The sequence below is a fragment of the Theropithecus gelada genome, chromosome 5, assembly GCF_003255815.1.
Source record: "Theropithecus gelada isolate Dixy chromosome 5, Tgel_1.0, whole genome shotgun sequence".
Lineage (NCBI taxonomy): Eukaryota > Metazoa > Chordata > Mammalia > Primates > Cercopithecidae > Theropithecus > Theropithecus gelada.
In genome coordinates, this window is record NC_037672.1 from 180534923 (window position 1) to 180679101 (window position 144179).

General features: G+C 41.7%; 2 protein-coding genes, 1 non-coding gene and 2 pseudogenes across 7 annotated transcripts; 2 read left to right on the forward strand and 3 right to left on the reverse strand.

Annotated features, from left to right (window-relative positions):
* Positions 1–45331: 45331 nt before the first annotated feature.
* Positions 45332–64128, reverse strand: RWDD4 (RWD domain containing 4). Of its 4 annotated transcripts, none has more exons than XM_025386457.1 (8): positions 63838–64128; positions 60810–60890; positions 56149–56254; positions 55915–56062; positions 54436–54553; positions 51537–51586; positions 51401–51403; positions 45332–47147 (listed from the first exon to the last, which is right to left on the reverse strand). In XM_025386457.1, exons 3-8 carry the CDS (start codon positions 56172–56174, stop codon positions 47115–47117), a joined length of 378 nt encoding a protein of 125 aa, XP_025242242.1. In that variant the 5' UTR covers positions 56175–56254; positions 60810–60890; positions 63838–64128; the 3' UTR covers positions 45332–47114. The 4 variants fall into 4 exon arrangements, with proteins under 4 accessions (XP_025242242.1, XP_025242240.1, XP_025242241.1 ...); XM_025386455.1 differs by having other exon boundaries at positions 56149–56258; XM_025386456.1 differs by lacking the exon at positions 51401–51403 and having other exon boundaries at positions 56149–56258.
* On the reverse strand, positions 58507–58611 carry LOC112625571. The gene has a single exon (XR_003119659.1). It is a non-coding gene; the product is annotated as a U6 spliceosomal RNA (small nuclear RNA).
* A 53-nt stretch (positions 64129–64181) lies between the features above and the next one.
* TRAPPC11 (trafficking protein particle complex 11) lies at positions 64182–118405 on the forward strand. 2 transcript variants are annotated; one of them, XM_025385900.1, is made up of 31 exons: positions 64182–64356; positions 68683–68907; positions 71127–71296; positions 71932–72002; positions 72869–72983; positions 79213–79312; positions 79668–79741; positions 81981–82077; positions 83872–84005; positions 84649–84796; positions 86927–87020; positions 88171–88250; positions 88341–88419; positions 88500–88554; positions 88889–89034; positions 89284–89345; positions 89471–89603; positions 90809–90939; positions 95569–95724; positions 97237–97424; positions 97882–98030; positions 98210–98331; positions 98900–99019; positions 102143–102208; positions 102319–102475; positions 106176–106287; positions 109919–110010; positions 111441–111574; positions 113241–113250; positions 113370–113408; positions 117418–118405. In XM_025385900.1, exons 2-31 carry the CDS (start codon positions 68704–68706, stop codon positions 117438–117440), a joined length of 3261 nt encoding a protein of 1086 aa, XP_025241685.1. In that variant the 5' UTR covers positions 64182–64356; positions 68683–68703; the 3' UTR covers positions 117441–118405. The 2 variants fall into 2 exon arrangements, with proteins under 2 accessions (XP_025241685.1, XP_025241684.1); XM_025385899.1 differs by having other exon boundaries at positions 113241–113408.
* Positions 80115–80227, reverse strand: LOC112625522 (annotated as a pseudogene).
* LOC112625566 lies at positions 110876–110976 on the forward strand (annotated as a pseudogene).
* Positions 118406–144179: the final 25774 nt, after the last annotated feature.

Below are 144179 nucleotides of genomic sequence, written 5' to 3' on the forward strand. Positions count from 1 at the left end.
AGAATGCCTTCATAAAACACCCATGTGAAAATACACTCTGCAGCCTTCCTGAATCCAGAAATGTCCAACGATACAATGATACCTACAGCAAATCAGGGGCTACTGTTCTGATTCTGACACTATGACTCCACTGTGCCCTCCAAGTTAGTGTGACCCAGGGAAACACATATTATATAAGTGGTTTTCAAATTTGCCTGCATATTGGAAATACCTGGGAGGCTTTAAACATACTAACATCTGGATCTCACCCCCAGAGGTTTTGATTTAATTGGTTCTGGAAAATTAAGTTTAGTTTAAGGCTTCCAAGTATGTGCCATCAAGGTTGAAAACCGCTGTATCAGAGGGCATTACAGCTTACTTGATGAGTACCGAGAAATACTGTTTTAGCCAATCTGCCAAACTCTGAGTTTTAGTTGAAGGGCTTAGTGCATTTACATTTAGTGTAATTGTTGATAAAGTAATTATATTTATATCTACAATTTGCTATTTGTTTTCTACATCTTCTTGATTTTCTATGCCTCCATTACTGCTTTCTTCTGTGTTAGAGATTTTCTAGTGTATCTTTTTACTGATTTCTTTCCTGTATTTTTTTTAGTTATTTTCTTACTTGTTACCCTGAGGATTGCAATGAACATCTTAATTTATAAAAATCTAGTTTGAATTATATCAGCTTAATTGAAATTGTATACAAAACCTTTGCTCCTGTATAACTCCATTCACTCCTCTTTTTTGTACTATTATTATCGTACGGGTGATGTCTTATATAGGTTATACCCATCAACATAAATTTACAATTATTGTTATATGCAGTTGTCTTTTAAATCATATAGGACTGGCTGGGCGTGGTGGCTCACACCTGTAATAGCAGCACTTTGGGAGGCTGAGGCCAGTGGATCACTTGAGGTCAGAAGTTGGAGACCGGCCTGGCCAACATGGCGAAACCCTGTCACTTCTAAAAATGCAAAAAAATTAGCTGGGTGTGATGGTGTGCACCTGTAATCCTAGCCACTCAGGAGGCTGAAGCAGGAGAATCCACTGAACCCGGGAGGCAGAGGTTGCAGTGAGCTGAGATTGCAGTGAGCTGACTTCACACCACTGCACTCCAGCCTCCTGGGCAACAGAGCAAGACTCTGTCTCAAATAAATAAATAAATAAATAAATAAATAAATAAATAGATGAAAAAAGAAACAAAGGTAAAACAAAAAAACATATAGAAGAAAAAAGAGTTACATGTGAAAACATAATTATACTGTTGTTTACATTTACCTGTGTAGTTACCTCTACTGGTGTGCCTTTCTTCCTCATATAGATTTGAATTACTGTCTGGGGTGCTGTAATTTAAGCCTGAAGAACTCCTTTCAGTATTTCCTGTAGGGTAGATTGCTAGCAATGCATTCTCTCTATTTTTAAAATCTGGGAATATTTTATTTCTCCTTCATTTTTGAAGGACAGTTTTGCTGAATTCCTGGCTTCTGAAGGAGTTTTGTTAGATAAATTCTTAGATGACAGTCTTTATCTTTCAGCACTTTGAATAAAACATCCTACTCTCTCTACTGTCCATATATTTTGATGATAAATCAGCTCTTAATTTTATTGAGAAATTATTGAATGTCATGAGTTGCTTCTTTCTTATTTTTAAGATTATCTTCAGTTTTGATGTTTGTCAGGTGTCTAAGTGTGCATCCCTTTGAGTTTATTCTTCTTAGGGTTCATTAAGCTTTCTAAATACATAGATAAATGTTTTTCACCAGATTTGGGAAGTTTTCAGCCATATGCCTTCAAACAATTATTCTTCCCCTTTCTCTCTCTCCGTACCTTCTGGGATTCCTATTATGTATATGTCAGTAGGCTTGATGGTGTTCTACATACTACTGAAACTCTTTTCATTTTTCTTCATTCTTCTTTCTTTCTGTTTCTTAGACTGGATAATCTCAACTAACCAACTTTGTTGATGAATCAACCAAGTTTGATGATTCTTCCTTAGGTCTCAAATTTGCTGTTGAGACAATCTAACGACTTTTTCATTTTTGTTATTGTAAATTTTAACTCCAGAATTTCTATTTGCTTCTTTTAAAAAATAATTTATATCTATTGATATTCTCTATTTAGTGAGATATCACTCTTATACTTTCCTTTAGTTCTTTAGACACGGCTTCCTTTAGTTTTTGAGGACATATTTTAAATAGCTGACTTAACGTGTTTTTAGTAATTTAAACATCTGGGCTTACTGTGGGACAGTTTCACTGATTGCTTCCTTCCTGCACATGGGTCATATTTTCTTGTTTCTTGGCATGCGCTATGGTTTGAATGTGTCCCCCAAAATTTATGTGTTGGAAACAATCTCCAATGCAACAGTGTCAAGAAGTGGGAACTTTAAGAAGAGATTAGGTCAGATGAACTTTGCCTTCATGAATGGATTAGCATCATGTAATGGGAGTGGGTCAGTTATTATGACAGTGGGTTTGTTATAAAAGTGAGTTTGGCCCCCTCTTGCTCTCTTATTCTCACTCTCCGTTGCCCTTCTGCCTTCCGCCATGAGATGACACAGTATAAAGTCTCTAACCAGATGCTAGCACCATGCTCTTGGACTTCCCAGCCTCTAAAACCATTAGCCAAATACATTTCTGTTCATTATTAGTCACCTAGTTTCAAATATTCTGTTATAGCAGCAAACAATGACAACATGGACTAAGACAGCATGTCTCACAATGTTTGTTGAAAACTACATTTCAAACAATACAATATGGCAATTCTGGAAATCAGATTCTCTCCAATCCCCAGAGTTTGTTATTACTGCTTTTGTGTGTATTTTTGTTGTTTGTTCAGTGACTTCTCTGAATGAATTCTTTGTGTTCTTTGTTGTGTGTAGCCACTGAAATTCCTGCTCGGTAGTCAGCTAATGGTTACAGAGAGATTTCCTTAAACACCTGGAACCATGCCTCTTGGTCTTTGCCAGTGGGTCATCTGTGTACATTGGGCACACCTTTAGGACTCAGTCAGGCAGCTGACAGCTCTATCTTAGCCTTCACTTCCTCACTGTGCAGAGGTTCAAGGTCAGCAGAGGTCAGAGCTCAGGACCTTCTTGGGTCTTTCTTGAGCATGCAGACAATGCTGGGCATGCACACAGCCTATTGTGGCCATTGTGGCCTTCAAAGCCCCAATGGACATGTCACTCTCTAGCTTTTCCTTTTAAATTTTTTGGCTAGCCTATTATTTTTCCCAACCATTATCCACTGTTTTGGGAGGCTGCAAAGTTAAACAATGCCTTTTAAGTGTTTTTGACAAATGTCCCCAGGGAAAGGCTTTGGTACCAGGTGAGCTCAGAGTCAGGTCAAACAAAGACAGTCTTGTTAGTAGGGTCTCTCAGGGAACCACCCAACAGGTGAAACAATGACAATTCTCAAGGAATAAGGCCTTGAAGAACCCTAGCCCATTTCATCCCCTCCGGTGGCTGCCAAGTTGCTGGTTTTCACTGTGATTGGGAGGCTGTTTTCAAGGCTAATACAAAGTCAGAGAAAATGGAATGGGGATGGGGCAAGTGAAAATGCCATAAAGCTAGTTGTTCTTACCAAGATTCAGCCATTTTTCTTGAATAAATGCTCCCTGGATTGTGACAAGACCTAAATTTTCAGAATTCTGAGAAAAGATGATTCTGACCATTTTTGCCATTTTCTCATTACTTTCTACGGAAGAAAGAATTTTCAGAGGTTCTCACTTTGCTATTTTTGCTGACATCAACTCCCAGTAAGGTGGACAGGTGTGGTAGCTCTTGCCTGCAATCCCAGCCCCTTGGGAGACTAAGGTGGGTGAATCACTTGAGGTCAGTTCAAGATCAGCCTGACCAACATGGTGAAACCCTGTCTCTACTAAAATACAAAAAATTAGCTGGGCATGGTGGCTCGTGCCTATAGTGCTAGATACTTCGGAGGCTGAGGCAGAAGAATCACTTGAACCAGGGAGGCAGAGATTGCAGTGAGCTGAGATTGCACCACTGCACTCCAGCCTGGGCAACAGAGCGAGACTCTGTCTCAAAAATCAAAAACTCTCAGTAAGGAAATACTAGTCTAGTGAATGAATATCATCATATTTACCCCTATGCTTCATGTTCATTTCAATTATTTTAACACTTTGTATTAAGACAGCTCTGTTTCTCTGGAGGTCCTGCTGAGACTTCTAGCTGTGGTGCCACTGGCAATGAAACCCAACACATTTACCATACATACTTTGTGAGCACATTCTTCAGATATCCTTCTGAATTATAATTGTAGCTGTTGTAAGTCATTTTGGGACAGTCTGCCCTCAAGGAACCAAAACAAATAAATAGAAAGATTATCTCTCAATAGCTTTAATTAATTTTGTTCCATTAGTTTTGTACTTTCATACTCCTATCACATAATTATTTGTAAATTGTATTCATAACTGTTTCTTAATTTGTAGTAATTTTATCACTCAGAGGATAATTGTTAATTATTTTCCCTATAATTATCATGGAAGAAAAACAAGGCTCTTTAAAACCGTGAAATTAAATTGGAAAGGAATTTCAAACAACCACACTTCCCTTTGCCCTGACATCCCAGATGGCGTCTATGGTTTGTGTTCATAGTTATGCAAAATGACAGATGTCAGGAAGCAAATATTTTCAGCATATTAATAAGAGTGAATGCACTGCCACCTTCTGCACCGCAGCCATGCACTGACACAGAGTAACACTGACACAGATAACTCTCAGATGGAGCAGACGAAAAGGCTCAGGTACGCTCCTGGATTGTTTAGTGTCTGAAGCCGTCAATGGAAAATCAAAACACTGAAGATCTAGCACCTACTCCACCAGAGACTCACGGTGTGACTTTGTTCATGCTCCCTTTAGCAGACAGGGATGTGAACTAGTAAGTAGAGAAGTAAGACTAGTAAGCAGAGAGCAGCATCTCATTGATTCAGCAGCATCATCAGAGATGAGACAGTGCACACACCACAATTCTCCAAATAGCTGAAGCTTATTTTAAGCTCTGACATGTTAATTTTTATCAATTTTGAAGGAAATCCCTCTAAAACATACCATACAGTCATATTGTTTCTTAAAGTGAATGACATGAAGCATAATTTCAACCTCCTCTTTAAACAACACAAAAATATATAACAGGCGGGGTGTGGTGGCTCATGTCTGTAATCCTAGCACTTTGGGAGGCTGAGGTGGATCACCTGAGGTCAGGAGTTCAAAACTATCCTGGCCAACACAGCAAAACCCCATTTCTACTGACAATACAAAAAATTAGCCAGGCATGGTGGCGACTTGGCAGGCTGAGGCAGGAGAATTGCTTGAACCCAGGAAGCAGAGGTTGCAGTGAGCCGAGATCATGCCACTGCATGCCAGCCTGGGCGACAAAGCAAGACTCTGTCTCAAAAATAATAATAATAATAATAATAATAAATAAAACAGATGGGACAAATAGGTAAATTTACTCCCAAATATACCAATAATTACATGACATGTAAATGGTCTATGTGTTGCAGTTAAAAGAGATCTGCTGTAGTCAAAGACCTCTCTTCCCAACTTGACCACTTCCAAAAAGGCCTGCATCTGCTGGAGGCGGCATGTCACTCTCCAGAGGCCTCTGGGCCTGACTTCCCTCCCAGACGGCTGAGATTGAGTATGTGGATTTGCAGGCCTAGTAGCCGGAGTCGCTGATTCCTCCGGCCTCCTCTGGAACGTGCTCTTGGATGACTTAGGCTTTCTCAACATGTGAACACAGTGTTTCAGGTCTATTCCCTAATCTTAAGTACTACGACTCTCTTACCTTCTAGGTGAGGGGTGCCCTCCTACTCTCTGTTCAAACCATGTTTCAGGTGGCATGGAAAGGCGATGTGTCTGGTTTTCAAATCTTTGTGCCTTGAAAACATTGATGATGACGGCAGCAACCTCAGCTCATTAATTTTAGCTCCCTCTGCTGTTTCAGCAACATAGATCATTAAAACAAAAAACTACAACAGAAAACCAAACCCACAACGAAAAAATCCCTAAGGACTCTTAAGGAGGGGAAAAGGAAAGAAACTGATTTGGGGCTGGAAAGTTTTACAAAAGAAGCAATCTTTATATGAAAAGCTGAAGAGGATATGGAATACACTTTTCTAAAATAGCTACTTTTTCTTTTACTGCATCTTTTTATCATTGTTAAAAATTATGTTTGTATTAATAAATATTACCAATCTGATCATAATAATTCATGGTTTGGAGTTATTTATTTATTCTTCAACAAATATTTATGATCCCATTATGCGCAAAGTGCACGGGGCTGAGTGCTGTGGATACACCGGGGAGGAAGAGGGTTGTCTTAATAATGCTCTTGGCCGGGCGCGGTGGCTCAAGCCTGTAATCCCAGCACTTTGGGAGGCCGAGACGGGCGGATCATGAGGTCAGGAGATCGAGACCATCCTGGCTAACACGGTGAAACCCCGTCTCTACTAAAAAATACAAAACACTAGCCGGGCGAAGTGGCGGGTGCCTGTAGTCCCAGCTGCTCGGGAGGCTGAGGCAGGAGAATGGCGTGAACCCGGGAGGCGGAGCTTGCAGTGAGCCGAGATCGCGCCACTGCACTCCAGGCCGGGCGACAGAGCGAGACTCCTTCTCAAAAAAAAAAAAATAATAATAATAATGCTCTTTAGCTGGGCACAGTGGTTCACGCTTGTAATCCCAGCACTTTGGCAGGCCGAGGCAGGCAGATCACTTGAAGTTAAGAGTTCGAGACCAGCTTGGTCAACATGGCAAAACCCCATCTTTACTAAAAATACAAAAATGATCTGAGTGTGGTGGCACACACCTGTAATCCCAGTTACTCAGGAGGCTGAGGCACGAGAAACACTTGAAACCGGGAAGCAGAGGTTGCAGTGACCCGAGATTATGCCACTGCACTCCACTGTGGGCAACAGTGAGACTTTGTCTCAAAAAAAAAAAAAAAAAATACAAAAATACAAAAAGTAGCAGGGCACAGTGGTGCATGCCTGCAATCCCAGCTACATGGGAGTCTGAGGCAGGAGAATCACTTGAACCCAGAGGTGGAGATTGCAGTGAGCTGAGATCACTCCACTGCACTCCAGCCTGGGTAACAAAGAGAGACCCTGTCTCAAAAAATTTAAAAAAAAAAAAGCTCTTTGATCTTATAAATCTGCATGGGTTTATTCCTAACTGTTTTCATTGTCATAACCATTCCTTGGATAATAGATGAAATCATTAATGAAGATTAATGCAATTTACTATAGATTTACTTTAAAAAATAAAACCCTTTAGAAGTTTTGTCTCTGATCTTCAAACCTATCATTAAAGACAGTAATATGAACCTTGAAAACAAACTTGGGCATGTGACCTAAACTTTCTGTGCCTTAGTTTCCTTACTATAAATGGGATATTGGTGATAATAACACTACTTTATGTAGGATTGTTGGAAATAATAAATGAGTTAAATCACTTTAAGTACTTAAGACTAATACCTGACACCGAGAAAGCACAAATAAATGTTAGTTATCTTCATTCATTTGTGAATTCACTGAGTACCTACTATGTCTTTCCTATTCATATGAAAAAACATACAAAGACTTTATGTTTTGCTAATTGTTTCCGTCATTTCCAGCAAAATTTCTAAAAGACAAGTCTTCCATAATTGCCATCTCTGTTTCCCTACTGCTGGTTCTCACTTAAATCCTCTATACTCTGGATCCTGACTTTGGTCCCCTTCAGGACCTGTATTCCTGAAAGTCCTTAAAGATCCCCAAAGTCCCACCTGGGCTCGGTGGCTCACACCTGTAATCCCAGCACTTTGGGAGGCCTAGGTGGGCAGATCATGAGGTCAGATCAAGACCATCCTGGCCAACATGGTGAAATCCCGTCTCTACTAAAATACAAAAAATTAGATGGGCATGGTGGTGCGTGCCTGGGGTCCTAGCTACTTGGGAAGCTGAGGCAGGGGAATTGCTTGAACCCAGGAGGCGGAGATTGCAGTGAACTGAGATTGTGCCACTGCACTCCAGCCTGGCGACAGAGTGAGACTCCATGTAAAAAAAAAAAAGATTGTCAAAGTCCAGTAAGACATTCACGTGGACTTTCTTAGTCTTGAAGTCTGTCTGGAAAGCATCTGATGTCTGACATGTATCATTCTTGTGGTTTCTCTGATGCAGTGGTGGCAGTTTTTTTTTTTTTTTTTTTTTTTTTTTTGAGATGGGGTTTTGCTCTTGTTGCCCAGACTGGAGTGCAATGGCTTGATCTCGGTTCACTACAACCTCCGCCTCCCAGGTTCAAGCGATTCTTCTGGCATGCACCACCATGCCCAGCTAATTTTGTATCTTTAGTACAGATAGGGTTTCTCCATGTTGGTCAGGCTGGTCTTGAACTCCTGACCTCAGGTTATCCACCTGCCTCGGCCTCCCAAAATGCTGGGATTATGGGTGTGAGACACCGCTCCCAGCCTACAGTTCTTTTATCTCTGACTCTTTTTCTGTTTCCTTTGATCTTACTTTTCTCTCAATGAGGCAGGGAACCTAAGGACTTCCTACAACTAAATCAAATGGAAACACTTCAGCTATGACAGGAAATGTCCTCTTCATTTACATAAGAGTGCACACCAAAGAAAAACAAAGTGGTATTGGAGTGTTATAGGGTTATGGAGAATACCTTCAATTACCAATTACAGGTTTTAAATTTACCTTGGCTTTTAAAGGAATAGGGTACACTGTTTGTTTCTTAACTAGTTGTCTATCTCTCCCTTTTTTTTCTTTCTTTTTCTCTTTGACTTTGTCTCTCTCTTTGACTTTCCTTTTGCCTCTGTCTCTTCCTCTCTGTCTCTGTCTCTCTCTCCATCTCTCTCTCTGTCTCTCCTTGACTCCCTCTTTGTCTCTGTCTCTTCATCTCTCTCTGTCTCTTTTCCTCTCTGTCTCTTTTTTCTCTCTCTCTGCTGGTCTTTCCTTGCCTCTGCCAGCCACTTATGCTGCTGTTCTCTCAACCACTGTGGGAGGGGTCTAAAACCAGCTGTAACGAAGTATCGATGTACGGGAACTGGTCTGGGTGCCCTGGCTTACAGGTTACCTTGTCCCATATCTTTGAAACAAGGGACCTGTCCAGGCTTCCTTCTGATGGCCAACATACCTTTAATGCTGGCCAGTTTATCTTACACAAAGTTTCAAGTTTTCCTGGTGTCGTAGTAGTCCATAGTCTCCCTTAAATCCTTTCTTGAAAATTTTCAACATAATTCCTAGTGGGGTGGGCTTACTTTATGCCTCACCCATGTTTCCTCGAGACAAAATACCATGCTCACACCACATGCACACCACAAAAGAAAGAACGGGTAAAAAGGGCACATACACACTTTTATAGTTTATGCCAAACCAGAATCAAAATCGAAATCAGAGTATCAAGAAATCCAAGCTAGGTCAAAATCAAAACCAAAGTATCAAGCAATCCAAGTCAAGTCAAAAACAAAAACCAAAGTGCCGGTACAGGCACACCGTGGGTGATCAGGCCACGCTTCCCCTCAAATGGAGTAGGCAAGTTCCCAAGACCAGTCCTGTCAAGCAATTCAAACCAAGTCAAAACCAAAACCAAAACCAAAGTGCCGATAAAGGCACGCCGTGGGTGATCAGGCCATGTTTCCACTCAAACAGAGTGGGCAAGTTCCAAAGACCAGTCTTACCAAGTTTTAGATGTCCGGACTCCAAGTACCAGTTCTTTCCCGGTGTTCGGCCACTGTGTTTATCCTGCTACACACTGCTCTGGCGAGGTGTCCCACCAGGGCAAACGCCTACCTGGAGCGCTCTCAGGATCCGCGTCACTCGGGCTGGTTGGAGTCCCCCGCAGGGATGTTCCACAGGGCAGGCCTGAGCCACCTAAGGAGCTGCCTCGACCATCCGCCATTCACCTCGCTTCCTGGTCAGGGAACAAAGAAACGTAGCAGGACAAGCCACACACAAAACTCCTCAGACACCGAGTTAAAGAAGAAAGGGCTTTATTCAGCTGGCAGCTTCGGCAAGACTCATGTCTCCAATAACTGAGCTCCCCGAGTGAGCAATTCCTGTCCCTTTTAAGGGCTCACAACTCTAAGGAGGTCCGTGTGAGAGGGTCGTGATCGATTGAGCAAGCAGGGGGTACGTGACTGGGGACTGCATGCACCAGTAATCAGATTGGAACAGAACAGGACAGGGATTTTCACAGTGCTTTTCTATACAATGTCTGTAATCTATAGATAACATAACGGATTAGGTCAGGGGTCAATCTTTAACTACCAGGCTCAGGGTGTGGTGCCAGGCTGTCTGCCTGTGGATTTCCTTTCTGCCTTTTAGTTTTTACTTCTTCTTTCTTTGGAGGCAGAAACTGGGCATAAGATAATATGAGGGGTGGTCTTCTCCCTTAGTCCTACAATTCAATTCCATTCTGACACTAACTTCAGTAGTTAGTGTCAGATTCCACAGATTTAAGGACTCAGCCCTACCATACTGCCTTCATTTCAAACATCAGCTTCAAGTCCCAGCCACATGTACTTCTGACAAACCAGCTGTAACTTAGGGATTCCCAGGATCCTGTCTTCAGCTTTGACAATTTGGTAGAACAGCTCACAGAATTCAGGGAAACACTTTACTTATGTGTACTGCTTTATTATAAAGGGTACAACTCAGAAGCAGCCAGACAGAAGAGATGCATAAGTCAAGGTATGGGGTGGGGGTGCATGGAGCTTCCATGCCCTCTGGGGCAGGCCACCATCCCAGCACCCCCATGAGCTCAGCACCCTGGAAGTTCATCAACTCTTGTTCAAGAGTCTTCAGAGAGCTCGTTTTCCAGTGAGTGGGGCTGAAAGTTACAACCTCCTAATCACCTGGTCTTTCTGGTTACCAATCCCATCCTAAGGCTATTTAGGGTCCCCACCCTAAGTCACCTCATTAGCATAACTTAAAGGTTGCTAGAAAGGGACTCTTTACCACGGACAAAAGCCACTCCTATCATTCAGGAAATTCCAAGCGTTTGAAGAGCTTTGTTGCAGAAACCTGAGACAAAGAACAAATATATATATATATATGTGTATTTTTCTTTTTTTTAGACAGAGTCTTGCTCTGTCATCCAGGCTGGAGTACAGAGGCGTGATCTTGGCTCACTGCAACCTCTGCCTCCCAGGTTCAAGCGATTCTTCTGCCTCAGTCTCCTGAGTAGCTGGGATTACAGACACGCACCACCATGCCCATCTAATTTTTGTATTTTTAGTAGAGACGAGGTTTCACCATGTCGGTCAGGCTGGTCTCGAACTCCTGACCTCGTGATCTGCCTGCTTCAGCTGCCCAAAGTGCTGGGATTACAAGTGTGAGCCACTGTGCCCGGCCAAATATATTTCTTGTTATACCATAGTGCAGAGCCAAAGGGCTTGGATATGTACTCAAGCACCACGACTTAGGAGCTGTGTGACTTGGGTGCCTTAAATAATCTCCATGAATCACAGTTTCCTCATCCGTTAAATGGTGATAATAATAAAACCTACCTAATAAGCTTGTTGTGAGGATTAAGCAAGTTAACAAAAGTATTTAAAATAGTACCTGGCACATAGTAAGCAATTCGAAAGTGTTTGCTCACTATTCACTCACTGGCTCACTCCTTCGTAAGATAACATTCTAACTCTGCTCTTCCCTACAGGTTAAGTTCCCAAGGGCTTTCAAGGCTCTCTATTTTGCAAAATGTTAAATTCCATATTATTCACAGCAAGTAATTTAATAAGTGTTAAATAGAGGCGAGACTGGCTAGAAGTGATCTTCATTCTAAATGAAAACCTTGGGAAGCAGTGTGTGTGTGTGTGTGTGTTTGTGTGTGTGTGTTTATGAGAGTGCATGAGTGCATTTGTATTCTAGAACTCCACCTTCTGGAATATGAATATTTAGGAAGAACATATCTAAGCTTTCAGTACACCTATTGAAATGGGAGAGTTCCCTTACCTCCCTCACATTGCGTGTGACTGGCTTCTTTGGTGCCCTGCTGCTCAAACCCCTAGGGGAGCATGCAGACGGGCAGGTGCAGAGGTCGTGGGGAGCGTTTTTGGGCTCTGACCCCAAGGCAGGGTCTGGGGGTGAGTGTTTACGACTCCTGAAGCCCAAGTGGGCGTGTGTTACAGTGTGCTCCTTCAGCTTTGCTGTCTGCTGACGGCTTGTGTTAATCAGCTTGATAGACCCTCTGCCTTACTGCAAGGGCAGAGGGCTTCCTGTATCCTGAGTTCTTGCCCAGTGTACTGGAAAAATCGTATCACACGTGAGCTCAAAGGATGAGTGCAAGGTTTTATTGAGTGGTGGAGGTGGCTCTCAGTGAGATGGGTGGGGAGCTGAAAGGGGGATGGAGTGGGAAGGTGGTCTTCCCCTGGAGTCAGGATGCCCAGCGGCCCCCAGTCAAACTCCCCTCTGTGTCCACGTGGTTCCACCATCCCTGGTCTGCCAGTGTCTGCTGGTGTGTTCCTCTGCTCCTCTTGATGCCCAGCCACTTGTGTCTGTGCCTGCTAAGGTCTCGGGTTTATATGGGCACAGGCTGGCGGGGGCATGTCAGGCCAGAGAGGTCTTGGAAAATGCAACATTTGGGCACAAAATCAAAACAGGAGAACCTGTTCTCATTTAGGTCTGTGAGCACAGGGCCAAGGGTGGAGCTCTCGCCAGGGACCCTGCCCTTCTCTACCCAGCACTTTCCTGCCCCCGCTCCCGTATCACTATCAGTATAGTAATATATACAGGTAAGTATCAAACCCTTGCTTGAAGAATGAAAATCTTTTCAAATCAGAAATTAAGTGATTTTTGGCAGAGGCATTGAAATAAATTATGTTCCTGGTTGCTGGTGGAATGTATTTCCATTATAAATGTCGATTCAAATTCAGATGCCACAGGATGGAGTTCACTGTGTTCCATTAAAGCCTTTGAATTCAAGGATGTGTGTGCCCTGATTCCTTTCAGGTTATTATACAGTTTTCCTTGAAACATGAATAAAATTGGCTGATTCATTAAACTCCTCATGACATTATTCTAAGTAATAAATTCAAAGACAAACCCATACAGGAAAATCAGGTCGCAAAAACTAACGATCTTTCTTACACATCCACTTGTTTCATTTGCAGCCATTTTTATGTACTTCAGTTTAATTTATAAGGAGTTCAGTTTAATTTATGAGGACTCCTAGAATCTTTTGAAGGATCTGCTAGGAATTTGTTGCTCTGTGCAAGCAAAGACCTATGCTTCCTTTAAGACCCAACTCAAGTCACACCTCCCATTAATCTTACTTAACCCGAAATCTTAGGTAACTCTTCTTATGGACTGTGTGTTGTGTTCCCCAAAATTCATATATTAAAATCCTAGCCCCCAGTGTGATGGTGTTTGGAGGTAGGGTCTCTGGGAGGTGATCAGGTTATGAGGGTGGAACCTTTATGAATGGGATTAGTGCCCTCATGAAAAAGACCCCAGAGAGCTCCCTCGTCCTCTTTCTGCCAAGTGAAGATACAATGAGAAGTCAGCAGCCTGCACCCAAACAGCGCCCTCATAGGAACCCAGTCATGTTGGCACCTTAATCTCGGACTTCCAGCCTCCAGAATGGTGAGAAATACTTATTTATTGCTTACAAGCCACCCAGTCTATGGTACTTTGGTATAGCAGCTTGAACTGACTAAGGCATTCCCTGGCCCAGTGTTTCCACTGGTTCATCATCATAATCACCTATGAGTTTTTGAAAAAAAAAAAAAAAACAACAAACCCAGGCCAGATTTCTAAAGATTCCCATAGGTAAATCTGGAATAGGCCCAGTAACAATTGTAAAAGTTCCTTTGGGGATTATGATGATCAGGCAGATTTAGAAGCCACTTGTCTATCTCAATCTTCTAGTACTTAATAGGTGTGCAGTAGATGAGTTTAGAAATACTGAGTTCTTGCAGACCTGCTTTTCTGAGAACTATTTCTCTATCCACAAGTAGTGGGTCCTGACAAGTTTAATTTTGGTACATTATTTTCTTTTGGGGCACGGTGATTTGACCAACAGAAGATATCTGACCTAAGCTGAGCCAGACTTTTTTCTTGTTTTATTTGAATTGAGAGATTGAGCCTGAAAGAGGTGGGAACTGTGTCACTTAGAAGAGCATCAGACTCAAGGTTCACAGTGCCCCTGCTGGGCTTCTGGGGCTTTTCTGCTTCCCACGTTTTCTGAGGCGCATTATGGAGTTCCTGTGGAACACTCTGTATTAGGGCCCTAGGACTGCCATAAAAACTACTGCCACCTGAGTGCCCTCAAACAATAGAAACGGATTCTCTCACAGTTTAGGAGACCAGAAATCCAAAATCAGTGTGTTGGCTCATGCCTGTCTTCCTAGCACTTTGGGAGGCAGAGGTCGGTGGATCACCTGAGGTCAGGAGTTTGAGACTAGCCTGGCCAACATGGTGAAACCCCATCTCTACTAAAAATACAAAAATTAGCTGGGTAGTGGGCACCTATGATCCCAGATACTCAGGAGACTGAGGCAGGAGAATCACTTGAACCTGGAGGGTAGAGCTTGCAGTGAGCTGAGATCATGCCACTTCACTCCAGCCTGGGCAAAAGAGTGAAACTCCGTCTCAAAAAAAAAAAAAAAAAAAAAATCAAGGTATGGGCAGGATTGGTTCCTTCTGGGGGCTTTTAAGGAGAAACTGCCCCAAGTGTCTCCCCTAGCTTCCTTCTGGTGCTGCCAGCAATCCTTGGCACTCCCTGGTTGCAGACACATCACTCCAATCTCTGTGCCCCTTGTTTTTTTTTTTTAGGACACCAGTCATTGCATATAGAGCTCATCCTAAGTCCAGGAAGAGTTCATCTCAAGATCCTCAACTAATTACATCTGCAAAGACCCTATTTCCAAATCAGGTCAGATCCTGAGGTTCTGGGTGGACTAGATTTCAGAGGGACACTATTCCATCCCCTACATGCTCATTTGCTTGAGTGAGTTGCCAAAGACAACATGCTCAAAATCTCAAAGAGAGAGGGGATCTTTCTTCCCCAACATTTATATCAGTCCCATAAGGAACTCAGGAGTCAGCTTGGGTCATGTGACCACCCCTGGTCTGTATCAAGGGAGGCGGGCACTCTGATTGGCTGGCCTGAGTCACATGGTCATGTGCATTGGGGAAAGAGAAGTCACGTGACTGACAGCTTCACCAGAGTCACACGGGATGAAGAAAGGAGTTTTCCAAAAGGGAAGGAATGCTGGGTAGATATAATTGCAACTCATCTGGTTTCAGATTTGAAGGAAAAATAAAAATTGCAATTGATATTTCCATAGTTCATAAAATTTATAGCAAATTGACCCCCAAACACTCCCTCTTTCCACAGACTTAGTAAGCTTTAGTTACAGGGTTCCTACTACCTATTAATAAAAGATAAAAATTCTCAGATAAAGGACTTAAACCTTAGTCTCTCCATCTCAAAATTGTTATCCATAAAATCACTGACTATGTTCAAAGAAGTGATAGTTGTTCACATTGACACAGCACTTTGCACGTTCATATCTATTATCAAAATTGATGAGCACAGTGACTCCGGGAGAGGAGCACAGTGACTCCCGGAGACAGGCACGTGCTATTATCTCCATTTTGCGGATCTGGAAAACGGAGGGGCAGAACACGTAAGACATTTACCTGAGGTCACATGATCAGCTTGTGCAGAACCAGCCTCAGAATCCAGACCCGCCTGATTCTTGAACAGCCTCTGCACTTATTATAATGGCCCGATTCTGGGATCCCTTGAAAGCCAGGAGAGCACTCTGGAGAACACTGTCTTCCTCTCAAGCAGCTTCTCCATGACACAGGGTTGCTCTTTTGCTGGGAGACGCTGACAAACTTTTGATCTCACAAACACGTTTTTCTTCCTCAGAAACACACATTCTCATTCCGAAGAAATGCAAAGCTCAGAGGTTGTGGAAGAATCAATCTTTGCTCTCTTCTAGAAAATGAAAAAACACGGAGCTTTGATATTGTCTTCTCCTCCTTATAATAAAACAACAGGCCGGGTGCAGGGCTCATGTCTGTAATCCTAGCACTTTGGGAGGCCAAGGCAGGGGGATCACTTGAGGTCAGGAGTTTGAGACCAGCCTGGCCAACACAGCAAAACCCCATCAACACTGAAAAAAATACAAAATTAGCTGGCGTGGTTGAGTGCCCGCAAGCCCAGCTACTCGGGAGGCTGAGGAATGAGAACCGCTTGAACCTGAAAGACAGAGTTGCAGTGAGCTGAGATCACGCCACTGCCCTGCAGCCTGGGGGACAGAGTGAGACTCCATCACACACACACACACACACACACACACACACACACACACACACACGTATGGCTCCATTCTCCTCTAGAACTTTGAGGACTGAGGCTTAGGGTGATGGGCTTCAGTTGTGACAGGAGGGACTCGTCAGGACTTGGGAAGATATCTGTGCGTAGGTGTGTCCATGTACTTCGTGGGCATATGCATGTGTGTGGCATGAAGTAACAATGTTAATTTTCCCGCAGTGTGATTAGTTCCCAGGCAATAACAACAGAAACCAGACAGCTTTTCTTCACTATCTGCAGAATTGCAGGAATTTGCACCATCTGCCTCATTCCAGGCCTCCTGAACAATTGAAAAGGAACCCAGGAAAAAGGGTGGAGAAGAGGGTTAATTTTAGATGTCAGCTTGGGTAGGTCATGGTATCCACATATTTGATCAAACACCAGTCTAAAAACAAACAAACAAAAACAAACACAAACCTTTGTTGTTTGTTTGCTTGTTTTTGAGTCAGAGTCTCACTCTGTCACCCAGGTTGAAGTGCAATGGCATGATCTCGGCTCACTGCAACCTTCCCCAACTGGGTTCAAGCGATTCTCCTGCCTCAACCTCCCTAGTAGCTGGGACTACAGGCACTGGCCACCACACCCGGCTAATTTTTGTATTTTCAGTAGAGACGGGGTTTCACCATGTTGGCCAGGCTAGTCTCAAACTCCTGGCCTCAAGTGATGTGCCCTCCTCGGCCTCACAAAGTGCTACGATTACAGGCATGAGTTCCGCACGCAGCCTCAAACACCTTTGTTGCTGCAAAGGTTTGTTTTTTTGTTTTAGTTCCTTTTATGTTTTTTGAGACAGGGTCTCACTCTGTCACCCAAGCTGGGGTGCAGTGGTGCAGACATGGCTCACTGCGACCTCCACCTCCTGGGCTCAAGCGATCCTCCCACCACGGCCTCCCAAGTAGCTGGGACTGCAGGTGAGCATCACCATGCCCGGTTAGTTTTTGTATTTTTTGTAGAGGGGGTTTCCTCATGTTTCCCAGGCGGTGCAGAGGTATTTTAAAGATGAAATGAACATTTAAATCACCAGACTTTGAGTAAAGTAGACGGTCCTCTGTAATGTGGGCGGGCCTCACACAAGCAGTTGAAGGCTTTATGAGAAAACTGACTGAGGTTCCCCTGAAGAAGGAATTCTGCCAGCAGACTGTCTTGGGGTTTGACCCACAGCATCAATGCTTCCCTGGGTCTCCAGCCTGCCGGCCTACCCTGCGGACTGTGGGTTCACCAACAACACTGTGTGAGCCTCCAACAGGACTGTGTGAGCCAATTCCTGGGCACGAATCTCTGAATAGAAATCTCTACACGTCCTATTGGCTCTGTTCCCTCCCACACATCCTCGCACACATGCTTCTGGCCACCCCGGGATGCCTGCTTTCTCCCTTCACTGGTGACATGGCTGCTTTGTTTCCCTGTCACCCACCCCGGGCACATGGGCTCTGCTCTATCTTGTCTCTTCCCATGTGGGCCGGTCCTACCGAGTACAGGGGTTGTTTTCACACATACTGTCATTGTCTCATATCTCTCCGTCCCCTGCTCAGATACACTCTGCCCCTTGGGCTGTCCTTGAGCTGATGACTACCAAGCATCGCTGCCTTGCATCGGCGCTCAGGGACGTCAGCATCACAGCTCCTTCTGGTTTCCTAACTCCTCTTTGAAAGGCATTTCTAGGGGAAGCCATCGTTTCTAATTACCTTCAGAGGTTATCACCAAAACCTCCTTTCTGAAAAAAAATTAGTACATGTATACAGTAAGTCCTCACTTAACATCACAGGTAGGGTCTTGGAAACTGTGACTTTAAGCAAAGTGTATATAGCAGGTCCTTGAATAACGTTGGTTATAATGTCGATGAGGGAAAAAAAGCTGTTTCATTATACATTGTTTTGCTTAAAGTTACAATTTCTAAGACCCTATCTATGACGTTAAATGAGGACTTCGTGTATATTCAAATGAATTCTGAGTCTCTAGATACAGACTATAATGTGAATTCTAATCATCACGTTATTTCCTGAGCTCCTGTACGCTCAGTTATATGCCTTGATTTTGGATATGCTAATCCTCATGTTAAGTTCACCATCATTTGGAAAGTGAAACATCAGATCCTCTATCAGCAGCCTAGGGATGCTCACATTTAATTAAATACAACTGGGAAGATACTTCTTTAACAATTGTTTAGTCTACTACCACTTATCAAGCAAGTATACAGCAGCTCTCATCTTCAGGAATAAATGACTTTCACCTGCCTTCTTTTCTGTAAAATGCACAAATTGCCATGAGCTCTTCTTGGTATTGGAGCTACTTTTCTTTTGAGGGTGACAATCTGTTCCTTTACTACAGTACTTGAAAACTTGTCCTTGAAAATGACCCAAGAGACCAGGGAAAAATGCAGTGAGCCTCCTCTTTGAGGATGACACGGTCAGTGCTTGTCTTTACCTCCCTCCCTAGCTCCCAAGATCTAATGAAAAGGATATACAATATCTTTTCTTAAGAAAATCAATCCATTCTCCATCACAGAGATGGGAAGGAAGAAAGGCTGCCATCATTAAAGCAGAATTTGGTGGTGGGGGGGCGGGTGGTGGTGGTACAGATTTCTGGAATATTGAAAACAAATGGCCTCAATTTAGAAAGAAACTAAGGCAGAGAGTTCCACCACTAAACACAGGCATTGTCAGAGGCGTGCCATTCTCCCAAACAGAGACCCAGAGAAACTCCAAGCTTAGGGTCAACAGTAACGAACACAGACCTTAGTTACTGACTGTAGATTGTCATGTCTCACTGCCACTTTGCACATAAAAATAGGAAAACATAAACATCAAATAGAGATGTGTGTAAAGGATACTGATAGAGAAATACACATGGCCCTTATGCACATAAAAAGATGCTCGAATTCTCTAGTAATCTAGTAGATAAGTGCAAAAAGAATGACGACAATATACCATATTTTACTCATTTGAAATTGATACTATCCTGTTTCAGTAAGTGTATGGGTGAATGGTCTCTGCCTGTTGGTAGGAATGTAAAGGTATAGTTTTTTCGTTTTCCTTAGCTGCTCCACAGCTAACTCCTAGGCAGTGCACCTAGAGTGAGTCTAAAAGTACAGTCTTTTGGGATAATAATTTGTCATCATCTAACAAAATGTCCCATGTCTTCATACAGCAATTCTTCTTCAACTTTACAGAAACATTGACACATGCAGAAGAATACAAGTGCAGGAATATACCACGTAACATTGTTTGCAATGGCTAATAATTAGAAACAATCTATAGAGAAATGGATAAATTACAGTCTATTCACAGTAAGGAAAACTACGTTTAAAACATCTGACATGGAAAGACCCTCAAGATATATTGTTTAAAAAAATAAGCAATGTGCACCCGGGATAATCCCAGTGAACCCAAGGTAATGACAAGTGTCCTTACAAGAAGGAGGCAGTGGAGTTAGGGTTGGAGAGATGATGTGAGGATGAGGCAGTGGAGTTAGGGTTGGGGAGATGATGTGAGGATGGACACAGAGGTCAGGGAGACGAGACGATGCTTTGAAGATTGAGGAAAGGGTCTTGAGCAAAGAAATGCAAAAGCCAGAAAAGGCAAAATCTTCTCTGTAACCTATACCGCTTTTGTTGTTGTGGATTTTTAAACAATTACGAACATACTGAAATTTTCAAGAATAGTAGGACTTTTTTCCCTGAACCACGTAAGAGTAATGCTGACACAATGCCCCATCATTCTGAATTCTTTAGTTTGTGATTCCTACAAACGAGGAGATTCTCCTACACAAGCAAAAATACCACCAGCAAAATCAGGAAATTAACAATGAAATCTTCCTATCACCTAACTTTACAGATTCCACCCCCGTTTCTCCAATTGCCCCAGTCATATCCTTTATAGCCAAAGGATCTCCCACTGCGTTCACTGGTCATGTCTCTACCCACCTTCAGTCTAGAGGCTGTCTTCTCATTCTATCTATCAGGTGGCACATGATTCCGATTTGTCCATTTCTGCTGATATCAACTTGATTAAGGTGGTATTTGTCAGATTTCTCCACTGTGCATGACTAGTCTTTTGGAATCAGTAAGGAAATGTGAGACTATTTAAATATCCCATTTCTTTCTTTCTTTTTTTGAGATGGAGTCTTACTCAGTTACCCAGGCTGGAGTACAGAGGCGTCATCTCAGTTCACCGCAACCTCTGCCTCCTGGGTTCAAGCAATCCTCCTTCCTCAGCCTCGTGAGTGGCAGGGATGACAGGCGCCTGCCACCACATGCAGCTATTTTTGTATTTTTAGTAGAGATGGGGTTTTGTCATGTTGGCCAGGCTGGTCTGGAACTCCTGACCTCAGGTGAGTCGCCCACCTTGGCCTCCCAAAGTGCTAGGATGACAGGCGTAAACCACTGTGCCCGGCCTCAATAACCCATTTCTTATCAAACATTGACTCACTGATTTTAGCTTCCATTGATATTTTTGGATGAATTAATTATCACCCTATTAATCACCGAACAGTGCTTTTTCTAATTGCACCATTTTTTTCTACATTTACTTGTTGCCACTTGCTTGAGTGTCCTATTGTATGTCATATTGCATTCGTGCTGCTATAACAAACTACCATAACCTTAGTGGGTTAAAACAACTTAAATGTATTATTTTATAACTCTGGAGGCCAGACGTTCCCCATCGGTTTCAATAGGTTAAAATCAAAGCATTGGCAGGCCTATGTTCCTCTTGAAGGCAGCAAGGAAGAACCCGTTCCCTTGCCTTCTAGCTTCTAGAGAATGCCTGCATTGCTGGGCTGTGGCCCCCTCCTCTACCTTCAAGCCATCAGCGTAGCACCTTCTCTCCTCTCTGATCTCTGCTTTCATCCATTTATCCTCTCTCTGATTCTGCTCCTCATGGCTGCCTTGTGTAAGGACCCTTGTGACCACATTGGGGACCTCTCCCCCATAATCCAGGACTATACACACTCATCTGCATTTAAATCTACATATTATACATAATATAGACATATATTTATATATGTATTATATCTATATTTATCCATATAATTTTTTTTGAGACAGGTGTCATTCTATCACCCAGGCTGGAATGCAGTGGCACGATCTTGGCTTACTGCAGCCTCAACCTCCTGGACTCAAGCGATCCTCCCACCTTAGCCTCCCAAGTAGCTGGGACTACAGGTATGCACCACTGTGCCTGGCTAATTCTTAATTTTTTTGTAGAGAAGGGATCTCACTATGTTGCCCAGGCTGGTCTGAAACCCCTGGCCTCAAGTGATCCTCCCACCTTGGCCTCCCAAAATGTTGGGATTAAAGGCAGGTGTGAGCCACTGCACCCAACCCTTATCTATGTATTCAAAGTCATGAGTTTGCACCAATGCCTTTAATTCCAATCCAACACCGTAAGGTTCAGATTAGTTGTCTTATTCACCCTGCAGGTCATTTCCAACAGTGAAAAGTCTGACTCCTACCACTTTCAGTATCTTTCACTATTGGACTAATCCCTCTTGCGTGTGTTCATTCTCCCTTCCTGGCCAGACTCCTCCACTCTCCTTACCCTACGCGGCCTGCCTGGTGAAAACAATACAGAGACTGCCACTAAGCCCTACTTTTTAAATTTTATTTTTTTCCCTCCCTCCTTCCCTCCTCTCTCTTTTTCCTCCCTCCCTCCCTCCTTCCCTTCTTTCTTTCTCTTTCTGTCTCTTTTTTTTCTTCCTTTCCCTTCCCCTCTCCTCTTCCCCTCCCTTCCCTTCCCCTCCTCTCCCCTCCCCTCCTTTTCCTTCCCTTCCCATCCCTTCCCTTCCCCTTTCTTTATTTTCAAGGTTGGTCTGGCTCTGTCACCCAGGCTGGAGTACAGAGTGACCCAATCTTGGCTCACAGCAGCCTTGACCTCCCTAGGCTCAAGCTATCCTCCTGCCTCAGCCTCCCGAGCACCTGGCACCACAGGCCCGCACTACCACACCGGGATAATTTTTGTGTCTTTTGTAGAGACAGGGTTTCACCATGTTGCCCAGGCTGGTCTCGAATTCCTGAGCTCAAACGATCTGCTCACCTTGGCCTCCCAAAGTGCTGGGATTACAGGCACGAGCCACCGGGCCCAGCCTGTTTTGTTCTTAAATAATACTACTTATTTAGAACTAAATATGAAATCATCCAAATTTCATAGTATCCCAAATTAGATGAAGATGATTACTGTTGACTGGAAAAGGTAGTATTACATGTGGCTTAATTCCTTTACTGTGTAGTCCACAGAGATTGAGACTTTAATCTTCACATTGAGTGGAAAATAAGAGCAAATATGTTCAGATGACAATAAAAGAAAGATTAGACTTTCAGACAAAATTACATTAAATATATTTCGACATCAAAACAAGTGACCAAGAGCAGTTAAGGAATTTCCTTGACTCATGACCTTTATAGTAAGAGTTAACATAGAATCCAGGCACAGTGGCTCACACCTGAAATCCCAGCACTTTGGGAGGCCCAGGCGGGCAGATCATGAGGTCAAGAGATTGAGACCATCCTGGTCAACGTGTTGAAACTCCGTCTCTACTAAAAATACAAAAATTAGCTGGGTGTGGTGGCACACGCCTGTATTACTAGCTACTCAGGAGGCTGAGGCAGGAGAATCGCTTGAACCCGGCAGGCAGAGGTTGCCCTGAGCCGAGATCGCGCCACTGCACTCCAGCCTGGGAACAAAGCAAGGTTCCTTCTCAAAAAAAAAAAAAAAAAAAGAAAGAAAGAAAAAGAAAAACTCAGCTGTTAAACATTTCTTGCTCAAATAACTTCTGTAAAATGCTTAATAGAATATAATCGTATCAGTCAGGGTTCTCCGGAGAAATAGAACCAATAGGAGACACATATGTGTGTGTGTTTGTATACATACACACACAAAGAGAGAGAGGGGGAGAGAGATTTTAAAGAATTGCTCAAGTAATTGTGGAGGCCGTCAAGTCTGAAATCTCTGGGACAGGCCCACAGGTTGGAAATTCAGGTAGGAGCTGATGTTGCCATCTTGCATCCGAAATCTGCAAAGCAGGCGGGAGGAGTGGGCGGGGGGGGGGGGGGGGGGGGGGGGGGGGGGGACGGGGCGGGGAATCTGTTTTCCTCAAAGTCAGCTGATTATACATATCAATCACATCTACACAATACCTTCACAGCGACATCCAAGTTAGTGTTTAACCAAGCAGCTGGGCCCCACAGCCAAGCCACGTTGACACATAATGAACCGTCACCGTAACTCTCTCTCTTTTCAGAGAAACATTGATTTTCTTTCGCAATCACTTCCGTAAGTTTGACTTACTATTTCCTACGCACTGTTTAACTAACATTGAATTAAGTCTTAGTTCCTAATAAAGTTTTGTTAACACAGACATACAAATCTTATTAGAAAATTGATTTGCATGTGTTAGAAAACATATTTATTGCGTTATTTTGGAACAGTTTTTAGTTTTTGCATTTTCTCTTCTGTGGTCATATATTAGATTTTCTTTGATGATTTTCACTGATGTCAGCTATTTGGGGGAAAATATAGATTATTTTTACAAAACGTGTCACTGAAAGGGTTTGGGCAAACAACAGTGGGTCTTTTGGTGCAGGCTGGCACTCACACGCAGAGATGCTGCAGCTCAGTCTCCAACCCTCAGACCTCTGCGGAGGGACACTTGGGTCTGGCTAGTTGGACTAACACAGCCCCGGACTGTAAGAGAAGGCCTCAGGGCCCCCACCCCCACTCAGTTGCGTTCTCTTTTTAAAGAGCAAACCCGAGTGGCCTTGCCAGGGGGAACAAAATGTCTGCTTGGGCATCGGGCAGGCTGGGCTTAGGTGACAGCTGTTCAGGCAGTTCGCTGTCTGGAGTGCCTGTTGCCAGCACCTGTTGACCTTGTGGGAAGTTCCATCTGGGCACAGCCCCTCCTGCGAGGGGAGGGGGGAGGTTCTGGTCCCATTTAGATTGTTGCCAGGCAACCCATATCTTCAGGGTCAGACTGTCCTGTTTGTCTTTGCACAAAGTATACAGACAACCATAAACAAAGCATAGCTTAAGTAACATTTAGATTGTTGACGGAACATAAAATAGGGCTTGTTTTTTCAAAGATGTTACTGATTTGAAACAACTTTTAGATGATCTGCATGCAAGAAAAAACACAGGGATGGCCAGGCACGGTGGCTCATGCCTGTAATCCCAGCGCTTTTGGAGGCGAAGGCAGGCGGATCACCTGAAATCAGGAGTTCAGTTCCGGCCTGGCCAACATGGCGAAACGCCGTCTCTACTACAAAATACAAAAATTAGCTGGGCTTGGTGGCACGTGCCTGTAGTCCCAGCTGCTTGGGAGGCTGAGGCAGGAGAACTGCTTGAACCTGGGAGGTGGAGGTTGCAGTGAGCCGAGATGGTGCTACTGTACTCCAGCCTGGGTGACAGAGTAAGATTCCGTCTGAAAAACAAAACAAAACAAAACAAAACAAAAACTAAACAAGGACAAATATCCCATAAGCTAACGCTGTGATGATGTTGTCACAAATTACGAATGGCCTCATGGAGTGTGGTAGTTTTACAATTTACTGTTTAAATAATGCAACAAATACAAAATACTTAAGTGGTGTATGTTCAATAACACCATAGAACTATTTAATTGTTTAATCATTTAGGGCTACATTTCATTATTTCATCTCTGTTATATTTTAATCCATCCTCTATCAACACCATAGCAAACCTTCCCTCTAGACCTATGTGTCCAATAAGATAGCCACTAGCCACGTGTGGTTATGTAAATGAAAATTGCAATTAACTAGTTTAAATGAACAGTTAGTTCCTCCCTCACCCTAGCCACATTTCAAGTGGTCAATAGCCACATGTGGTTAGTGGCTACTTTATCAGGTAACACAGCTAAAGGACACTTCCATCATTGCAAAAAGTCACACTGGACAGTGTTGCTGACCTTTGGCAGGAAACAAAGTCTTGAAGTGTCTGGTGTTCAGGTTTCATAAAAAAGCTTGTTTACACCAGAAATGGGCAGAATAAAAAAGAAAAAAAAATGCCTGCTTAGGAGAAGCAATATTTACGGACGATTGGTGGAAGGGTGCCCATCTCCGTAATTTATTTGAGTTTTAGCTTTGAATCAAGCAAGCCATAGCAGTGTTTCTGGATCACAGAGTCTTGGTGCTCTAGAAAACTTTTCTTGGAGCCACATTTTAGGATTTTGTCCAAGAACTCATTAAGAAATAACCCTGTGAATATTGCTGTGCAGAAAGTAAAGAATTAAGCATGATGGGGACCTGTCAAAGGACAGATGTGCTAGCCTGATGTGGCATTTGCTGGACAAATCTGAGAGAAATTGAGCAGCAAAATAAATAATGATGAAATGGATTACAGAATTAACCCAGCAAGAAAATAGTCTGTACTGGCCGGGCGAGGTGGCTCACATCTGTAATCCCAGCACTTTGGGAGGCCGAGGTGGGTGGATCACTTGAGGTCAGGAGTTCGAGACCAGCCTGGCTAACGTGGTGAAACACTGTTTCTACTAAAAATACTAAAAAGTAGCTGGGCTTGGTGGCAGGTGCCTGTAATCCCAGCTTCTTGGGAGGCAGAGGCAGGAGAATCACTTGAACCCGGGAGGCAGAGGTTGTAGTGAGTCGAGATCACGCCATTGCACTCCAGCTTGGGCAACAAGAGCGAAACTCCGTCTCAAAAAAAAAAAAATTGTCTGTACTGACGTAAATTAATACGTGGAGGCGAATGGGAAGTTGTTTCTAACCATGGAATGTCAACAAATGAATGCCGAGGGAATAATAGAACTCAAACATCCCCACTTGGCTATTGTTGTAGACATAATTGTTTTCTGGAAGAGTCAGCAAAGAAACTAGTGGGTTGGATATGAGACAAGAGATTTTTATGACACCAAAGTGTCTCCTTATAAGTATTTATTAATTATAAAGGTAAAAAATAGTAACTTTACAGTGGAGAAACAGCAGACCCTACCTTAACCAAGCATTCAAAGGTAACGTCACCAGTAATGGGAAAAGTAGATATCTCATGCCCCCTGACGGGATACACTGAGGACTCACTACTACTTCTGAGATGTTCCTGCCAAAAATACTGAATCTGGATCTAATGAGGAAGAAGAGACAACCCTAAACTCGGAAACACTCTACAAAGCATCTGGCCTGTGCTGTCCAAAATGTCAAGGGCTTGCAAGACAAAGAAAGATTTAGGAAGTGTTCCAGATTAAAGACCAAAGAGACATGATAACAAATACAAATTTGAGCCTAGATAAGATCGTTGAGCAAAAAAGAACCTCTTTTTTTTTTCTTTTCCTGTAAAGGTATTTAAGAAAAATGATAATATCTGAAAAGTCCTATATATTAGGAAATACTACTGTATTCATGTTAACTTCCTGATTTTAGTCATTGCACTGTGGTTACAGAAAAGGACATTCTTGCTTTTAGGAAGTATGCACTGTAGTGTTCAGAAGTAAAGGGACACAGTGTCTTCAGCTACCTCTCAGATGGTTCAGAAATATGTAATCCCCCACTGACAGTCCAAGGTCTCCAGCGGATGTCTGAAACCAATCCACGTGTATACTGTATTTTTCCTATATGGGAACACCTATGGTAAAAGTCAGTTTAGAAACATGGCACAGTAAGAGATTAGCAACAATAGTTAATAAAAAAAAAAAAAGAACAATTATAACAGTATACTGTAATAAAAGTTATGTGAATGTGGTCTCTCACTCTCTCTCAAAATATTTTCAAACCCCTATGATGCAGGCAACTGAATCCACAGAAAGTGAAATCGCCAATAAGGGAGGATTACTGTATGTATGTACGTGTATAGAGAGAAACAGAGAGAGAAATACATTGGGAGAGAGGCAAAGAAGGAGAACAGTAAAGAAAATATATGGGAGGCCGGGCACGGTGACTCATGCCTGTAATCCCGGCACTTTGGGAGGCTGAGGCAGGCAGATCACCTAAGGTTGTTGTAACCAAGAGAGTTATAGAGAAACGCTACACTTTGAGACAAATTAAGGAGTCCTTTATTAGCCAGCGACCCAGAGGCAGCGACCAAGAGGCAGCTAACGCTCAAAATTCTCTCGGCCCCGAGGAAGGGGCTGGTTTTGTTTTTATACCGTGGTCTAAATAGGGGAGGGGGGAGTTTAGCTGAAGCAATTTTTACAGAAGCAGAACTGGCAAAAAGCTAAAAAATTAATTGGTCACAAAAGTGCTACAAAAAAATAAACAGTTCCAGGTGTAGGGGCTTAAACTATCACAAAGAGATAAATGCAGCGGCTTTGGGTGCCATCCACAACGCACATCCCCAGGAGCTGCTGGTGCAACTTACCTCAATATCTTATCAGTAAGTGCATTCCTGGACGTGCTTTGAGTCAGTTTACACTAGTTATGCCCTTAAGGGAGGGAGGTAAAGGGCGCTGCAAGTGAAGAAATGAAAATGGAGTCTGTCTGGCTCTCTTTCTGCTAGGAGAGAGTCACTCAGGTTAAAACAAGGTAGGGTATCCCAAGGTCAAGAGTTCAAGACCAGCCTGGACAACATGGTGAAACCTCATCTCTACTAAAAACACAAAAATTAGCTGGACGTGGTGGCGCATGTCTGTAATCCCAGCTACTCGGGAGGCTGAGGCAGGAGAATCGCTTGAACTCAGGAGGCAAAGGTTGCAGTGAGCCAAGATCGAGCCACTGCACTCTAGTCTGGGCAACAAGAGTAAAACTCCATCTCAAAAAACTAAAAAAAAAAGTGAATATATGGGAAAGATACAACAAATATAACATTGGGGAATCTAGATGAAGAGTATTAGCAACTTCTTTGTACCTTTTTTGCAATTGTTTGTGGTCTGAAATTACTTCAAAAATGAAATGAATACAAGAAATAATCTTATGAAATCCGTTACTGTACTTGTGGGAGGCTTAAACCTCTGCATCCCAATTGTGAAACTTCATATGAGCAAATTCTTACAATTAAAAGCTATAAAAGCTTTAAGTTTTTCTAAAGATTGTACATTTTCTCTTTTTGCCTGTTAAAAGTATGGAACTGTTTCCCTTTAATCCTTTATGTTCAGAAGGCTCAGGGCTAAGTAGCATCTGTAGTTCCTAGCTAACTGTAGTGACCACGGAGGACCCTATAGAAAATGCTCTGTGGGCCGGGCATGGTGGCTCACGCCTGTAATCCCAACACTTTGGGAAGCCGAGGCGGGTGGATTACCCGAGGTCAGGAGTTCGAGACCAGCCTGGCCAACATGGTGAAACCGTTTCTACTAAAAATACAAAATACTATACATAAAACCCCACCAGGTGGCGACTCATGTTCCTGTCCCCACTTTACAGATGGTCAAACTGAAGTACAGACAAGTTAGGGAGCACACAAGCTCACCAGCTTAGAAAGCAGGAGAACCAACGGTGGAACCCAGGCAGCCAGCATTGTTAACAAACTGAAACCACGCTGCCATTCAAAGGTGATAATCACAGAGGGAGGGAGCTCACTTCATGTTTGCATGAAGATCTCAGAGCAGATCTCAGTGCAGAGTTGACAGAGGCAACAGTTAAACAGTGTTGAAAATAAACACACGTCCACATTATATTGTTAAAATTTTTTTTTTTTTTTGAGGCAGCATCTTGCTCTGCTGCCCAGGCTGGAGTGCAGTAGTGTGATCTGGGCTCACTGCAGCCTCAACTTCCTCAGGCTCTAGTGATCGTCCCACCTCAGCCTCCTGGGTAGCTGAGATTACAGGCACGTGCCACCATGCCCACTAAATTTTGTATTTTCACCATGTTGGCCAGGCTCGTCTCGAACTCCTGGGCTCAAGTCATCTGCCCACCTCGGCCTCCCAAAGTGCTGGGATTACAGATGTGCACCACAGCGCCCGGCCTATTGTAACAATTTTTAAATTAGCATGTGGAAATGTCTAATAAAATAAGAATTTTAGCAAAATACAGGGTATTTTTCCTGAAATTTTCTTATAAATAATTGAAACCCATTGCATTTATTTTGGGGGTTTTATTTATTTTTACAGAGTCTTACTGTCACCCAGGCTGGAGTACAGTGGTGCGATCACAGATTACTGCAACCTCTGCCTCCAAGGTTCCAGTGATTCTCCTGCCTCAGCCTCCTGAGTAGCTGGGATTACAGGTACCCATCACCATACTCATCTAATTTTTGTATTTTTAGTAGAGATGGGGTTTCACCATGTTGGCCAGGCTGGTCTCCAACTCCACCGTGCCTGGTCTCCCGTATATTTACTTTACTATTCTCCTTCTCTCTCTCCCTCCCAATGTATTTCTCTTTCTCTCTTTATACATGTACATATATTACAATAATCCCCTCTTATCGGCGATTTCACTTTCTGTGGATTCAGTTGCCTGCATCCACCCATCTCAGCCTCCCAAAGTGCTGGGATTACAGGTGTGAGCCACTGCGCTCTGCCCCCATTACATTTATTGATGATGCTCTCACGTATGATACCAGAGAAGAACTGGGCCAGGGAAGGGAGGACTTCCAGGCTAGAAAAATATTGTTAAGGAGTCGCAGATAAGGCAAAGGTATGTGGGTGAGTGTGGGTGTGTGTGACTGAGGGGGAGTGTGAGCAAGTGCGAGTGAATGGGGATGACTATGAGTCACCCTAGGACAGGAGGGTGTTCTGGCCAGGGGGGGTCCCACCTGGTGCCCTAAGCTGCTGTGAAGGACTGTGTAGCCACTCCCGACCCTGAGCTGGAATAAGCAAGTTTTTATCTGACTTGTTTCGATTAATCCAAGATGTGAAAGGAGTAGGAAAGCTGGCTGTTTCTCTCCATTATTGTTGTGTAGGAAAAAAGAAAAAAAAGACCAATATAGATATAGTAATCCCTCAGTATCCACAGAAGATTGGTTCCAGTACCCCTTCAGATACCAGAATCCAAGGATGCTCAAGTCCCTGATATAAAATGGCTTAGTATTTGCCTAGAACCCATACACATCCTCCCATATACTTTAAATCATCCCTAGATTCCTTATAATACCCAATACAATGCATTGCTATGTAAACAGTTGTTATATTCTATTGTTTAGAGAATATTGACCCTCCCAAACATGTCTGTACATGTTCAGTACCGGCACAATTTTTTCCGAGTATTTTCGATCCACAATTGGTTGAATCCAGCAATGCAGAACCCATGAACATGGAGGGCTGACCATATACGTATGTGTGTGTGTGTGTATGTGTGTGTATATATAGTTTTAAAACATACATATGTATATATGTAAAACTGTTTAAACTGTTTTTAAACATATGTATATGTATATACATATTTAAACATATGTATATAAGTATGTTTTTAAACATTTGTATATATGTGTATATATGTATATACATATGTACATATATACACATATACACACACATATGTGTATATACCCATATACACACACATATATGTGTATATACACATATACACACATTTAAAAACATATACATATATACACACACGTTTAAATATGTATATACATATACATATGTTTAAAAACTGTCTGCGGGGGAGAGGCTGAGTAGAGAAATGTGGTCTTTGGGCCAAACACAAGTACCCACCAATGATAATAAAAAAAAAGCAGGAGTAGGCCAGGCACAGTGGCTCATGCCTATAATCCTAGCACTTTGGGAGGCCAAGGCGGGTGGATCACTTGAGGTCAAGAGTTGGAGACCAGCCTGGCCAACATGGTGAAACCTTGTCTCTACTAAAAATACAAAAATGAGCTGGGCATGGTGGTATGTGCCTGTAATCTGTAATCTCAGCTACTTGGGAGGCTGAGGCAGGAGAATCGCTTGAATCCAGGAGGTGGAGGTTGCAGTGAGCCAAGATTGCCCTCCAGCCTGGGCGGCAGAGCGAAAACTCCGTCTCAAAAAAAAAAAAAAAAAAAGAGTATTTACTAGCTGACTTGAATGTCTTACGTACCATCCCAGGCTGGCCTGGCCTGGCCCAGCTGGAGTCCCAGAGGCCTAGGCAGGACGCTGCCTGCCTGGAGCAGGGATGGGGGATGCAGAGGTTGGCTACAGGCACCTGGCTCCCTTTTCTTAGCATGAATTGTACCTACCACCTGGCTACTGCCAAACAAGTGTGGGTTCTTCCCATCAATCTAGCTCATAAAACCCTGTATTTTCCTTCATAAAATCTACTGTAAGTTGTAATTATAAGCAAATGTACTTCTACTTAACTTTTAACAGAACAGCTTGCACAGATCCATCAAAGAAATTAACCAAAGAACCAAAGAAATTAACATCATGAACAGAGGCTGGGCACAGTCATGTTGAGGGTGACCAACTTGTCAGTAATTTTCTCGTTCTATCACTGAAAGTCCTGTGTCCTGGGAAACCCCTCAGTAGCCTTACTATTGGGTGGTTTATCTTGGCTGCAGGATAACTGCTGGGACACACAGGCAGCTTTGTGCAAACTGGGAAAAGAAGACCCATCCTTTTGGCAGACCAACCAGGAAAAAGGTTTTCTTTGTCCACATTGAGACTGTCTCAAGCCTGGGCACACAGCTCGGTGATTCACGTGAGCCCCTTGAGCAAGTACAAACACAAAGTACAAAAAGGATGGCCTTGCTTTGCTGGGATCACAAACTCATGGTCCAGGGGCTGAATTCTAGCCCATGGCCATATTTTTTTAGGCCTGTTTTTACAAATATTTTAAGTATACCGGTGTGTAAAATTCAGGAGAGTCTACATAAAAACACAACTTTTAGGCCAGGTGTGGTGGCTCATGCCTGTAATCCCGGCACTTTGGGAGGCCGAGGCAGGTGGATCACCTGAGGTCAGGAGTTCGAGATCAGCCTGGCCAACATAGCAAAACCCTGTCTCTACCAGTAATACAAAAACTAGCTGGGTGTGGTGGCACACGCCTGTAATCCCAGCTACTTTGGAGGCTGAGGCAGGACAATCGCTTGAACCCGGGAGGTGGAAGTTGCAGCGAGCTGAGACTGTGCCACCACACTCCAGCCTGGGAGACAAGTGTGAAACTCTGTCTCCAAATAAATAAATAAAAATAGAAACACAACTTTTTGTCTACTCTTTAAAAGATCTAGTAATACTCTACTTTTCTTCTTCCATGGCACCAGCAGGCTGGAGTCACATAGCAGCGGCTAACTTTGAACTCCACAAATCACCATACTCCGCATTACCCCTCACTGTCACTGACTTGGAGGCTGAGTAGAAACTCATCATTCCTTAGTCCTTTGTGTTGTTTTTTTCTCTAAACCGAACCTGCTTACGTTTTGTGACAGCCCAGCCCCTGTAGGCTTTGTGGTTTTCGTCTGTTTGCGACAGGGTCTTGCTTTGTCACCCAGGTTGGAGTGCAGTGGTGTGATTATATCTCACTGCAGCCTCAACCTCCTGGGCTCAAATGACCCTCCTGCTTCAGCCTCTTGAGTGGCTGTGACTGTAGTTTGAGCCACGGTGCCCAGCTCCCGGGCGTTTTTGTAGCATTCAGTCCCTGCTACTATCTGACTCTCCACTGATGACAAGGTGAGGCTGCAGCAAGTTCAAACCTTACAGCCTCTTGACTTAAGCCAGAAAGCAAGAGCATCTTCCTTGGAGTCCTGCCAAATCTCATTGCATACTACTGGTTCGTAGTAAGTCCAGACCAAACCTTCCTTGTTGGTTTTTGTTGTGGTTGTTGTAGTTGAGACAGAGTTTTGCACTTGTTGCCCAGGCTAGAGTGCAATGGTGTGATCTTGGCTCACTGAAACCTCTGCCTCCCGGGTTCAAGCGATTCTCTCCTGCCTTAGCCTCCTGAGTAGCTGGTGTTACAGGTGTGCACCACAACGCCCGGCTTATTTTGTATTTTTAGTAGAAACACAGTTTCACCATGTTGGTCAGGCTGGTCTTGAACTCCTGACCTCAGGTGATCCACCCACCTCGGCCTCCCAAAGTGCTCGGATTACAGGTGTGAGCCACTGCACCCGACCCAGACCAAACCTTCCAACAGCACATGAATGTTGTATTTTTGCACTTCCATTTGCTTGCAATCTCAGATTTGTCATGCATGTCTTTAGGGTTCTGGTGGCTTGGAGGAAGGATCACGTATCTACTGTGTTTGTGTTTAGATTTCAGGGAGAGTAAGGCTTCTAGGAGGACATTGCTCCGGAGCCAGATTTTGAGGAACATAAAGGACAAGAGGAGCGGGATGAGTATTTCAGATTGAGGATGTGGGCCAAGGGAGAACCGACCGCCCATAGCGAGGGAGAACAAGCTGCCCTGGGGCTCCTTGCAACTTTCCCGGCTTTCTCCCCCTTTCTGTAGAGGCTGATGCTATTTGTGATGCCCATCTTCTATAAGCTGTCAGCCAGAAACATCTGCTGAAATAAAAGCCATCTGTTCAGAATGCTGAATGCGAGGTTGTTGGGATCTCCCAAGAAACACACACACACAAATGAACTTACTCCAAGGAAGCCAGACTTGACATGGACCCTCTGGGGCTTTGACAGCCCTTGGCCTCCAGTGGATGTCCAGAATCAGGGAAGACATTGCTGTGGCCTTCTCGGTCCACCACGGGCTCCCATCAGGCAGAGGCCGTGCTGTGTGAGCTGGTGTCTCTCTTTGGACTCAGGGAACGTGCTTGCTTGTCTGCACTGTAGTGAGTCCCCACTGAAGTGAAACGGCAGGTCTTCAGAGGCACAAAAATGCCAGCCGTGGTGTGTCATGGAAAGACACACCAGCCTAGGCGAGTCAGAGACAACCCAGAATAAATGGATCCACTGTGAAATGGGATTAACACCAGTTTCCACCCCATGTGGAGATCAGAGACTGGGCAGTTATATTAAAGTGGATCTTTGCTGTGCAGGTCAGCAGAAAGAGGGGTAGTGAGCTGGGACGGGTGGGAGATCAACCAAGGGCTTCCATTTTTGTTATTTGAGAGATACTAGAGCATGCTTGTTTGCTGAAGGGAATGATCCGGTAGATAGAAAGTGGATACAAGAGAGAAAAGGTTGACTTGTGGAAGCCTTTTGAGAACATTAGAGGCAACGGGGTTTAGAACCCAAGTGGGCCTCGGGTAAGAGCAGAGGCGTTTGATCCTGTGCACCAGGAAATCGAATATGAGTACTCTTTTTTTTTTTTTTTTTTTTTTTGAGACGGAGTCTCGCTCTGCCGCCCAGGCTAGAGTACAGTGGCTGGATCTCAGCTCACTGCAAGCTCCGCCTCCCGGGTTCACGTCATTCTCCTGCCTCAGCCTCCCGAGTAGTTGGGACTACAGGCGCCCGCCACCGCGCCCGGCTAGTTTTTTGTATTTTTTAGTAGAGACGGAGTTTCACCGTGTTAGCCAGGATGGTCTCGATCTCCTGACCTCGTGATCCGCCCGTCTTGGCCTCCCAAAGTGCTGGGATTACAGGCTTGAGCCACCGCGCCCGGCCCGAATATGGGTACTCTTATAGCCAGGATGTAGCTGTGGTGCTGGGCGGATGAGTTACTTAAAGCAAAGAATTTTCCTCCAAACATAGAGTGGCACTTAATTAGAGGCATTAATATGAGTTTCATGGGGAAAGGGGACGTGAACTTAGGATATGGTTGAGAGAGGCAGGTAAGGGGATGGGACATGAAGTTGGAACTCTGGGGTTTTACCGTAGCATGTGGGCTCTGAGCGTCTATGGAACAGTGCATCTATGCCGGGACAGGGAAGAGAGGTGGGAAACAGAATTGCCATTCTTTACAGTTTTGCCTAGGCTGTCTATGGTAGTGCTGCAAGTTTTGAGTTAATGACTCTTCACCAAAATCTTTTACTTAAGCGTCCACTGATCTACCTATTCCTGATTTAAGCTGTAAATCCAAGAAACCAAATTCTGTTGAGCCAGTCAATGAAGATCAGTTTCAGCCGGGCGCAGTGGCTCACACCTGTAATCCCAGCACTTTGGGAGGCCCAGGCAGGCAGATCACTTGAGGCAAGGAGTTCAGGACCAGTCTGGCCAACATGGCGAAACCCCATCTCTACTAAAAATACAAAAATTAGCCGGGTGTGGTGGTGTGGTCCTGTAATCCTAGCTACTTGGGAGGCTGAGGCACAAGAATTGCTTGAACCTGGGAGGTGGAGGTTGCAGTGAGCCAAGATCATGCCACTGCACTCCAGCCTGGCTGACACAGCGAGACTCTGTCTCAAAAAAAAAAAAAAAAAGTTTCCACCACAGGGAAGAGTTAAGAAAATTGCTAGGGAAGCTGCCCAGCCCAATAGCCTCAGAAGAGGGACAGAATTCCCTGGAGTCAGATTTAGACATGGGGTCAAGTGTTTACTTTGCAGCTAGACCTGGGCCCATAGTCTAAGTGGAGATGACTGCCAGGTCTTCCCTTCTGACACACTCACTCAGCATTTCTTTCAATAACAAACAAAATCACTGAATGTGCGAAAGGGAAATGATTTAAGGGTGACATTTAGAAAGATGAGGAAATTTTAAACTGATTATCAGCTTCTTCAGAATGATGTTTCTCCTTTCACATAAAGAATCACAACATGGCGGCCGGGCGCGGTGGCTCACACCTGTAATCTCAGCACTTTGGGAGGCCGAAGTGGGTGGATCACCTGAGGTCAGGAGTTCAAAACCAGCCTGACCAATGTGGGGAAACCCTGTCTCTACAAAAAATACAAAAACTAGCCGGGTGGCTGTAATCCCAGCTATTTGGCAGGCTGAGGCAGGAGAATCGCTTGAACCCGGGAGGTGGAGGTTGCAGTGAGCCGAGATCATACCGCTGCACTCTAGTCTAGGCGACAGAGCAAGACTCTGTCTCAAAAAAAAAAAAAAAAAAGAAAAGAAAATCACAACATGTCAGTTAATAGGATTGCAAATAAAAGAAAAAAAATCACAACGTAAGTGTAGAAATTGAGTATCTTTTTGGTTTTTAATCACTGACACAATGCAGAAGTAAAGTATATGTTCTGATTTCAAGCATGATGCAGTTGGAGTGACAGGTACAGCTCAGGAGGGAAACAGTGTACAACAAATTCTGCAGCTTATTAAGAAACAGCAGGCTTGCCGGGTGTGGTGGCTCATGACGGTAATCTCAGCACTTCGGGAGGCCGAGGCGGGTGGATCACTTGAGGTCAGGAGTTCGAGACCAGCCTGGATCAACATGGTGAAATCCCGTCTCTACTAAAAATACAAAAATTAGGCCGGGCGCGGTGGCTCAAGCCTGTAATCCCAGCACTTTGGGAGGCCGAGATGGGCGGATCACGAGGTCAGGAGATCGAGACCATCCTGGCTAACACGGTGAAACCCCGTCTCTACTAAAAAAGACAGAAAACTAGCCGGGCGAGGTGGCGGGCGCCTGTAGTCCCAGCTGCTCGGGAGGCTGAGGCAGGAGAATGGCGTGAACCCGGGAGGCGGAGCTTGCAGTGAGCTGAGATCCGGCCACTGCACTCCAGTCTGGGCGACAGAGCGAGACTCCGCCTCAAAAAAAAAAAAAAAAAAAAAAAATACAAAAATTAGCCGGGCATGGTGGCGGGTGCCTATAGTCCCAGCTACTCAGGAGGCTGAGGCACTAGAATCGCTTGAACACCAGAGGCAGAAGTTGCAGTGAGCTGAGACTGTGCCACTGCACTCCAGCCTGGGCAACAGAGCAAGACTCAGTCTTAAAAAAAAAAAAAAAAAGAAAAGAAAAAGGAGGGTTAAGTAAAATGCAGGATTTTGCTCTATATTATACTTTGCTCCATTGTATAGGTAGAAAAAAAAATAAAATTTTAAAGATGTTATTTACTAACAGTGGAAAGTGGTCAGGTTTTTTTTGCGTGTTGTTTTGTTTTTTCAGTCTCAGACTGGACTCTCTAGGACATTTGCCCTGTTAAATGGGTTGGTGCCAGAGATAAAACGCTCTGGACACTCCAACTAGTGGATTGTTAGAATTCACCAGACTGACTCCCTGCCACCTTTGGCCCAATCTAAGCACTGTTCTGGTTCAATTCAAGGTCATCTGATTTGATTCCACTGAAACCCTCGCAACCATTGAAGTCAAGCAGCAACTTAAGATTTAGAAAAGTGGTTTTCAATTTTTAAAAATAGAACTCACAGATTTTATGTCACAACCCAGTACTTAAACATACACACACTCATTCTAAAGCAAGCCAAAAATGTTTCACAAACAGTATCTACTCTTAGACCACGTATTGCATTCTGATCAATATATTCTATTCAACTCTGTTCTGTTCATTAAAAAAGATGTTGCTAAAAATCTACTACATTGACATTGATTTTTTTTTTTTTTTTGAGATGGAGTCTTACTCTGATGCACAGGCTGGAGTGCAATAGCACTATCTGAACTCACTGCAACTTCCGTCTCCTGGGTTCAAGTGATTCTCCTGCCTCAGCCTCCCGAGTAGCTGGGATTACAGGCGCCTGCCACCACACCAGGCTAATGTTTGTATTTTTAGTAGAGACGGGGTTTCACCATGTTGTCCAGGCTGGTCTCGAACCTCTGACCTCTTGGTGATCCGCCTGCCTCGACCTCCCAAAGTACTAGGATTACAGGTGTGAGCCACCGCTCACCACTGGCCCTAAATTGAATTTTTATCCACTAATGGGTTACAAACCAGCCTGCCTGAAAAACACAGGTTTAGAAAATGTATTTTTCTCTAGTTTAATCATTTATGTATTAGAATAACAGCCAAGATTTTATAAACTGGAAAACATTTGATATTAATATTCAAGGACATCTGATTAGAACAAAGGTGACAAAGGTATTTATTTTAAAAATAATGACCACCACTTATTGCCTACTCTTATAGTATTAGGCTCTTTACAATATAATATTTTCTCGAATCTCTGCAACAACCTTGTAATTTAGGGTACATTCCCACCAAGGGATGAACCCCAACCTCACAGAGGATAGCCAGGAGTAACAAGACCCCAAAGGAGACGACCAAGCAAGCAAACAGAGGGTCCTGCCACAGCGCATGGTTGCTGGCAGTAGATGAGACTCGGTGGATCCGAGCGAGACAATTCATGACTCTCAGCACAGCACACGACAGCAGCTCAGCGTGACAGAGCTTGGTCTCCTGACCCCAAGTCCCGTGGCATAGGCCAGGCTCTGCACCTTTGATAGCAAGTGGGAAGAGCCCGTCTCCTCCCCGTGGGGCAAGCAGTGGCCTGGCAGTCATGCTGTGGTTGCCTCTATGAGTAGCTCCACAAATGGCTACTGGCCAGAGGGTGGAGGGCCTTGCAGGTTGGCACAGTCTGCAAAGACACGCAGGGTCCCGGGGCCCGTGTGGACTGACTCTCTCAATAATTCTCCATTTTATAGTGGAAAGACACCATTTTCTTTCTTTTTTTTTTTTTGGAGACTGAGGCTTGCTCTGTCGCCCAGCCTGGAGTGCAGTGGCGCAATCTCAACTAACTGCAACCTCCGTCTCCCAGGTTCAAGCAATTCTCCTGCCTCAGCCTCCCGAGTAGCTGGGATTACAGGCGTCTGCTACCACGCCCTGCTAATTTTTGTATTTTTAGTAGATACGGGGTTTCACCATGTTGGCTAGCCTGGTCTCGAACTCCTGATCTCAGGTGATCCACCTGCCTCGGCTCCCCAAAGTGCTGAGATTATACAGGCGTGACCCACCTTGCCCGGCCGAAAGACATCATTTTCTTAAATCTACACAAATAATGTGGCAGGGTATCCATTCTCATACATTCCCCTTACTCTGATGCAAATGCTTTTCTTTGATCCCCTATCTAATCTGACGCCTTTGACCCAGGACATACCTGAAGATACTGATGAGTCTGGGCAAGTAATGACACAAGACTTTATCCCTTGTACATGGATCACTTCACACAGACAAGCATAGACGTGGAAACAATTTCTAGAAGTGGAATTTCTGGACCAAAGGCCTTTGTGATTTTGATGGATATTGCTAAATTGTCCTTTTTCAAGGTTGCATCAGCTTACACTCAAAACAACTTGTGAAAGAGAACCGGTTTCCCCACACCTTTGATACGCCACCAAGCTATTCTGTCTTCGCCAATGTCACAGGAGAAAAACAGAATCTCTCTGCAGTTTTAATTTCTCTTGTGATGAGGGTGTGTCCTTTTGTTTAAGAGAAATTTACATTTCCTTTTCTGAAACTGTCACATCTAAGAGTTTGTTATGTATAAGGATACTAAAAGTACTTTTTCTTAGGTTTATTTATGCAATCTTTTTCCACGCACAATTTTTTACATTTATGTCATCAAACGTAACATTTTCTTTATGGCTTCAGAGTCTTGTGTCATACTTTGGGAAGGTTGTCTCATCCTGAAACTATTTTTAAAATCTCCTTTTCTTTCTTTTTTTTTTTTGAGACAGGGTGTTGCTCTGTTGTCCAGGCTGGAATGCACGGGCGTGATCACAGATTCACTACAGCCTTGACCTTCCCAGCTCAAGCGATCTCCCACCTCAGCCACCTGGCTAGCTGGGACTACAGGCGCATGCAACCACACCAGGCTAATTTTTTAAACTTTTTGTAGAGATGGGGGTCTCACTGTGTTTCCCAGGCTGGTCTTGAACTACTAGGCTGAAGTGATCCTCCCATCTTGGCCTCTCGAAGTGCTGGGATTACAAATCCATTTTATTTTAAAAGTTTTTTTCAGCGCTCTGAATTTACTGCAATGTTAAGAGTGAGATAGAAGTACCTTTCCTTTTTCCCCCAGTGGCTGGTTGGCTGTCCAACACCACACACTGAAGAAATTGCATATTAAATTTTCTCATATATATATATATATATATATATGTCTATTTCTGGGCTCTATTTTCTTTCAGTGATCTGGGCAGGTGTCAGCACAGTATCATTTTAATTCCTGCTGCTGGAAATGTTTGACTAATTTTTTTTTTTGAGACGGAGTCTTGCTCTGTGGCCCAGGCTGGAGTGCAGTGGTGTGATCTTGGCTCACTGTGATCTCCACCTGCCGGGTTTAAGCAATTCCCCTACCTCAGTCTCTCAAGTAGCTGGGACTACAGGTGTGCACCACCACACTCAGCTAAGTTTTGTATGTTAGTAGAGACGGGGGTTTTTGTATGTTAGTAGAGACGGGGTTTCACCACGTTGGCCAGGCTGGTCTCGATCTCCTGACCTAGTGATCTGCCCACCTCGGCCTCCCAAAGTGCTAGCATTACAGGCTGAGCCACTGCGCCCGGCCATGTTTGGCTAATTGAAAGAAATAAACTCACATCATAACTGTTTTTGAACTTTTTTTTTTGTCTATTCTGGTATGCTTAGTTTTCCTTAAGAACTTTGGAATCAGCTTTTCTTTCTTTTAAAAATCCAGTTGCATTTTTGCTGGGATTACCTTATTTATAGGATTGCCTTATTTCTAGGATCAGTTAAGCAGAACTAATGTTATTATCAATTGATTTTTTTTCAATTGCTTAGGCCAAAAACCAATTTGGAGTTATCTTTGATACCTCTAGCTCTCCCATATCCTTCATCTGATTCACCAGCAAGCCCGACAGCCGTTCCTTCACTATATATCCAGAAACTGACCGCTTCTCACCCACTCCCACCTCCTACCCTTGTCAAGGAATCGTCATTCTTCACCCACTTCCTCAACAGCTTCCTAACTGGCCTTCCTGCCTTCCCTCTTGCTTGACTATTCTCAATACACAAATCAGATCCCCTCCCTCCTCCGCTCAATCCAGACACTCTGGAGGCTTTCCGCCTCACTCAGTAAAAAGCAGAGTTGGAGCAGAGGACACAGCCAGAACAAAGGCCACAGGCAGGATCGTGTTGGGGAAGAGCAGGAGGGGAGGGCTAGAGTTGGCAGGAGTCTACACGGCCTTAGAGACCAGTTCACCCTGAAAGTAGCCGAAACTAGTTACCCCCGCAGGGTGGGGACTGTGATAGGAGGCAGAGATCTTCTTTCACAAAATTAAAAGCCTTGCAGAACTACTTGCCTCTAAAACTATCTGCATGTATGACTTTGATAAAAATACAAAATAAGAAATTTTAAAACACTGACATGCGAAAAGAAAAATATAGAAACCAACAGAAAAATGTAACAGATGGTATTTGTCAGCATGCAGTGGGAGTTCAACTTTCCTTTAGCAGATGGATGGACATTCTTATAACCAAAACTGCATGATTTCCCAGTTATCATGAGGATTTCAAGCAGAAAAACTAACATCCATCAATTTAAAATTTAATTTGTGAGATGCCCCTGGGAGCTAAAGAATATTGTGTTAGTGTAATTTATCAAGTGAAATGGCAAAGTCACAATGGTAGGTTTAGCGATCTTCAGAAAAACAGAAGGGGGAGGAAAAGGTTTTATAGTTTGTTTTTTTTTGTTTGGTTTTTTTTTTTTGAGACAGAGTCTGTCTCTGTCACCCAGGCTGGAGTGCAGCGGCATGAACTCGGCTCACTGCAACCTCCGCCTCCCAGGTTCAAGCAATTCTCCTGCCTCAGCCTCTGGAGTAGCTGGGACTACAGGCCACCCAGCTAATTTTTTATTTTTAGGAGCGATGGGGTCTCACCATGTTGGCCAGGCTAGTCTCAAATGCCTGACCTCAGGTGATTCTCCTGTCTTGGCCTCCCAAAGTGCTGGGATTACAGGCGTGAGCCACCACGCCCAGCCAATTGTTTTGTTTTAAAAATAATTATACTGTTGGGTAGATATTTGAAAAAAGTGTGATTCTAGGAATACACAGGATAGTGAAGAGAATAGGAACGCTGAAGCTTCCTATGAAGAAGCCTCAGAGATGAAAATCTCCCGTAGGCTCCGGGGTCCAAATCTTCGTATGTTCCTTCACAAACGAGATTGACTGTAAGCGACGCAGAATGCCTGCTGCCCTCCGTAAAAACAAGCATATGGCGCATGCAGCTTCATCTTGCCGTAGGAGCGGAAGAATGAAGAGCCGGAGCAGTTAGGAGGAAAGCTTACTCCTAAGTCGATTCCACAGCTACATTAAACACAAACCTTCTCCCCGATTGCTTTGTGTACTCTAAAAACCGTCCCAGTGTTAAAACTCTTAAGGCTGATTTCTAATCACCCAATTATGAAGCAAAATATTTTAAATCTACATCCCCTTCCACTCCCCAACAGTTTCCTCCTTTTCTAAGTTGGATTCCCTTTCACTAACAACAGAGCATAGATGTGGTTTGGTATTTAAAATATCAATAATAGTTTCCCAACAGGCCAGACTTCGTGGCAGGCCCAGAAAAGGACCTATTATAGCTCCAGAGGGCTGTAGCCAAACAGGCAAGAGCACTTAAAACTTCCCAGGTGCCAGCAATAACAAACGGAAAACAGGCAGGGGTGGGGACGCTTCCTGTGTACTATATCACCACCATCAACCTATTATGACAATTTATTCTGGAAACTAGACTGATACAGGAAGCTCAGCAAGCAAAAATGGTATTCCACTAGAAATGAGAAAGTTAAACTAATTTTCTTATTTTAGGTTCCTATTAGTGAGAAATTAAGGCTATTAAAATTACATATCTATTTATTCAAGCATTGCCTCTTAAAAATGTTCTCAGCTCTTCATATAAGCAAAAATTATCATGCAAGAATTTTCATTATTCAAATGTACGAAGTCATTAAAGATCTCACTCTCAATCAAACACCTGCTCCTCTCCTCATACTGGGCAATGTAGCTTCACTTAACTGATCTTCAGGAATAATGCAAAAATCAATGATAAAAGTCCTTAGCACTTTGAAAGGCACATTTTGTGCCTCTGAAAATTAAGTCTTCATATAAAAGTCGTTTCATCTTTCGCATGCTCTGATCAGTGGCTTTCACACCTTTTTCATGACTCATTTTAGTAAATTTTACATAGTGATTCAGTACCCATACATGCACACCCCAAATTAAAGTTTTCACAGTGGGATAAAAACCTCTTACAACACGTAGTGCATGCTGGTATTTTCTGTTCAATTCTATTGCCTCCCATTCCATTAAAAAATGCTAGTAAAGACCCCTAATTAATTTCCTCACTAAAGGAACACAAATTTGAAAATCACTCTAGGTTACATATTACTTATTTTTTTGTCACATTAACTGAAAATACTGAAATTTTGAATCTTAGATGACCAGGCAATCCCTCTTGTTCTGTTTTCACTATGGAATAATCAAAGGTAAAAACGCGCAAACACAAATCTCTATTGTTACTACATAGCATGACTCTTATATTTATTATTTTTGAGACAGGGTCTTGCTCTGTTGCCCAGGCTGGAGTGCAATGGCGCAATCTCTGCTCACCACAACCTCCACCTCCCAGATTCAAGCGATTCTTGTGCCTCAGCCTCCTGAGTAGCTGGGATTACAGGCGCCTGTCACCTTGCACAGCTAGTTTTTTTTTGTATTTTTAGTAGAGATGGGGTTTTGCTGTGTTGGCCAGGCTGATCTTGAACTCCTAGCCTCAAATGATCTGCCTGCCTTGGCCTCCCAGAGTGCTGTGATTACAGGAGTGAGCCACCGCACCCTGCCAAATTTATTGTTAAAGCAATCACAGACAGCCTTCCGGAAACACTGGCCGAATCCTCAAAACTGCCCTCTTGTCCGAATCTGGAGTCCTAGTTACTTGGGAGCCTAGGTCCTGGGGAGGCTGCAGTGACTTACGATCATGTCACTGCACTCCAGCCTGGGTGACAGACAGGGCAAGACCCTATCTCTCTACAAAAAAAAAAAAAGAAAAAGAAAAAATCCAAGATCCAGGGTTAGGCCTATCTATAGAACCAAGCAGGGCTTGGTGAAAGTTTGAATCAACCAACAAATAAAAAAAGTTGTGGCCTGTGAAGAAATGATGTGGAATGATTCTAATGCTGCAATCAAAAGGAGAAAATCCAAAATGCCGGCTTCGTACCAGTTTCATTCCGTAGGATATTTATACGTATCAGAGTGGTCAAGGTTCACTGCAAGTGTATTTGTCATCTTTAACTTCAATTTCAATTTTTTCATTTCAAGAAGTTCTCTTTGGTTTTCAAATCTTGTCTGATAATTTTGTTGTTCCCTATTCAGTTTCTTATTTATCGGAAACACACTGTACAGTATCGCTATACCCTTGCAGCTCCCATTCCCCTAAGATTTTTTTGGCAGGCTCTCATGCTTTGCTTTTATGTATTGTGATTTTTGACTGTGAGGGCACATTCCATAAACTCTTTATGGGGCACCTGGTTGGTGGTCTGGGTTCAAGTTGAGTTCTGAAAGAACAGAGCAGATGTGTGTTCATTTCTCACAGTTACCTAGAGCCCCTAGCGATTTGGTTCTACTTTCAACTAAAATATTGGCTTGAGGGTTTGTCTGTTTTAAAATCACACGTGGGGGAGGAATTTGGGCTGAAATCCAAGTGTGAGGTAACCTGGGGGCACAAACTGTCAGGAGTGTGTGTACATACACTTACATATGTGTATATATATGTATATACTTATATTTTACTCTTCCATTCAGAACCACAGTTCAAGCCAGAAATGTCCTCAGGGTTCACACTGCAGGATGGGCCTCAGTCTTACGGATGTTTCAGGGGTGTGACTCCCTAACCTAGGCTGATCCTGGCCTTCATCTCGTGTCTTCTGGACCCTTGAAACTGAAAACTAAAGCCGTCCTTAACCTCTAGGTTCCAACTTTCACTGAATTTTTTAGCCTCTAGGCATTCCTTATCATCTGTGAGCTCATTTGAAAAACAATTTTTAGGCCGGGCCCGGTGGCTCACACCTGTAATCCCAGCACTTTGGGAGGCTGAGGCGGACGGATCACAAGGTCAGGAGATCGAGACCATCCTGGCTAACACGGTGAAACCCCATCTGTACTAAAAATACAAAAAAATTAGCCGGGTGTGGTGGTGGGTGCCTGTACTCCCAGCTACTCGGGAGGCTGAGGCAGGAGAATGGCGTGAACCCGGGAGGCGGAGCTTGCAGTGAGCCGAGATCGCACCACTGCACTCCAGCCTGGGCGACATTGTGAGACTCTGTCTCAAAAAAAAAAAAAAAAATTTTTTTTAATCCAACATTTTGAATAGTTTCTAGTAGGAGGGTACATCTTGTACCATAAGGCCATGCAGATTTATAAAATCAACAATTCTCTCTGAAGTGATGTGAAATAAAATGTGAAGAAAAATCACTGTGTATAATTCAGACTTTATTGCTTATTAATTATGTCACTCCACAACATTTTAAGTAAACAGACATTGCGAAAATATACTGGGAGTGTTAAACAGATGACGACAATATTGATGAGGCTGTTCAAGTGTTTTACATAAGGTAATAAGAGGCACCACCATCACCATCACTCCTAGAAATTTGTACATTTCATATAAAAAGAGTAAAAATAGTTCATTGGCATGTAACTAGCATCATTCTCTGTAATCTATGAGCCATAATAAGCCTGAACAGTTTCAGTCTCCTCAGAGCAAAACAAAGTATTTTATTCCACCAGCAGATGTTTCTTCCAAAACAAAAAACAAACCAATACAACGACAAATACTACCCACACACAACCCTGAAACATAAGTTGCCATATTCCAGTGGTCCTGAATTTTAACACGTTTTACTCTACATTAATTCAAGAAATAAAATGTGAAACAGCTTTTGAAAATGAGATTAACTCCTTTGCTGTCATTATACTTACTCTATAATTCAAACTATTTAGCTGAAGTCAGTTAACGAGTGAAAACTGCGGACACAGCTCAAACTACTCTTAACTTCTTTAAATGTTTATTGTTCTATCAAAACTCAGCCCCAAGCTGCACAGGTGTAACTTGAGGCACTAACAATCTCCCTACCAGACATAACAGTTTTATGTGTTCTTAAAGCTGGGCACATATACAAAATCACTGTACAAACACATAAACATCAGAAAACTTTCCTGGTACAAGTAGACTAATAGTTTCCTCTACTATTATTATTTTTAAATCAAGCATGTGTAATGATTCAGCATATAAAAGACTCCTATGTACATGATTAAAAAGATGCTCAGGTTGAGAAATATATTTGAATACTTGAAAAGACACTCCAAAAAAGAAACAAGACTTGAAATGTGGTTTTATGTTGAACCATTTCGGAGACCTCAGTTATCCAACAACTAAAAGCACACAACAGCAGATAAATAGGATTTTATTAAAATCAATGTCTCCAACAATACAAAAATTAAACATTAAGGCATCTTTTACTCCCATCCTGGTATATGCAAGAGAAATGTTTTAAAGAAGGGCCAGTATTTCTTACTGAAATGCTTTCTAGTGTATTTGGCAGGTTTGTTTTTATATTCTCCTATTCCGCATATCACTCAAAGCACTCATGATCAAACATCTTGAACCAAATCAAGAGAAAAGTATAAAGGGAAGCAGTTGACCTTTCAAAAATTAAAAGAAACTACAGAAAGTATCATGTATAAAGTTCAAATACCAGCATTTAAATTTCTCTGAAGCAATTTACGGTTCAGTAATTAAGCAAAAGAAGAGATGAAGATTTTAAGATGAGAAGCCTATTAATATGGATTGCACTATGGAGTAACTGTTCACTGAGTACTCTGCTCCACTGGGATGACAGTTTGAAAAGGGCTTCATCCTCCTTTAAGAAAATAGCACATCCACCAGGATAAGATCATATAAATTAACACTGATTCTTATTCCCCATGCCTGTCCATTTACAAAGCTCAAGAGGCTTCATAAAATATACTAAACATTAACATTTTCACCTTTTATTAAGGCAAGTTTGTGAAAATAATTTAATACAACCAGATCTCTTCATGAACTTTCAACTTACAACCTTTTTAATGTAAGAAACATACAAAAAATTGTTTTATAAAAAGCCACCTCAATACCAGAAAATAGTAATGAAAGATTTTGAACCCAGTTTTACTTTTAAAAGAATGCTCTTTCCTTGTCTCAAATTCCAAGTGCTACTCACTCATCATCCTTAGAGCCAGTTTTGCTTAACTATAAAAAAAAAGAGAGAATATAGTCAACAAGTTTAAGCGATGTTTTCTGAGTTCATTATTTCCATGGAGTATCAAAATTAAACTATAGGCAACAAGGTTCAAGTACCTTAAATCACCTGTAGCTTTTATCACATGTAGCTACTTTTCAACTTCAAGCTCAGCTACTTCAAACAGGTTTCAAAATGTAACCTCGACAAATATCTAAACTCAACAGAAAGAGGTGGTGGGTGGGTGGGTGAGTGAGACACTCTTGAAGCTTTCTAGGAAGTAAACTGGAACCAAGAATATACAAATAGAAGCACCATCTATAAAATGAATGACATTCTTCAAGTTCTTGTTTTCTATCACACATTCTTTTTAAAATTTTCTAAAAACAATTTTAAATTGTAGTCAAATTAAGAAAATACGTAATATAAGATTTACCATCTTAACCAGACAATAAATTCTTATGGTTTTGAAAATATAAAAGTCTTATTTTTGCATTGCATTTTTTTTTCTAAGAAAAATCTTTGGCAGGGGTTGGCAAATTTGGGGTAAGGGGGGCAGATAAAATACAAAGACGATTCTGATCAGACTAGTGCTCCGACTACTGAGAAAGGCCATTGCACCTGACAAGAACGCTAGAGAGTGTGGGAAGTTGTGAAAAGCAGAAACTACTAAAGGTGCTGGTTCTCAAATATTTCGGCCTGAGGACCTCTTCCCATTCTCAAAATTTTAAAACTTTTTGTAGAGAGGGAGTCTCACCAAGTTTCCCAGATGGTCTTGAACTCCTGGGCTCAAGCAATCCTCCTGCTTAGGCCACCCAAAGTGCTGGGATTACAGGCATGAGCCACCACGCCCCACCCCAAATGTCTTTATTATCAAGCTCAGTGGACGACAGCTGGCTTCTCACAACTATGCTTCAACAGTAAATCAGGTATAATGGAAGACAGCTAACAACAACACAGTAGAAGTACTAAGAACCTGGGTTAATATGCACATCTTCAACCTACTAATTGAGAAAATTCTGGTAAACACAAGAAAATACAAGCACACGTTCTCTTAGTGCTTTAAGAGTATTAGTGATGGCATCATCAAATGTCATGTAGCCTCTGGAAAACGCCAGAGAAGTTTCATAAGAAAATGGGTTAAGGCCAGGCCTGGTGGCTCACACCTGTAATCCCAGCACTTTGGGAGGCTGAGATGGGCGGATCACTTGAGGTCAGGAGTTTGAGACCAGCCTGGCCAATATGGTGAAACCCCCATCTCTACTAAAAATACAAAAATTAGCCGGGTATGGTGGTGCATGCACATAGTCCCAGGCTGAGGTAGAAGAATCGCTTGAACCTGGGAGGTGGAGGTTGCAGTGAGCTGAAATTGCGCCACTGAACTCCAGCTTGGGTGACAGAGCAAGACTCCATCTCAAAAAAAAGGGTTAAAGGGCACACATCATCTTAGTATTATGATGCAAATAGTTTTGACCTTGCCTACCCTCCGAGACAGTCCCTCAGGGACATCCCAGGGGTCTAAAGCCCACAGTTGGAAACTACTGGCTTAGCATAATAGATTCAGAGACCAAATTATGTCTAAGTGGTAACCTCCTTAAAAATACCTTCTTTCGGGCTGGGCATGGTGGCTCATGCCTGTAATCCCAGCACTTTGGGAGGCCGAGGCGAGTGGATCACCTGAGGTCAGGAGTTCCAAGATCAGCCTGGCCAACATGGTGAAACCCCATCTCTACTAAAAAATACCAAAATTAGCTGGGCGTGGTGGCAAGCGCCTGTAATTCCAGCTACTTGGGAGGCTGAGGCAGGAGAATCACTTGAACCCGGGAGGTAGAGGTTGCAGTGAGCTGAGATTGCGCCACTGCACTACAGTCTGGGTAACAAGTGCGAAACTCTGTCTCAAAAACAAACAAACAAGAAAAACAACAAAAAACTTCTTTCATCTCCCAAGATTACTGGATAATTTGAATTTTACTCTTTGTAACAAATTGGAGTTCTATTTATATTAACAGGGACTCTTAAAAATAAAAACTTCTGGAGCTAGGGAAGGAGGAGCACTATCAACACCTTTAGATCAGATTCTTTTTCTTCTCACTTTCGGCTTAGAGCCGCACTAAGAGAGGCAACATTTTGACTAAGAAAATTACTCATTCTGGAGCACAGTATATTTGGAGGAAAGAATGAATTTAGCTGGTTAGGCTTTACGTTGGTACACGTAGGACACATGAGTATCCATCGAGCATCAGTGAAGAAGGGCCTGGGAAAATGAGAGAATGCCAGAGGCTTCACTCATACAGCTGTCTTATATAGGGGAGGAAGAAATACTGCGTTTCTTCCAATTGTAAGTTAGGGCCCCACTCCCAGGAAATAATTTTGTACTAGCTACTGGGAGCACTAAGATTATTTTAAAGTTTCAATAGAAAATACATTCCATGGAACAAACAGCTGGCTTTCACATGAAGTTTAAGAAAATGGCCAGGGCTGGGCACCGTGGCTCATACCTGTAATACCAACACTTTGGGAGGCAGAGGCGAGGGGGATCACTTGAGGCCACGAGTTTGAGACCACCCTGGTCTACATGGCGAAAGCCCATCTCTATTAAAAACACAAAAATTAGCCAGGTGTGGTGGTGCATGCCTGTAGTCCCAGCTACTTGGGAGGCTGTGGCACGAAAATTGCTTGAACCCAGGAGCAGAGGGTGCAGTAAGCTGAGATTATGCCATTGCACTGCAGCCTGGGTGACAGAGCGAGACTCAGCTTCCAAAAAAAAAAAAGCCAGGAGCAGTGGCTCATGCCAGTAAACCCAGCACTTTGGGAGGCCAAGGTGGGAGGATCACTTGAGCCCAGGAGTTCAGAACCAGCAGCCTGGGCAACAAAGTGAGACCCTGTCTCTAGTAAAAATAAAAAAGTTGGGTGCGGTGGTACAGGTCTGTGGCCCCCGCTACATGCGACGCTGAGGTGAGAGGATCGCCTAATCTGGGGAGGTCAAGGCTGCACTGAGCCGTGTTCATGCCACTACACTGTAGCTTGGGCAACAGAACCAGACGTTGTCTTCAAAAACAAAACAATAACAAAAAACCCAAAACAAAAACCAAAAAGGTTTAAGAACACACTGCTTGTAAATTACCTGTATTTGTGGGTCCTCACTAAAATCCTAGTCTTTAACTACCCTTGCATCACATTAAACACTTCTCACAGTATTTGTGGCACTAAATGGAATGCAAAATTTATTTCATTAAGTCCTACAAAGAGAATTAATTTACTGTGTTAAAAATTAGTTTAACGTATTTGAAACTACAGCTAATACAAGAAAAATTTGAGACATGTAGGCAGATAAATTCAAAATGAAAGCAAACAATTTTAAACAAAAACAGAAAATTGTTCTTGATATGATAAACAACTATGTTTAAGATCTGTCCTTAAAAAAACCCACAAAAACTGGGGCCAGGTGTGGTGGCTGACGCCTGTAATCCCAGCACTTTGTGAGGCCGAGGTAGGAGGATCACCTGAGCCCAGGAGGTCGAGACCAGCCTGGGCAACATATCTGTCTCTGCAAATAATGAAAAAAAATTAGCCAGGCATGGTGGCATATGCCTTTGATCCCAGCTAGTCAGGAGGCTGAGGCTCACTTAAGCCTGGGAGGTCAAGGCTGCAGTGAGCTGTGATCATGCCACCAGCTAGCCCGGGTGATAGGGCAAGATCCTGTCTCAAAAACAAAAAACAGAAACTTAAAAGTAATTTCTACTAAGAAACTAAAACATTCTTTTCCATATCTGGTTTTCTTCAGTTTCCATATTGTTGGTAACTTGGAGTCATATTTAAGAATCTGCATTACTTTTTCTTTTATTTTTGAGATGGAGTCTCACTCTGTCGCCCAGGCTGGAGTGCAGTGGCACGATCTCAGCTCACTGCAACCTCCGTCTCCTGGGTTCAAGCGAATTCTCGTGCCTCAGCCTCCTGAGTAGTTGGGACTACAGTCGTGTGCCACCATGCCCAGCTAATTTTTGTAGGGTTTCACCATGTTGGCCAGGCTAGTCTCAAACTTCTGACCTCAGGTGATCCAACCACCTTGACCTCCCAAAGTGCTGGGATTACAGGTGTGAGCCACTGTGCCCTAAGCATCTGCATTCTTAAGATGTACTTACACAGTCATACTATATTGTAGTTGTAACTTCTGCAAATTTTCCATTATTTAAAAAAAAAAAAGGATCTAAAATTGAGAGTGTAGGGAAGAGAAGAATGTAAAAGGTATTTCAAAAATACTTACATGCTGAATGTAAAAAAGAAACAGACATCCCAGTAAATTTCAAAGGTTGTGAAGGGGAAAACAAAAAATAAGAATTTCATTATTTGCTGGTAATAATCATAACAAGTTTAAAGACTAGAATATAAATGTTATATACCTTCACAACATCAACCCAGTTCCAGCCTCGCGGAAGTTCTCCTTTGTGATCTAGAAGATAAAAAATAGTAACTTTATTTCTAAGACCAACCAGTTAGCTTTAAACTAATATTCTAAATAATATACAATAATATAAGATTTTATATACTATTGTACACAAATAGGTTAAAAATTTAAATGACATATTACTAAGTTGGAAAAAGAGTTTATCATTATGAATCGATACTGTTCTCCTGGGAATACTTGCAAAATATTTTAGGTATACTCCGTTTTTACATTTATGGTATTGCTATCCAAGACAAAACCTGGTATCAAGGAAAAAATATGGAGATGGGTTGGTAATGCCAGGAAGAGCAGTTAATCCATTTATTAGTTTCATGCATCTGCATGAAGCTACTGCTTTATATAAGGCCACTGTTTAGTTCAGTAAGAAGTTGTATTGTTCTGTTTAATACATCAGTGTTTCACGCCCAGAAGCTTGGCTTAAGACAGGAGGACTCACAAATATATGCTGGGCTTGGCTTCAAGACTAAGAGGAGGGCTGGCTAACTTATGTATTAGTTGCTATGCTCTGATAAAAGATTCATTATTTAATCTAACATTCTTTAAAAAGGGCTTTAATCTGTTGGGATTGCTTGGAAACTAGCTTATAATTCATAGTTTACAAAGTGCTTTTATTGTTTTTATCAGAATATTGAAATTTAAAGAATAGTTTAACAAATACTATCTAAAAATTCTTCGATTTAAAATGGTTTGATTTCCTTCATGCTTGATGTATAACACACATGTCTCAACTTTATGAAACCTTCAAAATTGACACTCAAAACAAGCACATTATATGAATTTTCCAGCTAGGGAAAAATCAATTAACCCATGATACTTATAGGAGAGAAGCAATATTACTGGAGCTCAATTTTAGATGCTATTGCTTCTTTTCTCTTTCACGCCAAGAAGAATTGTATCCCACTGGTTACTGGTTTTAGGGGGCACATCACCAGTTTTGGTTAACTAAAACTTAGCCACAGTGCCGTGGTGTCCCATTAAAATTTTATTTAGAATGAAAGCTCCAAGTCACAAACTCCTATACTGTCATTATAAGAAGGCAATGGCTTTAGGTGGGCATCATCAAAGAGATGAAGGTAGGGAGATATTAACGAAACAGAGTGATCACAGGTCATCATGTATGAAGGCAATAGTACCTCACTGACATACAAGCTACAACATTCAAAGAGAGATAAACCAAACTCCAGAAAACAGACTGTAATGGCTAACAACTTACTGCTTCAGTTGTTTTTATACTTTAATGCTGCTCTGACATTAGGTAGAATGAATTCCTACTTTTTTTTATTTTACAAACCATTACCATTTCAAAAACGTATTTTGGGGACAAACACAGAGTTGCTATTTGCCATAGACAAACATTAAACAGAACATAAACTACAGAAAACCTCCCATTCCATTACAAAAGAAAGGGCATTTAAAAGGCCCTCACCAGGCTGGACGCAGCGGCTCAAGCCTGTAATCCCAGCACTTTGGGAGGCCGAGGCGGGCAGATCATGAGGTCAGGAGACTGAGATCAGCCTAGCCAATATGGTGAAACCCCATCTCTACAAAAAATACAAAAATTAGCCAGGTGTGGTGGCACATGCCTGTAGTCTCAGCTACTTGGGAGGCTGAGGCAGGACAATTGCCTGAACCCATCAGTTGCAGTGAGCCGAGATCCGGCCACTGCACTCCAGCCTGGTGATAGAGTGAGACTCTGTCTCAAAAAAAAAAAAAAAAAAGGCCCTCACCACAATAAAAGGGTCTGTTCTTCTCAAGAGAAACTTTTAACCTCACATAGTAGCACACACATAGATACAAATGACAATGTCCTCATTTGCCCGGTGAAAAGGTTTACAGACTGTTATCAATTTGCAAGTTTTCAGGTTAAATAAAGAAAAGCAATCAAATATTATTGTTGGTATGGCCTGGAGTTTATAATCTTCTTCTAAAGAATTCTTGTTTAGAACATATGAAAATTCTATTCTCAAATATTATTGTTGTATAAATAAGTTAACTACAGGCAAAAATGTTAAATTATTTATCACACTAACACCTAATGGTATACCAGTATTCATTTCAAATGAAAGCTGTATTTCAAAAAATTTTTGACAACACACAGCTAATAAAGAGGTAAACAAAATCCCAAACATGTAGGTAGGACATGTTTTTGTAGACTATTTGAATGTTCCTCAACCTCTAGACTCATTTATACTTTGCCACTCAGTTACCTTTTTTTTCAAATGGCGACCTCTTGTGATGAAGTAGTAGTATATATTTTTCTTTTTTTTTTTTGAGACAGTTTTGCTGTTGTTGCCCAGCCTAAAGTGCAGTGGCACGATCTCGGCTTGCTGCAACGGCTGCCTCCTGGGTTCAAGCGATCCTCCTGCCTCAGCCTCCCACAATATTTTCAATATACATATGTGACCCAAAAGTTCACTGGCCCAAATGCTCCAAGAAAGAGTAGAGAATTAATCTAGATATATCCACCAGATCACACTAAAAAGCAATCCATTTATCTAGGTTATAAAAGAAAAAGAACAGCCGGGTGTGGTGGCTCACACGTGTAATCCCAGCACTTTGGGAGGCAGAGGCAGGCAGATTACCTGAGGTCAGGAGTTCAAGAGCAGCCTGGCCAACATGGTGAAACCCCGTCTCTACTAAAAATACAAAAATTAGCCGGGTGTGGTGGCGTGTGCCTGTAGTCCCAGCTACTCGGGAGGCTGAGGCAGGAGAACTGCTTGAACCTGGGAGGTGGAGGTTGCAGTGAGCTGAGATCATGCCACTGCACTCCAGCCTGGGCGACAGAACAAGACTCAGTCTAAAAAAAAAAAAAAAGAAAAGAAACACATACAAACCTGTTTTGTCTGCCAGCTTACGCTTCTGGGCTTTTGAAAGTTGTTCTTTTTTGTCTTTTTTCTTACTTGATGGGGCTGTATTAGGAGTTTCAATTGAGATGATATTGCTTATCGATGTCTAAAAAAAAGAAATAATTATCAGCCTCATACCTTACAACTTGTGTTACACTAAATACAGCTACACCCCGAAGTGGGTTGATAATTTTTACACTTATGAAATAAAAGAATCCTGTATTAGTATGATTCATTTTTAAAATCAAGTGCCCTTAACACATTATTGGTTTCACTCTTTTAAAAGTTCAGATCGAAGGACGTAATATTAGTTCAATTGTTATAACCAACATCCTGGGAAAGAAGATCTGATTATCAGCATTATGTTAAAGAGCTGAGGTTGCAAGGTAGTTTTACAATTCAGTTAACTTGCTATTATTTGGAAATTCAATTAAAACCTTTTTTTCTTTACAGAGCTGTTTCTCAGTGTGAATATTTGACAGTTTAAACATGTCTTTAGAAAAATCAATCACATGTGCCTACCTAGAACATCCTGGTTTCCAGAAGAAAAAATTTAAGACATTTGGGTTAATGCAGTCAGGGTATATGATAGCTAAAATTTAAAACGCTTACTAGGTCTAAGCACTGCTGCAAATGTTTTCCATATACCACACATTTGATCCTCACCACAATCTTAGGAGGTAGATACTATATAACCCCCATTTTACAGACGAGGAACTGAGCACAGAAAGATTAAGAAACTTGCCCAAAGTCACAGAGTTGGTAAGTGGTGCAGTGATGTGAACCCAGGCAGTCTGGCCCAGAGTCCATGATCTTAGCTACCACCCTCCACTGCTCCTCCAGTTGCCTCTTGGGGTTCTGTGCCCTGTTGGGAATGTGAAAGCCAAAACCACTCAAACAGAAGACAGGCCTTGCTGCCAAAAGCCTACCACTGGGTTCACAAGACAACACTAAATTACACTGAACCACTCAAAGTCTTTTAGTGCATGACGTGGTGCAAAGGGGTCTCATACACAGATGTTTAAGGTCATGAAAGAAATATTTCCTAAAACTATTCTAGAAGTAATAATAAAACAATTTTTTCTATTCAATAAAGTTTCCACATGCTGCAACTTCTGCAAATTGAACTGTGGCAAGACTACTTACAACAAAACAAGCCTCATGGAGAAAGCAATTTCATACTTATTTTAGCACTGCATAACAGATCCCTTAGCTGTCTAAGCTTTATGAAGAGATTAAACAAATACTGGTCTTTGATAAAGGATAAAAATCTAGAGAATATAATATCATTTTTTAGGTTAAATAGAAAAATTCTGAAATTCATTGTTCTTATTTAACTCAGGGGTAACTCTCACTTTAACAAAGTCTTCTTCCAATTCTGAATAGATATTAACTAGTACAAATGTATTACTAACAGCAAAACCAAAACAACAAAAGAATCTGGCAAAAAAATAATCACACACTCACTGCGGAATTAACGGGATTGTGATTCTCCATGAACTGCTCTTTATTGTCTTTGGCATATTCAAACAATGTATAGGTCATCGCGGTTCCCAGGTTAGCTTCCACTGCCTCCTGCAGCTTGGCTAATATACTCTGCTTTACAGCAGACGATCTACAAAGCACAGCAAAAATACCTTGCTGAGAGAAAAGTGTAACAGAGCGTGAAATGAAAAGCAGTAAAAACAAGACACTACTCACATGGTGTTGTTAAAAAAAGCGTTCATAGATAGAATTGGAGGTGTTTGGGGATACGTTTCTGTCCAGGAAATCTCTATTAAGAAGGCTTTGGGATCGCCATTTTCACCTATCTGAAGAGAAGGGGAAATCTTAGGCTTGTAAAAAGTGATACAAAGACAGAAAACTAAATTATAATCTTCAAAATGGTGAATTCTTTCCAATACTCACGCTCAGATCAGAAATGTAATATTTTGAAAAGTCCAGGGATACAGGCTAGGACTGAGCAGGGGTGCAGGGAGTCACAGGACAGTCTGATTTGAATTTAGTCCTAGCATGCCTTTATAGGTTCCATTTATGCCCATGTCCTGTCCCTAACCAGCCTATCAGCTGTTCTAGTGCCACGCCTACATCTCAGGGATTTTTTAGTGTTTTCACCAGTTTTCTGAGGATGAAAGTAAGACATCAACTTATCCGTGGGATACAGAAAGAGAAGGGGCAAAAGTAATTCACAAACTCGACACACCTCATCTTTGTTTTAAGTTATCCAACTGCTAAATCCCAACAGGCACAACCCCAAGAGGTAAGAAAACGAAATTTAAAACTGAGAGAAAGAAGGAAAAGGCAAAGGATAAGGGAAAGGAATGCCTTCAGCTGATAATAATTTCTGAATAAAGACGCCCTTCTTTTACTCTGCCAACTTTTTATTTAAAATTTTTAATCTTAAAGAAAAATTGAAATAGTATAATGAACACTCACTGACATTGATCTCATTCACCAAATACTTTTTGCCCCATTTACTTTATCCGTCCCCCTTTCCACCATAGCATCAACCCCTACTCTCCCAATGTGATTTTTTCCCCCTTTGGTTTTTGCTGAAACATTTAACAGTAATGAAATTTCCTCAATATTTGAGTAAAGTATCTTAAGAAAAGGACAATCTTCTTCATAACCACAAGATCATTATTACACCCAAGAAATTCAACATTGGCACAAAAATACTACCTAATGCATAAACTCTATTAAAAACTACCCAATCATATCTAAAGTGTCCTTTAATAGGCATCATCCCAATCCACAAATCCATAATCCATTGAGGGATCATGGATTGCACTGGGTTGCTATGCCTCTTTATTCTGCTTTAATTTAGAACGGTCTCCAGCCTTCTCCCCTGCCGTTTTTTTTTTTTTTTTGAGACAGGGTCTCACTCAATTGCCCAGGCTGGGGTGCAGTGGCACAATCACAGCGGTTGCAGTGAGCTGAGACTATGCCACTGCACTCCAGCCCAGGCGACAGAGCAAGAGTCTGTGGCAAAAGTAAAAGAATAAAATAAAAAAAGAAATCTGCTGGGTGTGGTGGCTCATGCCGGTAGTCTCAGCACTTTGGGAGGCTGAGGTGGGCAGATCACCTGAGCTCAAGAGATCTAGACCATCCTGGCCAACACAGTGAAATCCCGTCTCTACTGAAAATACAAAAATTAGCCAGGCGTGGTGGCGCATGCCTGTAGTCCCAGCTATTCGGGAGGCTGAGGCAGGAGAATCGCTTGAACCCAGGAGGCGGAGGTTGCAGTGAGCTGAGATCACACCACTGCACTCCAGCCTGGGCGACAGAGCTAGACTCTGTCTCAAAAAAAAAAAAAAACACAACAAAAACCTCCCACCTCAGTCACTCAAGTAGCTGGCGTGTGCCCCATGCCAGACTAATTTTAAAAAACTTTCGGTAGAGATAAGGTCTCCCTATGTTGCCCAGGCTGGCCTCGAAACTCCTGAGCTCAAGTGATATTCCTGCCTCAGCCTCCCAAAGTGCTGGGATTATAGACATGAGCCACCGTGCCTGGCTTCCCCTGCCTTTTAAACCAAAAATAATACAGGCTAGTTTTTTTATACAATGTCCCCAGATCTGAACTCATTCAAATTAAACATTTTTGGTAAGAAAACTATAGCGGTGATGTGGCATCTTCCCATAGCATCATATAAGGAGGCACACAAGATCTTCCAGAATCATCACTGGTGACACTAAGATTGATCACATGGTTAAGGTGATCTCCAGATCTCTTCAACGTAAACCTTTTCATTTTGTAATTAAGGAATAATCTCGCTGGGTGAGGTGGCTCATGTCTGTAATCCCAGCTCTTTGGGAAGCTGAGGTGGGAGGATTACTTGAGGCCAGGAGTTAGAGACCAGCCTGGGCAACATAGCAGGACCCTGTCTCTATTAAAAAAAAAAAAATCATCGTCATCTGTGGGGCAACTCTACAAAACAAGGTATGAATACCTTGTTTCTCAACAACCTTTCACCCAAAGGCTTTAGCCTTCATTAACAGTCCTTAACGGTAACTGAATCAACTATCATACTAGTGGTTGCAAAATGGTGATTTTCTAGTAAAACTATGGAATGATACATGAATCAACATCTCATCCTTGCACAGGGCTATGCTAATCTCCTCTGTATTGTTATTAAAATAAATGTAGGGATCTACTGATAGACCTGGATAAGGATTATCTGCATAGTAGATGTCATTGGTTTATGTTTATGTTTTAAACATAGATGATAAAAAGTGATAAAAGTTACCTGCTTCATGCAATCACTACGTCCTTTCTCATGGTGCATTTAGGAATAAATTAACACATGCCTCACACTGCGCTGGGTACTGAAGATACAAAGACAGAGACAAGGCCATTCCTATCTTCAAGACAGATATTTATATAACTTACAAAACTGCAATATGAATAATAACTCAAAAGTAACAAAACAAAGTATGAAGAAATGGGGAATGGCTAATTCTGATCCAAAGTCAGAGCTGACACAGGAGACATGGCCCAAATATTAATGTGTCGCAGAGGAGGCCTGAGCTAGGCCTTAAAGGAGAGGCAGGGGGATAATGGACCTGAGGTGAGGGAAAGATTAAACAATGTGTGCAAAAGCACAGTACTAGAAAAAAATATATGGGGGAAAATCTAACAACCCATTATGTCTAAGGCATGTGAGTGGTGGGAAAAGTTTGGAGAGACAGAAACAAACAGAAAGATTTGGAGTGTCATGTGAAAAAATTTAGTCCTCATTTTATAGGCAAGAGGAGCCCATGGAGAAACATTTTTGAACAAGAGAATGGGATGACTACTTGAATGTTTCAGAGAGTCAGCTAGTACTGTTGGAGGACTAATGGTGGAGTATAAGGGGGAAGTTAAAGAAAGTATATCAGGGAAGTCAACTAGGAGGCTACCAGACTATTCTGTGCAAGAACTGAGTGGTGTGACTTAGGACACAGGCAGAACTTTACCGCTGACCCTTTGACTATCAACACGCTGTCTCCTAATCTCATGTCTCATTCCTCCTAAATCCATCCTATGGGTCACATCAGTGTCCGTCTTATAGTACATAAAAATGTCCTACAGCATTCTGTAGTGTGCTCCAAATCACTGCCATGGTGAATGAGACATTTAGGAAAGTACAGGGAAATTCTCAACCTCCCATTTGCTAAGGAGAGAGTAGCAACCGGATTCAAATAGAAGGGCCTAGGACTTAGCTCCACTGTTAACTTTGGACATTTGAGGTCCCTGGTCATTATATACTTGGAGATGGTGTAAGGACTGTTAAGCTTGAAAGGGAATTGAGAACAGAAACTTATTTTCTGTGACGGTCATCCATCGATCCTGCATAAGGATCATTTCTCATAGTTTAAACTGTGACAATGTTAATAATAACTGTAAATCTTTTCCAAAAAACTTTCCCATTCCGCTACTTATAATCATTTGCTTTTTTTGTGTCCCACTCTGTCGCCCAGACTGGAGTACAGTGGCACAATCTCTGCTCACTGGAACCTCCGCCTCCCGGGTTCAAGCGATTCTCCTGCCTCGGCCTCCCAAGTAGCTGGGATTACAGGCGTGCACCATCATGCCTGGCTAATTTTTTTATTTTTAGTAGAGACAGGGTTTCACCATGCTGGTCAGGCTCGTCTTGAACTCCTGACCTCAGGTGATCCTCCTGCCTCAGCCTCTCAAAGTTCTCGGATTAAAGGTGTGGGCCACTGTGCACCACCTACTTATAATCATTTGAATAAAAGGTTTATATGACTTATTTACGAAAAAAAATACTGTTACTATTTTTTTTTTTTTTTTTTTTGAGGCAGGAGTCTTGCTCTGTCGCAGTGGTGTGATCTCGGCTCATTGCAAGCTCTGCCTCCCAGGTTCACGCTATTCTCCTGCCTCAGCCTCCCGAGTAGCTGGGACTATAGGCACGGGTCACCACGCCCGGCTGATTTTTTGTATTTTTAGTGGAGATGGGGTTTCACCATGTTGGGCAGGCTGGTCTTGATCTCCTGACCTCGTGATCCACCCACCTCGGCCTCCCAAAGTGCTGGGATTACAGGCGTGAGCCACCGTGCCCAGCCCTACTGTTACTATTTTATGTTAAAGATAAGATCACATAATTTTTAAGGTTTTTTCCATTTCTAACAGCTTATGATTCTGGTACAATAAAAAGTTTATCCTGGTTTTTTAAAAGTTTCTGAATTAAGTTTTCAAATGTTAAAAATGACTGATGTTTAGGTGATATTTCCATTTAAATGCTATAGAAAATACAGACATAATAAATTTAAACAAGTTTAAAAAACAAAATAAGCATTTTTAGCCACTTTTAGTCTTTTCTAGCAAAGTTCTAAGTGCTCTTACTCATGCCATGTCTTACCCTATATTGAAAAGAAACTGGACTTAATTCCCGGAAACTTTCATCTCCTTCGTAAATAGAGCGTAATGCTTCTAGTTCCATCTGAAATAAAGAACTGAATGAGTTTTGTTCAGTGGCATAAATGAATTAGAAATAGAGGGTCTTTACTTTCTCATTCAAGCCCACTCAACTATGTAAAGCTTGACTAACTTACATAACCTTAGATACTTACCACATAGGTGCATGCAGCAACACATGACAATATTACTACCAATGATACTTTCAAACTCCCTGTCAGGCAGTGCTAAGCACTGTACAATGTATTATCGCACTGACTTCTCAAATCAACCCTGTCGAGAGGCTCCTACTATTTTCTCCTTCCTACGGAGGCAAGGAAGTCTCCGTTTAAAGCCACTCCAGAGCAAGTGCTCTTAGCACTCTGCTGAAGAGGACCCTGGGTGCAAAGAGCATTAAACCTGAAGACAAGAAATACGAAAAACAATACTTTCCCATTATTTACATACATTTCTTTTATATGCAATCCTTCCCACAGTGATACAAAGCTTTAAAAAACATCTAAGGGCAAGAAAAATAACTTTAAGAAAAATGCTGACAAGTATCTACCCAAGACGAGACAGGACTGTCAGAGAAAATGTAACTAGTAATCCTTGCTTGGACATAGTTCTTAGAACATTTTGGTATTACAACTGAGAAGTTCATCACTGTGATCACTGATGAATACCCGAGAAAATAAGTAAAGGAAGACTGCACTTGGGTACACGTTTGAGTTTTTCAAAAAGATGCAAGTCATGAATTCTACAAACTAAAGATGGTGAAAGTGGGCTTGATCTACAGTCAAAATTTTAGAAAAGAAATTATTGGACGGGCGTGGTGGTTCACGCCTGTAATCCCAACACTTTCGGAGGCCGAGGCGGGCGGATCACCTGAGGTCAGGAATTCGAGGTCAGCCTGGCCAACATGGTGAAACCCCATCTCTACTAAAAATACAAAAATTAGCTGGGCATGGTGATGGGCACCTATAGTCCCAGCTACTCAGGAGGCTGAGGCAGGAGAATCGCTTGAACCCGGGAGGTGGAGGTTGCAGTGAGCCGAGATCAGGCCACTGCACTCCAACCTGGGCTGCAGAGCGAGACTCCGTCTCAAAAACAGCAACAACAACAACAAAAAGAAATTACTGAAGAAATAGTGTGTGAGGAACCGGGAGATGAAGGAGTAGTCCCTAAGACCTAGCAAGCATATGAAAAACAAGATATACCCTTCTTAGAAAGGGAAACTTGATTGGCACAAAGAAGAAAGGCATAAAACACCGACTATACAGATTTCAGCCAGGCTCCATAGGTTTCTCTTGCTACCTTTACAGAAAAAAAAAAAAAAAATACAGAAATTCAAGCTGGATTAAAGAATAACTAAGATTAGATTGGAACAAAAACCTTACTCAAGATACAGTACTACTCCTGCCCCTAATCCTTTCCCATATTTTAATTAATGACTTGGACAGGTACAAAAATAGAAGGCAAGTTTATTAAATTTGTGGATGACAATTTGTTGGGATAGTGAATAATGCTGATAGCAGAATAAGAACCCAAAAAGTCTTTGAAAAGCAAGCTAATGATGAAATTTAGCAGGGTAAGTAGAACTTGTATTAATACTTAGATACCTAAATATAGAAGTTGAAGATGAAAGACAAATTGCTTTGTAAAAAGCACTTAAAAGATTTTAGTTGACAGTAAATTTAACTAGACAAAACAGCATGATGCCAAAATTTTGAAACAGGACATTTAAAAAATTAAAATCTGTCCACAGACATGTGATTCCAGGAGAGTGAAGAAATTAACAAAGAATGGATATATGAAGACAAGCTAAAAGGAACCACTTCATCTGAGAAGAGGTCTGAGAAACTGGGCAGGAAACTATCTTCAAAGATCAGAACATCGATCATCTGAAAGAAGAATGAAATTTTCCTGTTAAACTGGAGATTCCTGGGCCCACCACAGAAATTCTGATTCAGTAGGTCTGGGGTGGAGTGCAGGCATCTGTTTTCTAGCAACCATCTAAATGGTTCTAAGGTAGGGGACTCTGGTCAAACTCTGAGAAATATTACACTGTATGTTCTTTGCTTTGCAGGGAGACAAAGCTATTAATGCATTCACTTAGAAATTTACCTGGCAAGAATATTTTAGAAGAGATTCAGATATCAACTAGCTAGCCTGTTGAACTTTGGGTTCTTTAAAGGTTAACTTCCAATCCAGAGATTCTATTACATTTATCATGTAAAAGTAGTAAGTTTCAAGCATTATACTTTAAATTAACAGTGAACTTATCTACCACCCAGTAAAACCTGGTTTCTAGTCCCGATTCTACCACAGACTTACCGTGCAGCCCTGCGGCTATCATCTACCTACCTATCAAAGTTAGAAGGTTCCCCTACAGATGGCCTGTGGCACCCACCCCCAACTCTAATATTGCATGATTCAATGTCAAAATGGCATCTCACCAGGAAATATCTGAGCATAAACTGTAAGTTCAGGTGGTACATGAATGCTCAAAACACACGGGTAAAAGATTTCCCCAAACAATATGGACAGAAGCACCATTAACGTCATTTTCTTCCATGAGAAATGTAACTAACTCAATTAGCCCTCTACTAGCCAAGAGATTTAAAAAGGTGACCAGACTAAAATTTAAAGGTGATCAGCCTAACTCAGTAAACAGGCACTGAACACATGGGATTCAAGGAGAGCCAAGAGCACAGGATCGTGCACCAAGGACGCTCATCCCTGTTATTAAGGAAACCAGGGGAGACTCCAGGATTTGCAAACATGAAAAATGAGGGGGGAAGAGAGGCAGAAGCGGACTCCTGCCCATTCACGCGCGCTTGGGTGGGACCCCGGTGAACTCGGGGCACCCCGGCCGGCTCCGAGGGCGCAGGGCACGTGCCGGGCAGCCCGTCCGGGCACCAGGTCTCACCGGTGCCCGGGGCTGCGCGCCGCGCCCGCGCTGGGAGAGGGCCCTGAGCCGGGTGGCTCACCTCCTGGTCCTCGTTGGCACTCATCGCGCCGGTCGCGGGGCGCCTCCTGAGCGGACGGCTTTCCCAACAACGAAGAGACAGCGGGGGCAGCGGCCCACAGGCCGGGCGTCCCCCTTTGGCGCCTCAGTTGTGGCGGCGGCACAGTCTTCGCACTGGCAGACGCCAATCGCGTGCGCCCCGGGTCTCGGCAGCTCCCAGCCGCCGGCGGTGAGCTGTGGGCTCGGGGAAGGAGCCGCGGCTGGTGGGGCCTGGGAAGTGCAGCGCCTTCCTGACGCTCGGAGGAGCGGCGTAAAGTTCCGGGACAGCGATTGGTGTAGAGCGCTGTCACTCAGGCCCAGAAAGTGCTTCCTGTGCTGGGGGAGGTGGGTACAGGGAAGTCTCGCCTGTTGGAGCTGGCTGTGGGGCTGCAGCGGTGGGGACGGGCCTCGGCGTTCTGTGACCTCCCCCCGCCTCCCCTCGTCTTGTCCCGGCTGGCGGCGACAGGCCTCAGCTGCAGCGGACCCGGGGCGTGGGGCCTGGGTGAGTCCGGGCCGGGAGACCCGCGGGGCCAGGCGGGATCGCCGAGGAAGAGAGCTAGCTCTTAACAATGCTGGTTTGGGGGCCTGCGTTTTGCAATCCCGTCGACGAGTGCAATCCTGGCACTTCTCTTTTAGACCCAAGGAAAGACGCACCCATTTCTGGGGCCTCCTAGGTTTGAGACAGGGGAATAAGAGGAGGAAGATATCTGCCTTTAGGGACTGCAATGTTATTCCTCTGCCTTTCCTCACCAGCTACCAGAGCAGATACTGCGACCAGGGGGGCGGTGTTTCTCCTAGGTTGGGTTATTTTCTTCTCATCTTTAACATCAAAACATCATTTCGTCCCCACACTGTCGTTCCTCTTTTGTTCGTTTTGTAGTTGAACATCTCTCAATCCCATTCTTAGGAGTCTTGTGTCCTACACCCTGAACTTCCAGTTAAAAGAAAAAAAAGCAACCACATTAGGTTTTAGGGTTTTTTTAGTTCCCAGTTTGATTGGGCCACTTTTCTTACCTCTCACGCGAGTTTCCAGTTTACTTCCCTTGCATTACTGGATCTCCCATCCATTATTCACCTTCTATAGTTGCGCTTCCTTTCATGTATAGTTTCGTTGGTTGCTCCACTGGCTTCTTCCAGGACAGCTGAAAATTTCTCCTTCCAGCCTGTCATTGAGATCCTTTCAGTCTGCGCCTGTGCGTATCGGCGTTCTCATTCAAATTCCTTTGCTGCAAAATAAGCACGACCATTTCAAGTGCCATGGGAGAACGTGGCAATAATTTCTGTTACAATTTTCATGCCGTGATTTTGGAACAGATTTCCCATAATTTAGATCTCTGCTGTCCAGTTCTGTAGCCGGTAGCTACATCAGGCATTTGAAATAGGCTAGTCTGAATTGAGTTGTGCCGTGAGTGTAAAATACACACCAGATTTTGAAGACTCCGTGCAAAAAAAGGTAAAATATGTCATTAATAACTTCTATATTAGTGTCAGGATGATAATATTTTGGACATACTGTACTGCGTTAAATTGAATATTATTAAAATGAATTCCATCCACGTTTTACTTTTTAATATGACTGCTAGAAAATTTTAATTTATTTATGTGACTCGTATTTGTATTGGATGACACAGTCATTTTTAGTTCCTCTTATTTCAGCTCCATATTCAAAGACCACAGCTACGTCTTTTGGGCCTCTGGAGTTATTACAGGAAATGGTCTCTAGTCTAGACTCGTTCATATTTTTTTTTTTTTTTTTTTTTTGAGACGGAGTCTTGCTCTGTCGCCCAGGCTGGAGTGCAGTGGCCGGATCTCAGCTCACTGCAAGCTCCGCCTCCCGGGTTCACGCCATTCTCCTGCCTCAGCCTCCCGAGCAGCTGGGACTACAGGCGCTCGCCACCTCGCCCGGCTAGTTTTTTTGTATTTTTTAGTAGAGACGGGGTTTCACCGTGTTAGCCAGGATGGTCTCGATCTCCTGACCTCGTGATCCGCCCATCTCGGCCTCCCAAAGTGCTGGGATTACAGGCTTGAGCCACCGCGCCCGGCCGTAGACTCGTTCATATTAAGCAAAGGTGCCCGTATTGTATTTTGGTCACCTGCTTTTTGTTGTCGTTGTTGAGACGGAGTCTTGCTCTGTTGCCCAGGCTGGAGTGCAGTGGTGCGATCTCGGTTCACTGCAATCTCTGCCTCCCAGATTCAAGCAATTCTCCTGCCTTATATTCCTGAGTAGCTGGGACTACAGGCGCGCTGTCACCATGCCTAGCTAATTTTTGTATTTTTAGTAGAGACGTGGTTTTACTATATTGGTCAGGCTGGTTTTGAACTCCTGACCTCGTGAATCACCCTCCTTGGCCTCCCAAAGTGCTGGGATTACAGGCCTGAGCCACTGTGCCCAGCCTGGTCACCTGTTTTTAATTTTCATTCCCAAATTACCCAGAACTAGACTGTTTCTTTCTCTGAACATGCAATCCTTTGCCCTCATAACTTAATCCTGTCCTAAAAATATTTAAAGAATTCTAAAACTATCTGTTGTAGACATTTCTGGCAAGCTTTGCAAATCATTTATTCAATACCTATTGTTCTCTCAGTACGTAAACATGAGAAAACTAATAGTCTTTCCTAAATTAACCTTTCAGTTGAAAATATTCCATGTTTTGGGGATCAGGTATTAGCCTAAGTGTGCCTCACTTTTCACAAAGATTGTATTAGACTTCTCTATAATATACTGGTGTAGATTACCTTTTAAAAGAGCCTCATGACATATTCGTTTTCAAATAAGATTAAATTTAAAATATAGTGATAATATTGTTTGGAATAACTTTTTTTTTTTTTTTTTGCGACACAATCTTGCTCTGTCACCCAGGCTGGAGTGCAGTGGCACAATCATAGTTCGCTGTAACTGTAAACACCTAGACTCAAGTGATCCTCCCATCTCAGCCTCCCAAGTGGCTGGGACTACAAGTGCACACCACCATGCCTGTCTATGTTCTTTTTTATTTCTTTTAGAGACAGGATCTCACTGTGTTTCCCAGACTGGTCTCGAACTCCTGGCCTCAACAGTCCTCTGGCCTTGTCCTCCCAAAGTGCTGGGATTATAGGCATGAGCCACTTGTGCCTTACCTGAATTCTCTATAGTATACTGGTATAGATTATCCTTTAAAAGAACCTCATTTGGGAGGCCAAGGCGGGCAGTCACCTGAGGTCACGAGATCAAGACCATCCTGGCCAACATGGTGAAACACCGTCTCTACTAAAATACAAAAATATTAGCTGGGCGTGGTGGCACATGCCTGTAGTCCCAGCTACTAGGGAGGCTGAGGCAGGGGAATCACTTGAACCCGCAAGGTGGAGGTTATAGTGAGCTGAGATCATGCCACTGCACTCCAGCTTGGTGACAGAGCGAGACTCTATCTCAAAAAAAAAAATATATATATATATATATATAAAATATGACAGTCTTGTTTGTGATAAACATAGTTTTATATACTTACAAAGTCAGGGCATACTTTAGATTTATTATGGACTGATTCTTAGCTAAAGAATGCAATGGAAACATCCTCTGAGAAGTTTCCATTCATTGTTAGTTTTTCCCTTACAGATTTTTCTTTAAAGAGTACATTTTATATTGTGGCAAATGAGATGACATAGCTACTATTTAGATAATTACATAAATTAAAGGCTATTATTTTAATAATATCCTAGGTATTCAGAAACTCAATATTAGCAATTACAGAGAAATTAGAGGAAGTTTATTATATGTAAGTCAACTTTTTCTTTTATATTTTTCTTTCAATATATTTTTCTTTTATAGATGAAATAGATCATATAGATCTATTTTAATTTTATCACCTTCTTGCTTTCTTAGTCTACTAATTTCAAAGTTCTGTGTGCATTTTGAGACATGACTGAAAATACCCATTTGTCTTGAAGTTGACTTCAACATTTTTAACATGAAAGATTTTTTTTTAAATGTCATATAGTTATCACATTTTAATAGATCCAATTCAGGAATTGAAATTTTCCCTTTTTCTCTCTTCTGTTTGCTTGACAGTTTGCAGATACTCAAATCCTTTTGACTTTTTGTAATGATTATTTATTTCATTTTTTTTGTGACAGAGTCTCACTGTCACCCAGACTGAAGTGCAGTGGCGTGATCTTGGCTCACTGGAGCCTCTACCTCCTGGGTTCAAGCGATTCTCATGCCCCAGCCTCCAAGTAGCTGGGGTTACAGGCGTGTGCCACCATGTCCAGCTAATTTTTTGAGTCTCGCTCTGTTGTCCAGGCTAGAGTGCAGTGGCGCGATCACTGCAACCTCCACCTCCCGGGTTCACGCGATTCTCCTGCCTCAGCGTCCGAGTAGCTGGGACTACAGGTGTGTATTTTTAGTAGAGATGGGATTTCACCGTGATAGCCAGGATGGTCTTGATCTCCCGACCTCATAATCCACCTGCCTTGGCCTCCCAAAGTGCTGGGATTATAGGCGTGAGCCACCATGCCCGACCAATTTTTTGTATTCTTAGTAGAGACAAGGTTTCACTGTGTTGGCTAGGCTGGTCTCAAATTCCTGGCCTCCAGTGATCTACCTGCTTCGGCCTCCCAAAGTGTTGGGATTACATGCATGAGTCACCATGCCTGGCCTTGTAATGATTTTTTTTTGTAATGATTTTTAAATAGAGATTTATATATTGGAAATGAATATGAGGTTTTTTTTTTGTTGTTGTTGTTGTTGTTGTTGTTGTTGAGACAGAGTTTCGCTCTTGTTGCCCAGGCTGGGTAAATGAATATGAGGTTTTAAAAATTAATTATGTATATATTAACCTTTGTATTTCAGGTTTTTTGTGACATCGTAAACATGAGCCCCACACAGTGGGACTTGCCTGTGGAATTGTGTTGCCGGCCTATGGCCTTTGTTACTCTTACGGGCCTGGATGTAGTTTATAATGCAGTGCATCGAGCGGTCTGGGACGCCTTCTGTGCCAATCGGAGAGCTGATCGAGTACCAATTTCTTTCAAGGTGCTCCCAGGTGACCATGAGTATCCCAAATGCAGACCCAAGGTAATGGCACTGTGCTGGTATGTGTTCTCTCCCTCTCTCTCGATGTGTGTGTGTGTGTGTGTGTGTGTCTTTTTTGTTCTGTTGTGTGTGCCGAGTTTATCAAGACAGTGGTCACAGTGGTGCATAAAGAAAGCCTTAGGCATTTTCATGTAATACACTGCATGTATATTTAATAATAGTTCTTTTTTTTTAAACTCAGGAATAATTACTTCGTAAAGCTTCTATCCTATGAACTTAGGTTTTCCCTTTTTTATTTTTAGGAAAAAAACCCAAGTCTCCATATTTTTAACATAGTCCCCTCTAAAAGGAAGGTCTTGCAGTCCCCACCATCATTACTAATGTCATTTTTGAATCCCACGGTCTGTGTAATTTGGCTCAGTTTCACAGATTTCTTGAGCACTTGCTTTGTGATAGGCACCTGGAACCTTGCAACAAGCCAGTGATACGAATTTAAGACAGATTCCCTATTCTTGAGGAGTTACACATAAACTAAGGCAGTTTCTTCATTGCAGAATGAAGAAAGGTATTAAGTTCAAAACTGACTTTTAAGGTGAACGACATAGTAAAGACTACTTTACCTTAGGTAATAATTATTATCATAATGATAGTGTCACTAATAGCTAACATAGTTGTAAAAACAATAGTAGAACAGTTTGCTGTTTTATGCAATTTATGTATATTTATGTATATTGATTGTTGTTTATCATCTTATGAGGTTGGTTTGAAAATTAGATGATAAAACCCTTTTAGTTCTGAACCATACCCTTTTTTTTCCTTTTGCCCTAGAGCAGTGTCTCTGACACAGTAATCTCTGGACCAAGTATGTCATCATAACCTGGGTTATTTATTAAAAATGTAGATTGCATGCCTCCTCAGTTGGTCTCTGGGAATATAGGACTTGGTCACCAGCTGATTATTTTGTGTGTGTTTGAGAACCACACACAGGAGACACCATTTCATATATCCAGCCCTGGAAACTGAGCTGTCTGAAATTGTGCAAGTAATAGCATCCCAGCCCTCGCCCTTACACGATTATTTTTCTTTTCTTTTCTTTTTTTTTTTGAGATGGAGTCTCGCTCTGTCCCCAAGGCTGGAGTGCAGTGGCGCGATCACTGCAAGCTCCGCCTCCCGGGTTCATGCCATTCTCCTGCCTCAGCCTCCCGAGAAGCTGGGACTACAGGCGCCTACCACCACGTCCGGCTAATTTTCTGTATTTTTAGTAGAGACGGGGTTTCACTAGTAAGTGTTAGCCAGTTTGGTCTCGATCTCCTGATCTCATGATCCACCCGCCTCAGCCTGGGTGGTGGGATTACACCTAAAGTGCTGGGATTACAGGCATGAGCCACTGCACCAGGCCTACGCAATTATTTTTCTTTAGTGTCATGTTTGTGTCAAGAAGGCAGGGGGCCCAGCACAAGCCCTCTTTTCTCCTCTTTTAATGCTTGAATTCAAGCTGCTTTTCATTTCTCTATTCCCAGCTCTTGGCTGAGTCCCCATGTTATTTTGTGTCAGCCTTCCTTATAGACCTCATCTTTCCTTAGTGGAGGCAGACATTGGATCAACATGAAGTGGAGTAGTCTGAGCCAGTGCAGGTGATTTGGAAGGAATGTGAGGTTTCAACTGCATCCTTCTGGGCTGACACTCAAATCCACAGCATCCTCTTCCCACTGTGTGGCACTTAGTGCTCAGACCCAAGTGACTCCTGTGAGGCTTCTGTTTAAGAATTGTTCTCTGCTTTTTACTTCATCCACAAGTGAGGTGAAATGCCATCATAGCAGTATGTCTTTGAAATAAACAAAGCCATATGGGATTTTAAGTAATATTTTTTTTTGAGCAGTTTTATAAGAACAGAAGCTGGAATGGTGAATAATATAAGTAGAACTTACCTGGAAGTGGACTACTTCTTTTTTTTTTTACAAAGTATTTGAGACCCTTGACATCATTAGACATGCATCATCATTTTATGCATTCAGTTATGGGGCTGATAGAAACTCTTTGGCTTTAGTCATTCTTTAAATGGGAAGTATAGCTTCTCCAGGATTGAGATTCCACCTTCAACACTTACTAGTTCTTTCTGAATCTGTAAGCCTGAGTTTCCTAATCAAAAATGGGAGGTGTGTATATTGAATGAGATCAATGCACATAAAGTGCTTGGCACTCAGTAACAGGTGGTTTCTGCTGCTCTCAGGTAACTTTTCAATTTCTGCCAATGTTTGCAGAGAACTTCATATGAGTGGTACATTCCTAAAGGGATCTTAAAGACTGGCTGGATGAATAAGCATCTGAATCTGGTACCAGCCCTGGTGGTTGTGTTCTATGAACTGGACTGGGATGAGCCTCAGTGGAAAGAAAAGCAGTCTGAGTGCGCCACCAGAGTGGAGATAGTCAGGTATGATCTTCTGTGTCAGGGCGGCTATTTCAGTTTGCACATGTGTGTTATTCACTAACATTTCTTGAAGGCAATGGAGTACCATTCAGACTGCAGTGGTCACTTGGGGATTGACCTCCAATTAATCTTGTTCTCTTCCTCACAGGTAGCACAATTATTGACTGTATTTAATGCTGGGTATGTGAAGAAATTTAAAAGACTAATTGGTCTCAATTTCCAAATGTTTTTCTTGTATTTATTATCTTTTTTGGAGACAGTAATTTACTGTTTAGTCTCTTAAAACACTTTGCTTTATCACTATTTAAGTTTCAAATAATTAATTCTCTTGGATGACTACTCTGCAGTGTATCACCGTAAAGAAGTAAGTTGCATTATAACTTTTACCTAAAAGTATAAGGTAATCTTTTCCTTTTAAGGAAGGTTTTTAAGATTAGAAGATGTGAGATCCTACTTTTAGAATTTAAATCATTGTGACATATATGTGCTTTGTGTACAGGAAAAGATTTCTTCTGATCTTGGTTTTTTTAGTTGAAATTTATCTTCAGTTGAATTACCAAGGTCGTATTTTATGTGAAGTCGTGAATACATTTTTTTAAGTTAAAATAATTAATGTTATTATTGCTTTTTCATTGCAGGCAAAGTTTACAAGGAAGAAACACAAAAGTTGCAGTCGTTCTGATTCAGAAGAAAACCCCTTTGCCCCCAGGTATCAAAAGTCTATTTAATTAATTAATTGTTTTATACCTCCAATTCTTATTAAAGGGAAATAGGAGTTTTTTGGATGTTTAAATCTTTTATGCATTCAGTTACAGGGCTGATAGTGTGTTAACTTTAAAAAGCACCAATGATACATGGGCAAATGCTAACTGTAAAAATTAAAGATAGTAAAGAATGCAAATCTTAAGTCCTCTTCCCCTAGTTCCACTTGTCTTCTTATATAGGGGGTATAGGAAGACATGTTTAATTCACAAAACAATTAATTCACTTGAATTTTTTTACAAGAGTATAATTTTTTTTGGCTTCCAAAGCTTTCCAAAAAGGAATATAATTTACTTATCTAAGATAGATTTGAAACTGTATTCCTTATATGAAATTTTTTCATTAATTTTCTGTAAGACAAAGAAAAAGGCTGGATTTGTAGTTTTCTCTTGGAAAATGCCTTAGTTTCAGATTCTTATTTCCCCTTTCCCAGGCTTTTGTAGACCAAAATATATTTTTGTTTCTGTGTTGAAACTTACAGCATCCAAAATGGTTTTGGAGACATCTTTCATGAATTATTGTTTCCAGTTTTAGTTATGTTTTTTGAAATAGTTAAGCGGTATATCTGTTGGCATTACTTGGCCACCTATCCTGGCTCCGTAGAAAATTCTGCAATGTTTTCCTAAAAGGCATATACAGTGTAACCTCTAAGAACCACACAGAGCTCTCAAGGAACCCGTGAGTCCTGTTGATGTGATAAAAGCTGTTTGGGTTTTTATTCCTAATTCTATTGTTCAGACTTGGGGAAATATTTATTTGGGAAGCACATTACTTATTTTATTTCTCATTCATCTTGATGGGGATTATCAACAGGAGAAGACGTCATTGCTTCAGAAAGGGCTGCAGCTTTATGCAATGCATGTGAGCTCTCCGGAAAGTCTTTGTTCGTACTGCCGCACACTGACCACCTTGTGGGTTATATTATAAGGTAAGTAGAGGTCTTTTAAAGTTTTGTTTTTTTAGATTATTAAGAATTGAGAAATTGGTAGCTTAGACCCATTTATGTTTTTAAAAAATCATGTTCATGGAAAACATTGATATGATACAGAGGCTCTGGAGTAAAAATAAAAGTCTCTTGTCAAATTCTTAATCCTCTCCAATTCCCGGAGGTAACCAATATCAACAGTTTCTTGTTTCCTTCCAAAAAAATGTCTTTTTGTATAGGAAGAAATGTATGTATTTCTTTATAGTATCCACGCCACACCCACAAACACAAAAACATAAATGTGCTCGTGTGATACACAGTGATCTTCCACTTAACCTGTCCTCATTAACACTCTTCCATATGTGCATCTAGGTCAACTTTATTTAAAGAAAGAAAGTTTGTATGTTTTTCCATTATACTTTCCAGTAATTACCTAATGTCCTTGAGTGACATTCTGTCCTCTTTTGTGAGAGTGTCTCCATTCCATTCTGGCCTCTTTTTGCTTCATTCTTGAGATGTCGATGTATCTATGTAAGTAATTTTTTAGGAAGGGTCTGAGCCCTATCATATCTTAAATATCTTTATAAAGCCTTTGTGTGTAAAGGGCAGATTACCTGGAGACACAACATTACCTCAAAAATTACGTGGCCATTGTTCATTGTTTTGTAGCATTTATTGTTACACAGAAGTTTTGTAGTAGTACATTTTATGCTAGGATGTATTTAGATATGAATATTTTCATTGATTTTGACTGTAAAATGGTTTTCCTTTTCGTTCTGCACGTGTCCTTTGTTAGCTCGAAGAGTTTTATTTATTTTTGATTATTGCTTCTCTTGCATTTGTTTCTTTCTCAGAAGCAAACCTCTGAAAATGACCTGCTGCAGGAGGCTACCTGGCCTTCTCACTGGTATATAAATGACCAGGCTTCTAAGAAAGAGAAGCATATATTTAGCAGAGAACATGCAGAGGAATGGGATCAAATGAAAAGATGAATTGCAAAGAAACTTAAATGCAGTTAGCAAAATAAACCTTCACACTGGAAGCAATAAACAGTAGAATTCACACCACAGGAAATCAAGTCAGTGGTGCCGAAGATAACACTGAGATAATTGCTTGGAATTCAGAGGAAAAGAATAAATGAGTTTTGTTCCTTAAATGCAGACATATTACCAATAGGGAAGAGAGAGAAGAGAGGGGCAGCTGGTAGCACACGCAGGCAGCTTTTCTTTCCATTGAGGCTCATCCCAGCATCACACCTGGCCTCAACTCTCCAGGCCTGGACAGCTCCCCCTTGACTCTGCACTTCAGTGCTTTCCTATTCGCAGTGCTGTTCCTTGTCAGATGCTTTCATAGTCATGCCCACCTGCCAGCTCTCCTTTTCTGGGCTCTCTCTTACTCAACATTTAAGGCTTCAGTGAAGCCTTCGTTAGAAAGCCATTGTCCTCTGTGCTGTACCCTGCCATACTGACTCTTCACCGAGCAGCATTACCTTCCAGAGACTATTTGGCAATGCCTAGAGACTTTTATGATTGCCGCAACTGAGGGGGTTGCTGTGTTGGGTTCTAGTGGGTAGCGGCCAGGGATGTTGCCATACACTGTATAGTGTACAGGACAGTGCTGCACAACAAAGAATTACCTGACTGAAATGTCAGCAGTGCTGAGCTTGAGAACCCTACCTTAACCATCAGTGATCTTGCCTGCCTCAGCTTTCAAATTTAGGCGGTTATGGATTCAAGACAAGCAGAGGATGGGGCCCTGCCCTTAACCACTTGTAGTTTTGTTGTGGATAATGAAACATCTACATAAGGAGTACTTTGTCAAAATAACGGATGTAAAAAGCAAGTTCCCTGGGTCCATAGCCTCCAGTATGTGGACACAATATGGGGAGTGCATAAGACAGTCCATTGGAGATAAGGAAACACATAGACCCTTTCTTCAGATTTATATTTTATCTTCAGAGGGAGAGTAAAGCTGAATATCAGGACATCTTCATCTCATTGATCTGGGAGGGAAGTAGCAGAGCTACTGATGGCATACTTATTCCTGAGCTTTCAGAGCCTTTTGAGGTATTACATATACATGCTACAATGATTTCATTAGTGTTTTTTTAAGTGTCAAAATGTTAGAGTCTTTATAAAACTTCTGTAATGCATTGGGAGTGATTGTGAAAATCTTTTGTATTGGAGAAGTTTGCTGATCATTTCAAAGCAAAATACAGGAGTTGTCCAAGTTAATGATTCGAGTAAGCATTTTTCTTTTATTAAAAAGTAAGTTTTCCCAACGTTCAGACCTTTCCTCTTAGGACAGTAGGCTGCCTGTGTCATGCTTACTAGCAACTGTTTAAAAACCACACACATACTTTGCCTTTCAAAACAAAGGTGACAGTTGAATAATGAGTAAGAAAGCAAATGCTTCTCAGAGGTAAGTTGTGCTATAGAGAGAACATGCCAAAAATGGCTCTGGAAAATACTGGAAGCAGTTTTCTTTTTTTTTTTTAAGATGGAGTCTCATTCTGTCACCTAGGCTGGAGTGCAGTGGCACGATCTCAGGTCACTGCAACCTCCGCCCCCCAGGTTCAAGTGATTCTCCTGCCTCAGCCTCCCAAGTAGCTGGGATTACAGGCCATCTTAACCAGGCTGGTCTCAAACTCCTGACCTTAGGTGACCCGCCCACCTCGGCCTCCCAAAGTGCTGGGATTACAGGCATGAGCCACTGTTCCCGGCCTTGAAAGCAGTTTTCTAATTAGTTTAAAATTATTTGAAGCAAAGAATTTCAATGGGCCTGAACTCTGTTGTTAAAAATACAAAACAATGTATGCAGATGTACAGATCCGTGCAGTTAGATTTTTGTCTCTGATCTTCGTCTTTCCATAAATTAAAAATCGGAACTGCTGTAAGCATTTGGCTGGGCGGGACGGTATTGAAGCAGTATTTCAGTCCCCCTTCTGTCCCCTTTTACTAAAAAGCCTGGAGGGGAAAGGAAGAAAGGATGTAAGGACCCCACCCCTCATTCCCCCCAGCCCCAACTGCTGCTCCTGCTTCTGCTCTTGTGCCTTTTATTTGCAGTCGTTAGCACAGGATCTACCTTCAATATAACTTCCTTTTACGTACACAGTAGTTCCTCCTTTTGTCCTCCAAAGTTGTGTGAATATTTTTGCCTCTTAGGTACTTTACAAAATTCAAGAACACCCCTTTTAGACATAAATTTGCATCTATAACTTAGAAACTAGAATGTTCTAGAATGTCCTTTACCTGAAAACTGGTAGCTCCTCTCTTTCCTGGAATCAGTGCTAGTTTTTCAAAGTTAGTTGCAGTGGCTAAAACATATGTTTGTATGCTCTGAAAAATGTGCTTACTTGAAGCTAGTGCAGTGGTAGCAGAAAATGAACTCCAGGTGATTTTTACATTATTATTGCTAAGAGTAAATATACGTGTTTTCTAATAAGTTAGAATAGGGAGCAGTTTGTAATTAAAGTTTAACCTAAATTATCTGGTAGGATAAATTCTATTTCAGGACAGGTCAAACAATAAAATATAGATAACTGTGTGCGTATTTGTATATAAGTATGTACGTGTGCATCTTGTCTAGCTAAGTTGATCAGGTTCCTACCTTCATAAAGAAGCTGATTTAATTGTGGAGACCGAAAGCATCCATGTTAAATCCCACAGAGCACTGCAAGTGTAAATTCTGTAATATAGTTGGTAAGTTTTACAGGATTTCAGAGAAGAAATGAATAGATGTGAACTGGGAAGGTTTAAGGAAGAGGAAGGTCTGCACCTTGCTTGAAGGTGTGGATTAGTGGGAGGAAGTAGTGTTTATTTCGGACAGAGGAATGTCATAAAAAAGCATGGACATTTGGAGTTCAGCTGGTTTAAATCACTAAACGGGAAGACTGAATCAGTTGAATTTTTTTTTTAATGTAGAACAAAGAACACTCAAGGTCTCTTTCCTTAAAAGAGCATAATCTTAATTGTTTGGTGTTGCCTTAAAAGCGTAATGTTTGAGTATCTGGTAAAAGAATTAGTCTTTTCACCAACTCCCTTATGTCTTGACTAGATTTGTCATTTCTTTCTTTATGTTTGTGAATTATAAGGTTATAAGGTTTTCTCCAGATAAACCTCAAATAATAAAGAAGTGTATGAATTAAAAAGTGGAAGTCTTACAACACTTATGCTCTATATCCCGTGGTGTCTCTGTAGCCTGTCACGGTTAACTCGAGGGAAAGATTTGACTCTGTGTCCCTCAGTTTAGAGGAAATAATAGCACTTACCAGGCTACTTACTCTCAGTCTTCTGTATTGACTGTTTAACGGGTATTTTATCTCTTAAGTGCACATTCAGCTTGAAAACTAAAACCACGCTTCTCTTTGGTATTTACTGAGACAAGCTAGATTAATACCGATTCCCTGTTGGGAAGGATTTTTTGTTTTTGTTTTTGTTTTTTTAATCATTCAGAATAGCCTGTAGACATATTTCTGGCTACCATAACATTAGACATTCTAGTCAGTGCCTTGTTGCTGTTTGCAATTTGTTTTTTTTTTTTTTTTTTGAGACGGAGTCTCACTGTGTCGCCCAGTCTGTAGTACAGTGGCGTCATCTCCGTTAATTGCAAGCTCTGCCTCCTGGGTTCATGCCAGTCTCCTGCCTTAGCCTCCCGAGTAGCTGGGACTATAGGCGCCCGCCACCACGCCTGGCTAATTTTTTGTATTTTTAGTAGAGATGGGATTTCACCGTGTTAGCCAGGATGGTCTCGATCTCCTGACCTCGTAATCTGCCCACCTCGGCCTCCCAAAGTGCTGGGATTACAGGCGTGAGCCACTGCGCCCGGCCCCCATTTGCAAAATTTAAAGGACAACTTAGGTTAATACATTCCTTCACACATTATTTGGTTCAAGGTTGATTCTAATTTTGTCATATTTTAACATTTTTAAAACTACAGTTTTGAAAATAGAAAAATCTTAAAAGGCCGGACATGGGGGCTCGTGCCTGTAATCCCAACACTTTGGGAGGTTGAGGCAGTTGGATTGCTTGAGTCCAGGAATTTGAGACCAGCCTGGGCAACATGGCAAAACCTTGTCTCTACAAAAAATATAAAAGTTAGCTGTGTGTGGTCATGTATGCCTGTAGTTCCAGCTACTCTGGAGGCTGAGGTGGGTGGATCACTTGAGCCCAGGAGGCTGAGGCTGCTGTGAGACTTGATCCCACCACTGCACTCCAGCCTGGGCAACAGAGCGGGACCCTGTCTCAAAATACATAAATAACATTTTAACCTAGAAAATCAAATTTAAATATAATATCAGATATTTAAGTTCGTCTTTTATCTGGCTATGAGTTCTGCTTTCTTTCATGCCCTAGGCAGATAACTCCTGATGACTTCTCTTCACCAAAGAAAACTTGAGTTGTGTATCCATCTCTGGTTAAATTTTCTTGTTCCTGTGTAGGTTATAGAATGATGGACGATTTAAATCACACAAATGTTTTCACCTTATTTGCCAGTTCTCATTTTTGGTTCTTTGCCCATTAGTTTTCTTATTCCTTTAAATCCTAAATACTAAAATCACAAAAAAAGTGAAATCTAATTGAGTAATAATTTTTTCAGACTTTTTATAAAAATGTAAAATAGTAGGGCAAATGTACTTTTAGAGATTCCGACCAAATTTTAGGCCGGGAGCAGTGGCTCACACCTGTGATCCTAATCCCAGCACTTTGGGAAGGCAAGGTGGGCGAATCACTTGAGGTCAGGAGATCGAGACCAGCCTGGCTGGCCAACATGATAAAACTCACCTCAACTAAAAATACAAAAATTAACTAGGCGTTGTGGCACATGCCTGTAGTCCCAGCTACCCGGGAGGCTGAGACACAATAATTGCTTGAACCAGGGAAGTGGAAGTTGCAGTGAACCAAGATTGTGTCACTGCACTCCAGCCTGGGTGACAGAGCCAGACCCTGTCTCAAAAAAAAAGAGATTACCAAGTGTTTATGAATCAGAAAAAGGTATTTTTATTTGTTGTATCCTGTATTATAAATAATTTTAAATGGTTTTTGGATGGTCTTGTTTTTAGACTTTTTAATCTGAAAATTCAGGTTATCTTTTGCTTCACTTTGTCTTATTCATAATGTAAAATAGAGATTTCTGTCACCGTTTTACTTTCAGGTCTCACAAATATGATTCTTGAAAAGTTTGGTTTAAAATAACTGTAATATTTAAATGCTGGTTTGGTTTTTTTAAACAGATTGGAAAATGCCTTTTATGAACATGCACAGACTTATTACTACACTGAGATCAGAAGAGTGAAATCTCATAAAGAATTTTTGAATAAAACAACACACCAGGTATGTGATTTTTTGCAATAATAGAAGCATTCTAGAGTGGATTATTACTGTTTTTGAGGTGATTATTATATATTCTTAATACTTTAATGTTTTCAATGGTTTCAGCATTTCTAAAGATTTTTTTAAAGCTTTTCAAAATTAATGTATTTTTAAATTAGACTCTTTGCTCTTAAAGTTCTTAAAGGTAGATTTTTGTAGCCTTCTTAACTGTACCCTTGCTTGTGGGAATAATTCTTGGATTTCAGTTTTGAATATTTTTCTTCTTTCTTTTATGTTTCCTTGTAATGCACATTATTATAATTTTCACATTTTAAATAAAATATGTATAATAGTGATTTGTTTTGTCTCTTTTTAGCTTTTATTTGTTAGGCATCAGTTCAAGATAGCTTTCTTCAGTGAGTTGAAACAAGATACACAAAATGCGCTGAAGTAAGTTGTTAAGCTTTCAAACTAAATGTTTCCTATTTTTATATTAACAACATGAAATGGCAATTTCTGAATCTCAACCAAACTATGATTAATTTTAAAGTGTTCGTATTGCTTAGATTTAGGAATTAGTCTAGAGATGAATGGAATATAATATTTTAGGATTTTAAAAAATTTTCATTTTTATTATTGGAAGTAAATTTCATTGTGTCATAAAGCTTTCTGGTTTGATTAATTAAATTTTGTGAGCCACAGAAATGTAATATTAAAATTTTCCCCATCTTCTTGACTATTTTTTATGTGTATATTCAGTAAAATTCTTGTAAGAGACTGATTTAAACATTATCTAAATCAGACTTGACTTTTTTTTTCCAAAATAAATTTTTAAATGTACCTCTTCATGAATTTGCATGTCATCCTTGTGCAGGAGCCATGCTAATCTTCTCTGTATTGTTCCAATTTTAGTATATGTGCTGCTTAAGTGAGCATCAGACTATTGATTTTTATAGGTTTATATACTAGTGCATTTATTGAATTCAATTATTTTTTAATTTAACAAATTTTAATAATATCAGTTGCTTCATTTTCCATTTGCAGTCTCTGCTTAGAGCTTTGAAGATTTAGTTGCAGATGTGTTGGCAGTGGTTAAACATTTTAGTCCTTTGCTTTTACCAAGAAGAATTTAATGAAACTTGACCTCTTTGTAGCTTTAACTCCGTTTTTGAAGACAAAGGTATTAAAAACAGCTATTTATCCCACAATTGAGAAGGGGAAAGAAAAATAGAAATAAATAAAAATAATTTTAGTATTCACAGGAATATTGCAGAAATATCTTATCTTTGTTGTTTTGAGAGGTTTAAGGACCAGAGCACCAAGTTGTGTTTCCTGAATCTCAACAACTTCATATAACTGGCTTTAATGTAGTTTATTTGTATTGTTTCGAGACAGAGTTTTGCTTTTGTTGCCCAGGCTGGAGTGCAGTGGCACGATCTCGGCTCACTGCAGCCTCTGCCTACCGGATACAAGTGATTCTCCTGTCCCATCCTCCCGAGTAGCTGGGACTATCGGCACCTGCCACCATGCCCAGCTAATTTTTATATTTTTAGTAGAGACAGGGTCTCACCATGTTGGCCATACTGGTCTCGAACTCCCAACCTCAGGTGATCCGCCCACCTTGGCCTCCCAAGATGCTGGGATTACAGGTGTGAGCCACTGTGCCTGGCCTGTAGTTCATTTTTATGGATGGTATTAGTTTAAATCCTTCAATTTCAGTTCTGTTCAGAAGTAATTCTGGAAAGAAATACTTTTACCTGGAGAAGTTATGAACAGACTTTTTCTATGAAAAGCCTGTTTTGAGATTTTCTCATTACCTTCCATGTGCAAGGTAGGCCCTGTTCCTACCAGGCCCTCTGTTCTCACCATGCTTCTCCTTCAGCATGAGCTGCCCTGAGGACATTCTTCCCTCCTCTGTAGACTTTCCCTGAGGCCAGTAATATTCACTTAACCTCTAGAGGTACTTGGGGTTAAAAAGCTGTTAACCTGTGCCTTTTTTTTTTTTTTTTTTTTTTTAAGATGGAGTCTCGCTCTGTCACCCGGGCTGGAGTGCAGTGGCACGATCTCAGCTCACTGCAACCTCTCCCTCCTGGGTTCAAGGGATTCTCCTGCCTCAACTTCCTGAGTAGCTGGGATTACAGGCATGTGCTACCACACCTGGCTAATTTTTGTGTTTTTAGTGGAGACGGGGTTTCACCATGTTAGCCAGGCTGATCGCAAACTCCTGACCTTGAGTGATCCGCCCACGTCAGCTTCCCAAAGTGCTGGGATTACAGGTGTGAGCCACTGTGCCCGGCTGACCTGTGCTGTTTGATATCACCTTTGCTAATACAATTTCTATTTGTTTGAGAGCTTGTAATGGTACTTTAAAATACTTAGTTTTTTAGCAGAATGCTGATTTTTCTGAACAGTTGTCCAATTTCCTTTTTTAAGTTACCTGGTTGTTACTGACAGATGTTGATGATGAAAATAACAATGCACATGTCATGGTTCTGTTCTTTATGAAATCATTGATTCCTCTCATATATATTTATTAATAGCTCGTTTATCAGGAAATCAGAGATTGACATTATTGAGCTCTTGAGCACTAAGAAATGTTGAGTAAATATTCTGTTATTTCTAGTGATTTGGTTGTAGAAATTGTTTATTAAACTAATATATATCATTATTAACCACCCTCCTCATTTAGGAATTATAGGACCGCCTATAATCTTGTACACGAATTGAGAGCCCATGAAACTAATATTCTGGAAATTAAGACTATGGCAGGATTTATAAACTACAAGGTAATAGTTCTGCTTCCAAATACAGGGCATTTGTGTTTAAATATTAAATGATCTTTTAAAAATTTGAACATCAAAATTAGTTTCTTGCTCTGAAAAGTTAGTATTTGATTAATTATGATCTCTCTTTTTATATCCTTTTTCTCAGAAGGGCCTTGATTCTTAGTAGCCTATTTATAGTAGTTGTGTTTTGAATTGATAAGTTCTAGAGGTTTCTAAAGTTTGGAAGGTTTTTTAGTTTTTGTTTATTTGTTTTTCAGTGGGAGCAAGGAGGAGTTGAGAAGAAAGCTGCCTGTATTACTGAGTTTTAAAAGATAAAATTATTCGAACTATGTGACTCCTTCTTGGTTTAATGGCACAGAAAAGGTCTATCTATTCACCTTAGAGGAAACTTTTTTTTTTTTGAGACGGAGTTTCACTCTGTTGTCAGGCTGGAGTGCAGTGGTGGGATTTTGGCTTACTGGAACCTCTGCCTCCCGGGTTCAAGCGATTCTTCTGCCTCAGCTTTCTGAGTAGCTGGGACTACAGGCAGGCACCACCACACCCAGCTAATTTTTGCGTTTTTAGTAGAGATGAGGCTTCACCATGTTGGCCAGTATGGTTTCGATCTCTTGACCTCGTGATCCGCCCATCTCGGCCTCCCAGAGTGCTGGGATTACAGGCGTGAGCCACCGTGCCCGGCCAGAGGAAACTTTTATACCTACTGTTTGAGCATTTTATTTTGAGATTGTGTATCACAGGAATAGATGCCCTCAGAAGTCAAGCAACAGCTATTTGGTTTGCTTTTAGTTTTTTCACATTCATATTGAAGATGCCTGACACTGTGTTGGTGATGTATGGCCAAATAGATGCTTTAATTCACTGTTTTTTTCCTAATAGGAAAAGATTAGAAACAACCCAATTATAAGTGATTGGTTATGTAAATTATAACTGTAAACAAAGGAATATTAAAAGCTATTGAGAATAAGGCAGCTCTATGTAGTGATATGGAATGATACCCAAAATATATTGCAAGATGAATAAAGTCACAGATTAGCATATTTAGTGTGATGTTGTTATTTGTATAAAAACAATAGTTTTATAGAAAGGCACACACATACTTATCTGTGTGTAGAATATATCAGGAAGCATATGGCAGAAACTGCCTCTAGAAAGGGAAATTAGATGGCCGAGGGACAGGAATGGATAAGAGACTGACTTTTCATATGTTCCTTTGTACTTAAAAAATAAAAGTGAAAATTGTAACAAGCATATGGAAATACATTTAGGCTTTGTTTCTTTTTTCCTTTTACCCCACGTACGTAAATATTAGTACTATTTTGAAATAGCATACCAGACACAAAATTTTCAAGAATTTCTGTAATACTTGTTTGATATAGAGGTAACTTTGCTTTAATTATGCTACAGAAAATCTTTAGCTTTACGGCAAATCTAAAACTTAAAATTGGTCAGTCTTTTCTGTTACCTGTTGGACATCATTTATTTTAGTCCATCTTTGTGTTCTTCATTGGGGATAATTTTAAAATTCTATTCCATATTTTTTAAAAGCTTTTCTAAAGTTTAGAATAAATTATGTACAAATACTGAGTTATTTTATTTCATTTCTAAAAGGGGTATATAACCTTTGGTTTTAGCATAACCATTCTGATGAGGAAAATTAATTGTATTGCAAAGAGCTTCAGAGAAGGAAATTTCATAGGCTTTTTTTAATGTTATTCTCAAAATAGTTTTTAAATGAATATGCCTTTTGATTTTCTTTTTTTCCCTTTATTTTGGGATCAATTTTACATTTTGCAGATCTGTAGGTTGTGTTTTCAACACAACACCCCATTGGATGCAATTGCTCAGTTCCGGAAACACATCGACTTGTGTAAGAAAAAGATTGGAAGTGCAGAGTTGTCTTTTGAGCATGCTGCATGGATGTCTAAACAGTATGTTTTACATTGTACTTTTAGAATATTTTTAAAAATAATATATAGTATTTGGAGAAATAGCACGGACTCTGGTTCTAAAACTGAACCAGGTTTTTGGTCACTAAGTAGGTTTTTGATGATGTAGCATAAGTATGTTTGTATGTTTCTGGTAATACTGTAGATTGATATTATATACAGTTCCTTAATGGCAATTATTTAGTTCATGGTACCATCTTTTTCATTCAACATATATTTATTGAGTCTCTACCATGTGTCTAGGTCCTAAGGATATAGCAGTAAACAAAATTCCTGCTGTCCTGGAGCTTACTTTTTGAGAAGGAAGTTTAAAAATTGCTAAAATGAAATTGTTGCCAGGAACTTGGGTGTATTTGTTTGAGTGGTAGGAACTATATTGAGATCTAGTTTGATGGTATATTTATGAAGACTTGTTAGAAGAGATGACTTAAATATAGAACCTATCTGTAACCTACAGTTAGTGTGTATTAATCTTTACAAAGAAATTACAACAAATATTAACTGTTCATCACTAGCACCATTTTAATACAATCTGCTGAGGTTAAGGTTCCCAGGATGAATTACCAGAAATAAGCTTCTTTTTCTTTTCATTCCTTTTTATTTCTTGATTTTTTTTTTCTTTAAGATTCCAGGCCTTTGGAGATTTATTTGATGAAGCGATTAAGTTAGGGTTAACAGCTATTCAAACTCAGAATCCCGGTTTCTATTACCAGCAGGCAGCATACTATGCCCAGGAGCGGAAACAGCTTGCAAAAAGCCTCTGTAACCACGAGGTAAGTTACTGACTCCGTATTATCTAGCACGTAGAAAAGTTATTCTTCTTTTGAACTGATTGGTGTCGATAATTTTTTCCAAGTCTTCAAATTTAATGAGTTTTATTTTTTATAGTTTTAGGAATTACACTGATGTTTGGTTTTAGCCCGAGTACTCTATTTTCACCTGTGAATTGAGCAGACATTTTTCTTTGAAGAACTAATTTATTTTTGGCAGTAAGTTAGTGACTATTTAGACAAGAGAAAATTACTTTAAAGTAAAAGCCGCATTTTCATCCTTGTTACACTATAAATCCATTGTTTTGTTTCTATGATCACTGCTGTAAGAGTTTAGAAATATGTTTTGACCCACTGGAGGGGATAACTTTTGACTTCTTTCTCTTCCTGGGGTTTCCTGTATGGAGACTCTTTTTTGGAGACGGAATCTCTCTCTTGTTGCCCAGACTGGAGTGCAGTGGTGCAATCTCGGCTCACTGCAACCTCTACCTCTCGGGTTCAAGTGATGCTCCTGCCACAGCCTCCTGAGTAGCTGGGATTACAGGTGCCCGCTGCCATGCCGGGCTAATTTTTGTACTTTATTAGAGATGGGATTTCGCCATGTTGGCCAGGCTGGTTTTGAACTCCTGACCTCTGGTGATCCACCCACCTTGGCCTTCCAAAGTGCTGGAATTACAGGCGTGAGCCACCGCGCCCGGCCTCCTGCATGGAGACTCTTTAAGAGTCTGAGGAATAGTGTTAATTGCATAGTTTCTTAAACTTGATGTTTCATTTTGCCTTTTTCTTGGATGATTATGTTTAGATATCAGTTTTCCTATAAACACCTTTAAAATAAGAATGTGGTATACATATTTAATACATTTATTTTTATAGAGTTACATCAATTTATTTTCACTGAAAACCTGCAGTTCTCTGAAGATGAGTGAATATTATCAGTAGTACTATCATTAAAACTGTTCCAAAAACAAATAGATTGTGTGTTAATACTTAATGAATTTTTTCTCTGAAATGATGAGTTAACTGTTTTTACAATGTTATTTGTATGATTTATAATTTTGTTGTGTGTATTATATTTCTAAAGTTTGGCATATTCTAATTTGAACACAGTATTTTAAAAAGTGATTAAAACTAGATTTTATAAGAATGTAAGGAACTGGGCATTAATAAATATCATTGGTTAAAATGTAAAATAATATTTCCATCAAATAATAATTTGAGAAGCTTTAAAACTATGCATATCTTTTGACCTAGAATTTAATTTTTGGAGATACTAAGGCAGCTAATACATTCTGAGATAAGTACCAAAATTTATTTATAAAGTTGTTCTCACAGATTTATTAATTGTAAAATAGAAATAAGATGAATAGCTGTACGGAATTCGTTAAAATATGCACTAGCAAGCAGCCATGAAAAATAATGTTTTAGAAGAATATTTAATGCTGGGTTAAATATACAGAATATATTTAAATGAAAGAAGCAGGTTGAAAATTAATCATTAACAAATTTTTGCATGTGAAATCTGGAAGAATGATAACATACTTTCTTAATAGTGGGAGTTGGTAGTAGGTTTATAAGTAATTTAGATTTTCATCCTTTTCCTTTTGAATGTTTTCTACATTTTTCATGTATTACATTTTGGTTTCAGAGGGAAAAGTTAAAAAGAAGAAAAAGCACTGTAAATCTGTCAGTTCTGGTGCCAGAAATATTCCCCCACAATACAGCACTTAATACAGAAGTGATAAAGAGGGGAAATAGTGTCTTCTGTGTAAAACTCCTCGTAACATTGTTTTCATTTACACAAACAGCATGTATGCATGTGGAATAAATATAGAGCATAATTTGTAACATATTTTTACTGGTTTATTAGAGCAAAGATTTAAAAAAGTGAAGACATTACTGTGAAATATTCGTCAGAATCAGATTGATTTTTGTAAGGCTACCTAAATATTAAATGAAACATTTTTAGCTTAATTTTTGTTAAAATTTATGTTAAAATATTCACAAATTTGATAATTAAATGTATATTTGGTGGTTGTATTTATGAAAAGTTTTTTGTTCAGTCAAAGATTGGGCAAGAGTTGATTTGCAATGAGTTCCATAAACTATTATTTAGGTTTGTGTTTTAATTTACAGGCTTCTGTAATGTATCCCAATCCTGATCCCTTAGAAACACAAACAGGCGTTCTTGACTTTTATGGACAAAGATCATGGCGACAAGGAATACTAAGTAAATAATTTTTCCCTCCATCTTTTCCTGTCAACCTCAAAAGGCAGCAATAGCTATAATAGATTTTCCATTGGCTGCACGTGCATAAGAAATTATGTTGAAGTAAAAATGTGTGCTTTTTAAACATTGTTTTCATTTTTAGAATGCTTTGTATGTATCACTACATCTTAGAGTGACTTTATAATTAAAGTCATTGATATGATTAAAACATTTATCTGGGTGTGGTGGCACATGCCTGTAGTCCCATCTACTTGGGAGACTGAGGCGGAAGGATAACAACTGTGAACAGCCACTGCACTCCAGACTGGGCAACATAGTAAGACCTCATCTCAAAAAAAAAAAAAAAAAGTACATTTGAACATCTTTTGTTTTAAATGACACATGCCACTGCTGTCTTATTTCAATATTTTAATTCCAGTTAACTGTAACAATTGATTTGACTTTTTAAAACAGCATGAACTTGTATTACCTTAAAAACAATTTCTCTGCATTTTTTAAATGCTTTATACATAATTTAATTCAAGCAATTGAACTAGAACTGTTAAATTACTGGCTAGGCGAAGTGGCTCATGCCTGTAATCCCAGCGCTTTGAGAGGCCAAGGCGGGAGGATTGCTTGAGGCCAGGAGTTTGAGACCAGCATGGGCACCATAGTGAGACCCCATCTCTACAAAAAAATACAAAAATTAGCCACACATAGTGGCACGTGCCTGTAGTCCCAGTTACTTGGAAGACTGAGATGGGAGGATCACTTGAGCCTAGGAGGTTGATGCTGCAATGAGTTGTGATTGTACCGCTGCACTCCAGCCTGGGCAACAGAGCGAGACCCCGTCTCAAAAAAAGAAAAAAAGGAAATTATTTAATCTCCAGTGAGTGTATCCTCTATAGAGGATGATATTGACACTGCTTTTCAGATCATTGATTCCAGTAGGTAGAAGAACATGGAGCTCAATAATGTTCCCATCAGAACAGAACACGGAAGTTTCCATGTTAATAAAGCTGCCTCTTAGCATGTTTAAGATTCTAGAATGTTGAAGAATCTGAACTGATTATATTAAATAAAGGTTTCAAGGAGTGTACACATACAATATTCATGTGAACATTTATATTAAATGAGCTATCTAGAATGGGTTGTGTCTCATCTTATGCAGGTTTTGATCTTTCTGATCCTGAAAAAGAAAAGGTGGGAGTTCTTGCCATTCAGCTGAAGGAGAGAAATGTTGCTCACTCTGTAAGTTTTGTGTCCAATATAAACTATTTTTTACACTGTTAAAAAAATATATTTGTATTGAAATGTTTTGCACTCTACTTTTTCTACTAGGAAATCATCATAACTCTGCTGAGCAATGCTGTTGCACAGTTCAAGAAGTATAAGTGCCCACGAATGAAAAGTCACCTAAGTATGTATCCACAAACGTCACCATTGCATGCAACTTTGAATGACTTTAAATTACATACATAAATCTTCTTTCCTTTATAGTGGTTCAGATGGGAGAGGAATATTATTACGCCAAGGATTATACCAAAGCTTTGAAGTGAGTCTTGTTCATTATTTACTTTTACAAGTATTTGGATTATCTGAAGTGAAATTGAAATAGAAATCGGTGTGGAAGGAGTTCGTATTTTCACGTTTATTTCTATTGCTGTTAAACTCCATTTTGTAATGTGTTTTCAAGTGCCATTAATGGCACAATCTTTTTCAGCACTTTAAGAAATCTCATGTTTAGCTAAATATGGGAATAGCTGTTCAACCATCTCAGTAAGATTTTTCTAAACGTACGTAAAATGAGGAAAGTACTTTTTTCTCCATGAACTCTTCAAACCCTTTCTTGTGAAGCCGGTTCAGTATTACGTTTTGTCTTCTTTGAGGTTGCTGGATTATGTGATGTGTGATTATCGGAGTGAAGGGTGGTGGACTCTGCTCACGTCTATCTTAACTACAGCTCTGAAGTGCTCCTACCTCATGGCCCAATTAAAGGATTACATTACTTACTCCCTAGAACTCCTTGGCAGAGGTAACCTCATGTTTTTTGAGTAAAATTCTTGATATATAAAATTATTTAGCTTAAAAAACTTTAAGCTTTTTAAAATTTAAAGAATAATTCGGTTCCAGAGAATTAGTATACTTTTACTATGTGCAAATCACTGTGCTTGGTCATCTTAAAGAGGTATTTATTGTTATATAAAGTTTTTTAAACAATAAATGGGGGTAGTAGACTTAATTATAAGTACTTACAATGTTTTTCCTTCATTCTTCATACTAGCTTCAACTCTGAAAGATGACCAAAAGTCTCGGATAGAAAAGAACCTCATCAATGTTTTAATGGTAGGTTGGAATTGTTTATATAGAGTGTGGTATTAGGAATATGTATACCTATATCTATGTCAACTAATGCAAGCCGTGGTTTTTTTCCAACTAGTTGAATGAATGTTAACTCTGTGTTGATGCAGAATGAAAGTCCTGATCCAGAACCCGACTGTGATACCTTCGCTGGAAAAACTGCTCAGAAGCTGTGGGCAGACCGAATTTCTCTGGCTGGCAGCAATGTTTTCACAATAGGAGTACAGGACTTCGTGCCATTTGGTAGGTAGCTAACATCTACAGTGTGATGTCAGAGAAATTGTCTTTTTCTACAAAATGAATAGATGCAGAATAATAAACATAAAAGTCAAGAAAGAATTTTCAAAGTATAAGCATGTTACAGATAAACTGATTTTTGTGTGTGTATCCCCTCAGTGACTTATAAATATAGTTAGGATCTTAGATACTTGATTTATGTTTTAAGATATACTTTGCTCATTTGTAGTTCAGGTGTTATTGGAAACACTTGATACTTATTGAAAAGGTTTTGCTTTACTGTCTAGGTAGGTATTTTGAAATAATAAATTATTTTCTTTTTCGTTTAAAATCTTGTCATCTACATTTCAAGAGTAGCTGTATTTTTAAAATTAAAGATGGTTTTGAAGCTATATTTATTTAATTTTTATTTTATATTATTTATGTATTTATTTTATTTTTCTTTTTTGAGACAGGGTCTCACTCTGCTGCCCAGGCTGGAGTGCAGTGACATGATGTCAGCTCACTGCAACCTCTGCCTCCCAGGTTCAAGCGATTCTCCTGCCTCAGCCTCCTGACTAGCTGGGATAACTTACAGGCGTGCACTACCGTGCCCAGCTAATTTTTGTATTTTTAGCAGAGTTGGGGTTTCACCGTGTTGGCCAGGCTGGTCTTGAACTTCTGACCTTGGGTGATCTGCCCGCCTGAGCCTCCCAAAGTGCTGGGATTACAGGCATGAGCCACCACACCTGGCCTATTTATTATTCTTTTTGAGATAGAGTCTCGCTCTGTCGCCCAGGCTGGAGGGCAGTGGTGTGACCTTGGTTTACTGCAACCTCCACCTCCTGGGTTCAAGTGATTCTCCTGCCTCAGCCTCCCTAGTAGTTGGGATTATAGGTGTACACTACCACGCCCGGCTAATTTTTGTATTTTTAGTAGAGACAAGGTTTCACCATGTTGGCCAGGCTGCTCTCAAACTCCTGACCTCAAGAGATCTGCCTGCCTTAGCCTCCCAAAGTGCTGGGATTACAGGCATGAGCCACTGCGCTCAGCCTAAATTTTATTTTTATAATAAAAAGAGCTCATTTGTCTCTTGAAGTGCCTTAAGTGGAGAAGTCAGGAAGAATGGTCAGTGCAGATTCATCTTTCTGAAGAATGAATTTGGTTGACAGGATGTTGTGGCTCATGGGTGTCTGCTTGTGCATAACGCAGTGCTTGTGTTTTATTTCTAGTACAATGCAAAGCCAAGTTTCATGCCCCAAGTTTTCATGTTGATGTTCCCGTTGAGTTTGATATTTATCTGAAGGCTGATTGTCCACATCCCATTAGGTTTTCCAAGCTCTGTGTCAGCTTTAATAACCAGGTAATGGTGCCCTTTCCTGTGTTTTTACCACATTTATCTTATTGTAGCTTGTGTTAAACTAAATAAAATGAGCTTAGTGAATTTTATGTCTTAATGGTTTCATAGTAACAAATGAACTTTGGTAAGGTCTATTTAAAAATATATTTCTAGGGCCGGGCATGGTGGCTCATGCCTGTAATCCCAGCACTTTGGGAGGCCGAGGTGGGCAGATCACAAGGTCAAGAGATCAAGACCATCCTGGCCAACGAGACCATCCTGGCCATCTCTACTAAAAATACAAAAAAATTTCCTGGGCGTGGTGGCACGTGCCTCTGGTCCCAGCTACTCGGGAGGCTGAGGCAGGAGAATCACTTGAACTCGGGAGGCGGACGTTGCAGTGAGCTGAGATCGTGCCACTGCACTCCAACCTGGGCTACAGAGCGAGACTCCATCTCAAAAAAAATAATTTTTTTTATATATATATATGCACACACACACACACATGTATATTTCTAAACTTCTAGCAATTCAAGTTTACATTTTGCTTACTCCAATTTTTGTTTTCATTCTATGTTTATGAAGTCTAAGAATTCTCTGTGTTTGTGTGTATATATATGTACCCACACAGTATATATATATATACTTTTTAATTTTGTCTTTTTTGAAGTGGGGTCTCGCTCTGTTGCCCAGGCTAGAGTGCATTGGTATAATCAAAGCTCACTGTAGCCTCAACCTTTTGGACTCAAGAGATCCTCCCACCTCAGCCCTCTAAGTGACTGAACTACAGGGACCTGCCCCATGTCTGGCTAATTTTTGTATTTTTTGTAGAGACAGAGTTTTGCCATGTTGCCCAGGCTGGTCTCAAACTCCTGGGCTCCAGTGATCCACCGACTTCAGCCTCCCAAAGTGTTAGGATTACAGGTGTGAGGCACCACATCTGGCCTCCTATTTTTTTATAATGTATACTTGAAATCCAAATAAGGTATGTTCAGAAAGAATAAAATTTAAAAAATAATTTGGTTTATATTCTACTTCAGCATTATTAGTTAATGTTACTAGTTTATGGTTATGAAACTAATTTATGTTTGACATTTAAAAAATTGAAATGGAATAGATGGATATAATGTGAAAAGTAAATGTGTGTCTTCTTTCCACTCCATTCTCCCACACACCCTCTATGTTAACTTCTTGAATAACCTAGATATTTTCTGGGCACGAATATATAAGCAACTTTTTTTCTTGCAGAATTGGGATCATATCATATTTCCTGCATTTGAATATATTTGAAGCATTATATAGTATATTGTCAAGTACTTCATTACAACTGTGTTATAAACTCACTTAGTAGATAATCATCTTTTGATTACCCAGAAAGTATAGTGAATCTTTCACCAACAAGCATTTATTGAGAGTTAGATATTCTTAACATGCTGAATCTGAGTATAGCATATGTCGACCTCGTTAAAATGTAGGCATTTTGGGGACAAGGGCCAGGACAGAATCAAAGATTGTCCAAGTAGGTAATGAAGACTAAATTACGTTGTGTAGGCTAGAAAGAAGTACAGCTGTAGTGGGCATGCCAGAGAAAACGGAGGGAGTTCCAAGAATGAAGATGAAATTACAATAGGTCCAGAAGATGGGAGGGGAGAACATGTTTGGCAATGAGAAAACGCTGCAGGAAACAGAAGTGCACAGTCTGTGTTTCTGGGAAAGTGAAGCCTCACTAGATGAGAGGGTTTATAATGCTGGGTAGTGGGAAGTAAGGCCAGGTGGCTTAAAGGAGCCTTGAAGAGTTAAGCGGGGATAGGCTAGCAAACAGATGTCCCCCAAGATTTATTCGTTCTTTTATCTGTGTTTTATTTATTGGATGGTGATAAAGAAATGATGTTATCTATTTTATTAGAATTTGATTCATAAGAAATGAGAAATATCTCTGTAATATAAATGATTAGATGAAGCTGGGTCACCTGAAGATCAGTATGTTTTCTTCAACTTCAGACCCTTACTCAGGGTTTTCCTCTAATCAGTTTGAGAATTTTATTTTGTTGTGTGTGTGTGTATGGTTTTTTTTTGTTTTTTGTTTTTTGTTTTTTGTTTTTGAGACCAGGCCGCACTCTATCTCCCAGGCAGAGTGCAGTGGCTCCATCTTGACTTACTCTCCCAGGCTCAAGTGATCCTCCCACCCCAGCCTCCTCTGAGGAGCTGGGACCACCATGCGCAGCTAATTTTTGTATTTTTTTTTTAATAGAGATGGGGTGTTGCTCTTTTGTCCAGGCTGGTCTCGAACTCCTGGGCTCAAGGAGCCCACCCACTTCAGCCTCCCAGAGTGGTGGGATTATAAGTGTGAGCCATCATGCCTGGCCCAGTTTCAGAATTTTAAAGCAAGAGCATGAAATTTATTCTTAAAATTTTAAGAAACTTTAGTAGCAAAATAGAAACAATATCATGGAAGCCAAATAGAGGCTCTTTATATTAATCCACGTACAAAAGTACAAGTGTTGGAATTAAGATGCTGGTGTTGGGAATGGAGATTTAGGGATACAAGAGGCATTTAAAAAATAGATAAATCTGCATTGCCGAGTACATATAGTGGCTGAAAAGTGGGGATAGCATGAATGAAGGACAGAAGCTCTTATACATGCCCTTTCCTCTGCTTGAACTGGTTTGCCCGCCTCTCCGACTAGTTTATTCCTCCTTGCCTTTTCTCACTTAAAAGCATCACTTCTTCAAGGAGGCCTCCCCTGACTTACATGACTGAGTCACTTAGCCAGGCTCTCATAGCCTTAGTGGTACTAATCACACTGGTTTCACCGTTTTCTGTGTGATTATTTGGTAAATTACCTGTTTTCCTCACTAGAATCTAAGCTCCGCAAGGGAAGAAGGGCAGGGTTTTTTTTGTGTGTGTTCGTTTGTTTTGTTCATTATGAAATTAGAGGGTCAAAACAAGGACTCTTTTTTTTTTTTAAAAAAAAAGATACTCTGTTGCACAAGCTGGAGTGCAGTGATGTGATCATAGCTCATCTCAGCCTCAAACTCCTAGGCTCAAGTGAAGTATGGGGACTCTTATTTTACTTTTCCCTTAATAGCCTACTATTTCATTTCTTTTCTTTCCTTTTTTTTTTTTTAACAAAAAACATAAACTACTACAATTAAAAACTAATAAAAACTCTAAAATGGAATGTAAAGCAATTAGTTTTAAAGTTTAGATTATATTCTGAATATATCTTATTTGAAATTCAAAATACAGGCCAGGCGCAGTGGCTTACGCCTATAATCCCAGCACTTTGGGAGGCCAAGGTGGGCGGATCACTGGAGGTCAGGAGTTCGAGACCAGCCTGGCCAACATGGTGAAACTCCATCTCTACTAAAAGTATAAAAATTAGCTGGACTTGTTGGTGGGTGCCTGTAGTCTCAGCTACTTGGGAGGCTGAGGCATGAGAATTGCTTGAACCTGGAAGTCGGAGGTTGTAATGAGCTGAAATTGTGCCATTGCATTTCTAGCCTGGGCGATGGAGTGAGATTCTGTCTTAAAAGAAAAGAAATTCACAATATAAACCATAAGACAAAAAGTAGAGTAGGTTTTACAAGCATGGAATAGAAATGAAAATTAGTGGGAAAGTATAAAACTTGAACTGTGTAAGAGTTTCTATGAAGGTAATTTATATGCTGGGATTGAAGATGGCTCTTTGAAAGGTCTTGATATTTATTGAACAGGTGAGAATGGTGATTCCATAGATGGAAACATGAAAGGTGTCTTCCTTTACTCATCTGTGAGGATTGTTCTCTTCTGGGAAGGCAGATGCACTTTCACTTTGGGACATGCTGAGTTTCAGGTGGTAGTGGACATGTCCTCTAGACAGTTGTGGATATAAGCTTGTAATTAAGGAAATAAGACAGAATAGGACAACTGTATGTGAGAGATACTAGCAACAATGGTATGGTGTATGTGGAAACAAATACATTTTCCAATGAAGTGAACGTAGAGAGAAATGAAGACCTGAAAGAAAGCAAAGGAATGGGGCTGGGCTTGGTGGCTCACGCCTGTAATCCCAACACTTTTGGAGGCTGAGGCAGGAGGATCACTTGAGCCCAGGAAGTTTGAAACCAGCCTTGGCAACATAGTGAGACCCCATCTCTACAAAAAATAGAAAAATTAATCGAGTGTGATGGTACATGCCCATGGTCCCACCTACTTTGGAGACTGAGGTGGGACTATCCCTTGGGTCCAAAAGGTTGAGGCTGCAGTGAGCCGAGATCGTGCCACTGCACTCCAGGTGGGAAAAACAGGAAGTAACTAAGCGGAACGAGAAACCCTAAAGATTATAGCATCACAGAAGCCAAGTAAAAAAAGACTCTTCAAGAAAAGGAGGTGATAAGCAGTAGTGTCCAGCACAACAAAGAACAAACTGTTTCTCTGGGAGAGAGGTATCTAAATATTTTCAAAAAGCAGTTCATGTGTAGTGAATTGTTTTATTATGGCAGTAGTGAGTGGATAAGTGCCTCTATTTGGCATAAAAATACTTCCTTTTATTAGTAACGCTTCATAATGCTTCAGTGTTTGTGGAGTTAAAACCAAATGAGCTCCAAAGCACTTGGCATTTAGTGTTGGCAGACATCTGACATCTGATGACCTCTCTTCACCTCTTTCAGGAATACAACCAGTTCTGTGTAATAGAAGAAGCATCCAAAGCAAACGAAGTTTTAGAAAATCCGACTCAAGGAAAGATGTGCCTAGTTCCTGGTAAAACAAGAAAACTGTTATTTAAGTTTGTTGCGAAAACTGAAGATGTGGGAAAGAAAATTGAGGTTAGTTATGAAATTTGTGTAAAAATATTTTTAATAATAAAAGCATGTTTATATCAGAATATTTTAAATAATACAAAAGCTTATTAAGTGAAAAATGAAAATCTTCTACCTGGGCTTCCTAAAGGAAACCATTCATAATAGTTTGGGAGGTTTCCTTCCAGACATTTTTCCGTAAACTATTTGTGGTATAAATTTTTTTTCAATTAAAGAATTGAGAATACATGTAATAAACTATAGCTGGCTTTTATCACTTGATAGTGTATAGTAGATATTACTTCTTGTTAGTACGTAAACCAATCTTGTTTTTTAATGACTACATAATCAGTTAAGGAGTTTTAAACAATGTATATTATGTAATATAGCAAATATATTTTTTATGTTATTCAGACTGAATATCTTTTGATGTTTAAACATTACCGAGTACATATTCCTAAAGAAAAATGAGCATATATATTTTAAAGATTGATATAGTATAGATAATTGAAATGCCTTTTAGAAATATAGGATCTAGGTAATATCTTTATTGAGCATAAACTCTGGAGCCAAACTGTATGGGTTTAAATTGCAGCTCTCTAGCTTACTAGCTTGTGGCCCTGGGCAGTTACTTAGCTTCTTTGTGTCTTCTCAGTGTATTCATCTGTAAAATGGAGATCTTAAGAGTACTAAATCTCTTAGGATTTCATGAGGATTAAATCAACTAGTTAATGTAACTTGCTTGGAATAGTGATTAGCACACAGTAAGCACTCATTAAGTGCTTGTTTTTCATGACTTGAATGGGAATGGTTAGTTAGCTAATCTAAACTTGGTACCATTGCTAAGATAAATGGTTTATAAAGTTGTACTACCAATGTAAACATAACAGTTTCTATGAACATGTTGATTTTATTATTCACCAGTATCCAGAATTGTTTGCTTATTCGTTAAAAAAAAAAAAAAAACCTTCATGATTTTGACTAAATGCCCTAATTGCATATTTGATTTGTTCATGCCTAAGGAAACTTACCAGACATAAATTATAATGAGTAAGCCTATTTTGGGTCCTTTGGTTAATGGTTTTAGTTGAATAGAACATGTATTCAATTAATAAAGCATTTTATTGCTAATACTATAAATATTTTCAGGAAAAATATTTGTGGAATCAGAAATTAGGTTATAATGTATCCATAGCCATCACAATATTTATTTCATTCAGCAACCCCTAATTGAGCATTCGTTACATCAGGGGCTATGCCAGATGCTAAAATCATAACACTACTGTACAGTCAGCCTCTCAATAGAAAGTCAGGTTATTGTCTCTGTTTTAAAGGTGAAGCCTGTTTAAAGTTGGAACCCAGAGCGCAGTTAGCCTCTGTCCCAGCCCGAGTAAGACCTTAATAGCAGGTGTTCTGACTTCTGTCACACTGGGGGTCTCTAGATGAATTCCATGGTCTAGCAGTCGACCATGTAATTTTGGTGAGGGGATGGTGACAAGCACATACGAGATGGCATTTCTGACACCTTTTTTTTTTTAGATTACTTCAGTGGATCTTGCTCTGGGCAATGAGACGGGAAGATGTGTGGTTTTAAATTGGCAGGGAGGAGGAGGAGATGCTGCTTCCTCCCAAGAAGCCTTACAGGCAGCTCGGTCTTTCAAAAGGCGACCTAAGCTACCTGACAATGAAGTTCACTGGGACAGCATTATAATTCAGGCAAGCACGATGTGAGTCTGCTTTGCTAAGCTGGTATTAAAGGTCACCCTCTTATTTTTTTAGCTATTTTTTTTTTTTTTTTTTTTGGAGACAGAGTCTCTCTCTTGCCCAGGCTGGAGTGCAGTGGTGTGATCATGACTCACTATAGCCTTGACCACCTGAGCTCAAACGATCCTCCCACCTCAGGTGCCACCCTTGCCTTCCCCAGTAGTTGGGACTACAGCCAGGTGCCACCATGCCTGACTAATTTTTGTATTTTTTCTGGAGATCAGGGTCGTCTTATGCTGCCCAGGCTTGTTTCAAACTCCTGGGTTCAGACGATCCTCCTGCCTCAGCCTCCCAAACTGCTGGGATTACAGGCCTGAGCCTCCACACCCAACCTCTTATTTCTTTTAAATACTTTATTTAAATAGTTTATTTGCTTTTTTTTTTTTTAATCAGTTACTTAGTTAAGGTTTCTTTTCAAAGGATCATTTCCAGAGTTCCAAACATTTCTGTACATCTGCAACACGAGCCCCCTGCTCTGACTAATGAAATGTATTGTTTGGTGGTGACTGTTCAATCCCATGAAAAGACCCAAATCAGAGATGTGAAGCTCACCGCTGGCTTAAAACCAGGTACGCATCCCTTTTTGTAAGTTTGATCAGTATTAATCCAACATTAAATAAGCATCAGTGATGTCAACTCTAGGACTCTTGTTTAAAAGAAGGTATGGCATAGTGCTCTTCACACAGTATTGATTATTGGGATAATGTTTGAATTCTTTGTTTTGAAGAACCAATATTAACTCTTTTAGGACAGGATGCCAATTTAACTCAGAAAACTCACGTGACTCTTCATGGAACAGAACTGTGCGATGAATCCTACCCAGCTTTACTCACTGACATTCCTGTTGGAGACTTACATCCAGGGGAACAGGTAAACTTGGTCAACTGGGATTGAAGAGGAAATCGATTAGTTTGTAGTTTTAAATATAGAGTGAGTTTTTAACAGTTCAGAGCATTTTAACAGCATATTCTCGAACTGAAAAAGTGATTTAACTAATGAACATTTCATACACATTTTACACATTTAAGTATGTAAAATGTCTTAAGCAGTTTTTCTGCAAGGGAATTTAGAAAACATGCTTAACATGAATTAGTTGGCTAATAAAACAACCATTGTTTGTAACTTTAGTGCAGTAACTTCTCAGTCAACTTCTGCTTCCAAACTAGATACAAAACTGTTTTGGAAGTTGAGAGTAATAATCTCTAAAAGATGCAGCAGTGATGATCCCACCCTTATGCTCTGGCCAGAGTGTAATCAGAGGGCTCTTCTACAATGGCGGCTTTGGTCAGTTACATTGTAACGTTCTGTAAAAGTGATAAGGAATTTAGCCAGTTGGTATAGATAAGCTCTAGAAGGTGGGAACACTATCCTAGAATATATGTCAAGAGGAAATATCTGTAAAATTAAATATTAAATTACAACATTTATTTTGTTACAGCTGGAAAAAATGTTGTATGTTCGCTGTGGAACAGTGGGTTCGAGAATGTTTCTTGTATATGTTTCTTATCTGATCAATACAACCGCTGAAGAAAAAGAAATTGTTTGCAAGTGCCACAAGGTATTTTTTTTATAACTACTTTATGAAGCGTCATATGTGGAGTAGTTCCATTCTGTGTTATTTTAGTGTACCTATGAAATAAGCAGCTTGGCTGCTTATAGTCTGTTATAAATTTTAAACTTTTTAAAAAATCACTTATATTGAGTTTGTTGAGGCTGGCATTCACTGCTCAAACATTAAACAGAAAATTGGCTTATATGGCTTTTTTTTTTTTTTTTTTTGAGACGGAGTTTTGCCCTTGTTGCCCAGGCTGGAGTGCAGTGGCACGATCTCGGCTCACTGCAACTTCCACCACCCGGGTTCAAGCAATTCTCCTGCCTCAGCCTCCCGAGTAGCTGGGATTACAGGCATGCAGCACCACGCCCAGCTAATTTTTTGGATTTTTAGTAGAGACGGGGTTTCTCCCTGTTGGTCAGGCTGGTCTTGAACTCGCAACCTCAGCTGATCTGCCCACCTTGGCCTCCCAAAGTGCTGGGATTACAGGCGTGAGCCACTGTGCCTGGCCTATATGGCTTTTCATATAGAGGATCAACAGATTTGAGATCTCAGGCAAATCACACATGAGATAAAATCTGTAAGCTGACTTATATATAGAAGGTTCTGGAGAAAAGGAGGTCTCCCTTTGAAAAAAAATTTTCTGTTATTAAAAAATACTGGTAAAAATGGTTTTTGGTAAGTGCACATAAAAGTGAAAATACGAACGATCAGTTACAGTTCACAACTCGAAGGCAACTGCTAACTCTTTGTGTTTCTTTTTGGTCTCTTTTCTATTTCTAGAGATTTTGAACAGGCCATGTTTCTAAATAGATTTAACTGTGCTGTATATAATATTTATGTTCTCTTTTGTTAATAGAACATTATGATACTTAGTATCTTCTTGGTCCTGACAGTAATGTTGTCTTAGTTTTCTCTTAGGAATTGGGTCCTCAACCCAGCAGAGCAGAAGGCCTAGCAATGTGGGGATTTGTAGTTTTGTTACTGCACAGAGTCTGGGCTGTGGGCTATTTACAAGTCTTTTTTTTTTTTTTTTTTTTTTTTGAGACGGAGTCTCGCTCTCTCGCCCAGGCTGGAGTGCAGTGGCCGGATCTCAGCTCACTGCAAGCTCCGCCTCCCGGGTTCACGCCATTCTCCTGCCTCAGCCTCCAGAGTAGCTGGGACTACAGGCGCCCGCCACCTCGCCCAGCTAGTTTTTTGTATTTTTTAGTAGAGACGGGGTTTCACCGGGTTAGCCAGGATGGTCTCGATCTCCTGACCTTGTGATCCGCCCGTCTCGGCCTCCCAAAGTGCTGGGATTACAGGCTTGAGCCACCGCGCCCGGCCTATTTACAAGTCTTTAGGAAAGAAAACCATCTCAAAATTGTTAGTATTTTCCAAGTGGGAGAGAAGAAGGCATGTAATGTACTGTTGAAAATTTCTCATAGCCTGGTATAATACATAGAGTCCTATGTGGTAACTCAGGAGATAAGGGTGCCAGTCTCAGCACATTATATCTATGGTCTCATCTGGTTTTTCTAACAACCCTGAGGATTATGAAACTGGGACTGAAAGAGACTGCATGAGTTGAGCATCCCAAATCCGAAAACTCAAAATCCAAAACTTTCTGGATTTTCAGACATTCCAAAATCGGAAACTCTCTGAGAGCCAGCATGACACTCAAAGGAAATGCCCCCGGGAGCGTTTTGGATTTGGAATGCTCAGCCAGTGAGTACAATCCAAATATTCCAAAATCCAGAAAATCGGAGACACTTCTGGCCCCAAGCATTTCAGATAACCTGTGTAACTTTCCCAAGGTCACGTCATTAGGTTCAAGGTCTCAGAGCTAGTAAGTATGTATTGAGCTAGGATTAGAATTCGGCTCTGTCTGGCATTACAGCCTGAGCTTTTAACCCGTATGACCTTTTTTAAAGGTTTCTTACCAGGAGGTTGTGTTATTTGATTTGAAAGATGAAATAACCCCATTTTATTTTCTTTTTTCTTTTTTTTTAATTTTGACATGGGGTCTCACTGTGTTGCCCAGCTTGGAGTGTAGTGGCACGATCTTGGCTCACTGCAAACTCCACCTCCTGGGTTCAAGCCATCCTTCCATCTCAGCCTCCTGAGTAACTGGTACTATGGGTGTGCACCACCACACTCAGCAAATTTTTTGTATTTTTGGTAGAGACAGGGTTGTGCCATGTTACTCAGGCTGGTCTCAAACTCCTGATCTCAAGCAATGTGCCCACCTCAGCCTCCCAAAGTGCTGGGGTTGCAGGTGTGAGCCACCATGCCCATCCCTCATTGTTTTTCTAACAGACTCTTTTAGAAAGGAGCTGTAGCATGTTGGTTAAGAGTGTAGGCTCCATGACCAGTTTCAGTTCTGCTTCTGTGCCTTTGTTACCTTCCGGCTGTGTGACCTCATCTTAAAGTAGCAATCATAATAGCACTTGTTTCCTTGTGTGATTATGAACATTATATAATACATGTATAGTGATGATAGCAGTGTCTGTCCCATTACATTATTATTATCTTATTAGTCATTTTGAGTTGAGGTGTAGTAAGAACTTAGACAAAAGGAAGACACTAGCTTTTTGGAACATCTGATTCCTCCTCTGTAAAATGGTGACGATGCCTGCCCTGCCTACTTCATTAGATCCAGAGATAAATAATGTGTAAGAAAACACTTTAACCGGGTGCTGTGGTTCACTCCTTTAATACCAGCACTTTGGGGTTCTGAGGCAAGAGGATCCCTTGAGGTCAGGAGTTCAAGACTAGTCTGAGCAACATAGCAAGACCCCATCTCTAAACAAATAAAATATGGTAGCCGGGCATGGTGGTGTGCGCCTGTAGTCCCAGCTACTCAGGAGGATCACTTGAGCCCACGTGTTCGAGGCTGCAGTGATCTGTGATGGTGCCACTGTATTCCATCCTGGTTGCCAGAGTGAGACCCTGTCTCAAAAAAAAAAAAAAATAGTACTCAGTTCTTTCGACACAAATGTTTACAAATGTTATCTAAAAGAAAGGCCTTTACTTCTTAGTATGTATAATTTGGGATTATTATTGATCAGTGATAGATTGTATTTTTTAAAACTTTATACAGAAAGATTTAGAAAATCCATTGAATGTGCCCTTTACATTTTCTTGCAGGATGAAACTGTAACAATCGAAACAGTCTTTCCATTTGATGTTGCGGTTAAATTTGTTTCTACCAAGGTATGTTTCTGTGAGGCAAACTGGAAATCATTTAGGTTATAGAAATGGACTGAAATGATAAAATGGATTAATGTAATTCCCGACAGACCTTTTATTTTCATTTGTGACAGTTTGAGCACCTGGAAAGGGTTTATGCTGACATCCCCTTTCTGTTGATGACGGACCTCTTAAGTGCCTCACCCTGGGCTCTCACTGTTGTGTCCAGTGAGCTCCAGCTTGCTCCATCCATGACCACAGTGGACCAGCTAGAGTCTCAGGTGGACAATGGTGAGTCTGGTTCATTCCCGCTTAAAAGAGCAGGAGAATTGTGTGCATGCGTGTGTGTGTGTGTGTGTGTGTGTGTAATCTTGCAATGGAAGAGTTAATTAACTTTTTCTAAGTGAGGGAACTTGAGACCTGCACTCGTGAAAGCAAATGCATATGGAATTAGGGTGGAATTGTGTCATTTATAATACCATTTGCTTGAGTATACCTGATTTTAAAAGGTCAGATTTTTTTCCTACTCTAAGGAAGTTATACTTTGAAAATGCACTTCACCAAAAGAATTCTTTTTTCATTTTTGAATTTTTTAAATATTTTTTTTCTCATTGACTCTCAATGTTTACTGTTTTTCATAACTTGAAATGAGAAAAGGTATTTATTGAAGAAACTTTGGAAAATATAGAAAAGAAAGGAGATGAATTTTCTGAGTCACCCAAGTAAAACAATTTGTAAGACTGATTGAAACCCAGGACAACACCTTTCTGGTTTCAAAAAGTACTAATAATATCTTTTGCTTTCACAATGTCTTCATGAGTTTTTTTTCATCTCTCCTTGAAACTTGGTTTTCTCTTGTGTGTTTGAAAATCATTGTCTCTGTCCTACTTTGTTTTTCTGTCTCCTTCCCTGTTTCCTTATTGTGCTAATTGGGAGTAATGAGCTTCAGGGTCAGACTGAACTGGATTCGGTTCTCAGCCGTACCACTTGCTCTTTTGTGAACTTGGATGGTTCCTTTCGTCACTTCTTAGAGTCAAAGAGGATGATGTATGTGAAATAACTAAGTAATATATATGAGAAAATATGAACTAGCTTAACTCAGTGCTCATTTTCTAACAGCTCAACAGAAGCTGGTTCTTTGTCCATTCTTGCTGATTCCTTTTCTTCCAGCGTCGGTCATTTCCGGTATCCTGACGTTGGTTCTCTTGTTCTTTGTCTGCAAGTCTTCAGCTGCCACACGACCTTAGGCTGCCTGCGTTCCCTCGTCCGGTTGGAGGGGCTGTTGTACGTACACTTGATCCAAGCTGGAAACTGCAGAAAAAAACTACACTCCTTCACACACACATCCATCCTTCACACCTACATCCATCCTTCACACCTACATCCATACTTCACACCTACATCCATCCTTCACACACACATCCATCCTTCACACCTACATCCATACTTCACACCTACATCCATCCTTCACACACACATCCATCCTTCACACCTACATCCATACATTTTTTGAATCCAGCTTTTCATCTCCATTCTCAGTGCCATCCCCACTATTTCTCTCACCTCGTCTATAGAAGTAGGTCCTTAACCATTTTCTTCCTTGGCAGTCATTCTCTTCTGTAGCCTGCCTTTCATATTGCCACTAGGGTTTGTGACACACTGGACCTCACCTGGTCAGGCTCTGGCTGACCTTCCCAGCTGCCTGTACCCGAGGCTGTCTATTGCCCTTTGTTCTCTCCCAGTTTTCAACCAAGACAAACTTAGGGCATTCGTCAAACATTGCCCCCAGCTACTTTTGAACACATATTTGGAACTTTTGTCTAAAACCTTCATCTTTTTCAAGCTGTTGAACTCTGGCTTGAATCTGAGAGATTCATGAGCTCTTCAGGGCTCATGTAAACTTGAACTTCTTATTCCTCCCAAGCAGGGCTAAGTACTCTTCCTTCTTTACTCCCATGGTGTTTTGTACATACCTACGTTGTAACACTTACATTATATTGCAATTACTTATTTGTACATATGTCTCCCTTACTAGACTGCGTGTTCCCTTAGAACCTGAGCTGTGTCTTATTCATCTTCATATTGCCAGCATCATAATACTTAGCTAATAAGTGTTTACTAAATCTCTGGCTTGAACTTCCAGTATATTAGTTTCTTACTGCTGCTCTAACAAATGACCACAAAGTTAGTGGCTTAAAATGACACAGATTCAACTATATTAAAGTTCTACAGGTTAGAAGTCCAAAAAACAAGGTGTCAGCCTGGTTGCATTCCTTCTGGAGGCTCTCAGGGAAAATCTGTTTCTTTGCCTTCTCCAGCTTCTAGAGGCCATCTGCACTCCTCGGCGTGTGGCTCCTTCCCCTGTCTTCAAAAGTAGCAGTGTAGCACTTCTTTCTCACAAATTGACCCTAATGTTAATTGTTCATAAACATTGTGATCATTTTGTTTAACTTCTTAGAATTCAGGAGAACTTTGGTAGAGTTTAATATGAATGGCCCAGGTTTTTTAAAAGGCCATCTCTAGAGGCTCAAATTGATGTGTATTTTATTTCCTGGGCTACAATACCATTTCCAAGTCTTTAACATTATTTTAAAATAATTAAAGCAAAGGTTGATCCAGCTTTTTTCCCTTTCACTGCTGTTATCTGTCCACAGTCAGAACTGCATTCATCTGTCACAACCTTCTTCATTAGAAAACCATAAAAATAACCTAATGTTTAGAAACTTTGTTGTTGTTATTACTTCAGAGTTTCACTCACGGATTGCTAAAATTGCCGTTAAATGAGTACTATTGCCTGCTTGCGTTTAAAGGTGAGACATTGCAGGCTCTGAAGAGCTGAAAGGTGGAGAAGACTTGGTTTGAATGTGTGCTTATCTTGTCATCAGGGAATTTACTATAAAATTGGCAGGAGGAAAGCATTCTTGCACAGAGGTGAATAGCCATGTGAGGCAATATTGAGGTGGTATGAGTGCTATTAGTAATACAGGCTGAGCATCTCTTACCCGAAATTCTTGGTAGCAAAAGTGTTTCAGATTTTGGATTTTTCAGATTTTGGAATATTTACATTATACTTAGTGGGTGAGCATCCCTAATCTAAAAATCTGAAATCTGAAATGCTTTAAAGAACATTTCCTCTTTTTAAAAAAAATTTATTTTCATTTTGGAGCCAGGGTCTCACTCTGTCACCTGGGCTGGAGTGCAGTGGCAGGATCATGGCTCATTGTAGCCTTGGACTCCTGGGCTCAAGCTATTCTCCCACCTCAGCCTCCCAAGTAGCTGGGACCACAGGTGCACACCACCACACCTGGCTACTTTTAAAATTATTTACAGGGATGAGGGCTCCCTGTGTTGCCCAGGCTGGTCTCAAACTCCCGGAGCTCAAGCAGTCCTCCCGCCTTGGCCCCAGGTGAGATTACAGGAGTGAGTCACCACACCTGGATGCATTGCCTTTTGGAATAACCTTTGCGTGTCATGTTGGCACTCAAAACATTTCAGATTTTGAAGCATTTTGGTTTCAGATTTTTAGATTAGGGATGGTCAACCTGTATGTGTTTACTCAGAGAAAGCCACAATTTTCTGGAATGATATTTTGAGTACTTTAAGAGTAACTGAAGTTTTCTATTTTCTTTTTCTCTACCCCAAAGTGTTGACTTTGGAGGCATGAAATAATCTGGAAAAAGAAAAACAATCACCATAAAATATTGATTCTGTCTCAAAGCTTTTCGCATTTATTAGTATCCTTAGGACTTTCTCGCAGATACACAGCTGCCTAATTGGATTTTATTGTGATGGAATATTGATACATTAGCAAAAACAGTGGACTTTGTGACCTTGAAAAAGTCATTTAACATCTCTGAGCCCTACTTTCTAAGTCTCTACAAATAACATATAGTGGGTGAGATGTTCTTTCTTTGTTCTGTTACTTGGATGTGAAACTCTCCTTTCGTAGATGAAACCATTGCATAAAGAGTGAAAAGACTCTTCCCTGTAGTTGTCTTACAGACTGGAGAGAGCGCCAGTGAATGCTTTTGTCTTCGATGCCCATCTCTTGGAAATGTTGAAGGTGGAGTAGCAACCGGGCATTATATTATCTCTTGGAAAAGGTAAAAATTATGTCAATCCTGTCTTTTCTTCAATGTCTTTGTTATTCTGATACCTTTCTTTTTCATCTTTGTCACTTAATATTTGAGAGTTTCTGTCATTCTGAAGAGCAGAAGTCACGTGGATATGAACACAAAGCTGAAAAAGATAATTAAACCTGAATTTGTGCTTGTCACAATTTGTGACTTCTATGCTATTGAAATTTTAGCCAAACTAAATCTGTACACAAAGAGTGTATGTATAAGAATGTGCATGGGCTGGGCACAGTGGCTCACACCTGTAATCCCAGCACTTTTGTAGACCTAGGTGGGAGGATCGCTGGAGCTCAGGAGTTCGAGACCAGCCTGGGCAACATGGCGAAACCCTGTCTCTACAAAAAATACAAAAATTAGCCGGGCTTGTTGATGCACACCTGTAGTCCCAGCTTCTCAGGAGGCTGAGGTTGGGACAATGACTTGAGCCCAAAAAGTGGAGGTTTCAGTGAGCTGAGATTGTGCCACTGCACTCTAGCCTGGGCAACAGAGTGAGACCCTGTTTTAAAAAAAAAGTTCATAGCAGCATTGATTGTAATAGGAAAAAAATGGGGGGAAAAAACAAAAACAAAACAAAAATGCCCATCAATAGAAAAGAGAATAAATTGTGGCACATTCGTACAGTAGAATACTATATATCAATGACATGAATGAACCAGAGCTACACCATCACCATCTTAAGGTAAAGTGAACCATGCAAGCTACTGAAGAAAATATGAATAAATTGCATTTATGTGACATTGAAAAACATGCTATATATTTCTTAGGACTACATACATAATTTGGAAAAGAATAAAATACATAGGAATGATAAATACCCAATTCAGGATAGTGGTTACCTTTGGGGTAGGGGGATACAAGCAGCTCTGCAGGAAGATTCAATTGTATCATTGTAAGTTCTTTCTTAGACTGGGAAGTAGATACATGATATTCATGTGTATCCTCTTGGTGTGGCTTAGTTATTTTCAGAAATTTTAAAACAGAATAAAATGAGAAAAATGAGAAAGGAGTCAGAAGATACTAGTTTTTTGTTTCTTTTTTTTTTTTTGAGACAGAGTCTCGCTCTGTCGCCCAGGCTGGAGTGCAGTGGCGCCATCTGGGCTCACTGCAAGCTCCGCCTCCTGGGTTCACACCATTCTCCTGCCTCAGCCTCCTGCGTAGCTGGGACTATAGGCGCCGCCACCACGCCTGGCTAATTTTTTGTATTTTTAGTAGAGACGGGGTTTCACTGTGTTAGCCAGGATGGTCTCAATCTCCTGACCTTTTGATCCACCCGCCTCGTCCTCCCAAAGTGCTGGGATTACAGGCATGACCCACCGCGCCCGGCCAGTAGTTTTTGTTTTTGTTTTTGTTTTTGTTTTTTTTGTGAGACGGAGTGTCACTCTGTCATCCAGGCTGGAGTGCAGTGGGTGCAATCTCTGCTTACTGGAAGCTCCGCCTCCCGGGTTCATGCCATTCTCCTGCATCAGCCTCCCTAGTAGCTGGGACTACAAGCGCCCACTACCACACCTAGCTAATTTTTTGTATTTTTAGTGGAGATGGGGTTTCACCGTGTTAGCCAGGATGGTCTCGATCTCCTGACCTTGTGATCCACCTGCCTCAGCCTCCCAAAGTGTTGAGATTATAGATGTGAGCCACCGCACCTGGCAGATACTAGTTTTAAGGGAATGTTTATACAACTCAGAATAATGAGTGGAAGATCTGAATGTTATGGCTGTCACAGAAAAGTTATAAATTATCAAAATTGACTAAGGGAAAATTTTTTAACCTAAAAACCCAGTAACTGGAGGAAATTCATGAAATTACCTTCAAAGAGTATATGTTTAGTATATGTAATTACATGGTATGATTTATTGTTTTCATGTTATACATTATATGCAAAGCATAGAACAAGAAGGAAAATTCCCTGGGTTTGTTCGTGAAGAGCACCCATACCTAAACCTGACAAAGGCAGAAAATAAAAAGACAACTGTAGGGCAGCAGTTCTCAAACTTTTTGGTCTCAAGACACCTTTACACTTTGAAAAATCATTGAGAACCCTAAACAGCTTATTTATGTGAGTTATATGCATAAATATTTACCATGTTAGAAACCAAAGCAGAAACTTTTTAAGAATGGAGAAATAGGTAATTTTATTGAGAAGTAAATAAACTTGTCTTTTCCCCATTCCTGAATTTACCATATTGATGTTTAGTTTTATTTATTTGTTTGTAGGTGTCAAAACAGCATTTTAAAGGCACTGCTGAATTATTCCATCATAGTACAGTATTACCACAGAGATATATTCATTTATTATTGATGAAGGCTTACATGCTTTGCCTGTTGCTTTTGCTCTGTGATAGTTTGCACGTCATGTCAGCTGCTCCACCCTTAGACTCACAAGGGATTTCCCTGGCACCACCCCTGTAGTTCCCACTTTAACTGTTCCACAGGGAAAATATTTAACAGTTTCGTGATATTACTTCAGCTCCATAAATATTGGAGCACCACTATGTTTGTTGATAGTAAAATACTTTTAGTTCTTCAGTTTCTACCATATACTTGTAGTGAGTTACAACAGTGCTCTTCAGAGTGGTCTGGGGCCCGCCTGTAAACCTTCCTCAGTGAGTTAAGGAATTTATGTCATAATGTAAATCACTGAATTGTTCCTGAATTGAGAAAGCCTTGCTACCAAAACACTGTATTAAATCGTGTGCATCATGATTGACAGTCTCACACACCTCCTGACTTACCCCCGCTGGTAACACACAGCAGCCCTGGGTTATAACAGTTTGTTAATTGGAAATATTCAGAAGTGTGATTTTAAAAGTTCTTAACTTCACAAAACTGTTTCCATTAATAATGTTTTGGGAGGCCAGGTGCAGTGGCTCACGCCTATAATCCCAGCACTTTGGGAGGCTGAGGCTTGTGGATCACCTGAGGTCAGGAGTTTGAGACCAGCCTGGCCAACATGGCAAAACCTCATCTCTGCTAAAAATACACGAATTAGCTGGGCGTGGTGGCATGCTCCTACATGTAATCCCAGTTACTCAGGAGGCTGAGGCAGGAGAATCACTTGAGCCCAGGAGGCAGAGGTTGCAGTGAGCCAAGATTGAACCATTGCACTCCAGCCTGGGTGAGAGAGCGAGACTGTCTCAAAAAAAAAAAAAAAAAAAAGGCCAGGAGCGGTGGTTCATGCCTGTAATCCCAGCACTTTGGGAGGCCGAGGTGGGCAGATCACGAGGTCAGGAGATCGAGACCATCCTGGCTAACACGGTGAAACACCGTCTCTACTATAAACACAAAAGAAAAAAGAAAATTAGCCGGGTGTGGTGGCGGCTTCTGTAGTCCCAGCTACTCGGGAGGCTGAGACAGGAGAATGGCGGGAACGTGGGAGGTGGAGCTTGCAGTGAGCCAAGATCGCGCCACTGCACTCCAGCCTGGGCGACAGAGTGAGACTCCCATCTCAAAATAATAATAGTAATAATGATAATAATAATGTTTTGGGAAATGGATAAGTAACATAGTTCCTTTGAAACTAGTTGTTGAATACACGTTTCCTGTTTTTGATGAGCTTCTTTCATAAAATGTGAGTTTAAAAAGATGACCTCTTCTGCCACAGGACCTCAGCAATGGAGAACATCCCTGTCATCAGAACTGTCATCACTCTGCCACATGTGATTGTGGAAAATATCCCTCTCCATGTAAATGCAGGTAGCGGAATTCAAATTTTACTTGATAAGAAGGACCCAGTAACAATAGTTATTTTAACTTCTAAGAGTTTAGTTATTTTAACATTCTATTATGAAAGTTTTTCAACATTTGTAAAAGTAGGTTATGGCCAGTCTTGTTTCATCTCTACTTCTACACACTCCTCCTACCCCTGTTATTTTGAAACAAATCCCAGATAGCATTTCAAGCCATAAATACTTTCATATGCCTGACTTAAAAATAATAGCTATTTTAAAATATATAATGACAGTACCATTATCACAACTTTAAAAATTAGCAGTAGTGTCTTAATGTCATCAAATTCCAATGTTGAAATTTTCCTAGTTAACTCTGGATGGTTTTTCAGTTTATTTTGAGGTCTATACACTGTAATTGATGGATAAGTCTTATACTATACAGCTATAACCTATATATAGGCTGGTAAGCTATCTCTCCCTCCCCCATGCCCTTTCTCCTCTCCCCCTTGACCATTAACCCCTCCATCACCTCTTCCAGTACCACTTTCTCTACCACTCTGTCCTTCTCCCTCCCCCTATGTCTTCCTTGCTGAAGAAATTAAGTTATTTGTCCTATAGAGTTTCCCACGGCCTGGATTTTGCAGATTACATGGTGTTATTTTTCGATGTTTCTCTGTCCCTATGAATTGGCAGCCTGTCTGTAGGCTTGATCAGCTGCAGGGTCAAGTTTTTGGCAAGAATGCTTCATAGTTAATGGTATGTGCTCCCACTAGGAGGCGGGTAGTATCTGTCCATCATTCTTTCTTTACTGGAATACTTTATCAAGAGAAACTTCCCTTTATCAACTGTTTGGTTATCCTGATGTCTCTAATTTGCAAAACCTGGGTGTAGTGCTCACCAGTAGCATATATGTTAGAATGGGAATGGTGCAGAGATTAGCATGGCCCCGTGCAAGGATGACACTCAGATTCAGGAAGCATTCCATACTTTTGTATCCTAGGAAAAATGAAACGGCAGAACTGCCAGAACACACACACACACACACACACACACACACACCCCAAACAACAGTGTATCCACAAACGAATGAATGAAGTTTTACTTACAACTTCACTAAAACACAGCTTTTGCTTATTCTAGTTTAGGAACCATGATTAGTATTTTGGGAAATCTTCTATGGATTTAAAAAATGATCCCTAAAATATAATTCAGTTCCTGATAGCCAGGACCCTGTCTGGGCCAGTCATTTTTTGAAGGACACTTATTTCCTTAGCCTGTTTTATCATAGTCCTATTGCTGTTGTCCGATCAAAGAATTGTCTTATCTGGCGAGAGTACAGTAACACCATTAATTTAAATGATACTATGTCCATAGAATGAGATTCATTTACAAAACGAAGCCATAAGTGGTGAGCTATTTTTGAAACCAAGAGAAATGTGTCATCTTTCTCTGTAGATCTGCCGTCATTTGGGCGTGTCAGAGAGTCCTTACCTGTCAAGTATCACCTACAGAATAAGACCGACTTCGTTCAAGATGTGGAAATTTCTGTGGAGCCCAGTGATGCCTTCATGTTCTCAGGTCTCAAACAGGTACAGGTCATATCCTGTGGTGTTTATGTTGACACAAAACTGCGGCGAGGAGACGGAGAGCTGTACCTTTAGTTTTTATGAATGAACTGAGTAAAGCTGACTATGGCCCCCGTTGTTTTGGTAATAGTGAATTTTTAAGCACCTTAAGTACAGCTACCTATAAAGGTGGGTTACCCTTGTGACATCATTGAGATCAGACATGTGGGTTCTTATAAAACAAAAGTCCACAAATCCTTGGACTGTATTATAATATGTTATAATTTCTGAAAAACTTAAAGATGTCCCCTTATTACTGATGAGTGTGTGTGTGTGTGTCAGTGTGAGGCCTGGAGACTTCACTGTACTAATACCCTTTATTACTGATGAGTGTGTGTGTGTGTGTGTCAGTGTGAGGCCTGGAGACTTCACTGTACTAATACCCTTTATTACTGATAAGTGTGTGTGTGTGTGTGTGTCAGTGTGAGGCCTAGAGACTTCACTGTACTAATACCCTTTATTACTGATGAGTGAGTGTGTGTGTGTGTGTGTCAGTGTGAGGCCTAGAGACTTCACTGTACTAATACTAACAGTCCATTTTTCTGTCAGTGAAGTTTTATAGAAATTTTGATTTTGCATAGACTATACTTAACCTTTGGTGTGTTTAGATACAATTTTGTTTCTATACTTTAAATTACCTAGACTTTTTTATTCATTCAGTCAAATCAGAGTTGGAAAAGTTCATCGGGTTTTTAAATGAGCGAACAAAACACCCAGGCAAAACTATGCTTCAGTGGGAGTCCAGTCCTCCACTGTCAGAGGGATGCAGAGACGCCCCTCCAAAGTCAGGACATACTTTGTAACGAACAAGGGCATAATTAGAGAACAGATGTGTCTTAAGGCCTGGAAGTGTCCACCCTGACTAATGAGCTGCTCTGCGCATTCTGAGTGCTGTGCTTGTTGTTAAACGCAAAATAGAAGTTTATATGAAATATGCAAATATGCTGTATGTTCAGGTACTGTTTTATATTTATAATATACAGTATTAAATATACCAGCTATCATATTTACAAATGAGTAAGCTTTTTTCTTGAGTGTCTTGATTTTTTCCAGGTGTTCACTTTTATAAATAGTAGGAAATATAAAGATGCTAAAATCTTACCAGTTTGTGTACTTCCTTAAAGTATTGTCAAAGATTTTCAAAATGTCTTTTTTTTCCTCCTGCAGTTACTTAACACAAAGGTGAAATCCTTAAAAGAAAACAGAAACAACTAAATAGATTAGAAAGAACTAATTTGTCTTATATTGGCATAATGTCTACAAGTAGACACTTCTACAAATTATCCCTTAATATATTGTGAACATAAAATCTACCTGGGCTAAGACAAAGAAAATATTCACGTGCCTAGTGTTCTCATTCTTTAGGAGGTACAAGTTACTGTTGCAGGTCTTGGTAGAAACAGAAATCATGCATGTGTTTTTTACACATTTCCTGTCTGCCATGTCCTCAACTCATACTAATTCAGCCCTACACTTTGGAATCTGTTTGGAAGGTGGACTAGGAGAGAGTGAATATTTCACTAGAAGGATTAGGTTATCCAATCTTTTATAAATAATTGAGGATAACAACATATAGATATTGCACATATGTGTATTTGATTATCTTTCTCTGTGACTTTTTATGATGCAGATTCGATTACGTATCCTCCCCGGCACGGAGCAGGAAATGCTATATAATTTCTATCCTCTGATGGCTGGATACCAGCAGCTGCCGTCTCTCAACATCAACTTGCTTAGATTTCCTAACTTCACAAATCAGCTGCTCAGGCGTTTTATTCCTACCAGTATTTTTGTCAAGGTAAAGCTTAAAATTTTTCTGCTTTTTAAATTCAAAATCTTAAAAACAAACCGACTTCTTTTTCATGTACACTTCACTGAACAGTATTTTGAGACCAACAGTGATAGTTTTGCCTTCTATTCTATGTATTTGCCAGTATTGCTATTCATTTCTATAAAGTTGCTTTTTATAGAATCTAATTTCAAAGATTTGTATTTCCTTAGGTAAATAATGATATATCTTTATAATATCCTTAAGCATATTTTCTCTTTGGCTTAGTAAAGTAAGCTTTAAAATTGTAATTTGTTTGTAACTAGTCTTTCATCAAAATGAATTGACTTTAAATATTCTTAAACTTTCCTGATTCCCTGTAACTGTGTAATACTGGATTTAGCTCTCTTCTGAAAATGACCATCTCTCAGAAAGTATACACTGATTTAATGTTGTTGTTGTTTTTTTAAATTACACAATTTCCAGGTTCCTACAATAAAAGCATACGTAGGATGGGCAGTGTGTAAGAGAGTGGATTGGAGGGATGAGTGGTTCATTTAGTTCAGCAGTCCACCTCTGATTGTCCCTCCCTGATACCTAAATAAGAGCCATCCCTTCACATGCTTCTGGTGTCCCTCTAACATACATATACATGAATATACATATACATGAATATACATATACATGAATATACATATACATGAATATATGTCAATGCTCTGTGCCCTCTTTTAAGTTTCTACCCTCATTTGAAATGACCGTTTATATTGCTCACTACTTCCTTTTTTGTGTCTGTCTTATGCAAGTTCAGGGGAACCATTCCTTGTTTATATAATCCAGGATTTGGTAAATTATCTGTTAATATATTCTCCGTACTCTGCCAGCTTTTATATTTCCAGAGTTTTATACAGAGTTTTTTCTATCTGTATAAAAACAACCCTCCCAAGCTCCTATTCCACACCATACTTTTAAATTGTAAAAGAGGCTGGGCGCGGTGGCTCATACCTGTAATCCCAGCACTTTGGGAGGTGGGAGGATCACGAGGTCAGGAGATCGAGGCCATCCTGGCGAACACTGTGAAACCCCGTCTCTACTAAAAATACAGAAAATCAGCCAGACGTGGTGGCACATGCCTGTAGTCCCAGCTACTCGGGAGGCTGAGGCAGGAGAATTGCTTGAACCCAGGAGGTGGAGCTTGCAGTGAGTGGAGATTGCGCCACTGCACTCCAGCCTGGGCGACAGAGCAAGACTCTGTCTCAAAATAAATAAATTGTAAAAGAAAAATCTCATAATTTTGGATCTCCTTGTGTTTAAACAGTGACTTTTTGAACATTTTCACCGGATCCCTTCAGTCTGATGCTTCCATTGCCTGCACACTCCCATGGTGAAGTCACTCTGCAGGGCAGGGGAGGAGTCTCATGACTGGGTGGGGGAACAGGGGGGAACAGGTGGCCTCTGTCATGTCCCTTTAGCTGTTTGACTTTTTGAAGTTTGCTATTTTTAAAGTTAGAAGTACTTTGAATCATTTAGACGTAGACTTGATCATATTCTAGCTGCACAGAAATAGCTTGTTTGAAATACTAGAGTAACGAATATTGAAACGGAGAGAATTTTTTTTCTTTTTATAATCTTTTTACTCATTTACACCAAGGGAATATAGCAACTTTCATCCAAAGAACTGAAGGTGCTTTACAAACACGAGCATTTAAAAAAATGATGATATTTTTAAAACCTGGAGTCTTGCTGTTAAATCTCTTTGATTCCAGATACACAATGATCTGGAAGTGATTCTGTTAGGGACAATGAAAGAGGCTCAGAAAGAATTCTGATTTGAAAAGAAGAGATTTTTGATTCCATCAATTAATCGCTTTCATTCCTTTCTCTGTTGATCAGGAGACCCAAACCTAATCCCAACTAATGCTAGTTCAGTCTTTTGATTTTCTCTCAAGGTAAACCTCTTCTGGGTAGTGTTTAAATTCACAAGGAAAGGTTCTAGAAAATAAACATTTTTAAGTTTTAACATAACTAGCATGCCCTTTTTAACTGCAGGGATCCCTTTTCTCAGTACAAGTACCACCTTTTAGCGACTTGACTGCTGCCAAAAATGTTGACTGGACTCCGCAGAGCCAGCTCTTTTATCAGTTAGGAAAACTTATAATTAAAAAATTTTGGCCGGACGTGGTGGCTCATGCCTGTAATCCCAGCACTTTGGGAGGCGAAGGCGGGCGGATCACCTGAGGTCAGGAGTTCGAGATCAGCCTAGTTAACATGGTGAAACCCTGTCTCTACTAAAAATACAAAAATTAGCTGGGTGTGGCGGCGGGCCCCTGCAATCCCAGCTACTTGGGAGGCCAAGGCAGGAGAATTGCTTGAACCTGGAAGGCAGAGGTTGCAGTGAGCCGAGACCGTGCCATTGCATTCCAGCCTGGGCAACAGAGTGAGACTCTGTCTCAAAAAAAAAAAAAATTGCCATTCCACAGTGTATATATAGTGTACATATTTCAAAACATCATGTTGTATGCCATAAATGTCTACAATTTTGTTTTACTTGTCACACTAAGGACAGTGGCTGAGGATTACCCTTTCCCACTTATTGGACAATCACTGACTAAAACCTTAGGTCCCAGTGCACCTGTATTAAACTTCAGAGCTGTGCTGTCCAGTATAGCTGCTAGCCACATGTGGCTATTGAGATCAGTTTAAATTAAATGTACTTGGTTACACTGCTGCTCTTCAAGTGCTCAATAGCTAAATGTGTCTAGTGGCTGCCATAGCGGACAGTGACATCCTAGGCAAGGTTGAATCCATACTCTTCTTCCTTTGAATAAAAGACTTTGGTTTTCTAATGTATGATGCACTCATGTTTTGCTCCTGCTTGTAAAAGCTACATTTGGCAGGGATTTCACTAGCTTGAGCCATGATTTTGTTTCTAAAATTGAGCAGCTTCCATCCGTACTAAAAAAATAGTCAAGAATCAAGGATTGGGAACCTATTTCACTCACTCCGTTCCTGCCGTGAATGTCTGGAAGCTATACTTAACTGTGTTTATGTATGTATGTACACACACACACACACACACACACACACCCCTATATACATCTGAAGAACCACAGCAGCAACACACTGAAAGAGGAGTGCTGTCTTCACTGCCTCCGGAATTCCTCAGAGTCTTTCTGCTGAAAGCATAGCAAATCACTTCTGATTGTGAACACTCTTCTGTTTCATTTCCTGATCATCTTTCTCCTGCTTTCCCCACAAAGGTCTGCTATTGTATATCTGTAAAATAAAATAAAATTATTTGTAAGAATTTTATTCTTTCAGCTGCTAGATATCCCTCTGGGATGTTGTTAACCTGCCAGAAATTTTACAGCTAAAAACAGTTATGATACCTTTTATTCATTCTTAGTCTTGACTTTTCTGATGTGATGTTTTACATTCTTTCAATCAGTGATCTTAGAGATAGGGCAGTTTTTGTTTTTATCTGCCGCTTTTATCCTCACAGCATGCGTTGGAGTTCACTGCAGAAACTTTTTCTCAAACAGGATATTAGGCAACCTTGAGTCCCCAAAAGGAACTTACCTGTCAGCTCAGGCTCTGGGCCTGCTTAAACCTTGAGACATAGGAGGGCCCTGAGCAAGAGGGAGAAAATAAAACTATCAGTTAAGCAGGAATGATAAACAAGGTTCCATTCCACATGCCATCAGTGGGAGATGGCTTGGCAGTAGCTGCTGGAACGCAGGGTTGAAAGAGAAGTACTGACCGAAGAGGATTGGGCGGGTGGAAGTGCAGAGTCAGCTGGTGATGGCTGCGGGAGAGGGCAGCTCCCAGCCTGTGCCGTGGCCATCCCCAGGTGCAAGTGAAGAAAGAAAGAGTTGGGGTGAGAGGAGGAGAATCACCACATAACCATTTTTATTTTGATGCTTACACTCGCTTATTCTGTTTCTGTAAAACAGTTTTAAGAATTTCAAAATCCTTCCAGTTAATAGAGCTTTTGTTATATTGTAACTTTGTAAACCCACTTTGTTTTCCCACTTTAAAGCCACAGGGTCGACTCATGGATGATACCTCTATTGCTGCTGCATGATGTTCAAGACGGGCCCTTGGCTGTTGTTACAGAGACGTGGGGCAGAGCTATACAGGTGTTCCACTGTGAACTCTAGCTTTGATCATGGTAAAAAGTTAATCTTTTCTATTTTTTAATGGATGTTATACCAACTATTCAGAGGAACCATACTTTGAAAATATTAGGAAAATCTGTCTTACAGTTTCTCTAATAAATATTTGAAATCTCAATATGACATGAAAGGATGTCAGACCATTGTTATTGTTGAAAGTCATTTGATGAATGGTAAATTCTATCAAAAGTAAGTGATTTGCATGTATAATATCAGGAAAATTCAGCATCCCAAGTATGACTGGACAAAGAGAGTAGATGCACCAATGCCTGTGCCATAAATTTCCGAATCCCCTATGTGTCTCTTTCAGAACTGGCCAGACCGGAAATAATCTATTCTCATAAATTCAGTGTGTATGCAGAATACATACACAACAATATAGGGAGTTGTATGACTGATAGGGAAAACTTCCAGAAAGTTTTAATCAAAGCAGTTTAATTAAGGTATCAAAAATATCTTTGCTTAGTATCAAAAAATGTCAAATAGGTTCAGCTTGCAGCCAAAATATGGATCATTTATGAAGCAGGTTCATATTTTAGAGGTGTTAATAAAATCCTTATCTGAAAAGATCCAAACTGCAAGGATTTTATTATAAACATAATTTCATAGACTAAAAGTTTTTGGAAAAGATGCAGGGTCTGAGTCAGACCTTTTGGTTATATTGTGCAGTTTCAAAAGAACTATTTAAAACTCTCGCAAACTCATGTAAATAAAAATCATAGGGTGAAAATTGTATTCGTTAAAATAGCTTAGTAATTTAAAACTACCTGATTTCCTGGAAAATTTTATTATTTGAAAGGTGGAGGAATTGTAAAAAGGAAATAGTGATGTAAATAAACATGTTCTCTTTCAGATCTGCTTGTCTGTCTGTATCTTTTATTTTGAGCTTGTTTAATGAATGAAGAGGTTTTACAGAGCATGGCTCTTCACGTTTTTCAGAATGTCTTCACATTACTTGGAGATTCATTATTTTTGTTCAAATTCAGTCATTTCTTTCATGGCCCATGTTACATTTCCGCCCAGAATATAAAAAGGCCCCCAGTTGATACTCTGAAATAATAACTGTGAAGAATTCCAAGCTGTGATTTCCATGTTGGTGTTGTAATGAGAGAGGGAGTGCTTTTAAGGAAAGGACAGCAAGTAGACAAGTGAAGCTCACCTTTTAATGGGGAGGGTCCATGCAGTCCCAGCAAATACCCGTCTGAAGCCTCCTCACTTGGCCTTAAAATTCAGAAAAAGCACCCAAAGTGTCCCAACTCAGTTTAAAAGTTAGACGTGGGTTGCATTATTTAATGGTAGAGCGGATAAATAGCAGTGATGGTTTTTCTCAGGGCGGTTGTGTACATGCAGCATTAGTGATTAGAGATTGTCGAACAAATATGTGATAACCAAATAGAAATCTCGTCTCCTCATTTTTTCATGCCATGTGGATTCACCCCACAGGACTGAATCTTCTCTAGCTAAAGCATTATGAATGAATGCTAAGTAAAAGCATTCAGTTATATAAGGAAACAAATTCTTATATTATTTTATTGTCCCAGTATTCTTACATACACTTTTTTACACTTACAGATTTGTTCTGAAACGTTTCTAATGAGTGACACTCCTGCCATTCTTTTTTTTTTTTTTTGAGACAGAGTCTCACTGTGCTCATTCTGTTGCCCAGGCTGGAGTGCAGTGGTTCAATATCAGCTTACTGCAACATCCGCCTCCCAGTTTCAAGCAATTCTCCTGCCTCGGCCTCCCTAGTAGCTGGGATTATAGGTGTGCACCACCACGCCTAGCTAATTTTTGTATTTTTAGTAGAGACGGGATTTTGCCATGTTGGCCAGGCTGGTCTCAAACTCCTCACCTCAGGTGATCCAGCCACCTCAGCCTCCCAAAGTGCTAGGATTATAGGCGTGAGCCACCGTGCCTGGCTATACTCATGCCATTCTTTGGTGACCATAAGCATACCCTTTATTTTAGCAAACGATGTTATTCTCAGACACACCTACTGAAGAGCTCCATAAAATTCACTAAATGAGTATAAAATTCCATGTTTTTCATGAAAAAGAAAAATGCATAGTTCAGTTATATTCAGGTTTTGCTTAAAGATCAAATTGGTGAAATAACATTCCCTTCCACTCAATTTACTTATGCCTGCAAACAAAAGAGAACGTGATCACAAGGCCTTATTGTTTCTGCTTTCTGAAGCATGTTTTACTGAGGGGGAAGTAGAACCAAGGTCAGAACTGCCATGCATGTCCACTCAGGGTGCGCGGCCTGAGTGAGCCCTGCTCTGCAAGGAGCTGTATTAAAAAGGAAAAACCTCAAACTGCCAAGTACCCCTGCATGTCAGGGCCTCTGGATCATCCAAGTTACACTCCAAGCAACTTTTTTTTCTTTTTTTACTATGCTCACTCCAAACAGTTTTTTTTTTTTAACTTCTATTTTCTCTCCATTGAAAGAACATAAAATTCATAGTAACCTTGAAGTTGGGTTTTTTATTTACAGAATACACCCCTCCAAAATGTATCAACATGAGGCAGAGTGCGGTGGCTCACACCTGCAATCCAAGTACTTGGGGAGGCCGAGGCAGGCGGGTCATTTGAGCCTGAGAGTTCAAGACCAGCCTGGGCAACATGGCAAAACCCCGTCTCTACTAAAAATACAAAAAAATTAGCTGGACGTAGTGGCTCGTGCCTGTAGTCCTGTAGTCTCAGCTACTCAGGGGGCTGAGGTGGGAGGATCGCTTGAGCCTGGGAAGTCAAGGCTGTAGTGACCCATGATCACATCACCACACTCCAGCCTGGGTGACAGAGCGAGATCCTGTCTCAGTACTGAGTACTGTGATGTGCCACATGGGTATGTTTTTATCTCATATAATACTCATAAAACTCAATGTGGTTTTAGGTACTCTTATTACTCCCATTTTAAAGATGTGAAAACTCAATAGCAAAGACTTGGAACCAACCCAAATGTCCATCAATGATAGACTGGATTAAGAAAGTGTGGCACATATACACCATGGAATACTATGCAGCCATAAAAAAGGATGAGTTTATGTCCTTTGTAGGGATATGGATGAAGCTGGAAACCATCATTCTCAGCAAACTATGGCAAGAACAGAAAACCAAACACCACATGTTCTCACTCATAGGTGGGAACTGAACAATGAGATCACTTGGACACAGGAAGGGGAACATCACACACCGGGGCCTGTTGTGGGGTGGGGGGAGGGTTAGCATTAGGAGATATACCTAATGTAAATGACGAGTTAACGGGTGCAGCACACCAACATGGCACATGTATACATATGCAACAAACCTGCAGGTTGTGCACATGTATGATAATTTAAAAATACATGATAAATAAAGATGTGAAAACTGAGGCGCAGAAAGGTTAAGTAACTTGCCCAGTGTTCTGGTTATCCATTGCTACAAAACAAATCTGCTCAGTGTTTAATGGCTTAAAACAACTGCCATTATCTTTATGGTTTCAGTGGGGCAGGAATTTGGGAACAACTCAGATGGACAGTTCTGGCTTGGGGTCACTCATGTAGTTGGAGTCAAACAGTAGCTGGAGTTAGAATAGGGCCAACTGTGAGAACCAGGGGAACCGAGGCAGCTTGGAGCTAGCCAGGCACCTCTCTTTAGTTAGGGTCGCTCCATGCGTTCACCGGGATTCCTCACAGCATGGCCGGCTCACGGTGGCTGGACTGCTTACCCGGCAGCTCAAACCTCCGGTGAGAATGGAACCAGCAAGGGAAGCTGCATCACCCTTTTTGACCTTGTCTTTGGTATCACATAACGTCACTGCTAGGGTCACAGTCCGCCCAGATTCAAGGGGAGGGAACACAAACTATAAATGTCACCTCTTGAGGGGGAAACGGCCTCATCCAGAAGGTATGGGACAGGAGGTGTTATTGCATCCATCTTTGGAAAAGAGAATCTGCTGTACCTAGTGACATGGCAAGTGGGAGAAGAGCTGGGACTAATCAAGGCACTGTTCTGTAGAGGCCGTGACACTACACAGCCACCATTCTAATGCTGCCAGGGCTTAGTCCTAAATAAATCTGTCTTCAGCTAAGTTATGTATGCCTGAAGTACTATGCATTTTATGAATTAAGACCTATCCAAGCCTGGGTCTCTGTGGCTCAAGCCTGTAATCCCAACATTTTGGGAGTCTGAGAGGTAAGGATCGCTTGAGGCCAGGAGTTTGAGACCAGCCTGGGCTAGCAAGCCCCCGTCTCCACATAAAATAGAAAAATTAGCCAGGAGTGGTGGTGCCCACCTGCTACTCTGGAGGCTGAGGCAGGAGGATCACTTGACCCCAGGAGGTGGGGCTGCAGTGAGTCATGATTGCACCACTGCACTCCAGCCTGGGTGACAGAGAGCCTGCCTCAAGAAAAGAAAAAAAAAAAAATTCCTTCAGTCTATGGCAGTAAATCTATTGCCCTGAATTACACAAATTTATTCCAAGTACTTACTGTGGGCCTACTGTGGGCCAGTTTGTGGGCTGGTTGCTGTGGCCATAAAGGAATCCCTATTCCTGAAGACCAGTGGTCCAGCAGGAGACTGCCACTGCAGCAGGCCCTGACACAGTGCGGTCAGTGCGGTAGAAATGAGAAGACTGGTGAGTGATGGGATGTCTGGGATTTCCTTTTAACATACCTGAAAACAAACAAAATACTCAGATTGGAGAGAAATGGATGAAACAAGATTTGGAAAAGGTTGATAACATTAAAGATGGGTGGGCCTGGGGGCTTTACCATTCACTCTCCTTTTGCATATGTCTGAAAATTTCCACAATAAAAACATAACAAAGGATACAAGGTAGAAAGGAGCCCCAGGGAAGGATTAACTTTAGAAGAGTATGAGGAGGAAGCTGCAGGGAGGTAGGGCTTCCTCAAGGAGTGACATTGACATTGACATTGGAGTTGTTTTTGTTTTTGTGTTCATAATAAAATGATTCTGTGCTTTTGTTGTGTGGGAATGCATTTCCATCATCCATGAACAGATAATATGTGAACTGGATTTTGGAGGACATAGAAACGTTTGTAAAATAAACAGATCAAGGAAGAGCTTTCCAGGTGATGAAAGGGACTGTTGGCACGCACCCCTGCGGCACCCTGGCATGCCAGTGCTTTGAACATAGACAGACTTGTCCACTGTTGAGTAAACCTAACCTTTATTTTTTCTACCTTAGATATTCAGTGATAAGAGAATGGTGGGTGGGGGATGAAACTCATTTAAGAATGCAAGAGCGCCTGCTGTGGTCTCCCTGCCGCCTCTGGGGAGTAGGGCTTCTCTCCTGGAGCTTTTGGGGGAAGCTGGTCTTCTTTTTGGTAATGCTCGTCAGATTGAAGAACTGTAGTCTGAAAAAATATTTGATCTTGGAGAATAATTCAAAATCACTATCTCAACAAGGACTGAATTCCAAATGCCAAATTTAACAGGAACAATTCAGAAACCCTTAATTCAAGATGAAATAGGCCAGGCGCGGTGACTCAGGCCTGTAATCCCAGCACTTTGGGAGGCCGAGGTGGGCGTATCACGAGGTCAGGAGATTGAGACCATCCTGGCTAACACGGTGAAACCCCGTCTCTACTAAAAATACAAAAAATGAGCTGGGTGTGGTGGCCAGTGCCTGTAGTCCCAGCTACTCAGGAGGCTGAGGCAGAAGAATGGCGTGAACCCGGGAGGCGGAGCTTGCAGTGAGCCGAGATCATGCCACTGCACTCCAGCCTGGGTGACAGAGTGAGACTCTGTCTCAAAAAAAAAAAAGAAAGATGAAATACAGAATTATTCAGTCATAGGATGGGAGGAGCTCCGAGGAGCTATTTTTAAAATCAAATAGCTGATATATTTTTTTAATCAAAGGCGTTAGTGACACAGTTGGTCAGACTACATTTATGATATTCTCTCCCCTTCTGATTGCCATCCTTTATTTCATTTTACTTTTTTATTGTGACCATTTCCAAACACTGTAACACACTTCCACGCTATACTCAGCTTCAGCCATTAATGCCTTGCCCTCTACCATCCATCCTCCCTAACTCATTTCACCAGAAAGAAAAGGACTTTTAAAATTACATAACCACAATGCATTATTACATCTAATCAATTATTTCTTTACATTGTCTAGTATAATAACATATTCAATTTTCCCTAAGTCTTTTTACAGTTGGCTTGTTTGAATATGGATCCAAACAAGGTCCATCATTATATTAAGTTTCATTTAATGTAGAACCATCCCTTCTCCCTTTATATCCCCTATTGACTTGATGAAGAAATGGGTCAGTTCTTTTGTAAAATATCCCACATTCAGGGTTTGGTTAATTGCAACCCCAGGGTGTTTATGTAACTTGTTCCTCTATCTACTGTTTTTCCAATGGACCAGGAGTTAGATCTACAAGATGGCCTGAGCTCAAATTCTTTCTCCCTTTCATCCGCCTTCCAGTTCTTCTCTCCTCTACTTCCTTCCTTCTACCCTCCTTCTCTCTCTCTCACTCCTTCCTTCCATCTTTCCTTTTTTTTTTTTTGATAAGACTATTTCATAGGTGATATTTCCTATTGCCACACTTCATGTCTAGTTGTCTTGCTTTTCATGATAAGATTGATCAATGGGTTTAGAAGGTGGCAGCCTAATTCCTTTATCATAAGGTTCAGCTAAACAGCCATCGATGCAGTTGTCTGAATTGAATGACGTTCATTGCATTGACGCATCGATCGCTGTTTAGCTGAACTGTATATTTAACTTAAATATGTTTTAAAATTAGAAGTTATTCAATTAGAAGTTGCAAAATGTAATTAAAGAATGCTATTCTGCATTCATTGACTGGAATTCTTAGAGATTTTTTTTTCCTCATCCACTAGGTCTATTTAATTACCCTACAATATAGTTTCCACAGCAAAGGGAACTTTTTTTCTTATTTCTTATTTCAGCTCATCAGACAAGTAAGCAAAAGATAGTTTTTAATAATCTAATTCCTTATCTTTATTTGTAATTTTCTTCCTTTTTTTTTTTTTCAGAGCCTAACTCTGTCACCCAGATGGGAGTGCGGTGGCATGATTTTGGCTCACTGCAACCTCCGCCTCCCGGGTTCAAGCGATTCTCCTGCCTCAGCCTCCCAAAAGTAGCTGGGATTACAGGCACGCACCACCAAGCCCCGCTAATCTTTGTATTTTTAGTAGACACGGAGTTTCACCAGGTTGGCCAGGCTGGTCTCCAACTCCTGGGCTCCAGTGATCTGCCCGCCTCAGCCTCCAAGTGCTGAGATTACAGGAGTGAGCCCCAGCGGCAGGCCTCTTTTTAATTTCAGTGTAATGAGTTGGTGGCCCTCCTATCTTATCCCAGAGCTTCGGTGTTTGTGCTTGGTGCCCTCTTCGTTTCTCCCCTGTTCTTATGGAATAATGATGTAAATTAGGCGCCTGGGGTCAGGAATCTCAGCTTAGGGTGAGGGCTTTCCGGTGGCGTTGGCAGCAGCTGGCGCCTGCGCCCTCCGTGCAGGAGAGCGGCTCCCTCCAGCGGCTTCCCTCCTGCTTTGTGCCTTGCCTACCGCTCAGTCGCTCTGCTCTGAAATTCACAAGGTATCTTCAGCTGCAAGGATAAAATCAAGACGGCAGCTTCAAACACAACCTTTAGCAACTTAAAATCAGTATTAATGTAAGGATGGTCCGAATGCTCACCTTGGGAAATCAGTGAAAGGGCCTGACATGGAGTAGAGTTTAAATTATGTTTAATAAATGTTCACTTTATGTTTATTCTTTGAAAACGGGTACTTATTGAATGATCTTTTACCACACACACACTAACAGATACGCGTAACTGCGCCCTGCAGCATTTTATTTTCCGGCTGCTTCCCCCCAGCCCGCGGTCAGGTGGCAGTGTCCGCGGTGCTTACGGCGAACGCAAGGGAACAGGAGGGGTTCCGGTGCTGCCTCCCTTCCGTACACAGAAAATTCACCCAGGCCGGCGCGGTGGTTCATGCCTGTAATCCCAGCACTTTGAGAGGACAAGGCGGGTGGATCACTTGAGGTCAGGAGTTCGAGACCAGCCTGGCCAATATGGTGAAACCGCGTCTCTACTAAAAATACAAAAATTAGCCGGGCGTGGTGGCGGGCGCCTGTAATCCCAGCTAGTCGGGAGGCTGAGGCAGGAGAACGGCTTGAACCCGGGAGGCAGAGGTTGCAGTGAGCCAAGATCGCTCCACTGCACTCCAGCCTGAGCGACAGAACGAGACCTCATCTCAAAAAAAAAGGTAAAACAAAAAACCCACACCAGCCTTGCCTCTCTAGCTAGGCCTGCCTGCCCGGCTCCCGCTCCCGGTCCCGGCTTCTCCGGCCAGCCAGGCCGCGGGGCCGTTCGGCGTGGGGCGGGGCGTCGGGGAGTTTCTGCAGCGGTTAGACCGGCCCGGGGACCTCGGGACAATGAACCTTTCTGTTTTAAAGCCGGAACCCAGCGGGGCCACCCCGCGAAGAGGCTCCCCTGCGCCTGGCACGAGAGACCTGCAGGAACTTGTGCGCGCCGAGCGGGGTGGGCGCCGTGGGGCTGGGGGACGCGGCCAGCGGGGGCCGCCAGGGAGCGGCCGTGGCGGGACCAGGACTCCGGTGCGCTCCGCCGCCAGCACCCGCCTGGGAAGCCCGTCCGACGCGGACGCTGCAGGGGCCTTCTGCGCTGTCGCCACCTGCAACCGCGCCGCGGCAGTTCGCGGGAAGCTCCTGTGGCTTTTCAGAAGCACAGTGCAGAACGTCCGGTGAGGGTTTGCAAAGCCGCCCTACCTGGCCTCTCTGCTGCATCTGGCCTCTGCCACACCTGGCTTCTGCCGCACCTGGCCTGTCTGCTGCACCTGGCCTCTCTGCTGCATCCGGCCTGTCTGCTGCATCTGGCCTCTCTGCCACACCTGGCCTCTCTGCTGCATCTGGCCTCTGCCCCACCTGGCCTCTCTGCTGCACCTGGCCTCTGCTGCAGGTGGCCTCTGCCGCGCCTGGCCTCTCTGCTGCACCTGGCCTCTGCTGCACGTGGCCTCTGCCCCACCTGGCCTCTCTGCTGCACCTGGCCTCTGCTGCACGTGGCCTCTGCCGCGCCTGGCCTCTCTGCTGCATCTGGCCTCTGGTGCACCTGGCCTTTCGGCTGCATCTGGCCTCTTGGCTGCACCTGGCCTCTCGGCTGCAACTGGCCTCTCAGCTGCACCTGGCCTCTCAGCTGCATCTGGCCTCTCAGCTGCACCTGGCCTCTGCAAACTCGGGTGCCCTGGAGCTTCCTACCCAGAAGTGAGTGCGTGCACACTGCAGGTGCTAGGTGCTCCTGACCCCATGCCCCTCCTTCTGTCTGTTCTGTTTCGTTTGGCAGATGATAGTGCTCTCAGTGCAGCCTGAAACCTTGATAATCATGGCTTTCTTTGTAAGAAGGACCTTCTTCCTTCATGAAATAACTTTTATTCGGATTATAGAGATCTGTCATAGAGAGATTCAGTACTTAACAATAACGTGGGGAAATGATCACTAGGTCCTGTCGAAGAAAAAAAGCAAGGACAGAACAGTGTCTATGGTAATGATCCTGCTTTGTAATGCAAAACAAAACAGACACTGCACAAATACAAACCCAAAGGAAAATGATCATGCATAAAAATATTGTTCTGGGGCTGGGGGCTGTCGCCCATGCCTATGATCCCAGCACTTTGGGAGGCCAAGGCAGGAGAATCATTTGAGCCCAGGAGTTCAAGATCAGCCTTGGCAACAAAGCGCGACTTCTTCTCTACAAAAATTAAAAAGAAATTAGCCAGGCTCTGGTGTGGGCCTGTAGTCCCAGCTACTCAACAGGCTGAGGTATGAGGATTGCTGGAACCCAGGAGGCCAAGGCTGCACTGAGCTGTGATTGTGCCACTGCACTCTAGGTGGGGTGACAGAGCTGGGCCCCATCTCTCTCTCTCTCTTTCTCTAGAAAGAGTTTTTGGATTGTTGGATTGTACAGGTGATAATAATTTTATTTTACTTATATGTTCTGAATGGTTTACCACAGTAAGCATGTTTTTTTTTTTTTTTTTTCTAAGAAGGGCTAATAAATGCTTATTTTTTGAAAGGAACATAGATCTGCCGGGCATGGTGGCTCACGCCTGTAATCCCAGCACTTTGGGAGGCGGAGGCGGGCGGATCATGAGGTCAGAAGTTCGAGACTACTTGGGAGGCTGAGGCAGGAGAATTGCTTGAACCCGGGAGGTGGAGGTTGCAGTGAGCTGAGATGGTGCCACTGCACTCCAGTCTGGGCATCAGAACGAGACTCCACCTCTAAATAAATAAATAAATAAATAAATGGAACAGATCACAGCACCAGAGGGAAGAGACCCAGCAGATGGATCATATGCACAAACTTACTCCCCAGTGATCCACAAGTCACCCAGGAGGCAAAATACATGAAAGCTACATCAATGTTCCAGGATGAGGGTTGCCATTAACAAGTTTGTTTCCAGCCCTGAAATCTGTTCCCATTTGAACAAATACTACTCTTAGGAATAGTATAGGGCTCCCCACCAAGATGGTTTAAGCAAAGGTCATGGGCCCTGCATGTCTAAAAATGTAACCCTGACGTTCTCTTTGGGTGAAAGCATTGTTACGTGTCTCAGACAAGGAGTGTTCTATTCAACACTGAAGCACACATGTTTGCTTGTGAGCTGTTACTACAGACTTGCCTGAGATGCATCCAGCCCAGAAGGGCAGGCACAGTGGGCAGCGTGTGGATGGAGGGGGCCCAACCAGGAGAAGACACAAACATATGTTTTTGAGGCTTCATTATTTCCCATCTAAAAGTCCACCCCCATTCTAGTGGCCAGAATTGACTGGGGAGAAGGCAGGGTGCCCAGGAAGGGGACTGTATGGTGAACATAGCATTATTACTGCCACAGGAGCTTGCAAGGCTCAGCTGAAACTCCACCTCCCTCCACAGCCTTCAGGGGTCCTTCAGGTTCTATGGACTCTTTTGGCATTTCCCGTATGGATGCCCATCTCGTACCTTTTAAGTTTTAAATTTTTCAATTATATTGATGTATTTATTTGAGACAGAGTCTTGCTCTATTGCCAGGCTGGAGTGCAGTAGCACTATCTCAGCTCACTGCAACCTCCGCCTCCCAGGTTCAAGCAATTCTCCTGCCTCAGCCTCCCAAGTAGCTGGGATTACAGGCACACGCCACCATGCCCTGCTAAGTTTTGTATTTTTGGTAGAGGTGAGGTTTCATCATGTTGGTCAGGCTGGTCTCGAACTCCTGACCACAGGTGATCTGCCCTCCTCGGCCTCCCACAGTGCTAGGATTACAGGCATGAGCCACTGTGCCCAGCCCATCTTGTATTTTTTAAATGCTGCATTCTGTCTCTCGACTAGCTCTTTGTCCTATACCTCTTTTCTCCCTAGTGACCAACGCAGGGCTCAGATGGGGTTGAACACAGCCATCAATGGCCAAGGGATGACTTAGATGCTCAAAAGTGTGCAATCTGGGCTGTCTTGTTACTGAAAACAGTTCTGTGAAATGCCACAGTCAACAACCACTTGCTGGTTTAACTCAGTGACTGAACTGGATACAGTGACTAGAGAGAATCCACATAGTATGGAGGCCCAAGGTCAGCTGCGTTATTGAGTCAGTCAGCAGGGAGAAAGCTCGCCACCAGAGTACCCAGAGTGTAGCGGGCTGCCTTCAGGGACCTACGTCATGGATAGCTACAGGATGTGGTTCTAGGTGTTCTGTCAATCATATTATTTGGTGCAGTTAAATAAGGATTTATTCACTGATCAAGCAGAATTTTTAAAAATGTGTACCTCCCCAATGCTAAAAATGGAATTAAAAGCAGCCAATTCTTGTAGAATTGCTGACTTCCCTTTCTCTATTTGTGAGACAGATATGGAGAGATCCCGACCTTAACAGAATCTTTTTTTTTTTGAAATGGAGCCTCACTCTGTCGCCCAGGCTGGAGTGCAGGGGCGTGATCTCGGCTCACTGCAACCTCAGCCTCCTGGGTTCAAGTGATTCTCCCACCTCAATCTCCCCAGTAGCTGGGATTACAGGTGCCCACCGCCACGCCTAATTTTTTTTTTTGTATTTTCAGTAGAGAATGGGGTCTCGCCATGTTGGCAGGCTGGTCTCAAACTCCTGACCTCAAGCGATCCACTTGCCTCAGCCTCCCAAAGTGCTGAGATGATAGGCATGAGCCATTGTGCCTGGCTAAATGTTGTATTTTTGCAGAGAAATTTTCACCATGTTGGCCAGGTTGGTCTCGAAATCCTGACCTCAAGTGATCCACCCGCCTCGGCCTGTCAAAGTGCTGGGATTACAGGTGTGAGCCACCACACCCGGCCTAGATCCCAGACCTTAACAAGATCTACTGTTTAAGGGCACATCCCCAGTTTGGCCAATGCTAAGAATACCATTTTGCCAAATAGTAGCTTGTTCTGCCTTCTGCACAGCTCTCCACTGGATTCTGTTCAGTCGAAGGGGATGGCACGAGTGAACGCCGCCGAACTGTGTGTGTAAGGAGAGGGAGGGGCTGGCAGACATCTTGTGATTGACAGCAACCCAGTGTCAGTCCATCCATCATTCATTGGTCTCCGACCCCAGCACAAATCCCACCGAGGCTGTTGGAACCTGGGTAGAGGAAGCTGGGGTCTCGCACCAGAAACAAACGTTCCTTACTTACAAAGGGGCAGCTTTCCCTGGAAGTTGGCCGGGTCCTGCATCTGCTCACATATGCCTTTCCACTGCCTGGGAAGACAGAGTGGGAAACTGGCTGGGCATTTGTAACCATCTTATCCGGAGTCCTATTTGCACGGGGATGGAGACTTTTCTTATTGTACTCTGAACTGTTCATTCTTTCACTTAACAGATATTGTTTGTTTGTTTTGTTTTTGAGATGGAGTCTCGCTCTGTTGCCAGGCTGGAGTGCAGTGGCACGATCTCTGCTCACTGTAACCTCCGCCTCCCGGGTTTAAGCAATTCTCCTGCCTCAGCCTCCTGATTAGCTGGAACTACAGGTGCACACTGCCACACCCAGCTTTTTTTTTTTTTTTAATTATTTTTATTTTTATTTTTGTATTTTAGTAGATACAGGGTTTCTTGAACTCCTAAGCTCAGGCAATCCACCCACCACGGCCTCCCAAAGTGCTTGGATTACAGGCGTGAGCCACCGTGCCCAGCCATTTAACTGATGTTTATTGAACACTAAAAATGTGTCAGGTGCTCTCTCAAGCCAGTTCAGGTACATTGGTGAACAAAACACACCAAGACTCCCACTTCCAGTCTAATGTGGCCAGGAGGGGTTCTCATAGCAGACACTCTGAGGTGTCTCAGCCTTTAGATTGCGGGAGATAGATCTAGACTTAGGCCTCTGGCTTAGGGGATGCCGCCAAGTGACCTAAAGCGTTTCAGAGCCCTAATTAAACCTGAGGGCATAGCTTCAGTCTTGCCACAGCTTCCTAAATGGGTCTTCCAGCAGAACCATTAGACATGCCAAACAGACATGTTGTATTCACCGCCTCATCTCCAGCTCCCCCAGAACCATCCATGGTGCATTAGAAGAGAAGAATATTTGTTGCATATATAAGTGAATTTAGGCCTACTCTTTAGAAATGATTTATTCCCCAGTTGCAGATTCCTCTTTTTTTTTTTCTTTCCTATTCCTTGTTCTTTCTTTCTCGTCTTCTTTTTATTTATTTATCAATTTATTTATTTCAGGGACTTGCTATGTTCTGCAGGCTAGTCTCAAACTCCTGGCCTCAGGCAATCCCCTCACTTCAGCCTCCCAAAGTGCTGGGATTACAGGTGTGAACCACTGCATCCGGCCTTTCTTCTTCAATTTCCACATTTATGTTTACATTTGAGAACTCCCCTCTCACCCCACCCCATGTCCATTTGTCATTTGCTCAGAATCAAACCACAGAGGCCCAGGCCAGGCACGGTGGCTCACACCTGTAATCCCAGCACTTTGGGAGGCGAAGGCAGGTGGATTACCTGAGGTCAGGAATTCGAGACCAGCCTGGCCAACATGGTGAAAACCCATGCCTTCTAAAAATACAAAAATTAGCTGGGCGTCATGGCACATGCCTGTAATTCCAGCTACTGGGGAGGCTGAGGCAGGAGAATTGCTTGAACCCGGGAGGCGGATGTTGCAGTGAGCTGAGATCATGCCACTGCACTCTAGCCTGGGTGACAGAATGAGATCCTGTTTCAATAAATAAATAAATAAATAATGGGCCCATATGAATGCCCGTAAAAGCACTGGCCATATTCTTATCTAATACCCTAATACCTGGAAGCTTCCAAGTCCCATCACAGCAAAGTCCTGGTGCTTTTGAAAGCAGAAATCGGCTCATGCCTTTAATCCCAGCACTTTGGGAGACTGAGGTGGGCGGATCATGAGGTCAAGAGATCGAGGCCATCCTGGCCAACATGGTGAAACCCCGTCTCTACTAAAAATACAAAAATTAGCTGAGCATGGTGGCGCACGCCTGTAGTCCCAGCTACCTGGGAGGCTGAGGCAGGATAATCACTGGAACCTTGGAGGCGGAGGTTGCAGTGAGCCAAGATGGCACCATTGCACTCCAGCCCAGTGACAGAGTGAGACTCTGTCTCAAAAAAAAAAAAAAAAAAAGAAAAGAAAAGAAAAAAAAGAGAAAGCGGAAACCAAAGCACAGTGATTTTGACTGCACCCTTTATTCTCACGGCTAGTTCCAGGTAAGTTGGAGATGTACCACGGCCTACATAATGTGCCTAAGGATACCGAGAATTTCTGTCGAAGTGTAAAAATGAGAGTTCTATCAGACGCTGCAGGCTGATGGCCGTGTCGTTCATTCACCATGGGCACTCTAGCCCTAAATCTCTTTGCAAAAGTTTTTTTGTCTTTTCCCAAGCCACGTTTCTTTGTCCTCCCACCAGGGACAACCCCAGCTGGCATCTTTTCTTCTGGAGACAGTAGAAGATGGCGTCTTTGGAGGGCTCGTCAAATAAAATGTGAGGCAGATAATAACAAGATTTTGCCTTTTGGACACTTCCTCAGAAACCCCTTATGGTATTTCATCAATCACAAAAGTGGGAGTTGAGTCACCTGCCCAGCCCGGTAACCAGGACAGTTGTAGCAGACGCGGGACAATGGCCCTGACAGATGTGACTGAGTCTCCCTCGCCTTCTCTTTTGTTTGTGTGTCCAGAACTCCTATTTCTGAGAAAATTGTATTCCCTGCGCTTGAGTCCCAGTCTTCTGTGCTGACACAAGGAATTGTAAGCAGCAGGGCCGGGGCTGCCGCGCAGCAGGGCTCCATCCGCCCCAGGTCTCTGTGCCTGCTGCTGGCTGGGCAGAGGCCCTGGGTGATCAGAGGCTGCACCAGTGAGCCCGGGCAGCCCGGCGCATCCCAACAGGCCGCGTGTAGTTTCTGCCTCTCAGCGAAATCTGCCTGCAAGATTTGCTCTTATTTTCTCTGCAGCAAACACTAGGATGAACTTTATTTTCTCATTGAAAACAAGGCACCGGGAAGGGATTGCGTACCCACAGACGCACAGAGCCTTGGGCTTCAGACTCTCCCTTGAAGCCCAGGAAGCCACTCTCATTGACCACATGTGCTGAGTACCCATCTGAGCAGGACTGCAGGAGCCGCTGGACTGTCCACGATCCCTAACAACCCACATGTCCAGAGAGGGCGTTTCTGTCTTCTTGGGAGGGAGGCCTGTTGAGCTGCGTCCGCACCTCATGATGCCAGCAGTGGCACGTGGAGCTACACTTGCACACTTGGCCTCTGGCTGCAGGGGTGCCCAGGGCGTTCACCATCAGATAGCACCCCACTGCCTGCCTCTCCTCTGTCCTCCTGAGGGACACTCCTCGGCTCCCGTGACCTCTTGGAGCCCACATCTGCCCTCCTGCTCACCTCACCAGGCCCCGGAAGCTGCAGGCTGCAGGTGGGCAGGGGAGGCTGCCACCTCTGCTTGGGATCCGGTCTCCTGGTGGCTGCCTGCAGAGACCACCCAGATAAGGGGACGAGGAGTCGGTGTCCCGTGAGACAAACTTCAGTCAATGGCAGACAAGAGTCAGCGGATAAAGTCCGCCTTCCTTCATGGACGGTTTCATGATACTGTTTACAGTTTAGTCAGCCTCTCCAGAGACATCCTGTAAGGCAGAAAAATCATGGCTTTGTGAGGAGCTCAGCAGTGCGCTTGTATTTGCTCTTCTTCCTTCCCTCCTTGCTCCTTCCTTCCTTCCCTGCTTCCTCCTTCCCCTTTCTTCCTTTTCTCCTTCCTCTTTTTCCCCTTCTCTCTTTTTTCTTTCCTCTTTTCTCCTTCCTCCTTCCCTCCTTCCTTCACTGATACTTTTTGGGATTGCTCTCCCTGGTAAAGCATAAGCATAAATGCCTTGTCCTTGGTTCTGGTTTCCAGAGAACCTGGGCTAAGATAAGTTTATTCCAGAATATCTTGATCTTGAATTTCTTTCTTTCTTTCTTTCTTTCTTTCCTTCCTTCCTTCCTTCCTTCCTTCCTTCCTTCCTTCCTTCCTTCCTTCCTTCCTTCCTTCCTTCCTTCCTTCCTTCCTTCCTTCCTTCCTTCCTCCTCCCTCTCTCCCTCCCTCCCTCCTTCCTTCCTTCTTTCCTTCTCCCTTCCCTCCCCTCCCCTCCCGTCCCCTCCCCTCCCATCCCCTCCCCTCCCCTTCCCTCTGTTCGTTTGACAGGGTCTCACTCTGTCGCCCAGGCTGGAGTGCATGGCGCAATCTTGCCTCACTGCAACCTCTGCCTCCCATGTTCAAGTGATTCTCCTGCCTTAGCCTCCCGATTAGGTGGGATTATAGGCACGCACCACCATGCCCAGATAATTTTTGTATTTTGGAAGAGATGGGGTTTCACCATGTTGGCCAGGCTGGTCTTGAACTCCTGAACTCAAGTGAATTGCCCACCAAGGCCTCCCAAAGTGCTGAGATTACAAGTGTGAGCCACCACTCTGGGCCTTGAATTCTTTTTGCAGTTTAAAACAGTGTTTGCAAAATTTTTGACCTAGGCCATTCATTTTCTTATTTTTACTATGTTATTTATAGAAGGAATATATATTTATAGTAGAAAATGTGGAAAATGCAGCAAAATATAAATAAGAAAATGAAAATAATTCACCGGCCATTACTGAATGATGAAGACCTTGAACTTTCTGGAGAATTTTCTTCCAGTTTTTATTCTTTGCATCAAGAGTGCTTATTTTCTAAGTAGTTGTCCTCAAAACAGCCAGACCTATTATTTTTAAACTAGCTCTCATGCCTGACACTAAACGCATTTGCAGATTTTTAATTTGTATTTGTTAGAGACAGGATCTCGTGCTGTTACCCAGGCCAGAATGCAGTGGTGCAATCATAGCTCACTGCAGCCTTGAACTCCTGCACTCAAGTGATCCTCCTGCCTCAGCCTCCCGAGTAGCTGGGACTACAGGCAAGTGCCAGTACACCTGGCTACTTTTCTTAGCTTTTGTTTTTGTCTCGCTCTGTTGCCCAGGCTGGTCTGAAATTCCTGGGCTCCCACCGTGGTCTCCCAAAGTGCTTGGATTACAGGCATGAGCCACCATGCCCAATCTTATTTGCGGTTTACATGGCCAACTTAAATTGGAGTGATACAAATCCATAGGGTAAGATTTCTAAGAGTATTCTCAGGAATTAATGGACATTGCCACAGTGGCTAACATGCTTTAAAAATGCTTTAATCATTGGTAGTTTTTCTGCACACACATTAAGCACTAATAATACCCTCTCACAATGACGCTCAGAGAACAATAGGGCGTGGGAGGAGGGCTGGTGATGCCTTTCTATAAATAAGAACTAAAGAACCATCCGGAGGTTCAGTTGAGAGATGTTAGGCAGTTAAAGTGATTATTGCTAAAATAAAGAATATTCGTTTTGGTTTATTGGAAGCTATGTTAGCATTTTGGGAGACTGTGATTAGTTATTAATAGCACAGACAGTGATGAGTCAGTCTTGGCTTCTCTGCTTGTAAGTTGTTTGACCTTGGGGTATTACTTAAACTTTTTTTTTTTTTTTGATACAGAGTCTTGTTCTATTGCTCAGGCTGGAGTGCAGTGGTGCAATGTTGGCTCACTGCAACCTGTGCCTCCTGGGTTCAAGCGATTCTCCTGCCTCAGCCTCCTGAGTAGCTGGGTTGACAGGCATGCACCACCATTCCTGGTTAATTTTTGTATTTTTAGTAGAGATAGAATTTTACCATGTTGACCAAGCTGGTCTGAAACTCCTGACCTCAGGTGATCCACCCACCTGGGCCTCCCAAAATGCAGGGATTACAAGCGTAAGCCACCGTGCCCAGCCTACTTAAACTTTTTGAGTTCCAGTTTTCTCATCTGAAACATGATAATAGGTAATAATAATAAAAAATAAAAATCTTGCAGAATTGTTCATTTATTTATTCAACAATTATTTGTTTAGTGCTGTCTAACAAACAACTGCTGAGGAGGCTGTAGTGTTTGGGATATAGTAGTGAATGATACAGGCAAGGTCTTAGCTATCTTGGAGCCCACAGTAACAGCTCAGCAAAGGACAGCGTCATCAGCACTGCCACCTCCACCATTGTCATCGTTGTCATCAGTGAAATTTCCCTTAACGTTGAATATTGATTTAAGAACATTGGTTAGCCCAGAGCACTGCATTTTTTAAAAACTAGATTAAACTTTTTATGTTGAGATAATTATGGATTCACATTCATTTGTAAGAACTATTACAGGGAGATCTTTTGTACCTTGCAAAACTAGAGTACAAGATCACAAGAGAATATTGACACTGATATAATCCACCAGTCTTAATCAGATTTCTCCACTTTCACTTGGCGTGTGTGTGTGTCTCTGTGTGTGTGCATATATTTAGTTCTAGGCAATTTTATCGCCTATGTAGGTTGATATACCCACCACCATAGTGAAGATACAGAATAGGCCAGGCACAGTTGCTCATACCTATAATCCCAGCACTTTGGGAGACCAAAGTGGGAAGATTGCTTGAGGCCAGAAGTTTTTGAGAGCAGCCTGCAACACAGTGAGACCTATTTTTTTTTCTAAGATAAAAACAAAACAAAACAACAAGATACGGAAAAGATCCATCTCTAGGAGGATTCCATGTGTTGTTAACTATTGCCGCCCCCGCGCCGCCCCCACCCCGCCCAGCGCCCCGCCCCCCCCACGCCGTCCCCCCCGCCCCGCGCCCCGCCCCCCCCCACCACCACCCCGTCCCCCTTACACAGTTCCTCATCTCTGGTAACAACTAATCTGCTCTCCATTTCTTTCATTTTATCATTTCAAAAATGTTATATAAATAGGATAATACAATATGTAACTTTTGGGATTAGCATTTTTCACTCAGCATAATTCCCCAGAAATTAACCTGATCCTTTTTTTGTTTTTTATTTGGAGGCGGGTGGAAAGGAACATCCCTCTGTTGCCCAGGCTGGAGTGCAGTGGCGCGATCTCGGCTCACGCAGCTTCCACCTCTGAGGTTCAAGCGATTCTCTCGCCTCAGCCTCCAGAGTAGCTGGGATTACAGGTGCGCGCCACCCTGCCTGGCTAATTTTTGTAATTATTTTTTTTTAGTGGGATCGGGGTTTCGCCGTGTTGGCCATGCTGGTCTTGAACTCCGGACCTCAAGTGATCTGCCCACCTCTGCCTCCCAAAGTGCTCAGATTACAGGCATGAACCACCGCGCCCGGCCTAACCCGTTCCTTTTTATTGTTGATTACTATTGCGTGATGGATGGACCACAACTTAACTAACCATTCACAAATCGAAGGACATGTAGGTTGTTTCTAGTTTTTAAATACTATGAACAGAACTGCAATACATATTTGTTTACAGGTTTTTGTGAACATAGTTTTCGTTTCTCCGAAATAAATTTCTGAGAGTGCAATTACTGGGTCTTATGGTAATGATATGCTTCAGTTTACAATAAACTGCTAAATTGTTTTCCAGAGTGGCTGTACCATTTTACATTTCCACCCGTCATACATGGGCGATTCAGTGTCTCTGCGTCCTTGCTACCATCTGGCATTGTGACTGATTTTATTGTAGCCATTTGGATAGGTGTGTAATGATACCTGTGGCTCGCTATGGTTGTAATTTGCATTCCCTTGACAGCTAGTGGTGTTGAACATCTTCTCCTGTGCTTATTTGCCATCTGTACTTCCTCTTTAGTGAAAACACACCTGTTCCATTTTCTAACTGGGATTTTGACACTGCTGTATTTTGAGAGTTCTTTATATATTCTAGATACCAGTTCTTTGTCTGACATGTTGTTTGCACACTTTTTTTCTCCCAGTCTGTAGCCTGTCTTTTCATCTTCTTTGAGGAGAACAGAGCAAAAGATTTTAATTTTGATGTGGTCCAATTTATCATTTTTTCCTTTTATGGATTTATTTTTAGGGTCTAGCCTGAGAACTTTTCGACTAACTCTAAAGCCCAAAGATTTTCTATGTTTTTTTCCTAAAAGTCTCATAGCTTTTGTTTTATTTTTAAACCTGTTATATACTGTATGTGAAATTCCAAGGGAATTTTGAGAAATGCCTTTTACTTTTGTAAAAGTTCATACTGAGATTTCCAATTCAGCTTTAAGATTACAGAGTTGTTACTTTTTAAAAAAATTAAATTTATCGGCCAGGCACGGTGGCTCACGCCTATAATCCCAGCACGTTGGGAGGCCAAGGTGGGCAGATCACCTGAGATCAGGAGTTCGAGACCATCCTGACCAACACAGTGAAACCCTCGTCTCTGCTAAAAATACAAAAATTAGCTGGGCGTGGTGTCCTGCGCTTGTAATCCCAGCTACTTGGGAGGCTGAGGCAGGAGAATCACTTCAACCGGAGAGGCAAGGTTGCAGTGAGTTGAGATTGCGCCACTGCATTCCAGCCTGGGAGACAGAGCAGGACTTCATCTCAAAAAAAAAAAAAGAAAAAAAGAAAAAGAAAAATTAAATTGAGTAAATTAATCTCTTATATCATTGAAAATCTTAGTTCCTAGTGACAATACGCAGTTACTTATTGGCTTTATTCTACAAATACCTAAAATAGTTTTTGTTTGTTTGTTTGTCTTGTTTGTTTTTGAGACGGAGTCTCGCTCTGTCGCCCAGGCTGGAGTGCAGTGGCGCGATCTCGGCTCACTGCAAGCTCCGCCTCCCTGGTTCCCGCCATTCTCCTGTCTTAGCCTCCCGAGCAGCTGGTACAGGTGCCCGCCGCCACGCCCGGTTATTTTTTGTATTTTTAGTAGAGACGGGGTTTCACTGTGTTAGCCAGGATGGTCTGGATCTCCTGACCTCGTGATCTGCCCGCCTCGGCCTCCCAAAGTGCTGGGATTACAGGCGTGAGCCACGTTGCCCGGCCCCTAAAATAGTTTTAAAATAAAAATACCATTATTACTAAAATACTATTAACTGTGTTTCAGATTTCTATGGGGCTTTGTGTCCTTAGATTATACATCTCTAAGGATATACAGTAAAATTCTGTTTCACTTAATAATTTCACTTAATTTGTTAATTCACCTTATTAATTCACTTAATGGTTTCACTTAAATAATTCCTTTCTCTGCTTGTGCCACCAGCTTTATATGTACAGCAGCTGTATTTCAGTTTGTTTTTCATTTTTGGTTTTGCTTTGTTTTTTTATTTATTTATTTTATTTATTTATTTATTTTTGAGACGGAGTCTCACTCTGTCGCCCGGGCTGGAGTGCAGTGGTGGGATCTCAGCTCACTACAAGCTCCGCCTCCCGGGTTCCCGCCATTCTCCTGCCTCAGCCTCCCGAGTAGCTGGGACTACAGGCGCCGCCACCGCGCCCGGCTAGTTTTTGTATTTTTTTAGTAAAGACGGGGTTTCACTGTGTTAGCCAGGATGGTCTCGATCTCCTGACCTCGTGATCCACCCGTCTCGGCCTCCCAAAGTGCTGGGATTACAGGCTTGAGCCACCGCGCCCGGCCGATTTTGCTTTGTTTTTAATTGGTAATTTAATTTTATTTTTTTAACCATGTGAACCATGTACAATGTTCTTGAAGTTTCTAAATGACACCACAAGGTAAGTTTCACTGAAGCCTTGCTTGCCTTCCCAGTTCTCCACTCCCACAGGGAACCATTTTTATTGGTTTTTGGTCCTTTGTTTTTATTTTTGTTTTGCAAATTTAGGCAAATGTCTAATTTTATTTATTTCTCTTTTCTTATACAAAAGGTCTCAGTTCTATTATACTGCTTTAGGATAGATATGCCATATATCTCTGTCAATATATATTCTTTTACAATGTAGATTTAAAGTTTTTGGTATGTTTTAATATTCAGGAATTTTTGTATTTCTGTTCTGATTGTTATCTTGGTATTCATATCTTTGTATAAGAACTCTGAGTCCCTCTTTTTAATGCACTGTCTGTTTGCTCCCAGCTATGGGTAATAATGAAATTAACTAATACCCACTCTTTACTCTTTCTCTTCCAGCCTCCAAATTAAAGGGATAGCCTTTCAGTCACAGTTAATATCTGCGAGTTACTTACTGAGCTTATTCTGCTTTCCAAGTACTTCGTTCATCCAAAACTCCATTTTTATTAGTTCTATTATATCCATATTTTCAGAGTATGTAATACTGAAATACCTTCTTCCTTTTTTTTCTCTTTTTTTTTGAGACAGGGTCTTGCTTTGTCACCCAGGCTGGAGTGCAGTGGTGTGATCATGGGTCACTGCAATTTCTGCCTCCTGGGTTCAAGCGACCGCCCTACCTCAGCCTCAGGAGTTAATTGGATTACAGGCATGTGCCACCACACTCAGCTAATTTAAAAAAGAAAAATTTTGGTAGAGACAAGATTTCACTATATTGCACAGCTGATCTTGAACTCCTGGACTCAAGTAATCCTCCTGCTTCTGCCTCCCAAAGTACCGGGATTATAGGCGTGAGCCACCATGCAGGGCCTACCCTTCTTCCGTTTTTATTCTTATTATTTTTTCTTAGTTCTACAGATAAATATATTTAAGGTTCATCAAAGACTTTGTGCTGAAGCTTTTTTTTTTTTTTTTTTTTGAGACGGAGTCTTTGCTCTGTAGCCCGGGCTGGAGTGCAGTGGCCGGATCTCAGCTCACTGCAAGCTCCGCCTCCCGGGTTTGTGCCATTCTCCTGCCTCAGCCTCCCGAGTAGCTGGGACTACAGGCGCCCGCCACCTCGCCCGGCTAGTTTTTTGTATTTTTAGTAGAGACGGGGTTTCACCGTGTTAGCCAGGATGGTCTCGATCTCCTGACCTCGTGATCCGCCCGTCTCGGCCTCCCAAAGTGCTGGGATTACAGGCTTGAGCCACCGCGCCCGGCCATGCTGAAGCTTCTTATGATTATTTTGAATGGTTGTTTGGAGCTCATTTTCATAGATTTATTGGAAAGGCATGTGGGAACAATATCTGAGGTCTTGTACGTTTGTTTATTTGTTTATTTATTTGTATTTATTTATTTATTTTTTGAGACGGAGTCTCGCTGTGTCGCCCAGGCTGGAGTGCAATGGTGCGATCTCAGCTCACTGCAACCTCTGCCTCCAGAGTTCAACCAATTGTCCTGCCCTAGCCGCCCGAGTAGCTGGGACTATAGGAGGCTGCCACCAACATGCCTGGCTAATTTTTGTATTTTTAATAGGAACGGGGTTTCACCATGTTGACCAGACTGGTCTAGAACTCCTGATCTCAGGTAATCCGCCCACTTCGGCCTCCCAAAGTGCTGGGATTACAGGCTTGAGCCACTGCACTGGGTCAGTCTTATGTCTTTATAATGGTGATCTTTATTGTTGATGAGTTTGACTGGATATAAAATCCTTCACTCACATTTTCTTTCCTTGAGTATTGTCAATATATTGTTCCCTTGTCTTCCATTATGAAGTGTTATTATTAACAAGTCTGATACAAATTTTATCTTTTTTCCATTGTAGTTCTCATTTTGTTGTTGTTTAGATACTCAGAAAATTTTTTCTTTCTCTCTAATTCTCAGTAGTTTAACAAGAATATCTCGGTGTGAGATGTATCTCAGAATAGATCTCTGAGTGATTTTCCTAGGTACATAGTATAACCTCTTAAAGGTAGATTCAAGTATCTTTTTTTTTTTTTTTTGAGACAGGGTCTCCCTCTGTTGCCCAGGCTGGAATGCAGTAGTTTGATCTCAGCTCACTGCAGCCTTGAACTCCTGGGCCGAAGCCATCCTCCTACCTCAGCCTTCTGAGTAGCTGAGACTATAGACGTGTGCCACTATGCTTGGCTACTTTTTAAATATATATATATATATATATATATATATTTTTTTTTTTTTGGTAGAGATGGGTTCTCATTATGCTGCCCAGGCTGGTCTCGAACTCCTGGGCCCAAGTGCTCCATGCCTCAGAATCCCAAAGTGCTGGGGTTACAGGCATGAGCCACCATGCCCAGTTCAAGTATCTTTTTATTTGTCAAAAGATTACTTACATTATTATTTGTTCAGATCTATTTATTTGATTTCCTTTTTAAGGAACTCCTATGTCATATTGTCATAGACTTCCTTTGCCAATCTTCTATATCTATCTTTTCAAAAATATTTTTTAAAATTTTCTGTTTGAGTTGGGTGTGGTGGCTCATGCCTGTAATCCCAGCAGTTTGGGAGGCCGATGTGAGAGAATTGTTTGGGCTTAGGAGTTTGAGATCAGCCTGGGCAACATGGTGAGATCTTATCTCTGTAAAAAAATAAAAAGATTAGCTGGGTGTGGTAGCGAGCACCTGTAGTCCCAGCTACTCAGAAGGCTGAGGCAGGGGGATTGCTTGAGGCTGGGAGATTGAGGCTGCAGTGAGCCGTGATCGCGCTACTGCACTCCAGCCTGGGTGACAGAGGGAGACCGTGTCTCAGAAACAAACAAGCAAGAAACAACAACCAAAAAATGTCCCATTTGATTTTTGTTTCCTCCTTTCTAATTTCAGTGTCCTTGCTATGCTTTCTGTAATGCCTTGTGTAACTTCTAGCTTAGTCTTAATTTATAAAATATTATTTTCTATTTTTTTGAGCTCTTTTGACACATTTCTATTGTTCAGCTATCTAATTTTTAATGTATTTATGATGTGTTTCTGTAGCTTCTGCAGTTTTTAGAATTATTTTGGGTTTATTTTATATTAGGACATATTTTTCATTTGGTTTGTGGACATATTTTTCTTGCCTTTCCCGTGCCTTCTTATCTGTTAGCACAATTCGTATCCTTTTACTTTTTTCTTAAAATATCTTTGGGGTTTTATTACATTTCTTTTTTAATGTTTTTGTTTTGTTTTGTTTTGTTTGTTTGTTTGTTTTTTGAGACAGAGTCTTGCTCTGCTGCCCAGGCTGGAGGGCAGTGGTGCGATCTCAGCTTACTGCAACCTCCGCCTCCTGGATTCAAGCAATTCTCCCGCCTCAGCCTCCGTCGTAGCTGGGATTACAGGCGTGCACTACCACGCCTGGCTAATTTGTGTGTGTGTGTGTGTGTGTGTGTGTGTGTGTGTGTTTTATTTTTTTATTTTTTTAGTAGAGACGGGATTTTGTCCTTTTGGCCAGGCTGGCCTGAAACTCCTGACCTCAGGTCATCTGCACACCTCGGCCTCCCAAAGTGCTGGGATTACAGGCGTGAGCCACCGTGACTGGCCATAATGTTTACACTTACATGAGACAGTTTTTTCCTGTAATTTGAGGGCAGTATTGTCACATAGAGAGTAGGAGATAGGCCCAGGTAGCTTTCCGGCTTAAAAACTCCCTTCTCTATTGTTACTTCAAAGTTTTCCCAAAAATGGCTATTCTCTGTCTTCACCTCCACAGCTACAAGATCTTTCTCCTTTGTATTGTCTCTCTCTTTATACCCAGTACCCTGATCTGATCGATTTAGATTCTACTACCAGAAGTCTTCTTTGTTTTTCAGTTTAGGGTAGGTTCTTTTCCTTCTAGCAGAGGGGTTTTGTTGAGTACGTCTGAGGTCTTCCAGGACCTAGGTCATCCTAGTTTCCTCCGAGCTGAGCCCGCTCATGTAGGGTGAGTTGCTGTTGGCAAGGGCTGTGTTACGAGGCTCTCAGGCTGACTAAATTCTCAGCTTACTCTGGCCCGAAAGACGTGATCATGCGCTGCTCGCTTCAGATCTGCAGCCAGTGACGAGCTGTATTGGGAGAATTTAGACCACAAACCCCAGCCAACGCTATGAGTCAAGGTTGGTTGTGCTGCGTTTGTTTGTCTTGGAGAGCTGATTTCACTGGCTTTTAGCCCCATCAGAATTTCCCTTCCTTTCTTCCCCTAGGTTCTTCACACAGGTGTTAATGCTGCAAGGGTTCCGAGCGGATTTTGTTGATAGTGGTGGTTTGATCCTCCTCGCAGTTATTCTGGAGTTCCTGGGGAAAGTTTGTCACCGAATTTTATTAAAAATACTGTCTGAGAGTTGTCTAAATGTTGTCATCCTATTGCTGTGGGTATTTGGAAAAGCTGGTGATGGTCTTACCTGGACTGGAAGCCCCCAGAAATCCTTTGGAAGGTGATTGGTAACAACAGTGCTCGTGTCTTTATGATACAGTAATAAGTAACATTGTCACGTTTTTATAGCAGCACTTCGTGGTTTACTTAATCCCTTTATGAGACAGACAGGGCAGGCGTAATTTCATTTTGTGGACCAGGGTCTATA

Coding starts and splice junctions, on each gene's coding strand:
- RWDD4 (XM_025386455.1), bottom strand. CDS start 63,861: ATGAGTGCCAACGAGGACCAGGAG. Junction 54,554..55,914: donor ACAATCCCGTTAATTCCGCA/GTGAGTGTGTGA, acceptor TCTTTTTTTTAG/ACATCGATAAGCAATATCAT. Junction 51,587..54,435: donor TAAGCTGGCAGACAAAACAG/GTTTGTATGTGT, acceptor TTTATCTTCTAG/ATCACAAAGGAGAACTTCCG.
- TRAPPC11 (XM_025385899.1), top strand. CDS start 68,704: ATGAGCCCCACACAGTGGGACTTGCCTGTGGAATTGTGTTGCCGGCCT. Junction 95,725..97,236: donor ATGTGGGAAAGAAAATTGAG/GTTAGTTATGAA, acceptor TTTTTTTTTTAG/ATTACTTCAGTGGATCTTGC. Junction 106,288..109,918: donor TATATTATCTCTTGGAAAAG/GTAAAAATTATG, acceptor CTTCTGCCACAG/GACCTCAGCAATGGAGAACA.